At 48.5% G+C, this 142,507-nt stretch overlaps 3 protein-coding genes across 4 annotated transcripts; 1 reads left to right on the top strand and 2 right to left on the bottom strand.

The window, feature by feature from the left end:
• Positions 1-4,152: 4,152 nt before the first annotated feature.
• On the bottom strand, positions 4,153-47,278 carry LRRC74A (leucine rich repeat containing 74A). The gene is made up of 14 exons (XM_060096036.1): positions 47,242-47,278; positions 45,347-45,475; positions 42,236-42,408; positions 39,842-39,949; positions 38,730-38,826; positions 33,886-33,935; positions 33,454-33,535; positions 28,718-28,803; positions 28,157-28,351; positions 24,866-24,961; positions 22,243-22,389; positions 17,830-17,937; positions 16,892-16,974; positions 4,153-4,504 (listed from the first exon to the last, which is right to left on the bottom strand). The coding sequence occupies exons 1-14, from the start codon at positions 47,276-47,278 to the stop codon at positions 4,153-4,155; spliced, it is 1,743 nt and encodes a 580-aa protein (XP_059952019.1).
• A 15,970-nt stretch (positions 47,279-63,248) lies between these two features.
• On the top strand, positions 63,249-88,469 carry ANGEL1 (angel homolog 1). Of its 2 annotated transcripts, none has more exons than XM_060095788.1 (10): positions 63,249-63,382; positions 66,212-66,787; positions 67,934-68,160; positions 68,621-68,690; positions 69,296-69,729; positions 72,028-72,154; positions 72,463-72,573; positions 83,880-83,949; positions 84,475-84,638; positions 88,118-88,469. In XM_060095788.1, the coding sequence occupies exons 1-10, from the start codon at positions 63,319-63,321 to the stop codon at positions 88,135-88,137; spliced, it is 1,863 nt and encodes a 620-aa protein (XP_059951771.1). In that variant the 5' UTR covers positions 63,249-63,318; the 3' UTR covers positions 88,138-88,469. The 2 variants fall into 2 exon arrangements, with proteins under 2 accessions (XP_059951771.1, XP_059951770.1); XM_060095787.1 differs by lacking the exon at positions 88,118-88,469 and adding an exon at positions 85,612-87,646.
• A 4,108-nt stretch (positions 88,470-92,577) lies between these two features.
• Positions 92,578-112,495, bottom strand: VASH1 (vasohibin 1). The gene is made up of 7 exons (XM_060095790.1): positions 110,811-112,495; positions 104,488-104,576; positions 103,213-103,269; positions 101,620-101,694; positions 98,536-98,917; positions 96,620-96,732; positions 92,578-95,684 (listed from the first exon to the last, which is right to left on the bottom strand). Exons 1-7 carry the CDS (start codon positions 111,111-111,113, stop codon positions 95,612-95,614), a joined length of 1,092 nt encoding a protein of 363 aa, XP_059951773.1. The 5' UTR covers positions 111,114-112,495; the 3' UTR covers positions 92,578-95,611.
• Between the last annotated feature and the right edge of the window lie 30,012 nt (positions 112,496-142,507).

Raw genomic sequence — 142,507 nt, forward strand, 5'->3', positions numbered from 1 at the left:
ATAAGGAGGGATATCCTGATTTAATGGAGTTTAAGCATGAAACCATTTGGAAACCACTGCAGTGACTGGAAGTTTATCTGGAAGTTACTGAATTAAATTCTATGTTATCTGTGATGATAGAGAGGTGAATGTGACTTATGATAAAAATTAAGCTTAGTAATAGGAAAAAGAAAATTTACATGTTTGTGTGTCAGAGTATAAGGAATGTGGAATAATGTTCTTGGAAAACTGAGTCCAGCCTTCCCCTGGAATTTCTGCACTAAGGATCCCGGGAGGCTCAGCCTTCCTGCCCATCCCAGGATGACCACCCTGGGATCTTCACGGATCTCCTGAAGCAAAGGGACCTTACGGGGTGACAATCTAAGATTCACCTTCATGGTTCTTCCCTGCTAAGTACAGGGTGTTCTTTCTGGCTCCTTCTGGGGGATGGAGAGAGAGACAAGCCCATGGGGGATGTATGTCCTCATGGCACCCGGTGCAGGGAAACCTAACACATATCGAACATCTGCTATGTTTCCGAACCTTGTTAGACACGCACCCGTCAGCTCAATTCCGCATGAAGAATAGATAGCACGTGCACATAAAAGTGATGAAGCGTAATTGACAACTGACCATGCTTGAACCCGCTGGCGCTCAAGGACTTCACACGGCACTCACTCCTTACCGCGCAGCCTGTGAGGTGTGATTGTTCCCAGTTTACAGAGGAAGAAACGAATGCCAGTGAGGTCAAGGTCATGGACCAGCTGAGTTAAGATTTACCCTGTTGGTCTGACACCAAACACCCTGCCCTCTCTTTCCTCAGCTCTCATTCAGGGTCAGAGTTCCCCACCCAGTCAGTCCCCCTGTGCTCTCATCCTTAGGGCCGTAGACTCACCCCACTCCGAGGCGCCTGCACTCAGCTAATCACAGAGCCAGGAGGGACCCCGGAGCTCGGAGGCTGAGCTGGTCCCCCCTCCCCCCAGCCTCCGGGAGACCCTGCAGAGCCAGGGAAGCGAGGAACCAGCGCGGGGTCACTCTGTACCCTCCAGCAGCCAAGTGTGAATGCTGTGACCCCCGGGGGGATGATGACCCCCATTTCTTAAATATTCTTTATTTATTTTCTTTATTTTTTCGTCTGCGTCGGGTCTTAGTTGCGCTACGCAGGGTCTTCCTTGAAGCGTGTGGGCTTCTCTCTAGTTGCGGCACGTGGGTTCCAGAGGGCGTGGGCTCTGTAGTTGCGGCACGCGGACTCTCTAGTTGAGGTGCGAACGCAGTAGTTGTGACGCGTGGGCTTAGTTGCCCTGCGGCATGTGGGATCTTAGTTCCCCAACCAGGGATCGAACCTGGGTCCCCTGCATTGGGAGGTGGATTCTTTACCACCGGACCACTAGGGCAGTCCCGGCAACACCCATTTTTATCATGCTGTTTCTAAGCTTAACGCACAAGGAGACTAGCACTGGCTGGTGTCAGGGAGACCAGGTGACAGGTGGGAGTGATCAGCTGTCAAAGGTGTAGAGCTCATAGCTGAAGGTCTGGGGCCAAGAGTCAGGCCTCAGGCAGGAACAGAGGTCAAGATAGGAGGGGAGTACATTTGCGGGGAGGCTGTGCTCAGGGAAAACTGAGTCAGGAGTTTCTGAGAAGCAGGCAATGCGGGGGGCAGTGGAGGGCGGAGTGTCGTCTGGTCAGGCAGGAGTGGCTGGCAGAGTCGCCCTCCAGGGAAGGCAGAGAGGACTGTGCTTGGCTTTCAGACTTTAAAGGCCCTGTGGACGTAGAGGCCCTTCTGGGAGACCCTCTTATTCTTCAAGGAGATGAGGAATGAAGACTGGTGTTCTGCAGGTTTGTACACTTGGTAAACCTGGAGGTGGGTCAGGGTATTCCTGGACTCTTTTGACAACGTTAGGCACCTGGAATCAGGGTCCTTCAGTGAAGGTTCACCTGGCCTCTGGGAATGTGGTGAAGACATGGTACCGAGAAAGGCGAGGGAAGAAGGCTGGTTCCACCGTGCTGGGGGCCTGGGGAGCTCTTCCCAGGACACGTCCACATCCAGCTTGCTAACACCCCGAGTCTGAGAACCAGGCCTGGAATTGCTGCTGGGCCGTGGGAACGTGGGGGAATGCAGCTCGGGCCAGGGGTGGGCAGAGTTACCGCCGTGGAAAAGGGCAGAGTCGGCATCGGGAGTGCATCCTTGCAGCCAGGCGTGGCGCCAAGCCCCTCCGAGTCCCTGGGGATGACCGCGTTCACAGCGACCCTGGGAGGGGGCGATCAGCTCCCCGTTTACATGTCATGTTCTGACCAGGGTCCTGAGGCCAGTCAGGGGCAAAGCTGTGCTCTGACTCCGGACCCGCTTTGTGCCGTTGGCGCCCTGTCTGGGATGGGCCTCCCAGAGCTGGAGGCCCTGGTAGCAAAGCCCACCCGGGACGTGGTTTTGAAACTGTCCTGTGAGCAGAGTTCACCTACCCTTTTTGCCCCCTTCCTCCCTCCCCTGCAGAAGCAAGTCTTGCTGCCAGCAGTTTGACCGAATTCCCTCCCTCGCACTTTTCTCTGGGTTTTACGTGAGGTCAGCTGGCCACAGCTTCCCACAGATGTGAAAAATGAAAGGCGGCCATGAGTCCCAGCCTCTCCCGGCCTCTGAGAAAATTTGCATCTTAATGGAGAGGGGATTAGCGGCCTGGGATCCTGGGAGATGCCGGGGTAGGAGTCTCTGGTGGCCCAGTTCTCAGCCTTGGGGACAGAAGATGGGGGTGCTGGGGCAGGCCCTGCCCGGGGCTCCTGGCTCACGCCTGGCTGACTCTGCCAGGGAGGGCAGACTCCGCTGGGCTGGCTTCTGAGAACTGGGCCAGGCTCCAGGCTGGGCCTCAGCAGATCCCCAAGGCTCAAGCCTCGCCACTTCCCCCATGACACACACAGGGCTGGGCCTCCTCTCCACCCTCTTCCATGGAGCCTGGCCCTGGCTGGGGACCCACGGCCAGCTCCCCTCCTGCTAGCTCGTTTCCCGGCACCATCTGCCCCTGGACCAGCTGGGAGCGAGGAGGCTCTGTGTGTGTGTGGGTGCAGGAGCGGCTGGCCAGCCTCTAGGAGGTGGAAACCAGGCGTCGGCGGCCCCGGCAGGCTGGCTCAGGCTGGGACAGAGAGGCAAGCAGGCAGGGCAGCATCCTGGAGGAATTTCTGAATTACCTACTGGCTGGAGCCCAGAGGCCAGAGCGGGCCTGGGCTGGCCCAGCTGGCCGAGGCCCCTGTAGAGTCTTCTTCCTGGCTCTGAGGCCTCACCGCCTCCCGCCAGCGTCTCTGCTCGCCTGCCTCCGAACCGCGGCGTGAGAACTCCAACCCGAAGGGGGGGTCCGTGCTCCCCCTCCCCTCTCCTGGGGAGACAACCAGGGCCTAAGGGGGAGGGACGTGTCCTTCCCTGACCCCTGCCCTCACCTGCAAGCTTTTGAGGTCAGGGCTGTTCTTCATCTCTCCTTTCTTCCAGAATCCCAGATTCCATCTGGCCAAAGTCAAGAGGAGGCCTCTAGTCTCACCTCCACTGGAGCTGTTGCCGGGAGGTGATGGGTTGGCTGCTGCAGCTCCCCCCCAGTTCTGTCCCCCAGACAGGAAGGCCCTTTGTGTGTAAATGTCCTCTCCCTCCGACAGGACGGGCCACATAGTCCGTGGGGTTTTTGTTAAAAAATTGTTAAGAATTTTAAGAGAGTGATAGCAGAGCGTGAAACCAAGCCCCAGGCCCTTCTAAGTCCGGCCCTGTGTGACTGCACAGGCTGCACCCATGACACCAGCCCTGCTCCCAGAAAACCCTTGGCCCTCCTCAGCCCCACCCCATCTCTCTCCCGGACCACGTCTTTGAGAACATGGCTGGAAGGCAGGTCTGAGCAGACATCCGCCAGTTCTGCTACTTCACGTCTGACACTGTCCTCAGTGGCAATGTCTGATGCCCCACCCTGACCTTCTTCCCAGGGAAACTGAGGCATCAGGAAGGCCTGGGGACTCACCATCCTGTGTCCTGCCACCCATCCCAGACGACTGGGGAGGCACGGTGGTGGCGGCTGAGTCCGGGGCTCCCCTCAGCCGCCCATGGTGTGCCAACCCCAGGGCTCTGGGTGGGGCTCGAGAAGTTCCCCCCCTGGCCTTCTGTTCCCATCAGTGCCATCCTCCCCGAGGGGCGGGCGGGCGTGGGGACATTCAGGGCTGTTTTGCCGGCTCCAGACCAGGTGTCGGCACAGCCAAGCCCCGTTGCTTGGTCCTCTGTCTCCACCGCACAGCGGCTGGCTCAGCCATCACCTGGCAGGGTGACTGCCGTGGGGGACAGTGGGGCCTGGGTCCAGGAGTGTCCTGCTTGGGAACTGCGCTGGGCTCTGCTAGCAGCAGCCAGGCTGAGGTCAGGGAGAAGAGGCAGTCGCGGGGAAAGGCCAGGTCCAGAGGGACCACGGCTGTGCCCTGGTAGCCCCTCAGCCCACAGCCTGGGCGAGGCACTCCTGCCTGCAGTCTCATCCCCAGGCTCCCGCCAGTCTCAGGGATGAGAAAGCCCACCACCCTGCAGTTAGGGTGCACTTAGGGCTTGGCAAGGGGCCCAAGCAGTCGGTGTGCTGGTTCCCATGGATTCTCACAAAAGCCATAGGAGGTAGGTGCTATTATTATAAGTGAGAGTCGGACTAGCTGGGAAGCGGGTTCCCGGCCACAGGGCTGCCCCGTTTCCCCCCGCGCTGCCCTTCCTTTGCGGAAGTCATCGTGGTGGCAACGTCTGGGTGTCTGTCTGTTCAACGTGCGCCTCTCTGATCGGGCTTAAGCTCCACGTCACTGAGTAGCGCTGCCCGTTGAATTCACATGTGGCCCATGGCACACACAGGGCCTGGCACATAGTAAGACCCCCGTAAAGAACAAGGGAAGGAAGGAAGCAGGGGGTTGAGTCAGGACGGCAACACAGGTTGGCCTGACGTCCAGCCCACACCCCCACCACGCGGCTGCACTGCCTCCGTCTAACCCGCTCTCCCTTGACATACTTCTGCTGGGCCAGAGTAGGGCCGGAAGGGGCCCTGCATCCTCCCAGGCTGGGAAGGGGGCGGGACTGAGTTTGGATCCGTGAAAGGAGTCACCCTGTCCACGCCCCATCAGGGGTCCTGACCACTGAGGCTCTGGGGAGGCTCTCCTTCATGGGACACCCCACGGGGCTGGCTGGTTCCTGACAGATTTACTGCCTCCCCAGCCCTGTGAGGCTGGGTGGCAGGGAGTGTGTCACCAGGGAGGCCTCTTCTGGAAGAAACACCTGTGTTGATCTCCCGGTGAGCAATCCAGTCCTCAGCTTTCCCGGTGCCCTTGGAACACCATAGGGTTCTTTCTGATTCCAGAGTTTGGCTGGAGCCGCAGCCTCGGGGCCTGTACTCATGCCGTCTGGAGCATCTATGGGTATTCACCGTAGACGTGTTTGCAGTGGGCGCTGCCAGGCTGCCGGGCGGTGTGTCTGCTGGAACCGTTCTCGGGAAACCCCACGGCTGGGCCGCTGAGAGCAAGGATCTGTTCACTCTTTCTCCCATCCTTTGACTGGATCCACTCAATATCTCTGAGGTCCCCCCCCAACTCTGCCCCAGGCACGGTGCTAAGCATGGAGAGCCATGCGTGGACAGCTCAGCCCAGACTCCAGGGGCTGACAGTCCAGTTGGGGAGGGCCATGTGTCACCAGTGGACCTGCAGAGTGATGGCGAGCGCAGGGAATCTGGGGAGGGTGGCCGGTACCTCCCAGGAGGCTTTGGGTTGCAGTACCTCAGAGGGTGGAGCCCTGCTGAGAGGTTGGACATTTAGTGGCCACGCCCCCATCCCTTTCTTCTGTCACCTTTGCCCTCAGCCCACCTGTGCTCCCCTCGTCCCGCCCACCTCCACACACTGTTCTTGGGAAAGGCTTGGGGGTGAGTCTTTTTGGCTTGGCCACTTTCCTCAACTGCCTTCCAGAAACCCCCATTCTGGGGCCCCCTCTTCCTCACTAGTCTCTCCCCCTTGGTCCCCTCTGCTGGTTCTTCTTCTCACAGACCTCACTAAGGATTCTGGAGCCCCCCAGGACTCAGGCCTTTGTCCCTTCACTTCCCTCTGCACTCAGACCCTCAGGGACCTCATCTGGTCTTGTGACATTCAATATTATCTATATAACGTCCAGGACTTGCAAACACACCCCCGTCCAGACCCCTCCTCCAAGCCCAGGCTTGGACTCCAACACCGGCTCCATTCCCCTCTGCAATGTCTAATAGACATGCCTAAACTAATTCCCAGTTTTCTCTCTCTCCACCCCCGACACCCAAATCTACTCCAGCAGAGTTCCCCTCAGCCAGCTCAGTGATGAGACTTCATTCCTCCAGCTGCTGGGGGTCTGAGCCTGGGGACCACGTGATGCCTCTCTTTCTTGCACAGCCAGTGCCCCACCTGATGGGGAGCATGGTTGGTGCCACCTTTAGACACATCCAGGTCCGCCCACACCCATCACCCCACCAATTCCTCCTTCAGCTCTTGCCTCCCATCATTGCAATAGTCTCTCAGTGGATTTTCCTGATCCCGCCTTTCAATCCCTAAAGCCTATTCTTTTTTTTTTCTTTCAATTTGTGGGGTTTTGTTTGTTTGTTTGTTTGTTTTAATTACTTATTTATTTTTGGCTGCATTGGGTCTTCGCTGCTGCGCGCGGGGGGGCTACTCTTCATTGTGGGGCTCTGGCTTCTCATTGTGGTGGCTTCTCTTGTTGCAGAACACAGGCTCTAGGAGCACAGGCTTCATTAGTCATGGCATGCACGCTCAGTAGTTGCGGCGCACGGGCTTAGCCGCTCCGCGGCATGTGGGATCTTCCCAGACCAGGGATCGAACCTGTGTCCCCTGCATTGGCAGGCGGATTACCAACCACTGCGCCACCAGGGAAGTCCCACCTAAAGTCTATTCTTTTTTTTTTTTTTCAATTTTTTTTTGCAGTACCCGGGCCTCTCACTGCTGTGGCCTCTACCGCTGCGGAGCACAGGCTCCAGACGGGCAGGCCCAGCAGCCATGGCTCACGGGCCCAGCTGCTCCGTGGCATGTGGGATCCTCCCGGACCAGGGCACGAACCCATGTCCCCCACATCGGCAGGCGGACTCTCAACCACTGCGCCACCGGGAAGCCCTAAAGCCTATTCTTAACACAGCAGCCAGAACACCCTTTTCAAAGATGTCGGAGTCTGGCCCTCCTCTGCCCCAAACCCTGCAAGGGCCCATCTCACTCACACCCACATTGCCCACAGGCCTCAAGGCCCCACTTGATCAGGCCCTGCTCCAACCTCACCTCACGCCATGCTCTCCTTCCCTCTCTGTTCCAGCCTTGGGCTGCCTTACCGACCCTCAGAGGCCCCAGGCTGGCTCCTGTCCTGGGGCCTGTGCTCAGCCTGAAGAGCTCTTCCCCCAGATCCACATGGCTCTCCCTCACTGCCTTCAAGCTGTTGCTCAGATACCACCCCTCACCCGTTTAAAATCATAACTTCCCCCACCCCTAGCAATGACCCTCCTGAACCACCATACGTCGCTCTATTTTTTCGCCCATAGTACTATTATCTTCTAACACTGTATATGATTCACTTACTTATTATATTTATTACTTGTGGGCAGTCTCTTCCTGCTAGAATGTAAACGCTGTGTAAAGGATGGGTTTTATCGTTTTTATTCATTGATGTATCCCAAACATACCCACAACAGCACCAGACACATAGTAAGCCCTTAATAAATGTTTATTGAATTTAATTGAAGTCACTTACACTTTAGTGTAAATAAATGTACATGTTTTCCCTCCCCCTTACACTGTAAGTTTTTCCCCACTAATCCAAGACGGGTTTTCCCCCTGCATCACAGCACACTTGGGAAAAGTATTTGTCGGGGGCGGGGGGGCTGTGAGTTTTATGGTCTTGAAATAACCCTGAGTGGATGGAGGACCCACGGTGGAGCCAGGACTCATGGGAGGAGGAGCCGGGAGAGCTGCCTGCCGCCTCCCAAAAGGCAGGGTGTGGAGGTGGTAGCCTCTTGGGTGTGACAGAGAAAAGCGACAGCGCCTCACGCGTGTTCACGGTGTGACTACAAGTGGTCGCTCCAAGGACAGCGGTGAGGAGGGAGGTGCAGAGAACCAGACAAGGGCGGGTCCTCGGGGTTGAGTCCTCCAGCCCGTTTTCATGGCCAGATGGGCCCAGGAAGCAAACCGGACTCTGCATCAGCAAGGTGTCTGTTCTCTGCGGGACGACCTGCAGAAGCTACTCAGAGGGGCCCCCTTGCAAGGCCACGGGGTGGATTTGATGTTTATGCCATTGTCAGCTTTTTTAAATGTGTCATTTATTGTGATTTTTTTCTTCATTCTAAATATACATCCACTTTCTATACCTAACATTATATTTGTAAATTTGTGTATATATATATATATATATATATATATGTATATATATATATATACATATATATATATATATATATATATATATATATATATATATATTTTAAAGAGGGTCCCCAGATTGTATAAGCTCAGGCTCCAAGAACCTGCATCTTCCCCTGAGGGGGCAGATTGAGGGTTCTGGCCCGGGCTCCCCTGGTGTCGCTGAAGCCAGCTGCATTGCTGCCTTTTTCAGGTACCTAATAATTCGATTTCCCTGAGCCAGTTTGAAGTCCTGTTTTCTTAGAGCTGAAGCCGCTGTGTGGAGTCAGAGGACTTGTAGTATTGGAGCGCCCTCTGCTGTAAAAATCGAGGTACAGCCGGGAGAGCGGTACACGCCAGGAGTGGCTGTATTGAAACCCCACTGTTAGGATTCTGGCAAGAAAGCAGGCGGGTCTGGGGGTTAGTACGCAGGCAAGCCCCTCCTGTTGGGCATGGACACGTTCACGTATACACGCCGCGTCCTGTAATTCAAATGTGAGCATGCTTTTGTGTACACGTGTTCCATTTCCACTGCACCTGGGGTAACACCACCTGGGGTCGGCTGCAGTGCCATCCTGACGCTAACCTCCCGGAGGCAGCATCTGACTCCACGGGTTAAGGGCTCGGTCCCCCACAGACTGCTCCCACTTTGCTGCCAGCTACAAGTGGGGTTCCCCCAGGACACCTGCACTCCTGACTAGCCAGCTACAAAGTAGGGGGTTCCCATCACACTCCTCAGGTTTGGTAATTCACTGCAATGACTCACAGAACTCACTGGAAGTGCTATATGGATGCCGGCAGTTTTATTATAAAGGTTATGACTCAGGAGCAGCCACATGAAGAGACATGCAGGGCGAGATCTGGGAGGGAGGCAGAACTTCTGTGCCCTCTGCCTGTGGAGTGGAGGCAAGTCACCTCCCAGGAAGCTCGCCTGGGCCCTGGTGTCCAGCGTTTTCCTTGGGGTTTCATTACTTTTCATTACGCAGGCATGACTGATTGCACACTGGCTAGGGAGTGAGCTCCGTCTCCAGCTCCCTGTCCTTCTATTGGCTGAAAGTCCCAACATCTGCTTACATGGTTGGTGTTTCCAGGAAGCTGTCTAGGTAGGGGTCCACCCTGGGTCACCTCGTTAGCATCACGAAGACACTCCTGTCACTCAGGAAATCCCGAGGGTTTTGAGGCACATGCCAGGAACTGGGAAAAAGACCTGTTATGCTCTTGATTATACGGTAGCACGTGGACGCAGGCACAAGGGCTAGTCTCATTCATCCTGGGTACACAGAAACAAGTCAGCCCCACCCCAGCTCATCCATAGACCCCCTAAGAGGTGGCAAAACAACACAGCAGCCCCCCCAGGGGTCACACCACTGTCCCTTCTTAAAAGGCCCTGCTGAGCCCCAGAGAAGTCCCCTCCATCCCACACCACCCTCGGTTTCCCTTCCCCTCCAGGATGTCTGCTTCCTGGAGGAGAGCTGTTCCTTTCCTCTAGTTCAAGGCCACTGGTTGGCAGCCAGTGTTTAGGACACAGGCTTGCCTTGCCAATCATTGTTTTCTTTTGTTTAGAACCAAACCAAGCGAAACCAATCCCAAGCCCCTGCTTGGCAAGGCAGCCTGGGCCCCTGAGGACACCGCAGCTGCCCCTGCAGGCACATACCAGAGGCTGCAGCGTGCAATGATGACCTGCAGGCCTGGCAACCAGAACCACGCCCACCAGCATCACCGCTGCCACTGCTCAGGGACTCCATCCAGCTGCAAAGCCACAGCTGCTGGAGGAAGTTCTCTGTGGTCCTTGCTTCTTTGGAGGCTGGCTCCTGAACCGAGCCCAGAGACTGCGTGTCTGGTGTAGGCATGAGCCTACGTCCCAGCTGCAAGTCCCAGCTGCCCCTCTCAGGACCTGTAAGCTGGGGCACTCCCAGCCCAGGAAGGGGATTCAGACCTCAGGAGCCAAGAAAAAGGCCAGATGTCCACTGCACCCCCGGCATTGCCCACACAGTGCTGCTGGACCCTGGCCCTACCACCTCCCTCCGATTTTTAAGATTCTGGGCAAATTCTTTCGATTTCATGCAAGTTTTAAGCCAAAGCCCAAGGTTGGAATGACTCCCACGGTGTTTCAAAGACCCAGTAGTTGGGTGTTTCAAAGATGGCTGCTCAGTTTGGCCCCTAACGCCCTCCTGGACCTCAATCTCCCTGTACTTCTCCCTCATAGGAGAGGAACTCCACTGGCATGAGGTCATGCTTACATTAAGCACTTACTGTGTGCCAGGCCTGGGGCTCAGTGTTTCACATGCAACTCTGCGGGGGCAGGGGTACCATTATCATCCATATATACAGATAAGGAAATTGAGATTCAGGGAGGTTGAGTGACTAGCTCAAGGTCACAGAGCTGATCACTGGTGAAGCCAGACAGAATTCAAACCGAGAACTGTCGAATGACAGAATTTGCATGCTTAACCACTTTATGGTTCTGGCACACAGAGATATTCCACACTCTTCCTTCTCATCTCCCATCTTACTGCCCCTGGCTCAATTTCTGAGCAACATAGGGGGCAGGGAGGGCACACCAACCTGACCTTGAGAATTCAGTCACAGAGCATCATCGAGTCTGCCTTCGCTTCCCTCCCTACTGGCCAGTCCAGCCTGGCCTGGAGCTCATGCTTGCATATCAATTGAGTCATTTTTCTGTTTCTTACAGAAACGATGTAAACAGAGAAAGTGAATTTAAACTTCTCCCTGTAGATACAAAGCTGCACAGAAGCCACAGAGGGGCAGGGGAGCACAGTGGTTAAGACCTCAGGGAACCAGGGTCATATTGCCTGGGTCTGCATCTCAGCCCTGCTGCTTACTAGCAGAAGACTTTGGGCGAGATGCTTAACTTCTCCATGCCTGCGTTTCCCCAGCTGTAAAATGGGGATGATTACATACCTCACTGCATAGGGTCCCTGTGAGGATGCATAGAGTTAGTGCACATATATCAGGAGAAAACCATAATTCGAAAAGATATATGCACCCCAATGTTCATTGCAACACTATTTACAATAGCCAAGACATGGAAGCAACCTAAATATCCATCGACAGAGGAGTGGATAAAGAAGATGTGGTATATATATACACAATGGAATATTACTCAGCCATAAAAAAGAATAAAATATTGCCATTTGCAGCAACTTGGATGGATCTAGAGATTGTCATACTAAGTGAAGTAAGTCAGACAAAGAAAAACAAATAACGTATGATATCACTTGTGTGTGGAATCTTAAAAAAATGGTACAAATGAACTTATTTACAAAACAGAAATAGACTCACAGATGTAGAAAACCAGGGGAGAAAGGGAGGGGAGAGGGATAAATTGGGAGATTAGGATTGACATATACACACTACTATATATAAAATAGGTAACTCATAAGGACCTACTGTATAGCACAGGGAACTCTACTCAGTACTCTGTAATGACCTGTATGGGAAAAGAATCTAAAAAAGAGTGGATATATGTATATGTGTATATGTATATGTATATGTGTAACAGATTCACTTTGCTGTACACCTGAAACTAACACAACACTGTAAATCAACTAAACTCCAATAAAAATTAAAACAAAACAAAGAGTTAGTGCACAAAGCCAAACTGAGCTGGGCATGGAAGGAGGGCATGCCCAGGGTACCATTCCCCTGCACTGCAGCTGACCCCCTTTGATGCTGGGCTCATGGGCCAGCACCTCTGGGCCATCTTTGGCCTGACAGCCTCTCCTCCTCCTTCAAGGCCCCTCTCCCTCCGCCTTGGTCTTCAGCTCCTGCTGGGGTCCTCCTGCCTGCAGCCTCCTGACACGGCAAGCTGATAAAGCACGACTCAGCCCATTGTCAGGGGGCGTGTTCCTTGTGCAGTCCCCTCACCCGATGGAGCAGGCCTCCTCTGTAGTCTGGCCCAGCCCCAGGGTGGGCTGGCTGAGGGAGGGGACTGAATGTTTATGGAGATTGTGCTAAGTACCGGAGTGCGGTGTAGCTGTGAGTAACTTTGATTCATAATGAGGACACCAAGCCTTGGACAGGTCTGCCCAGGTGTCAGGCTGCTAGACCCTTTGGGGCTCTGATTTCATGTCAGGTCCCGTGGGGGCAGAAGTTTGGGAGATCAGGGAAAGGGCATAGGAAGGACTGCAAAGCCGTCTGATGGGAGCATAACCTTCAGGTGGATTTTGGAGCTGACGTGACACCTAGTGGCCAAAAGTAGAAACTACTCCACAGTTGGGCAGGTTCCAGGGCAACCCGCAGACAGGCAGGGTTTTGGCTGGGCCTACGTGATGTGGGGTGGCAAGTGTCAAGGGGTGGCCTGGAGGGTCGGGGATGGTGGCTTCCCCATATCTCCATCATTCCCTCAAAGCTACCCAAACAAAAAATAACATTTGATGAGAAAATGTGCTGCTTTTTCTATTTTCTATTAAAGATGAATAAAAGCATCTTGAGAAAACTTGCTGTTTTTATTGATCCCTAATCTACAGTCCATAACAAATTTTGATACTTCATAGCATAATATTCTTCAGGGTTCCACCCAGACACCAGTAATTACTGAATGCTCAGTTATGAGCATGGACTTGATGGAGAATTTTATAGATTATAATAAACTTAAAAGACAGGCTCCCTGACTTCAAGGGGATTTGATTTATTTGGGGAGTCAGAGCAAAGACATCTACATACGCTGATGAGTAGGGTGGACGTGAGTTTCAGCTCACAAACTCTTTATTGCATTTCTTTATTTTCTTTTCATCATCTTAATTTTGACAGAGTCCCTACAACCGTCCAATGAAAATTCAACTTCAAGTTAAGACTTTGAATAAGGGAAGGGAGGGGAAATATGCTGTGGGGAGGGGACACAGATTATTTCAAATAATAATTCTGCCAGGAGTGAGAAGTCTTAGCATCACCTCCACCCTCGATGAAGAAACAAAATGAAACCTGAGGGCTGGTGCCTTGATTCCCAGATGCCACTCCAGCACTTCACTGGTGTTCCAAAGTGTGGGTTCCTGGGCACCCCCAAACTCTCCCAGGTTTCCACCACTTGCCCCAAACAATTGCCAAGTGAATGAGGTTTTTCATTTCACAGGTATTTTTTTTATTGCGCACTTACTATGAGCAGGCACTGTGCAGGTGCAAAGGAGGCGCACAAGACCGTTCCTGCCCTTGTCCATCCCAAGGATGACTGGCGAGGTTAATCAAAATCCTGATGGTACCCATTCCCCCCACCTGCTCATCATATGCTGTTCTTGGCTAAGCCTTCTCATATTTTGCTAAGCTCCTCATGCCTCCCCAGTTTTCCAAGGAATTTTACAAAGAAATGCAGAATGGCAGATCCCTAGAACAGATGGGGATCCCTTTTTTCAGCTGTCCCACTTTTCGGGTGGAACCATGAGGCTCCAAGTTCAGGTGGCCAGCTCATGCCGGGCCACGGCTAGATGCCAGTTCTCTCTGTCTCTTGCCCTGGGCTCTCTCCACGTGACCCCCTGGCATTTGCTTCTAAAGGCCCCTGTCCTCATTTCCTGAGCATCTGTTCCCTCTGCCACTGCCTCCTGAATCTCAGCAATCTCCGCTTGACACCGTTTACGAGCACTGTGATGACTGCTTTTGTGCACTGACCTTCTCCCCACTACTCTCTTCCACCACCTAGCAACCCCACGCTCTCCCAATTTGTTCTTTTGGCACTTAACGAGGCCACCAAGGACATGCCCCCTAAAACAGGAGGGTGCTCCCTGGGGGGAAGGGCATGCCACCAGCAGCCCGGAGACCCAAGCTAGACTTTATTGCCTCACTCACAGCCTTGGTGTCTTTCTGCCGAGGTTTCAGCCAGCTCTCCGCCTCGTCCCAGCCACCAGCCAACGTGCCAGGAGTTCTCTGTCACTGAGACTTCTTTCCAGACCAGACGCGTTGCTATGGCTTCGTCATTTTCAAGAAACTGGTTTGAAAGGTAAGGGGATAATGCTGAGCACCAACGTAGCCTCGTGGCTGATCGACGAGAGTGTTTGGACAGGCTCAAGCCCAAGCGAGACCATGTGTAAACCCATCTCTCATCTCGGCAGAGTGTTGAACGTGGAGAGGTTAGGCGTGGGCACAGGGATGGGGATGGGTTTACGCTGTCGGCAGGGCTTCGGTAGCAGATTTAAGTTTAGAATGTGCACACGCTCATCCTGGGTCTGAGCCACCCAGCCCACGTTAGAGAAACACATGTGTGCAAACACAACATGCAAAAGAATGTTGGCGACTGATGATTATGTGTAGTAGCAAAACACTGGCAATCACTTAAATGTCCATAAAAGGAAAGTCTCTTTCTGCACTATGAAATACCACGTAGTAGTTAAAAAGGCTGAGATAGATCTAAACATGCCAACATGGACAGTTCACCAAGACACATTGTAAGGCAAAGCAAATTCAGAGGAATGTGACAGTATGATTCTATTTATGATAAATAAGAAGCTGTGGGGCTTCCCTGGTGGCGCAGTGGTTGAGAGTCCGCCTGCCGATGCAGGGGACTAGGGTTCGTGCCCCGATCCCGGAGGATCCCACATGCCGTGGAGCGGCTGGGCCCGCGAGCCATGGCCGCGGAGCCTGTGTGTCCGGAGCCTGTGCTCCGCAACGGGAGAGGCCACAGCAGTGAGAGGCCCGCGTACAGCAAAAAAAAAAAAAAAAAAAAAAAAAAGAAGCTGTGTGTGTGTGCGCACGTGCGTGTGTGTGAGGGTAAAATGATATAATAGTAAAACACATGTGTACTCTGAGCCTACCACCTGCCAGGTAGTGTTCTAAGTGCCTCATAGGCATTAACTCATTTAATCCTTAAAAGCTCCCAGCACCACAGGTACTATTATTAGCCCCATATACAGATGGGTAAACTGAGGCACAGGGAGGTTGGGTAAATTGCCCAAGGTTCCACAGGAGTGGAGCTGGGATTGGAACTCAGGTGGCCTGGTCCCAGAGTCCCTGTTTTTAACACTTAGAGAACACGCACTCACACACACACATACACACACACACACTTGATTGCAAGTACGTGGGAAAAGCTATGGAAACGTGCACCTGGGATTGTTCACGAGCGCCCTCTGGGAGGCGGCAGGGGCTGTGGGGGCAGGTAAAGGAGGCCCTTCACCTTCTCCCTAGTATAGTTCTGTGGATTTAGAATTTTTACAGGTAGACATTATTTGTACAAAAAAATGACAATGAAAAAATCATGCAACAGTAAAAATGACCACCCTGCTCTTCAACTGGAGCCAACAGAGCTGCAGTGTGTGACCTGAGGGGAACCTGAGGTGCCCACAAGAGCTCCCCACTTGGGTCCTGAGACCCCAGTTCTGCCTCTCCATGGCCACGTGCCCTCATCTGCAAAGCCGGAGGGTTGCTGGACCTGGACCCGGTCTCCTGACCTCTGCCTTGTGCTCTTCCCCACCAGCATCCCAAGGAACAGGAGGCCGTACTTCAGGGAGGGCAGGAGGGGAGGTCCAGGACACAGGCACAGAGTAGGGGGGCCCGGGGTGCAGTGCAAGCCTGAGCCACCCTGTGGGTGTCGGGGGTGCTTGCCGGATGATGATGTTGTTCCTGGATGACAGCACCATGTGCCAGCCCCTTATGTGCGTTGTCTCCACTTGATTCTTTTGAAACTCTCTTGGGTGCTGTGGTTATCACCCCATTCTAAAGACTTGGAGACTGAGAGCTCTGTGCACGGCCCCACTCTTACTAGCTAGAGCAGGGTTGCAGCTGGGTCAGTCTGTGTGGTGGCTTCTCCACACATGAGAGATGCTGATGGGGGCAAGGACGGAGGTAGTGGGAGAAGGCTGTGGGGCAGGACCAGATGGGGGCCTCCTCTGAGAGACTCCTTAGGGATTCCATGAGACAACAAGCCGCAGGGCCTTATGGACCAACCTGCAGACCAGCGGGGTCCTGGGACCACGCAGACCGGGGTGCTAAGGTCACAGCTGCCCTTTCCGGCCACAAGCACTGGCTCTGTGCTTTCCTTCTCTAAAGCTCCGCTCCTTATTCACAGCATGGGCGTGATGCTAGTGCCCGTTGGGCGCTGTGAGAATTCAGGCACCCGTCTGGTGACCGGCGGAGCACTTGGCACGTGGTAAGGGCTCATGGATGTTGGTTGCTGTTATGACCATTATCATGGTCCTTTCCGATCTCTTCAAGGAGTTCAGCCTAAGTCATAACCTGCCTGGTTGCCTAAACTCCAGCAGCGTTGAAGGACCTGCAGTTCCTCAGTGCACCATGCTGGCCCACACTTTGGGCTTGGTACTCGCCGTCCTCTGTCCTCTTGTCTGTCTGTGTGACACCCCTTTCCCTCCAGTGATACTTCCTCTTTGGGCCACTGTGATACCTGTGCACACCCCCAACTGCCCCTCTCACCTCACCAGGGCCTAACCATTTGCTGCTTGTGTCACCTCCTATCTGCTCCAGGGTGGCCCCAGGAGCCAGGATGCCTTAGAGGGAACCGGGGGCCTGCCCAGGGCAGAAGGGTAGCCCAGATAGGGCCGGACGGCGGGGCTGGGCTGACCTGAAGTCCACCATATCTGTCTTCTCACCCAGCTTCTTTATCAGCTCCCTGACTTGGTACCGGTTTATGGGGACCTTGTTCTGCTGAGGAAGCAGATAGAACAAGCAAGGTCAGTGGAGCTCTCTGCTGCCCCCAGACCTCTCCCATCTCACACACACACACACACACACACCACAATGCCTCACTGCCCTTGGGACCACGGCTGGCAACAGTTTCCTCAGTTCAGAAGAAACTGAACCCACACCATGCAGGGCAGGAATAAGCATCCCCGCCCATGTCCATGGGTCACTGCCCAGACTCCAGAGCCTCTCTTTTCTCTGGGGAGCAATAGGGGTGAAGGAGATGGGGATCCAGCTGGAGTAGGTGGCGAGTCTGGCCGGCCCTCTTCACCACGGGCCTGGCACCCAGGGTCTTATCCCCCAACCTGGGTTCCCATGAAGTCCTATTCTTGCAGGGCCTGTCCTTCCTAGGGCTGCTCTGGTGACAGACCTCTTCATGCTTGCATTTCAGGGGGCCCTCAGCACCTCCATCATATCCCACATGTGAAGGTGTGGGATTTCAGGCAAGATGATAGGGCCAAAGGCGAAATACTGTGGTTTCGGGATGTGGTCTCTTCTCTCGCTCCCTTTTAAAATCTGCCCAGTAGCCACATGCAATGGGAGAAAGACCCAGAAGATGAAGAATGTGTGTCTTCAGGCAACATCTTGGGTCACCAGTGGCACCCAGACGTGCAGTACAGAGACTGACTTCAGCAGGCAGTGGAAGGAGGCCTTAGGTGTCCCTCTGGGTCTAGATAAAGCAGTGGATAAGTTGGCTTCTCACAGCCAATCCCAAGGAGCTCTTTGAGGTGCTCATGCTGTGACCTGTCTGTCTCTCTCTCACACACACACCCTCGCGCGTGCACACATAGTGCCCGCGTCCACTAGGAATCCACACACCTGTATCATAGCTTTCCGGAACTCGCCCACAGGCATCGTCGTCTCTCCACTGGGGTTCAAGCTCCTGAAGAAGTCCAGGACCGAGATTTTGTGTTGGTCTGCATAGCTCTGAGAGAAGCAGGAGACACCAGGAGCCTTGTAATATCTATACCAACTCCCCCCAACCGCCGCGCCCCCTGCTTCCCACCCCTGCCCGCCCAGACCGAGGTCTGAGGTCAGGCAGAGCCACACGCCACGATGCTTCTGTGTCTGCCCCACCTACACGGAGCAGGCTCTCCTGCCATTCCACGTTCCACAGGTGGAAGGACTGGAGTCAACACTGCTGAGCTCCCACAGTTTGGAGGGAATGGGGCGGTGATCATGTTTACACGTATTATTTAGTTTTGAAGTTGTCCTGCTAAGGCTAGCAAAGATGGTGCTCTATGTACGTGGGTGGGCTGTTGTTAACTCAGAGACCAAAAGACTGAACCACAGCCAGGTAGTGGGACAGGCTCCTGGTGTTCACAGAATTCTCATTGTTTTATACAAATACTTATATGGAGACGTACTGTGTTAGAGTATTTAAAAATAATATTTCACTGTTTCAATTCAAAGATATTACCTACTCACATTTTAAGGAAAGTATAGATTAATAGAAAGAAGAAAATTAAAAATAAGCCATAAATCCAGTCCCACCATCCAGAGGTAACACCTTGATGTATATTTTTTCATCTACCTGTCTATCTATCTATCTATCTATCTATCCATCTATCTACCTATCTACTAAACATATTGTTTTATAAAATGCACTGTATTAATATATTGTGAACTTTCCAATACCATTAAAATATTCTTTTGGGTCCTTTTTTAGTATCTTTTTGTTTCTTTTCCCCTCCGACTCTCAAAAGGCCATAGGCAAGGCCCAGCTTTCTCAATAGATATTTCTGCAGACACCCTGCTCACAGAGGAATTCCTTGGGGATCAGTCCCTGGTCCCTGCTCTCCTCTCCCCACACTTCCCTCTCTAGTGTGCGCTGCCTACACCAGCCCACCACCCCGGGGTGAATCCCACCTACGCTTCCAGTTCTGCGTCCCCAGCAGTTGCTCGCAAGTCCATGCTGAACCCCATTGACACCTCAATCCTACACGTCTAAAGCAAACCTCAGTTAGCTGAATTCTGCAATCTGTTACTGAGCGCTGCGGCAGATACCATGGGCGGGCTCTCAACACCCACTCCGCTTCCTTCACAGCCCGCCTCTCTATAACACAGAGGCTGGAAAACTAAAAACCAGCATTCCCCAAGGCCCCTTGAAGCTACGGGTCAGAATGGGATGGGTTTCGCCAAGCCCTTGGGTGATGCGTATGTGTGACCCATGTGATCTGGAGAGAGCAGGCTGCCGGCAGCCATGGGGGTGGCTTCCCAATTCAGTGGGCGATTCCTGATTGGGCGGCCTCCTGACCTAGGCAGAAGCAGCAGCCATCCTGGCTAGCCAGTTGGGGTGTCTGGCGAGCCATTTCTGGAATCTAAACGTAGAGTCTTTCTTCAGCCCTCCTAATGTCTCTGGGGTCTATCGCTGGTAATAGATCCCTCTCTGCTTAACCTAGCGGAGTGGATTCTGTGGTCAGCAGCTAAGAGCCTTGATGGGCATAAGGACCTGTACGTTGGTAGGTGTTTTTGATAAGACCCAACGTAGCTCCTGCCCTGGAGGAGTTCAGAGTCTTGCGGTGAAAGGGTGAAGGAGAGGGCTGCAGGAGCATGTGGCAAGGGTATATACTCTGGACCAGGAAACCTGAGAAGGGTTGCCCAAGGACGTGACACTCCGGTGCAGACCTAGAGAATGAGGAGGAGTGAGTGAGACACAGAGGAAGGGTGTTTAGGCAGAGGGACTCAGAGTTAACGTCAAGAGAGAACTGATGCAAAAAGGAATGGGGAGGGACTTCCCCGGTGGCGCAGTGGTTAAGAATCCGCCTGCCGATGCAGGAGACACGGGTTCGAGCCCTGGTCCGGGAAGATCCCACATGCCGCAGAGCAACTAAGCCTGTGCACCACAACTACTGAGCCTGCACTCTAGAGCCCACGAGCCACAACTACTGAGCCCACGTCCCACAACTACTAAAGCCTGCACGCCTAGAGCCCGTGCTCCGCAACAAGAGAAGCCACCACAATGAGAAGCCTGCGCACGGCAAGGGAGAGTAGCCCCCGCTCGCCGCAACTAGAGAAAGCCTGTGCGCAGCAACGAAGACCCAATGCAGTCAAAAATAAATAAGTTTAAAAAAAGGAATGGGGAGAAATCCAGTGGGGCTGAAATGTAGAGGAGGCTGGGAGGATGGGAGGGATGAGGCCAGAGCGGGAGGCGGGGCCAGGGGGCGGTCCCTTTTCCCCACAGGACTTCCCTACCGCTGGCAATGTTACCATTGTTCTTTTAGTCCACTGGGCTTAAAAGTTGGGGGTTATCTTTGGCTCTCTCCTCTCCCCACACACCTCCCTTCTCCCAACACACAACCACTCACCAAGTCCTGGAGATGCTCCATAAAGATATCTCCTACATCTGTACCTCCACTCTCACTGTCATTTTCAGCCAAGTTACCGTTCTAGATCTGGAATACTACACTAGTGTCCTCACTGGTTTTCCCAGTCTCATATTTACCCCCAGTTCATTTCCCTCCCCGTTGCCAGAAAAATTACCCCTCAGTCCTGCTGGATTTACATCACAGCCTCTGCTCAACAACTCGCACTGGCTCCCTGCTCCCTGTGGACTCAAACCTCCCTCTGAGCCTAAACTCTGAGGACTGCTGCATCCAGCTCTAGCCTCTCTTTGCAGCCTTGACTCCCAGGCTTCCCTGTGAGACCAGAGCCACGCGGTCCGGTTCCCACGCCCCAGACACACTGCGAGCGACTCCCGCTCCGCTCCTTTGCTGGTTGGCATCCTCTTCCCTCCCTCTCTCTGTTGCTCACCTGCATCTTTTCCGCTTATCAAGGCCCTTGCCCAGCCCCACCTCTGCCAGGAAGCATCCTTTTCTGTTTGCCTGCAGTGAACTCTAGTTTGGATTGTATTTGCTACCTTTGTCACTTGTTTATTATTTATCATATGACACTTTCTATTAGAAACGACTGTATCTGTCCCATCTTCCCAACCGAATTGTCGGGCCCCGAGGGGAAGGACTGTGGTTTACACTGTTTGTGTTGAGGCTCTCCTCTGGGATCCCTTTTCTACACTGTTTTGTTTTTTTTTGCGGTACGCGGGTCTCTCACCACTGTGGCCTCTCCCGTTGGGGAGCACAGGCTCCGGACGTGCAGGCTCAGCGGCCATGGCTCACGGGCCCAGCCGCTCCGCGGCATGTGGGATCTTCCCAGACCAGGGCACGAACCCGTGTCCCCTGCATCGGCAGGCGGACTCTCAACCACTGCGCCACCAGGGAAGCCCTACACTGTTTTAAAACAAGGAGCAAGCTCCCACTTTGCATCGGATAAGTCTATTCCCCCTCTTCTTGCAAAACAGGTTTCCCCTCAATTCCACCTGACATCATCTTACTTGAAAAGATATAAAGATACTTGATACCGCTTTGCCTTCTAGAACTTTTCATACAATGATAGTTTTCATGCAAGAGCTCTCCTCTTTGGTTCTGGAAACTAAGGCACAGAGCAGACCAACCAGGGGCAGGAAGCAGCCCCAGTGGCAAACACCATGAAGAACCGTGTTTACAGGGCACCTTCCCAGCTCCTGCCGCCTCAGGTGGTAATGGCCCTGCACCCAGCAGCAGGTGAGAGCTGGTGGTAGAAACACCAGGCCTGGGCAGTCACTGCTCTGTGAGGCTGTCCGACCAGAGGAGCTATAACATCCCTTCCAGCTCTAACATTCTCTGAGTTTTTATTTCCACTGCCTCCTGTGACTGTGAGACACAATCTAAGACTTGAGCCAGGGGCAAGGTGACCATTAGGTATAAAACACTTGAGGGTTCCTTGTTAGCTGAAGCCACCAAATAGCCATCCTGACCACAGGGTCAGGACGTCTTGGCATCCTTACCAGCTATTGGGAAGAGCCTGCATGAATTGTGGGCTTATTGCCTGCCAAGCATTGTTCTCGGTCAGGTGTAGTATAGAATTGAATCTTCACAGCAGCCCTGCTGGGGTGGGTGCTATAATCAGGCCCATTTTACAGGTGAAGAGACTGAAGTACAGAGCACGTCAGTCACTTGTCTTTGGTTGCAATGGAGGAGCCTGGCTGGTAGAAACCATCCTATTGCAAGGCCCTCCCACTTCAGCCAGTTCTCAGTCCTTCCTCTGGGAGCCAAGAGGAATATTCCACAGCTGAGATGTTCCTTGTCAGCCAGGACTGTGCAGACGTTCTGGGGGAGGAGAAACTCTAGGAAGCTGAGCCAAAGGTCAGCTCTTTCCAGGGGTCCCTGGGGGCTCTTAGAGGAAAGCAGGGCTCACCTGGATCAGTTTCACAGGGCTCGTCCACGTGAAGAGGTTCTTCTTGTTAGAGTCGCCTTGCACTGCTTTGTACATCACGTCCAGCTGGGGGTGGACAGCACACACTCCATCCAATATTTTCACAAACTGCTCTGACACCAGCACATTCTGAAGCAGGGAGAGAGGGGACCCGTCAGGGGGAGGGCACTGCCATCGTGCCATCTCCCAGACCAGCGGACTCTCCCAAGCAAAGTCGGTGTGTTGTCTTTTCTAGTTGGTTCTGCGGTACTGCTCCTAGACTGGGACGGTTCACCTTTTTTAGAGCTTGTGGTTTGACTTGTAAGTTTCCCACGCGATTCTGATCAGATGTCCTCGTTGGGTGCTGGTGGCCTGTCACATACTGTCAACTCACTCTGCTCTCAGAAGGTGAGCATTAGTGTCTGTGTGTGACAGATGAGACACAGCCGTGGGGTTACGAGACTGGTCCCCAAACAAAGGCCCTGAAAAGCCCATTTCTACACCAGTGTTGGCCTTCAGAGCAGGTGCCGTGGCAGAGAGCACCCCTCATTCCAACCATCCCGTCATGGCTCAAAACGCACTGGGAACGCCCCGCTGTGGAAGTGGCCTCTGAGCCGGGTTGGAGGCCGCAGGAGAACATGTGGTCTGTGAAACGGTGTTCGATCAAACCTGGCCTCCCTCAGTGTGATTGACCTGCTTCATTCCTCAGATGTGGTTCTCAGTATCTTTTGCCATTTCAAAGAATTAGATCCATGCTCAAGGGCTGAAGACTTACTCCCTCCCCTTTAGAGACATTCTAGAGAAAGTTCTAGAAGCATCTACAATGAAGGGATTCCAACACCACTTAGAGTTATGGCGTCATCATTGACAAAAGGGAAGGAAAAGTCCAATTGAAACCTATTTGTTCTGGAAGGCTGGTGGAGTGGCAGTGAGATCCCAGCTCATGGGTTTATATGCCGTCTTGGGGCGTAAACAGCACCGTTTCTAACGTTTCCGCAGACAGGCAGCGCTGGGGTTCATACCTTCCAACCTGCACTGCGGGGGTGGGGGCAAATGCTAACAAACTGGGGACCTGTGGTTGAGATTCAGAGGCAGTTTCACGGGGTGCCGGTCAGAGCTGTAGGATGAAGGTGGAGAGAACCTCTGAAGAGGAAGACCCATGAGCGCAGGAAGGAGCCTGGGGCGGGGAGGAAGGGGCGAGGGAACAGCGTGAAAAGAAAAGCAGGTATGTTTTTGTAATGTGTTATAATCGGTGGCAAATTTTACTTATTATTCAGTTCCAAAACGCTTGGGTTTCAAATTCAAAACATCATCACTGATAGAATTGTAAGTTATTAAAATCTTAACAAAACATCACATTAGTGTGGCATTAAACAAATGTAAAAGGACTTTAACACTGTACCTTTACAGGACTCTAGAATAGGAGGCAGAAGCCCTGCGTTGACTCCTTGCTGTGTTTCTCACTTGCTGTGTGGTCCTGGGCAAGTGACCTAACCTCTCTGTTTCAGTTTCCTTACATGTAAAATGGGAAAATGAGGAAATGTACTTGTTGCGGGATGAATTGTATCCGCCCCCTCCAAAAATGTTGAAATCCTAACCCCCAGTACCTGTGAATGTGACCTTATTGGGAAATAGGGTCTTGGCAGGTGATCAAGTTAAAATGAGGTCATTAGGGTGCGCCCTAATCTGATATGACTGGTGTCCTTATAAAAAAGGGAATACTGGGAGATATGGAGACAGACACGCCTACAGGGAGAAGCCACTGAGGCTGAAGACAGAGATTAGGGTGATATTTTTACAAGCCAAGGGACAGCAAAGATTGCCAGTAAACTACCAGAAGCTAGGAGAGAAGCAGGAATAGATTCTTCCTCACAGCCCTCTGGAGGAACCAACCCTACCAGCACCTTGATCTTGGACTCCTAGCCTCCAGAACTGTGAGACAATAAATTTCAGCCACTTGGTTTGTGTACTTTGCCATGGCGGCCCTAGGTCATGGATACACTCTACCTACCTCCCAGGGTAGGAGTAAATGAAAAAATGAAAATGAAAAAAAGAGTATAGAATGGTAGACAAGTATAGGATATTGCTGGCACCAGCTCCCACCTCTAGGATGATTCCGGCGAGAGTAGCTGGCAGAGTGGAGTCACCTCCTCAGGCTTCCTTCCTCCATCAAGGTTTTTTTACACTCAAATACTACTCTGGGTAGGCTGAGTCATGAAATGAAAACACAGGTCTGCACATGTTTTAATACTCAGAGTCTAAAAATCCTGTGATTCTGGAAGCATTCTAAGGCCCAAAGGCATCCATCGACAAAGCTGACGGTAGACAAGTCTGTTCTGGGGGTCCCCCTGCCTTTGCTTCTGGTGTTCCTCCTCTCTGCCCTCAGGCCCACTGTTGGGGGTGCAGGTCCTGGGTTCCCAGGATCTGGTAAATAATGTCACACCATGATGTTTTTGACTGAATGGCTACTCCTACGGAAAGGACCTCTGGAGGGGGCAGAGTTGTTCTCTAAAAGGAGTAGCCTTTTCATGGAGCAGTTCTCTGAGGGCCCTGAGGGCTAGAGCTGGCACAGTGGCCATGGTAACTGGCTTGCTCCCAAGTGCAAGCAAACAATTTGATCACTTACGGAAATGTCAATATCCTCCATCTTGGATTTGGGGTTCCTCTTGATGGACAGGATAAGTAACACAGCCCCATCCATACTTAGAGGGTTCAGGTAAAGCTGTGGGAGGAAGGGTGAGGCAGAAGGAGGCAGAGATGAGGACAGGAGAGGCTGGCTCAGAGCACGGTTTCCATTTCCTCCCATCAAATCCCAATCTCTGTCTTCCTCCCAGACTTCTCTGTAAGCACCCATCTCCCTGTCTATTTGTCACCCATTCACTTGTCCATCTCACTGCTCATCCATCCATCCATCCATCCATCCATCATCCATCCATCCATCCATCCATTCACCTGTCCATCTCACTGCTCATCCATCCATCCATCCATCCATCCATCCATCCATCCATCCATCCATCATCCATCCATCCATCCAAATATCCATCCAACAAACATCCACGTGCCAGTCCCTGGGTTAAGTGCTGAGGGATGCACAGGCAAACATGACAAGATCTCTGCTCTCAGGTAGCTTACACTCTAGAGGGGGATACAGGCAAACAAGCAAATGACATCTGAAGTGCGATGATGGCAATGACAGAGGTACCCACTGGTACCGTAGAAAACGAGGAAAGGGGCATCCAGTATGGTGGAGGGGACACTTGAGCTAAGCCTTGCAGAGCTAATGGGGATTAGCTAGGGATGAAGAAGGCAGACAGGACCAGAGGAGGGAATAAGGTGCACCAAAGAAGACAAGGGAAGGCAAGTGCAAAGGTGCAGATGTGTGTGGGGAAAAGGAAACGTTTCATGAGCAGGAGCAGAGAGCGTGAGGCCACAGAGCTGTGATGGGTCAGATTGCACAGGACCTTGGGGGCTTAGCTAAGTACTCAGGGCTTTATCTCCACAGTACTGTGAGCCACTGCAGCGTGGTATGGAGGTTAACAGCAGGGTGCACGGAGCCCATTGGCTCTGCTTACTAGTTTTCTGGTCTTGTGTTAGTTCCCTGACTACTGTGTACCTATGGCCTAGGGCTGCACAGAGGAGTCAATACATAACTTCAGGTAAAGCATTCAAAAGAGTGCATGGTACATAGTAAGCAGCCAATGAATGTTACTTATTATTATTGAAGGCTTTCAGCTGATGGTTTCCTGATGAGGCTGACCAAAACTCTATGTCAGGGGGTTCCCAGGCGCTTTCAGTACTCCAGTGAGAAAAGACGGCCTGGAGCCCTGCCCTCACAGGGCTTAGCATCTAGAATCTTTGGTTTGACTCACGTGCAGGGGGAATTCCTTATTCTTCCAAGATTAAGAAAAGGAGGGCTGGGGCTGGCTGTGGAGAGCAACAGAGAATTCCTGTGGCAAAACTGATGTGGCCTCCACATACGACCAAACTAAAAGGTATATTTTAAGCTTTTTTTCTTTCACTTTTAAAACAATTTAAACAATTAAAATAAAATATTTGGTCACCGTAGAAAAAATTTAAAAAGCAGTAGAAAAAAATGTTAAAATTGCCTATATCCCACTAACCAGAGAAAATCCCTGTTGCCATTTTGCTGAGGCAGCATTTTAGTCTTAAAATTCAGATTCTCTGCACTTTCCTTGGCTTCATTGGCCACCGACCGAGGCTCAGTCCTTTGCAGGCTGGGTCAGTCTCTCTTCTCTGAGTCACACTTGGTGCCCCTCCAGCCAGGCCAGCCTCTGAGCTCTCCCAGTCACTAGACGGCCACCTGGTCTGGTCTGCAGTCACCACGCTCCCTCCACAGGTTGGAATCTGACTCCCTGTTGTCGCCTCAGTAGCTCTAAGGTGGCTGTCCTCTCAGATGGTGGCTCATCTTCACTGATTCCTAACTCCCATTCTTCTTCCACCAGCACCCCCATGTCTTTTGTCCCCCCGAGTCACCTCCACAACTTGTGGGAGTTGGAGCTGCAGTGGAAAGCCAGGTAGAGCTGACATCCCTCTGCCTCTTGCTAGCTGCACGGCCTGACAAGTCACACAGCCTCAGTCTTCTCATCTGACAAATGGGGCTACTGGAGCCTGCTTGGTAGGGCTGGGCCATGAAGAAGGAGGCAAATCACTTGATATAGAACCTGGCTTGTGGTAGGAGTCCCAGAAAGGGGACCTATTAATAGAAGTCCACATCTTACATCAGTTCCCAACTTCCCATGAGCTTCTATGTTATAAATTAGCATCTATGAGCAAATTGATTTAAAATGAAATATGTATTCATTCATTCACTTAATAAATATTCAATGGGTATCTACTCTATGCCCAGGACTCTGTTAGGTACTACGGGGGATATAGTAATGGGCAAAGCCAAACATGTCTTTGTCCTCAGGAAACTTTCGAACTAGTGGTGACAGTCTAATAGTCACTCAAATGAGAGTATAAGGAAAAACTCTGGTGAGTTCTGCGTGAAGGGGCAAACAGGATCTGAGTGTTCCTGCAGGGTCCCTGGGGGATTTGCTGCTCCAGCTGTGCTCTGAGGCAGACCAGCAATTGAGGCCAGTGGAGGGAGCACTACAGGCCCTGCGGGAAGGGAGATGAAAAAAGACCCTGAGGCCATGGCTGGAGTGCGGGGGAGAGTGGGGGGTAAACTGAGGCTGGAGAAGCACACAGGGTGAGAGAATGGGATTTGAGCAATGGAGGCCATGGTCGGGGGGGCCTAAGTGGGAGGAGAGTAGGTGTGGGTGGGGATGGAAGTCAGATTTATGCTCAGAATGCACACTCTTGCCGCAGTGTGGAGAAAACCTGGAGGAGGGAATTCCCTGGTGGTCCAGTGGTTAGGACTCGGCACTTTCACTGACAGGGCCGGGGTTCAATCCCTGGTCTGGGAACTAAGATCTCGCAGGCCTATCAGCAAAGAAAAACAAAGAAACTGGAGGAGACCCAGATGGGAGCAAGGAAGACCCAACCCTGTGCCAGGTGAGAGCAGAGGGTGACACTGGGTTTACAGCAGAGAGACAGCCAAGAACGTACACACATAAGAAACACAGGGTAGATTTTCTCTCCAGCAACATCTAGCTCCATCGTACAGCTGCCCCCACGCCAATACACGCAGACACACACATGCATGCACACACATGGACACACGGACACATACACAGATGCACACACATGGAAGCATGGACACACACATGAATGCACGGACACATACATACACATGCACACATACATGGGTGCAGAGACACACAGATGCACAGGTATACGCACATGGATGCACACACATGGAAGCATGGACACACACATGAATGCACGGACACACACACACACACACACAAATGCAGGCACAAGATGTCCCGTTCCCAGCTCGGGTGAAGACTACCTTCAGAACTTTGAGGCTTTCGTTCAACTCCAATCCTTTGCTGATTTTGGACAGTCCTTCATTGCTGATGTTGTTGCTGCTGAGGTCTAGGTAGGCCAGGGAGTTGTTGACTCTGAGGACCTCCCCTAAGGCTGCAGCCCCCTCGTTCCCAAAGCTGTTCATGGAGAGATCCAGTTTCTTCAGGGACACATTAGCCTGCAGGGAGAAGGGAGAACAGCACCAGCATGAAGACTGCATGCAACTCATCCAGCCAACGGGCCCCAATTTTTGTCCCCTGCTGTCATCCAGACAGGGTGCTCAGTGGTCCCCAGGAGGGAGATCAGCCAGATCTTTCCAGATCCCTCCCAGCTGGGCTCAGAGTCTCAAGTACTCTTGAGGCTCATTCCCTTTGGGCTGAGGTCATTCCCTACCCCCTAGTTAAACTGCTGCCGTGAAGTACCCCCAAAGAGGCCAGCTAGGTTTCAGCAGGGTGGATTTACCCATGGGGAAGGGTTCAAGGTGGCTGACTCAGGGCTTGGCCGTCCTCACTGGGGCTTAACACACCACTCCTGGAGGGCTTACCCGGAGACCGCTGCACAAGGCCACCGCTCCCTGGATGTAGAGGTGGTTCCAGCTCAGGTCCAGCGACTGGAGCCCCACGTTGAGGGCTGTGGGAGGGAAGGAGTCATCTCAGCGTCCACCACACCACAGAGAACCCAGTCTCAGGCTTGGCAGAGGTCCATCACATTGGGAATAAGGCTCGCTCAATCCTCATGCAAAGCAAAACACGGAGGTAATAATTCGTCAGTTATTCACTTAAACACAAAATTCTAAGATGATTCCCAAGGCTGGCAACAACATAGTAAAATACTCATACATTGCAGGTGGCAAGCAAATGGTATGCTCTATTTGGTAAATACTATCTGGTCACAGACATTTTCCTGTTAAAATCTGTTTACTCTATCTCACAGCAATATCACCCCTGAGACCCTTCCTAAGGAGACAGTACAGGATTTAAGAAGAGCAACATGCTTGTAGATGTTTTCCCTGGCATCACTTATAAAAGTAAGGTTTGTGACTCACAGGGGAAGGGTAAAGCATAACATAAATACCCATCTGGTGGAAAGTTACACAACCATTAAAACAGATGGAGAGAGCATGGCAAACCTTGTATTTACATAGGGACACTATGATGGGCATGGCACGTGGTATCGCGTGATGTCTTTTTCATGGAGACCTACGGGAGCAGTGGAGGCCCCAGAATTTCCATCCAGGAGAGCTTTAGGGATACAGCCAGGTGGAAGTGTGGGGGCATCAGGCTTGTCTAGAAGTTGGGTTTGCACAGAAATTGCACATTTTTTTAACTTAAAGTTGCTTTTGCTCATGTGCTACATAGGGCTGGGAAAGCATCCTATTTAAACACTTCATCATTGTTATTTTTATCTGGGGAGGGTGGATGTGCCGAGGACACCATTGGAAGGAGAGAATAAAGTGCTCTTGAAGGATTACTGAGTGGGAGGAATCGCCTTCAGGCCCAGGAAAAATGTGTTATTCTGTTTTATTTATTTTATTATATTTAAAAGAATTTTTGGCTGCATTGGGTTTTCGTTGTTGAAAGCGGGCTTTTCTCTAGTTGCAGCGAGCGGGGGCTACTCTTCATTGCTGTGCCTGGGCTTCTCATTGCGGTGGCTTCTCTTGTTGCGGAGCACGGGCTCTAGGCACACGGGCTTCAGTAGTTATGGCTTGCAGGCTCTAGAGCGCAGGCTCAGTAACTCCGCGGCATGTGGGATCTTCCCGGACCAGGGCTCGAACCCGTGTCCCCTGCATTGGCAGGCGGATTCTTAACCACTGCGCCACCAGGGAAGCCCCTGTTTTATTTTCTATGGACAGAGCACTCTGTACTGATTGCGTCTTTCTCTTGTGTCAACCACCAGGACAGACTTTCAGGAAGTGCACAATACCTTCTATTATATCGAGAACAAACTTTTGTCCTGCCTTCATTCTCTCTCCCTGCCAGTCTCCCTCATCCTAGTCTTATTTTTCTCTCCTCTTCTGTGCCAAGTCCCTCACTGAAGTTAAACCCTTTTTTTTTAAAGATTTTGTTTTTGATGTGGACCATTTTTAAAGTCTTTATTGAATTTGTTACAATATTGCTTCTGTTTTGTGTTTTGCTTTTTTGGCCACGAGGCATATGGGATCCTAGCTCCCCGACCAGGGATGGAACGTGTCCCCCTTGCATTGGAAGGCAAAGTCTTAACCACGGGACCATCAGGGAAGTCCTTTAAGTTAAACCTTGCAAGCCTGCCTCTCTTAAATGGCCACAAAATTAAAATTTTAATTCTGTTCTCAACACTTACTAGCTTTGTGACCTTAAACAGGTTACTTATCCTTCCCATCCTTCTGTTTTCTTATCTATAAAATAGAGATGTGAACCTGTACCAGGTTTTTTTGTGAGGATTGATGTAAAAAGCCTAGTATGATGCCTGTCACATAGTAATCATCTTATATTTGGTAGCTTTAATAATAATAAAGATTCTTTTAAAAACTGCATATAGGGCTTCCCTGGTGGTGCAGTGGTTGAGAGTCCGCCTGCCGATGCAGGGGACACGGGTTCGTGCCCCGGTCTGGGAAGATCCCACATGCCACGGAGCGGCTGGGCCCATGAGCCATGGCCGCTGAGCCTGCGCATCCGAAGCCTGTGCTCCGCAACGGGAGAGGCTACAACAGTGAGAGGCCCGCGTACTGCATAAAAAAAAAAAAAAACCTTCCTGGACTCTATGCCACCCATCCTTCTGTTCAAACCTTGTCTCAGTGGAACGTCTGGAGTTGCTTATGTGGTCATTTCCACTTCTTTGCATCCCATTTTCAACTCAACCCACTCCAGCTGGGTTTCCATACTCAGCCAATTCACGAACATGGCACCTGTCAAGGTCACCAATTATCTCCATGTTGCTAAGCCCTGTGGTCACTTTTCTGTTCTCATCTTATTTGACCTCTAAGCATTACTTGACCCAGCTGACCACTTACCCCTTCTTGAAAATACGCCCTCATATGGCTCCTTGGCTCCTGACTTTTCCTATTTGACTCGCGACTCCGTCTCCAGCTCCCCCTCCTCTGCAAACCCTAAAAATGGCAGAGCGGCCCAGGGGCCAGAGGGATGGCCACCTACTCAACTCTATCTGCACTCCTCGTCTGGAGGACCCCATCTTGACACATGGTTTTAAATATTTCCCTGTGCCTATGACTCACAAATATACGTTTCTAGTCCTGACCTGTTCACCAAGCTCTAAACTCACACAGCCTGATATCTCTGTGTAGGCGTCGAATGGGCATCAAAAGCCCTCCACGGCCAAAACGGAAAACTCAACTCCTAACTCCTGACCCCCGCCCCCATACTGTTACTCCCTGAGTTTTCCCCTCTAAGTAAATGACACCTGCCTCTAACCAGTAACTGAAACAAGAGTCGTGAGGCTATCTCTCCCTTCCCTCCTCCTTCACATCAGCAAGTCCTTTCGGCTTTACTTGCAAAGTATATTCTGAATCCATCCACTGCTCAGGCACTACCTCCTCCCTGAGCTCGCGCTGTGGTCCTGTTTTGCCTGCACCCCCACACCAGCTTCCTGACCGGCCTCCCTCTTCCATTGCTGTCCTCGTCAGCTGCGGGCTTCACACGGCACATCTGCCCCTGCACGCCGCACCGTGTCACCCCACGCTCACATCCTCCACGACTCCTGGTCGTGCGCCGCGTGGATCCCAGGCTCCTCGCGTCCCATGGCTCCCGCGGCCCGACGTCAGGGGCTGCAGGCAACAACCTCTTCTCCTTCCATCCTCCTCCCCTGTCCCCTCTGCTCCAGCCACACTGACCCTCCAGTTCCTCAAACGGGGGACACGCTCCATTCTTTCTGCCTGGAGCCCTGTGTGTCCAGACTCTAGCACGGCTCTTTCTTCTTTGATATTCAGGTTTCAACAAAGAGCCACCATCCTTGTGGGGCTTCCCTCACCCCTCCATCTAGATGAGCGTCCCGTCCCCACTGCTAGGAGTCCTTTCCTTTTCTACTCATTCCCCCAGGAATGAGCCATTTAGGTTTTCTTTCCCTTATAACACTTTTGCAGTGAAACCTCTGCAGACATCTCTCGCTGTGTATGTGTGAGAGCGTCTCTGAGACACGTATAGAGGGGAACTGCGTCATAGAAAATATATACATTTTTGACGTTAGTAAACACTGTCAAATTGTTCTCCAAAGTGCCTTTACCTAGTAGACTTGTGAGTGTTTCTATTTCTTGCTTGTATTCGCCCTTGATATTCTCTGACGGGAAATTTTTACAGCTCTGCTAGATGAAAAGGGAGATCTTTTTGTTGTTTTATTTTGCATGTTTCTAACTACTAAAGAGTGTGGGCACTTGGCTTTCTTTGGTCACTGTCCATATGCTTTGACCATTGTTTTATTGGGAGTATTTATCACTGCCTAATGGAGCTATAGGAACTTTTATCAATATTCTGAAGAGTACTCTTCTATATTATACAAATGCTGCACATTTCTACTCCTTAACTATTGCTTGTTTTCTATCATTGCCCCACAATGTCTTTTTTTTCTTTTTCTTTTTTTTTTTTTTGCGGTACGCGGGCCTCTTACTGTTGTGGCCTCTCCCGTTGCGGAGCACAGGCTCCGGATGTGCAGGCTCAGCGGCCATGGCTCATGGCATGCGGCAGAAGCACCGGGATTTGAAATTAAACCCCTCCTGGAGGCACCATGGTTGTTTTTTTTTTGGCCGTACGCGGGCCTCTCTCACTGTTGTGGCCTCTCCCGTTGCGGAGCACAGGCTCCAGATGCGCAGGCTCAGCGGCCATGGCTCACGGGCCCAGCCGCTCCGTGGCATGTGGGATCTTCCCAGACCGGGGCACGAACCCGTGTCCCCTACATCGGTAGGCGGACTCTCAACCACTGCGCCACCAGGGAAGCCCCCACAATGTCTTTTATCACAAGCAAGCTTTAAACTTACTGTTTTCAAATATATGAATCGTTTCTGTTACCGTTTCTGCCACTGTTTTGTTACAGTTTCTGCCCATTTCTGTTTAATAATCCGTAGTCTCCCTGAAGTCAGCAAGTTACTTCTCTTTACGTTCTTCTAATCATTTTAAAGTTTACTTCCCACATTCAAGTGTCTGCTCCATTCAAAGTGTACTTCGGGTGTGGTGTGCATCACTTTTTATAATCAGAACGTTCAATAACAATAAGAAACCAGAGATGCAGCTCTGACAAGCCATCACACCCCATGTCCCCCTCCTTTGCTGGTTCCTCCCTCCGTGGAAGACTCACCTAGCATCTTCCCCAGGTACTCTCCTGCCTTATCAGAGAATTGGTTGTGACTGAGATCCAGCGACTTAATTCTGTAATTGGTCTAGAGAAAGAAACAGTGCAGAGAGGGGTAATTTTTGTCTTCTTTGTGACTGCAAATGCCTCTCTTAGAACAGTGTGGGCCCCCATATGCCAAAAATTAAGTAGACTAGTGTTCTTAGACTGAGGACAATTTCTTGTTCATTTCCTGCTGAACTGTTGATGACTGCTGCTAGAATTTAGCACCATCCAAACAGTCCTACCACTTGCTGAGGTTTTTGATAGGATTGGCGGAGTCTAAATACTCGCCAGCTCCCTAAATCAGGCAAGTAGCCTCACCTCCCTGTGCTCAGAGCCACCCATCTCCCGGGGCATCTCTCACATGGCTGGCTGCACCCACCCCTTGCTTCTTACCGACAGGGCTTGGCAAAACAGCTCTGCAGATTCTTCCTTGAAGTTATTTCCTGTAGTGAAGGGGGGCATTAGCAATGTTCTCCAGACTAAGGCTCCCTTACTCTCCATATCCTAGCCCTGCTAGTCTCTTGCCTTTGGAACAATCAGACGTAGAAAAGGTGGCAAGTACTTAAAGCAAATGTTTGGGCATAGGCGAACACAGGGGAAAAAAGACAACCAGTCACCATCTCTTTAACAGTCCTTCCCTTCTCTCTCTGCCATGACTGTCCAGGGAGTTCCAGGGGTTGGTACACCATACCCTGTGCATCCATTGACAGCATCAACCCCTAACCTAGTGGCTAAAATGTGTAACATTATAAAAATGCTAATCCAAGTCTGAGCAGCAGGGTTGGGACTAGAGGGATGAATGAGGCACTTGAAAATCTCAGTAATCACAATGGGTAATATCTTAATATTTTAAAATCCAAATCAATGCAGAAACATCTATGATGAACCAAATTTTAAATAAAAGCAGGGTCTGACCCTGTACTTGCATGGCCAGGCCTCACTCGCTTCACCCCAATCTGTCCCTGTGGGATCCTGTTTTTTATTTAAAGTGTTGATTTTTTTTTCATCATGGATTTGTTTTTGCATTAATTTTCACTTTCAAAAATGTTTCATTATGATATTACTTACTTGGTTACTGAGTTTTTTTGTTGCCCCTTAAGTTTTGTGGCTGAGGTGAGTGCCTCCCTTATCTTACCCTAGCCCTAGATTGCTAAGCAATCTAAAACATTGGTGATTTCCGGAGAATAAATGACACAAACCCTTACCCCCAAATTTCTCCTTTGAAACCTTAATAAGCTCTATGTCTCTAGCACCTAAAAAGTGCTTGGCACATAACAGGTGCTCAGTAAATCCTTACTGAATGAATGAACAAATGAATGAACCCACTGAAACACAAGTACTTCTTTGGCTGTTTCTGGTACCAGTGCAATAACATGAGATAATAATCTGGTCAATGTATAAAATTAGGCAATCTATTATTCAAATTGTGTTTATACCATTGGTTACCAACAGTGCATTGGCTGTAAGAAATCATTTGGGAAGCTTGATAAAATACAGATTCTTAGATCCCTCTCCCTAAAGATTCTGATTCAGCAGCCTGGGATAAGGCTGGGAAATTTGTAGTTTTGCAAAGAGCTTTCTGTATTAATGTTATAGTAGAGGTCTTAGCCAATACAACCAGAAACCTCTCTATGAGCTACAAATATTGGAAAGAAGAGACAAAAACTTCCATTGTTTGCAGACATGATCACCTACCTAAATAATCCAAGAAAATTAACAAAATGTTAGACCTAGTAAGATAATCCAATCAAGTGACTGGTAATAGGCTCAGTGTACAAAAATTAATAGCTCTCAAACATACCAATAGTAAGTATTGCTAATTAGAAAATGCGATAGAAAAACATTCTATTCTCATAAGAATAAAATAATAAAAGACCTAGACATAAGGCTAATATGAAATATGCATGACTTATAATGATGTAAAACTATAAAATTTATTGAAGAACATAAAAAAGACCTAAAGAAACCATGTTCTTAAATGAAGGTATTCAATATTTTAAATATGTCAATTCTTTCCTGAATTTACCTAGAATATTAAATATAACCCCAACCAAAATCCCAGTAAATTTTCTTTTTAATGGAACTTGACAAAATGATTCTAAAATTCAACTGGAGGAGAAACCACTCAAGAATAGCCGAGATTACTTTGAAAAAGGTCAGACTTTGTCCACTCAAATATAAAAAATATTATAGCATATCATATAATTATAAAACGAATATATTGAATATTACATACTTGATATATCATTTTAATTACAACTAATTATTATATTATATAGCATATTATAATTTTAACATTCTAAGCATACTAAAACAGTACAGTGTTGGCATAGAAATAGATTAATGAGGTGGGATAGAGACTCTAGAAAGGAACTTATATTTATATGGGAATTTAATAGACGATGACATTCAAATTAGTTAAGGGTAGATTATTCAACTAATGATGCTGGGGCACCTGGCTGTGAGTTTTGGAAATAGAATGTTTGACTCCTACCTAATGCCATGAACAAAAATAAGTTCTAGGTATATTGAAGATCTACGTGGAAAAAAACAAAATTACAAAAATATTTGAAGAAAGTAAAGAAAAATATTTTTAAATCTGAAGTAGGAAACCGTTTTTTAAGCAAGACTACAAAAATTAAATCCATAAAAGAAAAGACTGATGAACTTGACAACAGTAAGTACACAAACTTTCATGTAAGAAAACACCATGAAGAAAGCCATATGTAACATTCAAGTATGAGTATCTGTAGTATATAGAGTGCCTAACACTTAAGAATACAAACAACCCCATATAACAATGGCCATTTCTTAGAAGAAGAAATTAAAATGAAAATAAGCATCGGAAAAGATGTTCTATTTCAATAGTAATGTGGGACTGTAATAAAGATAATAATAGTGGTGAACAGTTATTGAATACTTGCATCCTATGTACTGTTCTAGGTGATTCAGATTTTTTTTTTTTTTTTTTTTTGCGGTATGCGGGCCTCTCACTGTTGTGGCCTCCCCCGTTGCGGAGCACAGGCTCCGGACGCGCAGGCTCCGGACGCGCAGGCTCAGCGGCCATGGCTCACGGGCCCAGCCGCTCCACGGCATATGGGATCCTCCCAGACCGGGGCACGAACCCGTATCCCCTGCATCGGCAGGCGGACTCTCAACCACTTGCGCCACCAGGGAGGCCCGGTGATTCAGATTTTAATTAACGTAATCCTCACAATCACTGCCTGAGATAGGTAATATAATTGTCCCTAGTTTATAAATGAGAAAAGTGAGTCACAGAAGGGTTAAATAAATTGCCTAGTGTCAAAGCTGGGATCTGAACCCAAGTACTGTGACTTCAACACACTTAACTGTCTGGTTCACAAACAGCTTGGTAATAACTCTTCTGGTGGAGATATAGGGGAAATAGACATTACACTGGTGGAATTATAACCTGGTATAGTCTTCTTAAGGGAAATTTGGAAATTAATTTTTGACTTCACTAAAACGGGTATACCTTACATTGAATAATTCTGCTCCTGGGTGTCTGTAGAAATACTAGAACATGTGCTCAAAAGATGCATGGATAAGAAAATACTTTAAAAATTATCTGGAAGATTGAAAAACTAGAAATGACTTAAATGCACTTCCCTTCAAAAAGGGGGATATTAGATAAATTATGCTATAATCATACCATGAAAAACTACCCAAGAGTTCAAAACAATGAGATAAATCTATCGGTTCTGCCATAGAAAGAAATCCAAGATATATTTAGAGGGGAAAAAAGGAAAATTGGAGAATAATATCTAATATGTAGTAAAATTTATATTAAAAAATACACAACCTCTGTTTCTGTATTTTCTCTCTGGATACTTTTAAGATCTTTTTATCTTAGGTGCTTTTACTATGATATACTCAGGTGTGGATTTCTTTTTACTTTACTGTACTTAGGACTCACTAGGATTCTTGTATCTGAGAATTCATCAGTTCAGGAAACATGTCAGCTATTATTTGCTCATATATTGTTGTTCACCCATTCGCTTCTTCTGGACCGCCTATTAGCTATATTGAGTCTATTCATTCCTTTATATTTTTATCTTTTATATTCTCTATATCTTTATCTTTCTATATTGCAAAGATAGATAAAATATCCTTTTATCTATTTTCCAGGTCACTAATTTTATTCACTGTATCTAATTTGCTGTTGAATTTATCCATTGAGTCTTTAATTTCAATAATTATATATTTTTCATTTGTAGAAGTTCTATTTTGGGGGGATCTATTAAGAAATAGTGATTTGTTCTTGTATGTTTTATGTTCTTAATCATATCAAACTTGATTTAGAGTTGGGTGCAAGACATCTATTTATTAGAAGTTTCAGTTAATTGATAGTGCTCCTGTGCAGTTTGATGGATAAATTTTATGGTCACTCAGTTTACAGCCTATATAGGATAATGTTATTTCCTGAAGTTCTCGAGGGTCCCATGCTATTACTTGTTGAATCTGACAGCTCTCATGGTGTTTCCTTGTTTTGCAGTTTTGGACTGTGAGCCCATCTTTAGCAGAGCTTTATCTGTGGGAATCCCCAACGGCCTGGAGCCTGTCAGAGGTTTATGTTTGTTTCTGTTGGGTGCCCCAAGGTATTACCAACATAAGACCACTTTGCATGTTCATTTCCTGCCATAGGGATTCCAGGACCCTGCAGATAGTATAAATGCAAACCATAAACCTGAGTGAGGGCAGGTCTGTGGGTAATAAGAGTTCTCAAGTGACTTTTTTTTTTTCTGTGAGTGAGACTGATAATAAACTAATTAAAAATTAGTTATACTACAGGGGGTCAGGTAGTAATAAGTGCTGTTAAGAAAAACCAGGAAGAGAAACAGGTTAGAGAGTGATGGTGATGGAGAGGTGCTGCTTTGATAGGTCAGAGAAGTCCCCTTAAGGAGATGACCTGTGAGCGGAGGCAGGAATGAAGTGGGAGCGGGAGCTGTGCAGGTATCTGGGGTAGAGACTTTCCAGCAGAGGTGGGAATATTGCAAAGTGAATCAGAAGTCGCTTGTCTAGGACAGCCGTGAACCCAGTGCGGTTGTGGAGAGGGGATGAGAATGGTTGGAAGAATCTAGCAGGGTGTAGATGCAGTGTTCTGGTCTCTGAAATCAGCAGGACCTGGTCTGGCTGTTAGACCCTGGATCTCTCTGCTCCGACCCTTCTCTCCATTACATTCCCAATGTCCTCCCCATCCTTCTTCATAGGCTCACCTGAAAGCTGAAGACTAAAGAGCGAAGAGGTGTTATTCTGGAGGAACTCAGAGAGGATTCTGGCCCCCTCCAAACCAAGATCATTGTCGGAAATGTTCTAAAAGGCAAGAGAACACTTAAGTATGTGACCATCCCACCAAAGGGCCCTCATTAACAAATGATGGGGGTGGGGGCTTACTTGAGGCCTACACTGAGGGAGTAGGGGTGGGGTGGGGAGAGCAGGGCTGGGGTGAAAGGATGGGAAGGGTTAGGATGGTGCAAAGGGGAAGAGGAGGAGGAGAGGAATCCTGGCTTTTCTAATGCTTCACCGTGAAGCTCTCAGGCTGATCTCAGTTCTCTGAAGTTGACCTCAGTGACTCCCCACCTCCCCAATTTAGCCCTGGTATTTTAGATAAGCACATTGTATTATTATTATTTTTGAAACCTAAGACAACTTTATTTGGAGGGTTTGGCACGAAACAATTGAAAAATGAATTTAGAGTAAGCGATCATTGTAATTCCCTTCATTGGTTCACGAGCATGAATCACTATGCTCAGAAGTAGTAGGGGTATAAACGGACATAGTCCTTTCAGGCAAGTGGGAGGGACTTTATATAAGCCAGACATTATCATCTCAATTGTCTTTCCCCTTCTTTTTTTAATTTTTAAAATTGTGGTAAAATAGACGTAACACAACATTTACCATCCTAACCGTTTTTAAGTATACAATTCAATGGGCTGAAGTACGTTCACATTGTTGTGCAACCATCACCACCATCTGTCGCCAGGGAACACTGTATTTTATGAAATTATTTCATGGCTTTATTTTCTTTAAGAAAGTTTACATTAAGACCACTCTAAAGAAGTAAGTTTGTCCATTTAGGGGCTTATGAGATCCAGACGGAAATGGTTTCTCAGGGTTTTCTACGGCCACAGGGAACACAGTGCCCCTAGCCAGGCTCTCATGTGCAGAACCTCCTCTGAGAAGTCACTTCCAGGGGAGGGGAGGCCCCAGACTGACTGCAGAAAGCCTGGAGGCTGGCCTGGGCTTGGGCAGGGGACTCTGGCTTCTCTGAAGTGGGTTCTGAGACTCTAAGCATGGTTGTAGGAACTGGTAGAACAGGGCACAGTACCATCTCCTGCAGGTAGTAGTTCTCCTGTAGCATCTCCACCAGGCTCAAGATGCCCTCCTCTGTGATACCATTGTCTGCCAGCTCCAGCCTGAGAACAGTCGTGTTGGACTTCAGCCACCACAAGGGGAGGGGGAGAGAGACAGAGGTGGTTGGTGACCTAGTCAGTTCCCTGCCCTTGCCCAGAGCCCATCACCCCTCTCGAACATCCCAGCCACGTCAGAGGGTACAGAGAAGCAGGCTAGCAATTCTGGAGGAGTGGCTAGGAACAGGAGAATAGCGCAGGGGACAAGACATCCCAGTGAGTTTTGCTAGGATGACATGCTTATTCTGAGCACCTCCCTCCCCAAAAGGGGTACCAAGGGGGATTTAGAAAGGGGACATTAAAATAAAGTCCTGAAAAAGATGAGGCACAAGGGAGAGCTGGACAGATTTTAACTATTTAGCTTTAAGGAGAGAGGCCTGTGACCTACTCCAAGTTTAAGGAGAATGTGCTATTATTTAAGAAGGATATTTAAGCATAACGCCTTTACTGTGCCTGCTTCCTTCAGAGGCCTTTCTTCTAGTTTAGGCTTAAGGGTTGTCTGGTACTCTCTGATAGTCAGGATGTTGCCTCAAGGCTGTTTAGAAGGAGCTGGAACTTAAATCTTAAATAAATTTCTACATCCAAGTTAGTCTGCATTCCCACAGGGAGCAAGACAAGTGGAAATGACTGGCCTTGCAGCATGAGGGACTGGGGTTAGCTCTAACCAGAACTTTTGCCCTTCCCTTCCCCACCTCGTTCCCTGTGCAGAAAGGCACAGAGAACAGGCATGTCTTTGAATTTGAGCGATTTTCAAAGCACACAAAGCAGTGAGAGAAGTAGCTCTCGTTTCAGGCAAAGGGAAAGTGTGATAGTGTGAATTACTGCGAGGCAGAATGGCCCCCCAGGGCCTTCATGAAGTGTCTTCTGGCCTCCCTCTCTTGCGGGGGTGGGAAAATTCAGTCGTGCTCAAAGGCAAGCGAGATGGCTCAGGGGGTCTCCCAGTCTAGGTGTCATTTAGCAGAAATGGGGGCTGAAGGACCACTTTCAGAGTCATCCTGGGGACCAGCACAGTATGTGGTGTAGCAGGTGGCCTGATCACCAAATCCATTCACATTCATTTCACACGGGTGAGTATCTATTTGTCACCCTCTGTGCTAACTGCCGAGGAAAACAGGGATGAACAGAGACCATTCCTCCTCTCGAGGGGCTCATAGCCCACCAAGTCCAATGGCATGGAGATAGGTGGAGGAGGGACAGACCCAGAGAAGTATGAAAATGAGCCCTCCTATCGGAATACTCTTCCTCTAAGCCAGGGAAACACAACATGTGAGAAGTTAAACAGTACCAAAGATAAATAAAAGTAAATAAAAGTTCAGTCCATTGGAATGTCACAATGATTGTCAAATGGATGATACAAAGAATCAGAGAAGAAAAACTCCCCCTAAGCAGCAACTGCTGTTACTGAGAGACAAGTGGCCCAAGTCCTGAGTGGATTTTGTTATTTCCATGATGCTCATGAGGTAATGGTGAATTCCTAACACTTCATTAATCAGTCTTTCAACGCTCCATAAATTTCAAGATGGCTTTCTTCTTTCTCTGCCCTTCCTCCCTTCCCTCCCCCTCCCCGGAGAGCAGCACAATATCACGTCATGTGACTTCTTAATGGGCATGCGCTAAGTGCGAATGCAGTTATGGTTCCAAAAATGGGTGTTTTTTTTTTAAATTGCAATTTTTCTTTACTGTCCTAAGTGAACAAACAGTGTTGTGCTGACATACACCTGTTACATTTTCTGTTTTCCTGGGATGGAGTCAGTTTTGTATATAATCAATTATAATTATAGAAAGCTATGATGAGTTCAAGGACAAGTCTTATCATTCAAGCCAAGCCGGGAGAGAACATTCTTCCTGTGGGAAAACATGATCCACTCTACAGTGTGGTCTTGAAGATTTACATAAAATATTGCAAAAGGCAGACATCAAATGGAATGGCTCAGTAGTGAACTCATTTAAGGCAAAGGTGAGCTTTGGAATTGAGATCTGGCTGACATTTTGCATTGTGTTCTCACATTAGCGTTTGGGCCCAAGCCCAGACCAGTTGCTTTTCCAGGGCCCACAGGCTGGTGCTTTTGCTTTCTGAATAGGAAACAGCATAGACTTCCAAGGCCCAGGTCTCTAGCAGCCTCCTTCCCAGGAGCTATTGGGCATCCATGCCTTTTGGGGAAAGCAACTGGTAGTCATGCAGAGTCTAGGGCAAGGCGGGCATTGAGGTTGCAATGCAGGGTCCCAAGGTGGGGCTCTCTGACTCTTGGGCCTACCACCCTGTCAAGTCCCCACTTCCGCCAGCCTTCACGTGCCCGCACTGGTACGCTCACCACCAGGGCTATAGCAATAGCCTTGGTACCCCTGGGGCCCAGTCCATAGTGGTTGAGGTTCACATAGGACTCCTCCATGTTCCGGATGAAGTAGGAGATGGGCACTACGCCCACAAGTCTGCAGGCCTCCAGGTACAGCTCTCTTTGTCCGGTGGTGAAAAATTTCTCCGTATCTGCAGAAAAAGATGCAAGTGGATGAAGTAGAGTTTCTCTTCTACCTTTGCCTTATCTCCCTGTTGACCCAGACCACATTCGATTCTGACTGGCGTCCCCTCTTGTCTGAGGCTCTGTCCCTATGGGTGTATGTTCCAGCTCCAACTGGAAAGTCAGCCAGTGATGGGAGACCCTAAATCCAGAAAGCCCCATGTGGACATCTCCCTTTGGGTAAGAGACAAGGCCCCTGGCTTTAGGTTCCACGCTACCTAGGAGAAACAATATGCTCCGTCCCCACCTTCCCAGGTTGACTGCATCTAGTGACTGAGCACAAGGATGTGTGAGCGCATCCTTGCCCACCTCAGGACAGCTTTGAAAGGCCAACCAGACAAAAAGCTGGTGATTTGTGATGGTTGAGGGAGTCTCCATTGCAGTTTTAGTTTCACTACCACTGTAAAAATGTGAGCCACAAACAAAGTTTTACTAAAGATTTAGAGAAGTACCAACTAGAAAAAGCCCAAGTAGGACACAGTGGGCTTCTGAAGGTGGCAGATCAGTGCAAGATGGAGAGACCCCCAAATCCGTCGGAAACAAACTTGCATTTGAGTGGGTTTGCTTCTTTCAAAGACTTGCATGTCATTTTTCCTCACAAAAAGGACTGTCATCCCTACTTTACCAATGACAGATCTAGCCCCAAATCACACACAGCTGATAAGTGCTTAAACCAGCAAACAGAATGGGGGCCGCTCCTCTCCATTCTAACCTCTTGGGGGCTTTTGTTCCTTGGGCTTTAGACCATCCTGACTCGTGGTTGGTGGGCAGAGGGACTCCCTGGGTTCTGGATGCCCCACAGCCCTGTCCTCATTAAGCAAGCTCTGTTGACACAGGGCTTTCCATGGCCAGCGGGGGTCTAAACCGGCATCTGTTTTTTCCCTTCAGATCTCAGAGTCTTTGGCCAACCCACCCCAGACATTTCTAAGACGGACAATGAAAGCTTTGTTGGTGAAAGGACAAGGTCTTTGCAAGGAAGTTGATTTTGCAGGCACAGCTACAAATTGGCCTTCTTTTCCCGGTGGTTGCAGACCAGGATTTTTCAGCCTCAGCACTAAGGACATTTGGAGTTGGATAATTCTCTGCTGTGAGGGGCTGTTCCGCGCAGTGTAAGATATGTGGCAGGATTCTTGGCCTCCGCCCATGAGATTCTAGTGGCATCCCCCCACCCCTCACCCCACCCCCAGTTTGCCAAGTGTCCCCTGGGGTGCAAAATCGCCTGTTGTATAGGAAGAGCAGCATGTGGTGAGCAAGCAACTTCCCCTCTTCCGTAGCCTCACCACCAGCTTGCTATTCCCGCCTGGCTCATGTCTCAGTTCATCCCAGGAAGCCCTTCCTGCCCCATTCCCAGCATCTCAGCACCAGCTGTAGGGGCACCAGAAGCTGGAGGAGCTGAGCCCTGAGTGTCTGTCCGGCACAGAATAGTTGGTGCCAGATTCAGTTGTTAGAGGCTCCTGTTTGCTAAAGCAGAGTAGGTAACCCCCAGCTTTGTCCTTGGCACTCACTCTGCTCCGGATGATTTTGTGGACGCCTTCTAGCTGTATTCCCTAGGTTACGTTTTTTTTGGTTTTTTTTTTGCGGTACGCGGGCCTCTCACTATTGTGGCCTCTCTGCAGCATGTGGGATCTTCCGGGACCGGGGCACGAACCCATGTCCCCTGCATTGGCAGGCGGACTCTCAACCACTGCACCACCAGGGAAGCCCCCTAGGTTACGTTTTAGAGGCAGCTTGCAACAATGTTATCACTTGGGGGAGTGGCGGTGGGGAGGGGCAATGAGCTAGAAGCTGGAGTCTGGGACTACACATCCAGTGTTCCCATCTGCCACCCTGCCAACCAGGTAAAATTCAGTGTCTCAGCAGCAGCCTTGAAGCGGAAAAGAAGTTAGGAAGGCAACAACAGGCTCCCCGGGCAGTGGCAGGGAGGAGGTCTGTGTTGAGGGTGAAGTTGTATGTGGACCCTGGGGGCGCGGTGACCATGGAGACGAGCGACACAACTGAATTTGGCAGAGCAGCCTCCCCTGCATCTCTGCTGCCACTGATCACAGCCTACCACCTAGCGCTGGGACGCGGGAGGGAAAGGGCCACTGGGCCAGCTGGCCTCAGCCCGGGAAGTTTGGGGCCAGCCCATCAGGTGGAGCCAGCGCTGTTCTGGCCCTGCTTCCCAGGTGTCCTTTTGGCAGGCACTTCCTTCCTTGGGGAAACTGGAAAGGAGAAGAGGGTGGAGGTGTTGTTTGCAATAACAGAGTCTTTGCTCCAACTCAGCTTGCACCCCTCCCCATACCCAGACACGCTTGGATCTGTTGGAGGGAACAAACACGGGGAGGGAAAACACGGGGCTCTCAAGCTGGGGAAACAAGAACTCTAATGTGAGTAGAGGAACGTCGCCAGGATGCAAGATGGGCCATAAATCCTCCAGGGGCCCCTGGAATATGGAATAGGGAAGGTAGATCGACAAGGTGGGGGGAACATGGGGTTGGCAGACATTGGCAAACTCTCGGTGGCCTTGGGCAACTCACACAATCCTTCTAAACCTCAGTTCCCCCCTCTGTAAAGGGCAGGTAATAATGCCTACCTCCCGGGACTATTGCAAAGGTGACATAAGATGCCACATGTGGAAATGTTCAGAAAACCAGAAGCCCCTGTTCACTTATCGCTCCAGCTTTCAGCAAGCTGATGGGACCCCTCTGCTCATGAGTCCAGTCACGAGCACGGGGCAGCAGAGACTGCTGCCCCCGGGCCAGCCTCGGGGAGGTCGTGGCATAAAACTGAGCACAGGTGTTTCTGGCCCGTTCCCTCTGCAGCACGTCCCACCGGGCAGAGCCTTGGCCAACTGGGAAACCGATTTCTCCAGCTTCTGAGGAAGGAGGCAAGCCACCCCTCACCCACCAAGGGCCCATGCTCGCTCACCTTCAATCTCAAGGTCTCTTTCTGAGCTCTCCCGGGCTGGTTTCTCTTTTTCGACAGCCATGGGGGCTTCAGCCTCACAGTAGAGTGTTTCATCACTGCTCTGCCGTGCCGACACGGTGTCACTCTCATCTGGAAGAGAAACTCATCTCCTTGATTCTGGAAACGAAACCTGCTGGCCTTTCAGGTGGAGCTCACCACTGGCCACCCTGCGCCTCTGTTTCTCTCATCTGCAACCCGAGTCCTGGCTGCAGCCTTTGTCCCTCAGCCTCACGTGGCTCAAGGTGCCAAGGGACTACAGCCTGCCTTCAGGCCTGCCAGGGGGGCTCCCCTCTACGAGCCCTCTTTCCCTGACACAGAGCTGCCTCCTGGCTGAATTGTCTGTGCTAAACGCCCTTCGTGTTCTCTGGAGGCCTCATTCCTGTCCCACCCCGTGTGTTGGGCCAGCCTTGGACGTTGGCTGCTTGCTCCTTCTTTTTTTTTTTTTTTTTTTTTTTTTTGCGGTACGCGGCCCTCTCACTGCTGTGGCCTCTCCCGTTGTGGAGCACAGGCTCCGGACGCGCAGGCTCAGCGGCCATGGCTCACGGGCCCAGCCGCTCCACGGCATGTGGGATCCTCCCGGACCTGGGCACGAACCCGTGTCCCCTGCATCGGCAGGCGGACTCTCAACCACTGCGCCACCAGGGAAGCCCTGCTTGCTCCTTCTTTTCCTTCTTATTAGCTCGGGTGGGGTTCAGGGTCTGCTTTACTCTTTCAGGGGAAGGACGTGTGGTGATGCCTAGACTTCCTCATTGGCAGGCACAGATGACGCTGAGAGGGCAAGGGGCAGGGCAGGTGACTTGGGTCAAGTGTAAAATAAAGTGGAACAGAAGCAGTTCCAGAGAGTGAAAGGGATAACTTGATTCCTAGGATCTGACCTAGCTTCTTCCTTCCAGTCCAAATTTATGACCATGCAGGAGGAAGGGCTTGCAAATCTCCCTGGGATTGAAACTAATTGCTATGATTAAATACAAGTGTCCTGGGCTTCCCTCACACTAGTCCCCTGCACTTGCTAGATGTGATTCTTCTGCCATTGGGCCACTGATCTGGAACCAGCCCTGGGCTCCTGAAAGCCACACAAAGTCCAGGGCTAGTCCTCCCATGTCAGCAGGATGCAATGGTTTCAGGAAGCCAGGCTGCACCACTGGATGGCCTGTCAGAACTCAGCCAACCTTCTCTCTTCAGGTGGGCTGAGCATTCACGGCATGGGTCGTAAGTTTTGACCACCCAGTTTCTAAGATAGTGGAGTTCCTAATGATTCCATGCAGGTTTGTGTCCTTCTCAGCCCTTGTCCGTAGACCCAAGCTCCAACATTTATTTCCCAGCCTATAAGACAAGTTCTGTGTGACAAGGGGTGGAAGTAGCAGTGGTCAGACATTTAGAAGACATACAGCAGCTTAGCCATCAGACGTAGCCCTCAAAAAGTGATGATTTCTTAATTTCCTCTTTAGATAAACCATTTTAGAATTCCATCCAACCAGTGGAATGTTGGTAACTGTTTAACTGGCTCTCCAGAAAAAAAAAAAAATCCTGCTTTGTAATGTTAGCCAATTCAGGTGGTGTAAATATTCCTAACATGGCTGATTTCCAACTACCAACATGACATCGGCCAGCTCACAGAATGAAAATTAAAGTCAGCCAGAGCTGGTATGGGCCAGTTCCAGCACAGCATTGCATCCAACTTTCTCACTCCCTGGTTGGCAAGCCCCGAAGTCAAGTCAATGTCACACATCACCCCAATTCTAGAGGGTCCCAGGAGAGGAGGGAAGGGGGCTTCCGGGTCTACGTGGTCACTAGGCATTACACTGAGGCAGCCAGAAGGGCCTGAGTGGTGAGGAATGGGATGCATTTTCTTTCACCTTTTGTCTCAGGCTCAAGAGGGTCATCATTGTCCATGGTGCCGGGGCCCTCTCAGGGGCTGCTGCCAGCTTCTTGCCACCTTTCTGCTGCTTCCCTAAGAAGCTACCTGTCGGTTCACCTCTGTCTCAAACTTTGCATACCCCGCCCTCACCTAGACAGATCCTGGGGGTTGGGGGCTGTAGTTATCCTTCCATCCCAGCAAGCCCTGGGGAGAGTGGGTTTTGGTGGGACATGTCTGGATTTGACCCCAACTCTGTCTGGGAGAGGTAGCTACTTCCCCGGATCATCAAGGAGAGAGGTACAGCTCTATTCCTGGGAGCCCTGTTGAAAGGATGCCCACCCACCTGCAACTTTATGACTTAGGACCCACTTTAATTTCATCTTCAACATTCCATGACCTCATGCGGTCATTGTGATCCACGTGGGTGGACCTAGCAACAGCAAGCCTCCCACCCTCCTGGTGGCTCTGGTAGTCATCTTTTCTCTTATATCCCTGGGGCCAAGCCCAGGCTTGGCTGTGAGTGTGCAGGTGCTGTGCGGGGGCCTCTAGGTGGAGTTGTATTTCCCTCTGAGTCAGGACCAAACCCAAGCCCCTTAATCAGGTGACTGCTTTGAGCTGCCACCATGTTCTTCTCTCAAGGTGCTTCAGGTACGAAATATTTCAGTGATGGGTGAGGTCAGTTTTCTTCTTCCCAGCTCTCCTTGCTTTTTTCTTTACCCCTTGGGAGAGTATCCTCAACCTTGGAGCAGCAGATCAAAAGCAAAGCACGACAAACACATGTTCTATCACTACAATTTGTTGCAGCCAAAGCACTGTTCAAACTACCAGGCTGCCAAACTTGGAACCACTCAACCATCATTCCCACCCTTGGCTGTTTTCACGTGTCTTGGAGTTGAAGTTCACTTGCAGTTTACTGTCAAGAGAACCTGGAGGCGTGTTTGTTCCTTCCCGATAAACTATCAGCACATCAACGGGCAGGTCAGTGACTGGAGGGCTTGGGGACATGAAAATCCCTCTTTGCCACTCAGAAGAATGATGAAGATCTGGGAATTTGTGTAGGAAAAACATAGTTAGAACCTTGGACCAAAAGAAATATGTAAATCTGAGATATTACTCATTCCTCCAGGCATCCATTCTGAAAAATATTTATGGAGCATCTATTACATACAAGGCACTAAGATAGGCCCCATCGTGGGGAGGGGAATGCAGATATGATTAAGATTTGGACCTTTCAACACATGTATAAAACAAGATAGAAACTGACAGGGCCACGCCTAGGTTGTGAGGGTCCTGGGAAAATAAATACTGTTGGCAGAGCTCCTGTTCAAATAAACAATTTGAGTCATCCTAAATCAGCACGACAGCATCATTCTAGTGGTCCAATCTCATGTGGTTCTGTGAGAGAGATACTGAACAAGCCAGAGGGAGTGATCAACTCCTAGGATGACTCGGTAGGCACAAGTCCTGGAGACCCTTGGGATATCTGGTCAACCCCATGCTGGTGCAGAGGATAAGAAAGTGTACTTAAAGGAGAAAAACGGTGACCGGAGAGTATGTAGATCCTGGTCTAAGTTTTGGTCTAAGTCCAGATCCTGGACAAAGTACCATGTGGTCTCAGGTACCAAGGGCAAATTAGAAAATTTGGAGGAAGCCACTCCAAATAGCCACTGGGCAGCAACACCACTTGCCTGGGTCTAAGAGCAGTACTGGAAATTGATAAGGGTCATGCTGGGGAGCATTCATGGGCTCACAAAGAGTGATGCTGGATTGGAGTCAGAGGTTTCCATGTAGATTCATGGGTTTGGGTTTTGCTTAATATACATACACAGATAGATGGGTATAGAAATAAATATAGATATGGGTTATGCATGGGTTGTTATACATACATATATTTCCTAGCTTTATCCACTGAAATGGACCAGAAGCAGTGACAACCCAGTGGTGATGAGCATGCCAGTGCCCAGGTCTAGGTTTCCATTTTCCTTGGAAAGGTGGTTAATTACTGTGGTGCCAGAAAAGAAGGAAGGGATCAAAAACAAAAATAAAAAAGAGGGGGTGGTGGGGCTTCCCTGGTGGCGCAGTGGTTGGGAGTCCGCCTGCCGATGCAGGGGACACGGGTTCGTGCCCCGATCCCGGAAGATCCCACATGCCGCGGAGCGGCTGGGCCCGCGAGCCATGGCCGCGGAGCCTGTGTGTCCGGAGCCTGTGCTCCGCAACGGGAGAGGCCACAGCCGTGAGAGGCCCGCGTACAGCAAAAAAAAAAAAAAAAAAAAGAGGGGGTGGGGCTTCCCTGGTGGTGCAGTGGTTGAGGGTCCGCCTGCCAAGGCAGGGGACATGGGTTCGTGCCCCGGTCCGGGAAGATCCCACATGTCATGGAGCGGCTGGGCTCGTGAGCCGTGGCCGCTGAGTCTGTGCGTTCAGAGCCTGTGCTCCGCAACGGGAGAGGCCACAACAGTGAGAGGCCCGCGTACTGCAAAAAAAAAAAAAAAAAAAAGAGGGGGCATGTTGAAAAGGCCCAGGAGCCAACTTGAATGAGCTCCCATAGCCAGGGTTGGAACTTGAACAACAAAATAAACAATGGTATTGTACTGTAACCCAAAGAATAAAATAGACATCTAGGAGTCCCTATTATTTGTGGGCTCTGGACAAGTAAGGTGTGGGGAAAAGGCATTTCTGGGAATGTGACAAGTTGTTATTCAAAGCAGCTGTACCATTCTGAATTCCCACTAGGAATATATGAGAGCATCAGTGCTTCACATTCTCACCAATCCTTGATATTGCCAGTTTTGTTTTGGTTTTGCCAGTCTAATAAGTGTGTAGTGGTATCTCATGGTGGTTTTAATTTGAATTTCCCTAATGACTAATGATGTTGAGCATCCTTTCATATGTTTATTGGCCATTCCTATATATTCTTTGTTGTTTGTTCAGATCTTCTGCCCATTTTAAAATTGGATTGTTTATTTTCCTGCTGAGTTTTGAGAGTTCTTAATGTGTTCTGGAGATAAGTCCTTTGTTAGAAATGTGATTTGCAAATATTTTCTCTCAGTCTATGGTTTAGCTTCTTACTCTTAACAATGTCTTTCACAGAGTACAAATTTTAATTTTGATGAAGTCAAATTTTATCAAAATTATCAATTTTTTTCTTTTATGGATCATGTTTTTGTGTCATGTCTAAACTCTCTGCCTAACCCAAGGTCATGTAGATTTTCTCCTGTTTTATGCTAGAAGTTTTACCGTTTTAGCTTTTCCATTTAGGTCTATGATGCATTATCTTTTTTGTCATAATAAAATATGCTAACATAAAATTTACCATTTTAACCCTTTTAAATGTGCAATCCAATGGCATTAATTATATTCACAATGTTGCACAACCAACACCACTATCCATTTCCAGAACTTCTTCTACGATCCATTTGGAGTTAATTTTTGGATAAGGTGTGAAGTATACAATATACCTATATATGCACATGGATGTTCACATGATCCAGCACCATTTGTTGAAAAGACTGTCCTTTCTCCATGTATTACCTTTCAACCACTGTCAAAAATATGTATCTTTTTGCAGGGTTAGTATTTCCAAAACCACATAACCAGCATGCGATGGACCATCTAATCAAAATGTACTTTAAACCACTAGTTTGTGAGATAAGCCCCCGTGGTGCTGGGAGGTGGGCCTAAGGCATTTAGAGGTGGGAGGTGGACTGACTACAGGCTATCCACAGAGCAGGGCAAAAGAGACAGTCTCAGGAGAGGAGGGAGCTGTGATTTTGACTGGAAATGAGTCCAAGAGAATGTCACCCAGAGCAAGGTATGGCCAAATACTAAGAGAATGACCATGTTCTTCTTTATTGCCAATATTCTTGTTACAATCTATCTTTTAGTGGGGATCACGGCAGAGGGACCCTTTACTATCCTATAACCATTTATATAGCACTTATAAGTGCAGGCATTGTTCGATGGTCATTACATGTATTAACACATTTAAATTGTCTAACAACTATTATGAGATGCTATTTTATTCCCATTTTATAGAGGAGAAAACTGAGCACAGAGAGGTTAAGTTACTGGCCCAAGGTCAAACAGTGAGAAAGTGGTAGATCTGCGATATAAGTGAAGTCGGTCTGGCTGCTGCTTTTCTACATTGACCCCTTTGCTATTCCTTGAACATGACAAGGTTGTTCCCCACTCAGGGCAACTGTTGTTCATGGTTCAAAAGGGTCTGTGCTCAGGTTATGTATTTCGGGAGTTGGCAAACTACAGTCTGAGGACCAAGTCAGGTCCATTGCTTGTTTCTGTAATAAGGTTTTGTTGAAACACAGCCAGAATCACTCATTTAGGTATTTCTGTGGCTGCTTTCATGCTACAATGGCAAAGTCAAGCAGTTGCTCCAGAGACGCAATGGCCTGCAAAGCCAAAAACATTTTCTATCTGGTCCTTTGGGAGAAAGTTTGTTGTTGTATTTGATGGCCATTAGCATGGGATAATTACGGAAGGCCCGAGTACTCCAAGGGAAGGAATGGAGAGAAAAGAATCAAAGAAAGAAGGCTGGCAGGAGCCATGTGAGGAGGCAGGGTGAGGGAGCACAGCCACAGAAGGAAACAGATGCTTCATTATTAGGTGTAATAATATCCAATTTTATGCAAGGGCTGTTTTTCTTTAAATGGTAACTGTAAATCAAGTCAGATTTCAAATATGCGGGGGACTTTGAAAGAAAAGTACTTTCAGAATTATCTTGTAAAGCAAAAAAATCTTTGGAAAATACAGAGAAGTTCCCATTGTGTGTCCACCTTTGCAAGTCTGGATTTTATTATGCTTGGTTTCCTTATGAAACCAAAGCTCTTCAGAAAGAAGGATTTTTCATTAATTAATTACTAATGAATGAATGAATGTGTTGAATGCCCTGGCACTGGGCTGGGTGTTGGGGTTAGAGTGGTGAACCTCATGAAGTATACAACTTACTGAGATACTGATGAGTAAACAGACAGTGACAGTGTTGAGCCCAAAGTAAGCGAGGATGTTTCAGAAGCAAATAGGAGGAGGCTTCTGGCCCAGACTGGGGGTGTGGGCAGTGGTGTGTCTGTCGGTGGGTGGGTGTAGGAGATCTGGGAAAGCTTCCTTGAGGAAGGAATGTCTAGGCTGAGACTTGAAAGTCTGTTAGGCAGTAATTGGGTGAAGGCAGAGGGATGGGGTAGACCTGGTGGGGAAGGAGAGGTATTTGAGGCTGAGAAAAAAGCATATAAATGTCCCAACAGCATGTTAGAGTCTCAGGCAGTTTAGCAGTGTGCTTCTTGCCTCCAGGGAGAGTTGTGATAGGAAGGAAGAGCTAAGAGATGAGATGGGAGGTGAGCAGAGGGTAATAATGAAGGGCCTTCAATGCTATGCTAATGGAGTTTGACTGAATTTTGAAGATAGTGAGGGTTTGCAAAGAGGTTTTTAACCAGCAGTATGAGCCGACGTGATTTGCATGGTAGAAAGACGTGATTTGCATGGTAGAAAGACTGTTCCGGCCGCAGTGTGGAAAGTGGATGGACGGTAGGAGTGGCTGCGGGGAGGAAGTGGACTGACTAAATAAATATAAAGAAGGCCAAGCCACCTGGGCTTGGGGATAGATCAGATATGAAAGTAAAAGATGGGGAAAAAGCAGGAAGCCAGGATAACTCGATAGACGATTGTGCCACTCACAAAGAAGAGGACTGAGAAGCTGGGGAAGTGGATTTTTAGCAGATGGTGGGGGAAGGAAATGAGTGCAACTTTGTGTGTTGGGTCTTTGAGGTGCTTCCGAGACGTCTGCTGGAGAAATCTATAGGCAGAAGGATTTATGAGGCTATGGCCCAAGAAAAGGGTTAAAAATGTAGATGTGTGAGTTATCTGTATATGGATGCTATCTGAAGCCATTGGAGTGGTGAAAGTTTCACAGAGGCACTTTAAAGGAGAGGGGCCAAGGATGAAATCCTAGAAATACCATCATTGAAAGGATGGAACAGAAATAAAAGGTACTAGGACAAAATGTCCACAGAGTTGGAAGGAAAATGAGAATGTCACATAACTTGAGGGAAGAGAATCTTCTAAGAAGGGGGAGTTATGCAAATTTACAGAATATTCAAGAAATAATAAAGCTTGGAGAGTGTCTATTGAATTTATCCACAAGGAAGGCATTGGGAACTTTGGTGGGGAGTCAGTGGAGTGATGAGGGTGGAAGCTATACCTCAGTGGAATGAAGATGAATGAGGGGTGAGGAAGGAGACAGAGGAGGACACAAGTCTTTCAAGAAGCTTGGCTTTGAAGGAGATGTGGGGAGATGGAGGAATGGCTGGAGGGGGACATCGCCTGACTCTCATAATATAGGAGTGATTTGAGCATGATTACATGTTGATGGGAAGGAGTCAGGGAAGAAAAGGAGAGGGATGAGAAGAAGGGGCACAGTCCCTGAGGAGGAAAGAGTGGGCGATCCCAAGCACGGCGGAGCGGTCAGCCAAGAGGAAAAGGTGGCTACTGATGCTGGCCAGCGTGTTGGTGTGGCAACGGGGAGCAGAGAGTTTTCACTGGGTGGTTCTATTTTTTCTCTAAAGTTGATCTTCAGAGCAGGAAGGGAGGCAACAGAACAGCAAGTTTGAAAAGAATGGTCATTGTGGAAATAGGAGAGAGAGCTAATGAAGAACACAGGATGGCTGGGGAAGGTTGAGGGCTAAAGCGAGGTTGCAGACCAGCACACTAATAGCTCCAATCTGTGCGGCTAGTAATTTTTTCATTGGTGCTCAGCAGCCCAGATGTAAGAGCCAAGAAGGAGAATGGCTTTTACTAACCTAGGCAGGTGTTGTCAGAGAACAGTGGGCAAGAGAGTAGATGTTAGGAAGAGAGTGATTTAAAAAACAGCTCATGGGTTCAATGGAGTTAAAGAACAGATGATGCAGGAGTGAAAGTGAGAGAGGCAGAAAGCCATGAGGGGATCCATTAGAGTGGGGGTGTGAGTTTATGATTCTAGAGGTGGAGCAGTACCCTGTAATGACACATCAAGGGTGTCTGAAGTACAGTGGGAATTAGGTCATGAGGAGGTGGTGACAATGAGCTTCTAGGATTTGGGATGGCTTACCCACAATAATGATGTGAGGACTTGAGGTAGGGAAGACTGGGAGTCCAGGGCTAGAGTCTTCAATGAAAGGGGAGGAGTGGACCTGAGGTCAAGATAAGACCAGGGTGAAGCTGGGGTAAATACTGATGAGTGCTTGATAAATCTCTAATGAATACATGAATGCATGAATCGGAAAGAGTGAAAGAATGAATGCATCAACTCACACCAATCCGTCACATTCTTCCCAGAAGAATGTTACTAGGAGTGTATGGTTACTAGGAGTTCCTAGTAACCAATTACTAGGAGTGTATGGGTCTCAGATTATCGTAAAAGTTGAGCATAGGCAATTCTTTTCAGCCTATCCTATCGGACAGGCTGTTTGAGGCCTTTACACCTGCATGGATTCAGTACAGTAGCCACTACCATCTTATAGCTACTGAGCCCTTGAAATGTGGCTAGTATGAATTGAGATGGGCTGTCCACATGAAACACACACTGGATTTCAAAGACTTAGTAGAAAAAAAAGGAAAAAACCCACAAAATATCTCATTTTAAAAAACTGATGACGTGAAAACGCTAAATTTTTTAAGTGTGATTAAATAAAACATTATTAAAATTAATTTCACATGCTTTTTTTTTTTTTTTTTTTTTGCTGTATGCGGGCTTCTCACTGCTGTGGCCTCTCCCGTTGCGGAGCACAGGCTCCGGATGCGCAGGCTCAGCAGCCATGGCTCACGGGCCTAGCCGCTCCACGGCATGTGGGATCTTCCCAGACTGGGGCACAAACCCGTGTCCCCTGCATCGGCAGGTGGACTCTCAACCACTGCGCCATCAGGGAAGCCCTCACATGCTTTTTTTCCAACCTTTTATATGAGGCTATTAGAAAATGTTAAAGCACATATGTGGTTGACATGATAATTGTCTTGGGCAGCACTGCTCTAGGCTTTGGTCAGTAGCCTCTGCAATCCTGAAGGAAGCGTTATGCCACCCTGTGTACTGCACAGTTCAACCAATAAATTAATAAAAGCAGCCACCATGTTGAACTTCCATACATGTCTGTTAGCATAAGTAAAATATGAATAGTTGAGGGCTTATCCTATATACAGGAAATTTCCCTCTAAAAGAACATTTTAAATCCCTGAAAGTATTGAAAAACCTCCCACCTGCCCCATTAGGTAGGTTCTGGCTCCTTGAAAACACTCAGTGGTGGAGGCAGATATTTATCATTGCCTGTGCTGTGGTCACAGTTGGGATGAATTGAGGGGCTCATGTGGTCCCTCTTCTTGGAATATTTCTGACATGATGAGGCTGCAGATGGTGCAGATTATACTCGTAATTTTCCTTTGACTGGGGATTCGTGAGGCTGCACTTCTTCTGAACAAGTTTCCTTGGATCTGCTGTTATGGCTTGCTTAGCAGCGCCACATTACAGTTTGGAAGGCCCTTATTTCTGCCTAGAATTGTGGAAGATGACCCTACATTAGCAGTAGCCAGAGTTGTTTTGGGCCTAAATTTAAAAAATGTCATAGTAAACATTGAGAGCTTACCCTGTGTTGGGCAAGGTCAGGAAACTGAAGCTCCAAGAGGTTAGGTAATTCCTAAGCTAGGAAGTGGCAGAGTCAGGATCTGAACCCAGGTGGTCTAACTCCAAAGCTTGTGATCCTTTCCAGCATAGCTGATAATGGATCAGGAAACAAAAAGAAGCCAGCCTTGCTTAATTGGCCTCAGGAAAAGGCTCTGAAAGAACATGGCATCAGTCGGCCTGACACATTTTGTCCACATGTTCATTGAACAGCCCAGCTGAGGGTAGGTCCTTTAGTAGAGGACTGTACATCAGGATAACTTGGTGAGTGTTTAAGGGCCCCATCCCTGACCTGTTAAATCAGAACCCTGGGACTAGGGCCTAGGAAGTTGTATTTTAAAAACATTGGCAGCAGAGGGCAGACAGCAGAAGCAAGAAGAACTACAGTCCTGCAGCCTGTGGAACAAAAACCACATTCACAGAAAGATAAACAAGATGAAAAGGCAGAGGGCTATGTACCAGATGAAGGAACAAGATAAAACCCCAGAAAAACGGGCTTCCCTGGTGGCACAGTGGTTAAGAATCCACCTGCCAATGCAGGGGACATGGGTCCAGGCCCTGGTCCGGGAATATCCCACATGTTGCAGAGCAACTAAGCCCGTGTGCCCCAACTACTGAGCCTGCGCTCTAGAGCCCACGAGCCACAGCTCCTGAACCTGCGTGCTACAACTACTGAAGCCCACGCTCCTAGAGCCCATGCTCCACAACAAGAGAAGCCCCTGCAATGAGAAGCCCGTGCACCGCAATGAAGAGTAGCCCCTGCTCGCCACAACTAGAGAAAGCCCACGCACAGCAACGAAGATCTAATGCAGCCAAAAAACAAACAAATAAAAACAAAACAAAACAGAAAAACAACTAAATGAAGTGGAGATAGGCAACCTTCCAGAAAAAGAGTTCAGAATAATGATAGTGAAGATGATCCAGGACCTCAGAAAAAGAATGGAGGCAAAGATTGAGAAGATGCAAGAAATGTTTAACAAAGACCTAGAAGAATTAAAGAACAAACAAACAGAGATGAACAATACAATAACTGAAATGAAAAATACAGTAGAAGTAATCAATAGCAGAATAACTGAGGCAGAAGAACGAATAAGTGACCTGGAAAATAGAATGGTGGAATTCACTGCTGTGGAACAGAATAAAGAAAAAAGAATGAAAAGAAATGAAGACAGCCTAAGAGACCTCTGGGACAATATTAAATGCAACAACATTCGCATTATAGGGGTGCCAGAAGGAGAAGAGGGAGAGAAAGGACCCGAGAAAATATTTGAAGTGATTATAGTCGAAAACTTCCCTAACATGGGAAAGGAAATAGCCACCCAAGTCCAGGAAGCACAGAGAGTCCCGTACAGGATAAACCCAAGGAGAAACACACCGAGACACATAGTAATCAAATTGGCAAAAATTAAAGACAAAGAAAAATTACTGAAAGCAGCAAGGGAAAAATGACAAATAACACACAAGGAAACTCCCATAAGGTTAACAGCTGATTTCTCAACAGAAACCCTACAAACGAGAAGGGAGTGGTATGATATACTTAAAGTGATGAAAGGGAAGAACATACAACCAAGATTACTCTACCCGGCAAGGATCTCATTTAGATTCAATGGAGAGATCAAAAGCTTTACGGACAAGCAAAAGCTAAGAGAATTCAGCACCACCAAACCAGCTCTACAGCAAATGCTAAAGGAACTTCTCTAAGTGGGAGACACAAGAGAAGAAAAGGACCTACAAAAACAAACACAGAACAATTAACAAAATGGTAATAGGAACATACATATCGATAATTACCTTAAATGTAAATGGATTAAATGCTCCAACCAAAAGACATAGATTGGCTGAATGGATACAAAAATAAGACCCGTATATATGCTGTCTACAAGAGACCCACTTCAGACCTAGGGACACATACAGAATGAAATTGAGGGGATGGAAAAAGATGTTCCATGCAAATGGAAATCAAAAGAAAGCTGGAGTAGCAATTCTCATATCAGACAAAATAGATTTTTAAACAAAGACTATTACAAGAGACAAAGAAGGACACTACATAATGATCAAGGGATCAATCCAAGAAGAAGATATAACAATTATAAATACACATGCACCCAACATAGGAGCACCTCAATACATAAGGCAACTGCTAACAGCTATAAAAGAGGAAATCGACAGTAACACAATAATAGTGGGGGACTTTAACATCTCACTTACACCAATGGACAGATCATCCAGACAGAAAATTAATAAGGAAACACAAGCTTTAAATGACACAATAGACCAGATAGATTTAATTGATATTTATAGGACATTCCATCCAAAAACAGCAGATTACACTTTCTTCTCAAGTGTGCACGGAACATTCTCCAGGATAGATCACATCTTGGGTCACAAATCAAGCCTCAGTAAATTTAAGACAATTGAAATCATATCAAGCATCTTTTCTGACCACAACACTATGAGATTAGAAATCAATTTCAGGGAAAAAAAAGGAAAAAACACAAACACATGGTGGCTAAACAATATGATACTAAATAACCAAGAGATCACTGAAGAAATCAAAGAGGAAATCAAAAATTACCTAGAGACAAATGACAATGAAAACACGACGATCCAAAACCTATGGGATGCAGCAAAAGCAGTTCTAAGAGGGAAGTTTATAGCTATACAAGCCTACCTCAAGAAACAAGAAAAATCTCAAATAAACAATCTAAACTTACACCTAAAGAAAATAGACAAAGAAGAACAATCAAAACCCAAAGTTAGCAGAAGGAAAGAAATCATAAAGATCAGAGCAGAAATAAATGAAATAGAAACAAAGAAAACAATAGCAAAGATCAATAAAACTAAAAGCTGGTTCTTTGAGAAGATAAACAAAATTGATAAACCATTAGCCAGACTCATCAAGAAAAAGAGGGAGAGGATTCAAATCAACAAAATTAGAAATGAAAAGTTACGACACTGCAGAAATACATAGCATCCTAAAAGACTACTACAAGCAATTCTATGCCAATAAAATGGACAAGGTGGAAGAAATGGACAAATTCTTAGAAAGGTATAACTTTCCAAGACTGAACCAGGAAGAAAGAACAGACCAGGCACAAGTAATGAAATTGAAACTGTCATTAAAAATCTTCCAACAAACAAAAGCCCAGGACCAGATGGCTTCACAGCCGAATTCTATCAAACATTTAGAGAAGAGCTAACACCCATCCTCCTCAAACTCTTCCAAAAAATTGAAGATGAAGGAACACTCCCAAACTCATTCTATGAGGCTACCATCACCTTGATATCAAAACCAGACAAAGATACTACAAAAAAAAAAGAAAGAAAATTAGAGACCAGTATCACCAATGAATATAGATGCAAAAATCCTCAACAAAATACTACCAGGCAGAATCCAACAACACATTAAAAGGATCATAAACCATGATCAAGTGGGATTTATCCCAGGGATGCAAGGATTCTTCAATATATGCAAATCAATATGATACACCATATTAACAAATTGAAGAATAAAAACCATATGATCATCTCAATAGATGCAGAAAAAGCTTTTGCCAAAATTCAACACCCTTTTATGATAAAAACTCTCCAGAAAGTGGGCATAGGAGGAAACTACCTCAACATAAGAAGGGCCATATATGACAAACCCACAGCAAACGTCATTCTCAATGGTGAAAAACTGAAAGCATTTCCTCTAAGATCAGAAACAAGACAAGGATGTCCACTCTCACCACTATTATTCAACACAGCTTTGGAAGTCCTAGTCATGGCAATCAGAGAAGAAAAAGAAATAAAAGGAACCCAAATTGGAAAAGAAGAAGTAAAACTGTCACTGTTTGCAGATGACATGATACTATACACAGAGAATCCTAAAGATGCCATCAGAAAACAACTAGAGCTAATCAATGAATTTGGTAAAGTTGCAGGATACAAAATTAATGCACAGAAATCTCTTGCATTCCTATACACTAATGATGAAAAATCTGAAAGAGAAATTAAAGAAACACTCCCATTTACCACTGCAACAAAAAGAATAAAATACCTAGGAATAAACCTACCTAGGGAGACAAAAGACCTGTATGCAGAAAACTGTAAGACACTGATGAAAGAAATTAAAGATGATACCAACAGATGGAGAGATATACCATGTTCTTGGATTGGAAGAATCAATATTGTGAAAATGACTATACTACCCAAAGCAATCTACAGACTCAATGCAATCCCTATCAAATTACCAATGTCATTTTTTACAGAACTAGAACAAAATATCTTAAAATTTGTATGGAGACACAAAAGACCCTGAATAGCCAAAGCAGTCTTGAGGGAAAAAAATGGAGCTGGAGGAATCAGACTCCCTGACTTCAGACTATACTACAAAGCTACAGTAATCAAGACAATATGGTACTGGCACAAAAATAGAAATATAGATAAATGGAGCAAGATAGAAAGCCCAGAGATAAACCCATGCACCTATGACAAAGGAGGCAAAGATATACAATGGAGAAAAGACAGTCTCTTCAATAGGTGGTGCTGGGAAAACTGGACAGCTCCATGTAAAAGAATGAAATTAGAACACTCCCTAACAACATACACAAAAATAAACTCAAAACGGATTAGAGACCTAAATGTAAGACCGGACACTATCAAACTCTTAGAGGAAAACATAGGAAGAACACTCTTTGACATAAATCACAGCAAGATCTTTTTTGATCCATCTCCTAGAGTAATGGAAATAAAAACAAAAATAAACAAATGGGACTTAATGAAACTTTAAAGCTTTTGCACAGCAAAGGAAACCATAAACAAGACGAAAAGACAACCCTCAGAATGAGAGAAAATATTTGCAAATGAATCAACGGACAAAGGATTAGTCTCCAAAATATATAAACAGCTCATGCAGTTTAATATTAAAAAAACAAACAACCCAATCCAAAAATGGGCAGAAGACCTAAATAGACATTTCTCCAAAGAAGACATACAGATGGCCAAGAAGCACATGAAAAGCTGCTCAACATCACTAATTATTAGAGAAATGCAAATCAAAACTACAATGAGCTTTCACCTCACACCAGTTAGAATGGGCATCATCAGAAAATCTACAAACAACAAATGCTGGAGAGGGTGTGGAGAAAAGGGAACCCTCTTGCACTGTTGGTGGGAATGTAAATTGATACAGCCACTATGGAGAACAGTATGGAGATTCCTTAAAAAACTAAAAATAGAATTACCATATGATCCAGCAATCCCACTACTGGGCATATACCCAGAGAAAACCATAATTCAAAAAGACACATGCACCCCAATGTTCATTGCAGCACTATTTACAATAGCCAGGTCACGGAAGCAACCTAAATGCCCATCGACAGATGAATGGATAAAGAAGATGTAGTACATATATACAATGGAATATTACTCAGCCACAAGAAGGAACAAAATTGGGTCATTTGTGGAGGCGTGGATGGATCTATAGACTCTCATACAGAGTGAAGTAAGTCAGAAAGAGAAAAATATTGTATATTAACACATATATGTGGAACATAGAAAAATGGTACAGATGAACCAGTTTGCAGGGCAGAAAGTGAGACAGATGTAGAGGACAAACGTATGGACACCAAGGGGGGAAAGCGGCGGGGGGTGGTGGTGGTGGTGTGATGAACTGGGCGATTGGGATTGACATGTATACACTGATATGTATAAAATGGATGACTAATAAGAACCTGCTGTATAAAAAAATTAATTAAATTTAATTAAAAAAATAAGTAAAAATATTTGCAAGTGTTAAGGGAACCATCATTTTACAAAACCTAGTCTCTAGATACGTGCCTTGATTTAGGATCTGATTTGGAACTTGGACTTCTGGGTACTTATTGGGACAACATGGAAGGGCATACAAGGAAGGTTTATTTAAGCCATATCAAGGAAGTGATCTGACTTTGGAGCCTCCTTAGGTAGAGTTAACGTTTGTGTGCTAGTTTCTAAGAGGCTTCCCAACCTTCAGATTGCCCCTGGAACCTCTGCCTCATCTCTGGCAAGGGCAAGAGCGCTGTTGCCTGAAGGCATACACTGCCTCTAGAGCTAAGGGGATAGAGTGGGAAGGCCACAGTACTGACTCTCTCCTTCTTCCTCCCTTCCGCCTTTCAGTGTTATGATGTACTCAGCTGGTCCCGGATCTGGTGACTCCGCAGAGGGCTTCCCCGAACAACCGAGGCTCCAGCCACAAATTGGAAATCACACAACTCATACACTGGGTACTGAAACTGGGAGTATTAAGTGGTCCCTCCTTCTTTACAGCGGCAGAAGATTGAGAGTGGGAAAGGGGAGGAGAGAATTAAAGAGGTCTGGGTAGCACAGAGTTGATGGAAGAACTGGCCTTCTTTTAGTGACATATATTTTGTTCAGTCAACAAAGGTTTATTTGGTTCCTACTATGTGCCTGACACTGTCATAGACACTGGAGGGAAGAGATACCTCAAGGAAAACCAACCAACCAAACAGACTTGGCCCTGTTGCCCTTGTGGAGGGTTCACCCCCTCCCGTTTTTGGCCCCCTTATCAATGGGACACCCCCTTTTTCCAGATTAGGGGGAAAAGGGCCCATTTGGAACAGGATGATGAAGGAGATAAAATCTTATGTGCTGAAACAAGGTGTGGACTCAATGTTTGACCTAAATCTGAGCTGGGGAAGAGAGTTAGGAAAAGGAGAAAAATGGGAAAGAGCTGGCTCTCTCCAGTCTGGGCTAAGCCGGTCAAGATCATAGAAGTCAGAGCTGGGTGAAGCCTTAGACAAGGTCCAGCACCTCATTTTACAGATGAGGGAACTGAGGGGCGGAGAAGTTACGTGGTGGACCCAAGGTGGAGCCGTAGTGAGGCGGCAGAAGCGGGAATAAAACTGTGGACTTTAAATAATATTATGGGACTTACCTGGTGGCGCAGTGGTTCACAGTCCGCCTGCCGATGCAGGGGACACGGGTTCGTGCCCCGGTCCGGGAAGATCCCACATGCCGTGGAGCGGCTGGGCCCGTGAGCCATGGCCGCTGAGCCTGCGCGTCCGGAGCCTGTGCTCCGCAACAGGAGAGGCCACAACAGTGAGAGGCCCGCGTACGGCCCCAAAAAAAACAACCATGGTCCTCCAGGAGGGGTTTAATTTCAAATCCCGGCTCTTCTGCCGCAGCTGAGAGCCAGGCCCCGCCCGCTCCGCTCCATTGCCTTGGGAACTGGCTTCCCCGCCCAGCGGGAGCCTGCTTGGCCCTGCGCTCCCAATAAAGTTGTTGTTGAAGCGCAGTGGTACCATGTGAGCCGTCCCGGGGGTGGAGCCGGGGGTGGGGCGAGCCGGGGGCGGGGCCGAACGGAGGGAGACCCGGCGGGCGGCGGCAAGGAAGGGAGGCGGGCACTGGAGCGGGCGCGGGAGCGGGCGCAGGCGGCCGGCCATGATCGCGTCGTGCCTGTGTTACCTGCTGCTGCCAGCCGCACGCGTTTTCCGCGCCCTCTCAGGTACCGGCCCCGTGTCCTGACGGGCGGGTGCCAGGCCCGGGCCTGCCTCGGCGGGTCCCCGCGGGGCCTGGGGCGGCGTGCGTCGCGGACGGCCTCACAACCACTTTCCCCCGGCAGTGCCAACATGTGGGGAGGCCGCCCTCGGCCCCGCCGTGCCGTCCTGGACTAAACGAGGCCCGGGCCTGGCCGGCGAGCCTCGTGGGCAGCCCCCTCCTCACGCCTGTGACCTGGAGGTGTCGGGCCACAGTTAACGTGGAGGGGGCTGGGGGAGGGGCCAGAGCTGCTCTTCTCTGGCCCCGGGGTTGCGGAGAGGTTCCGGGTCCCGCTGAGTCACTGCCCTGGGGGTCGGGGAGGGTTGGCCGCTTGGGGCCGAGGCGAATGTCCGAATTCTCTGTGGACAGGGGCCAGTCGGCCCTGGGGTTGGATCCGTGGACTGAAGACCTAGACGTACCTGTTTTTCCCCTGGGTCAACTCCACACTCACCTTTCCCAGCCGCCTCTCAGCGGAGTCTGGTTGAAAAAACGGATGCTCAGAATCCAGAGACACATTGAAACCTCAGCTTTGAAGCAATGTCCCGTGCGTTTACAGATGTAGTGGGGTGGAGGCAATGCCCAGCGGGTACTTAGAGAAGAGTTATTGTTTAACTTTGCCATGATCTGCCTGCGCTCCCCACTCCTGGTCTTTGACGTTCCCGAGGCTCTTATGAGACCATCAGTTCCTCTGGGAGATCCCACAGAACCCCCAGACTTTTCTCTGGCATTTTAGGGGGCAGGACAGACCAAGAAAGACTTTTAGAAATAAGAGGTCCAACTGTGTGCATTCTTTGCTTTTCCTTTCTGGAACTTTACACAGTATGTGTGTGTGTGTGTGTGTGTAATTTCTGTTCCTATATATTTCATATAAAACACTTAATGTATGTATGTGTATGTTTGTATCTGCTACTAGAATGCGGGCTCCAGGAGGGCAGGGCCATGTCTGTTTTGCTCACTGTATCTAGTGCTAGCATACTGCCCAGAATGCAGTAGGCACTCAATTCGGGAATGTCTTGTGTGTACATACTTCTCAGAAATGAGGAACTCCACAGAAGTTTTCAGAGAACTAATGCATATTCTTCTAACCACGTTGCTGTCATTTCTGGAGCTCTGCCAGTGTCCATAATGGCAGCCTTAGTGACATATACTAGTCCAGAGGTTTCTAGACCAGTAGTCAGAGTTTTAGGTATCTCAGAGGAAGGGCCACCTCCCCCCACTCACTTGCACACACCTATTAAAGTAGTCCCATTTGTATTTGTACATTTGGTTTCTACAGATTTTCTTTTAATAAAAGAATTCTGCTGTTGAAAAACAAACCACCACCACCAACCAAAACCTGCTGAGTTTGAAAACTAATAACCTCACACATATAAATCAAAGAACTTCTGCCATCCGATATACATAGATGATGTTTCAAAGGGCAGGGAATTAATAAGTTCCTGAGACTAAGGTCAGCAACTCAGCCCATGGGTTTAGAGCAGGGTTTCCCAGTCTCAGTACTGTTGACGTCTGGGCCTGGGTAGTTCGTTGTGGAGGTGTCTCTTGCACTGTAGGATATTCAGCAGTATCTTCATCCTATAACCACTAGATGCCAGTAGCATCCCCACAGTTGTGACAACCACTGTGTCTCCAGACAATGCAGAAATGTTCCCTGAGGGCAAAATCACCCCTGGTTGAAAAACCACTGGTTTGAGGGATGTAAATCCACATAGACCCTAAATAAGATAGTGTCTTTCAACGTTTGAACCATTTTGAAGTTTTTCTTGCCTTTAAAAAAAAAATGGAGCCGATAAAATAAATCTCTGGTGATTGAGGGTCATCATCATACATGTCACTTGTCCTATGCTATAAATAAGTGACTTAGCGTGTGTTGGTGGGGGGAGGTTTTGTTTGCACCAAAATACTGTGCTTGGATTTTGGGGGCTCCAATTTTATAGTTTTTCCCACCTGCTTTTTCCTGTTGGCTGTCACTGTGGCTGCCGTTAGCAGAGAGGAGGCAGCTGTCTGTTGCTGTCAGTTGTTGGCACCTTCTGATTTACAGCCGCTAGAGTACTATGGAATGGGAAAGATGAAGTTTGGATGGGATAATGAAGTTTGTGAAGATTTATGAGTAGAATAAATAGATTTGAGAAGAGGACCCAGGGCCTTTGCTAAGAGAGAGATTGTACAGATTTTGAGACACCCTTTTTGTCTACTTTAGGCCTTTTTCTTTTAGAATGCATTCATAGATTAGTGGATTTATAGAACTAGAAAAGCTCTTGGGGATTATCTAGTTCAAACTTCCCTTGTCCTCATTTTACAGTCAAGAGTGAGTCCATCTCACTAGGGGCATTGTCCAAGGTCACATAGCTTTGTTAATTTCAGTGCTAGCCCATGACCCACAGTTCTAACTCATGGTCAAGTGCTGGTTCCAGTGTAATGTGGCTCTTAGAACCAGAGAGTTGATGTAAATAGGAGTCTTAACCTCCAGATAAAAGGAGTGTGGTTGTATGTGACCATCTCTGTCCTAGATTATGTGGGATAGCCATTCTTTCATTCACACACTGAATATTTATCAGATCCCTACCATAGGAATTAGTTACTACTTGTAAAGCATTTAGAACAGTGCCTGGCACATAGTAAGCACTTCGCTCTGGTGATGATGATGTTCCAGGCACTAAAATGGGCAGACCCAGTGATGGTACAGTGATGAGCAAGGTGGATATGATTCTTGCTTGTATGGGACTTAGTAGAAGTTGGGAGAAGAGCGTGGGTTGGGTAATGCTGTCATAACATGGTATTTTGGCTTTCTTCTTAGATGCTTTCTTCACATGTCGAAAAAATGCCCTCCTGGCGAAGAGCTCGTCCCCCCGGGTAGACGGCGACTTTGCCATGGCCCCTCGGGGCCCCGACCAGGAGGAGTGTGAGGGCCTGCTGCAGCAGTGGCAAGAAGAAGGGTCAAGCCAGCCACTCTCTACTGTGAGCGAGGGTCTGCTTATAGATAAGGGAGTAGCCCAGAGCAGCCTGGCGCTCCTGATGGATAATCCTGGAGAACAGGATGCTGCTGCAGAAGACAAGTGGTCCAGCAGGCAGCTGAGTGACCTGTGGGCAGCAGAGAACCTGGAGGAGCCTTTCCCTGAGGTGCTAGGAGAGGAGCCACTGCCAGAGGTCGAGGGCCCAACGTGGGCAGCAGTCCCGGTGCAGACCGGCCCCCAGTATGCAGACTGTGCTGTCCTCCCAGTGGGTGCCCTGGCTGCAGAGCAGTGGGAAGAGGACCCCGCAGTGGTGGCCTGGAGCATAGCACCGGAGCCTGTGCCCCAGGAAGAGGCTCCCATCTGGCCCTTTGAGGGCCTGGGGCAGTTGCAGCCTCCCCCAATGGAAATCCCATATCACGGTGAGTCTGGCAACCGGCTGAGTGAGCCGGGGCAGCAGGTTGTCTCGGATGTGCACACAGTCGCTTCTAAAGTTCTCTTGTGTGGAGCTCTGCTGCTGCTTTCTGTTTTTCTGAGACTCCTGCAGTGGCAGATCCAGAGGGGCCTTAGAGAGCATTTCATCCAGCCCCGTGGCGTTTCAGATGAAGTGATCACGGCACAGAGAGGTGGCAGGACATGCCTAAAGTCACATAGCTAGGTAGTGGCAGAACTGAAAGCAGACCATAGTTCTGATTCTCTACATTATTGGTTCTCTGGAGGTGACCTGGGGTAGCGGTGGAGAGCTCTCAGGGCTCCACTCTCTGCCTCAACCAGGATAACTCCATTTTTTTTTTTTTTTTTTTTTTTTTTTTTGTGGTACGTGGGCCTCTCACTGTTGTGGCCTCTCCCGTTGCGGAGCACAGGCTCCGGACGCGCAGGCTCAGCGGCCATGGCTCACGGGCCCAGCCGCTCCGCGGCATGTGGGATCTTCCCAGACCGGGGCACGAACCCGTGTCCCCTGCATCGGCAGGCAGACTCTCAACCACTGCGCCACCAGGGAAGCCCAAGATAACTCCATTTTTATCTGTGTTATATATCGGGCTTCCATTCAACTTTGGAGAATGAGTGCTGTGGCTCACATAGGTTTGAAATCCACTCTGCTGCTCCCTGCTCGAGGGCACATGGGAGACACATTATGGTTTCTGGCTCTGTAGGCATTTTCAGGGTTAGAGGTCAGAAAACACCCAAGGGTGAGATGACTCTAGAAATGTCTTTAATCTCAGATGACTGTTAAGCACATTCTGAGTGATTCTCCAGAGACCCATGCATTTACCAGAAGTGAGAAATTGTCGGCCATATTTATTGAACTTGTACTAGGTGCCAGGTGCTATGCTAGGTACTAGGGATACGGTGATGAACAGGCCAAGATTATCTTTGGCTTTGTGGAGCTTATTGTCTTGTCTGAGAATGTCCTTAGAGTGTTGTTCAAATCACCACAGAAAGGGATGAATGACAGGGAAAATGAAAAAAGGAACTCGTCACAGTATCATGGAGTCAGGAGTGGAGATGGTGGGCCCTGTGAATAACATGGACTTACCATGGACCTCTTCTTCCCGACACCTTTGCAGAAATCTTGTGGCGAGAATGGGAGGATTTCTCCACTCAGCCAGATGCTCAGGGCCTGGAGGCAGGGGATGGCCCTCAGTTCCAGTTCACTCTGATGTCCTATAACATCCTGGCTCAGGACCTGATGCAGCAAAGCTCAGAGCTCTACCTGCATTGCCATCCAGACATCCTCAGTTGGAACTACCGCTTTGCGAATCTCATGCAGGAATTCCAGCACTGGGATCCCGATGTGAGTGAAGATGGGGAGATGTGCCATCCTGCATTTGCTCTGGACCCTGGCTGTTTCCCAATGCTCTTAGAAAATGAATTGAACCCCATAGTTGTTCATATGATTGGCCTCCTGCCTAGGACTGGTGCTTGTCTTCCTGGTGTAATGAGTTTGGGGCAGATGCTGAGAAGACTGTCCGTGGTGCACGCTTTCTAGCACCTTTGTGCAGGCAGGGAGACGTGAGGGATTCAAGGAGCAGGAAGAGCCAGCACATGTATCTGATCTCAGCGTAACTCTGGGCCTGTTCTTGCTGGTAGTGGCTGTCAGGGAAGAGTCAGCACCCAGGGGACGTTTCAATGTGACCCAGCCTGAGACCCACAGCAGCTTCCCATGTGGCTTCAGTGCCTGCTCCTGGGGTGGGAGTCGTACTCCAGGGCCCTCCATTACTCTGGAATGATTGGAGTCCTTGTCATTTTCCCAGATCTTGTGTCTCCAGGAAGTCCAGGAAGATCATTACTGGGAGCAGCTGGAGCCCTCTCTGAGAATGATGGGTAATGCCGCTCCCTGGCACGTTTGCCAGTCTTTCTTCCTACAGCCCTGTCTGCTCTCTCCTGAAAGCACTGTATCTTTCTTTCATCGCAGTAAACCCTCAGTCTCATCTGCGAGCTAGCTCCTTTGTGTGGGTGAGAAGGAGAGTCCTGAAGTTTTAAAGCAATTTTGACATATATTGCCATTTAATCCTTGAAGTAACCAACCCTGTGAGGCTGGATATTATTATCCCCATTTTACAGTGCGGAAACTGAGGTTCAGAAAATTTGTGTGACTAGCTCAAGGTCACAAAGCTATAAACATACAACTCATAGGTTGTGGAGCCTGGACTCCGGCTTGTCTGGCCCTAGAGTCCATGCTTTTCCTGTCAGGTTATTGCTTCATACCCTTCTGTCCCTCCTTCCCCTTCTAGCCACTCAGTCATCTGGTTACAGCTGTAAGGGAGCCTCTGCAGAACCAAGGAATTGGCAAGGGCAAGGACTCCCCTTACTGGACTGCAGGAGCAAGGCATTAGGCACACATGCCTGGGCTACTGCCACTGGGTAGAGGGACCCTAACCCATCTTCAAGGACTCTGACCCATCTCCTTGGTGGGGTGTTCGTTGCAGGCTTTACCTGTTTCTACAAGAGGAGGACCGGGCATAAGACAGATGGCTGTGCTGTCTGCTACAAGCCCACGCGATTCCGTCTGCTCTGCGCCAGCCCTGTGGAGTACTTCCGGCCTGGCTTGGAGCTCCTCAATCGGGACAACGTGGGCTTCGTGTTGCTGCTGCAGCCACTAGTCCCAGAAGGCCTGGGGCAAGTCTCAGTGGCCCCGTTATGTGTGGCAAATACTCACATCCTGTACAACCCACGTCGGGGCGATGTCAAGCTAGCCCAGATGGCCATTTTCTTGGCTGAAGTGGACAAGGTGGCCAGGTTGTCAGATGGCAGCCACTGCCCCATCATCTTGTGTGGGGACCTGAATTCTGTCCCTGGTTCACCTCTTTACAACTTCATCAGGGATGGAGAACTCCACTACCGTGGGATGCCGGCCTGGAAGGTGAAATGGGAGAGGCCACTGCGGGGTTGGCTTAGGGAGAGATTTTGGTGTTGGCACCTGGTGTTGCTTCTGTGGCAGGGACTTCAGTTACACCTGTTCTGGCTTCCTCTGGCTTTTTCTTGTTCTATTGATATCTGGTACCCAAGCCTGGAAGTTAGGAGCTCGTGAGTGCCTTTGGTATATTGGAATCCTTTCAGTTTTTGTCATTAATTTATGTTTAGTTTACAGGTACATAAGTATATATGTAAGTGCATGTAAGTACACAAGTACATCCCTTTAAGGATTCAGACATTTTAAAATAAGACCAAAGTCCCCTTTATTACCTACATTTCCCACGTCTCCACTTAGAGTCAAGTAATAACTGTTCAAAGTTTGGTGGTGTTCTTCCAGGTCACTTTCTATGCATTTGCAGTAGTATCTAAGCTGTTGTGATGATGTAATCATAATCTACATTTATTAAGCACTTACTGTGTGCCAGGTGCTATTTTAAGCACTTTACATGTATTAACTCATTAATTTTCACAATTTCTATCATTGCTTCCATTTTATAAATGAAAAAGCTAAGGTGTAGAGAAGTTAGGTAATTTGCTTACTCTAGTTTTTGCAGGTAGTGAGTGGTGGAGCCAGGATTTGTAACCAGGTAGCCTGGCCCCAGAGCTCTTGCCCTCCAATACTATGCTGTGATTGCTTCTAACAGCTGGTATATAATGTACTGTGTGTATTTATAAATGTGATAGCTTATGTATATTTCATTTTGTAGCTTCTTCACTCAACAATGTACATATGTATCTATCTCATTCCTTTTAACTGCTGAATGTTTATAACCTAGGTATCTTATAGTTTTATTGTAGTTTATTTAGCCCTACCGAGGAGCATTCAGCTTGTGCTGATTTCTTTACATGTCACTTAATCTCCTTGTTCCTCTCTTTTGCCCCTGCTGATCCAACTTGTTGCTTAACTTTTGGCAAGGCACAGGGGAGAAAAGACATAAAATGACTGAATTATCGTGGAGCACTTTGGGCTTTTATTTTAACGAGGTTCCTCAAGTGCCAGCGATGTCCTGGTTGCCACGTGCGCAGAGAAAGGCATTATCCTGCCAGGAAGCTGCTATAGTCAAGGGGCTCAGGGAATGGGAAGAAGAATTTACTCAGTGCCTACCATGTGACAGCTGCTGTTAAGCACGGTGATTAAGAGCTCTCCTTTTGAAGCCAGACAGTCCTGTGTTCAGATCCCCGCTCTGCCGCCTTGGGCAAGTTACTTCACTTCCGTAAGCCCCATTTGCCTCGTCATACACTGGGGATATGATGGGACCTACCTCAGAGGGTTTTCTTTGGTGGATTACATAAAATAATGCACACAGTGTTTTCCAGTTTCTGCTTCAAAGGAAGCAGTCAGTAATTGGTAGTTATGGTTACCCAGATTCTTAATTGTATGTGGTATTACTATCCCACTCAATAGTAGAGCGTATTGAACCCAAGAGAGTTAACTAACTTGCCCAAAGTCACACAGTTAGTAAATGGCCATTCAACTGAAGGTGTGTTTTACTTCTGATGGCATACTGAAAATGTATGTCCTTTAGGGGCAGAGAGATTGCGTCTATCACTGCTCTCTCCCCAGCACTTAGCTAGTGTTTTGCACATAGTTGGCATTCAAATATTTGTTGTTGTTAAATGAAATAAAGGGGATTTTGCTACACACGTTGGAGATACGCAGATGACTGATGTTGCCGAATGTTTCCCCCTACTACGTTCTGTCCGTTCCCAGGCTGCTCATGGGCTTTGACCGAGGATGGTGACGTAGATACGGTAAAGTGCTTTGGTGAATTTCCCATTTGGTTTGACCCCGTGGTTTCCCAGTAATAGGCTTAAGATGCTAGACGGTGATCCAGAAGATCCAAAGATCAGGATAAACCTTTTCCCACTGCAGATTAAAGCCCCTGAAAGTTGACATTCCCTGGGCAGAGTAGTGTAGATTTTTCTGAGCTGAAATTTAGGGGACCCTATGTTCATATAGTTCTGTTCTCTTTGACTCGCATACCTCACTCTCTTAACCCCTTATTCCTGTCTCATGGACATTTCAGTGTTTCTAGTAAAAAAATAAAATAATGGTTTTAAATAGCTCCTTATTTTTAACTTTCCCCTGAGACGTATGTGTTTTGCTTGTGTTACGTACATAGTATGTGACTCTGTGTGTGTGTGTGTGTGTGTGTGTATGTATGTTTGTCTGCATGTCCCAAAACATGGGCTATTTCCTTTTTCCGTCTCAGATTCCTTATTCCCATCTGCTCTTTCCTTGTAGGTATCTGGACAGGAAGACTTCTCCCATCAGCTTTATCAGAGGAAGCTGCAGGCCCCACTATGGCCCAGCTCCCTGGGCATCACTGATTGCTGTCAGTATGTCACCTCCTGTCACCCCAAGAGATCAGGTGAGCACATGCCACATTCTTGGTTGGTTGTCCCTCCACACCCATTTTGGGAGAAAGCTGGCACCTCAGTGACAAGAGAAAGTGTAATTCCCTCAATTCTCTTAGCACGTTCCTTTGTTTTTTTCATTGTCCTCCTCATGGTCACCTAATGAAATGGACAACTTTAAGTCATAGCCATTGGAAAATCTCCTTGTCTTCAGAGCCAGACTTCCTCTGTGTCCCTACCTGTAAGCTTCTTGGTATTAAGGAAGTCTCAGCATGTGGCTCCTCTTACTATCTTTCACTGTATGGCTTTTCCTGGTTTACAGAGAGACGTAAGTATAGCCGAGACTTCCTGCTACGTTTCCGCTTCTGCAGCATCGCCTGTCAGCGACCTGTAGGACTGGTTCTTATGGAAGGAGTGACAGATACTAAGCCAGGTAATGGGAACTAAGCTTGTTCCCTAACTTGTTCCAACTAAGCTTGGTCTTCTTTCCTCTGCACCTCTGATATTTGTCAGTTATGTGGTTTCTTAGTCTTTTCTAGGTATAATTCTTAGAGATCAGCTTCTGGTAATAAGTATGCTTAGGAGGAAGGTCAGTGGAGTTCACTGGCCGTGTGCAGTGTGTTGAGAACATGGACCAGGAATCAAGAGACCTGGGTTCTAACTAGCTCTGAGACCTTGAGTAAGCCACAAGCTTTTTAGTATTAAGTTGCTAATAACCAGCATGTATACAGCATGTTTAAGAGAGAAAATACACTTGATGGGGCTTTGAAAATCATAAGGTGACAGTACTCCTGGTTGTAATAACAAGTTACTCCTACTGAGAACTTCCAGATTGTAAGTCACAGAGTATGCTTGATGTTCTCCCCTTCTTGTCTCTGAAAACACTCCAAAGCAACAAGGAGAATGAAAAAGAGAAATGCAACCTCCATCTTTGAGAAAGCTAGGAGACCTGAAGATATTTGAAATCATGAACCACAGCACAGGTGGAATGGTTGCAAGAAGCACTGGAGGTCATGCAGGGGTGCTGGAGCAGGTATGGAGAGACTGGTCTGTGGGGCCATATGGATCTCCAGAAAAGCCAGCAGGGTGCCCTTCTCCAAGGTGAGGAGCGTATCCTGAGGCACAAAATCAAAATCCCTTGTTTCGTCGACAAGAATAGGATGCACAGGTTGTGAAAGGATATTGTCTTAACCTGTTTTGGTCCAAAGAGGCAGTAGAGGAAAGACTGAGCAAGGAATCAAGCCAAATTTGCACGAAGCAGTCTGTTTAGTGGTGGGGGGAGGTGTAATACTTAAACTGCATATTTCTTTTGGCTAGGGGGAAATAAAGATGAACAGGACTCACACACAGCCCTGTGTCATAAGGAAAAATGCCTGTTACCTGGAATGCGTACCCAGGTCTGCGCTTATATAAGCTTTGTACCAATAGCTTGTACATAAAAACCTCAACTAATTCCAAGCTGGGCTGCCCAAAAGGAGCCAGCGTGAGATCTGTACTAAAATACTATAAGAAAAAAAGGTGGAAGAACAGGAAAAATAAAAGGCAGATAAAGAATGCTTCGGAGATAAAAACTGTTGCCATGGAACATATGAAAATTATGATTATTTCCCCATGAATAAAAAAATTAAGCAATTGTCTTTATAACATAAGAGTGCAAAAATAAAATAATTGCTTTTATAAAATGAGTTCAAGCACGTGGCAAGACATCAGTAGATGAAATGTAAACTGCAGAGCTCAGGAAAGAAGTGGAATAAAAAATTTAAGAATCACATAATGAATACAAAATTAGAAGCAGTCTAAGAGAGAATAGGCACTGCTGAAAACAAGCAAGAGGCAGAGGCCAGGAAGGATAAAAAGCACTAGAAAGAAAGTAACAGTAGTGGAAGTTAAAGAGATTCAACATACACATAGTTCGAGTTCACAAAGAAGAAACCCAGTATAATAGCACAAAGGGAATATTTAAAGGGATGATTCAGGGAAGATTTTCCCAAAATCAAGAGATCTGACTCTCCACATTGAGAAGGATATACCATGTCTCAGTAAAAAATGACATAGGAGAGTCAACAGTAAGACATCCTAGTGAAGTTAACAAAAGTCAAAGATAAAAGAATCCTTTGGGCAGAACCAAAAATATTGGGCTATTTTTAAAGGTAAAAATAATCAGGTAAGCTTCAGATTTCTTAACATTAACATTCGACTCTGGAACACAGGAGAGCAAGGTTTCAAAGAAAGATGGTGTGGTCAAAAATTTTATACTCAACCCAAAGCCTTTCATGAAGAAACTGCTAGAAGAATAACTTAAGACAACCAAGCAATGACTGAAAAAACTATAGTAAAAGGACTGGTGGTAAGCAATGAATTCATTTTTTTCTTGAAGGAATTTAACTTGAGTTGGCATTTTGCACAGAGCAGTGAACATTTCAATGGCTTTTTTTTTTTTAATTGCAAAGCTAATGTATTATTACAGCTGTGGTGATAGCAATAATAATAGTGGTGGCCACCATGCATAGAGCGACTGGCGTGTGCTAGGAACTGGGATAAGTGCTTGGATCAGTTGGGCTCAGGCAGGGAAGCAGTGGCTCAATGTTTTAAGAATAAAAAATCCTAAAGTTAAACAGTAGTAGGATCCCACATAGGTAATTCCATGTTAAGAGTAGGTTATTTTTAAAAACTCAGTACTGTACTTGAAACATAACATAAACATTTCAATTTAATAACAAAATAAGAACCTTTAAAATACACTGACAATCAGTTTGTAAGTAGAATCATTATATGGGGGAAAATATCCAGTTCACTAACAGTACCCAATAATAGCAGTATTTTCAAAATTGAGATTAAATTTGGGTAAACACACCCATCCTCCACATACTGTGAACGTACCCTTCCGTTTGCTTAGTATCCCCACCCAGGGCCGAATAGGGTCCTGATGAATCTCTTTTAAGGACTCCAGATCTAAAAACCTACCACCAGTTTTAGACCATGAGTAGAAAGACTTAAGTGCAGTACAAGGAGATCATAGTGTGTGATCTTTTTTTCTAGAGGGTTTGTTTAGATGTGCTAACAAATAATATTTCCAGTCCAATACCAGAGTCATCCAACTCAACTGTAGACATTCAAACTTGCCAAGTTGACTGTGACACTGACTTTAATGGGAAGCATCTGAGTTGCCAAAGTAGCTACAGTGCCAGGGAGTGATGGTCTAACTTTCCAACAAGTTGCCGTTGCATTGTGCTGGAGAGTTCTACATCACACAAGGTGTATAATAAAAAAAAAATTGTGATTCTCACTCTCCCCAACTCCCTTTGTGAAGGAATAATTCATAAGATGGGAATCTAAATTTTAAGTCCCCCTCATTTTTTTTTTTTTTTTTTGCGGTACGCGGGCCTCTCACTGTTGTGGCCTCTCCCGTTGCAGAGCACAGGCTCCGGACGCGCAGGCTCAGCGGCCATGGCTCACGGGCCCAGCCGCTCCGCGGCCGGTGGGATCTTCCCAGACCGGGGCACGAACCCGTGTCCCCTGCATCGGCAGGCGGACTCTCAACCACTGTACCACCAGGGAAGCCCTAAGTCCCCCTCTTGTAAATATTTTTAATTATTAGTGGTTTATTCTTTCCAGTATGGTTCTTAAAGACACTGAAAGGGGTTACTCTGTTTTCTTTTTCATGAGCACTTGCACATTTCCATTTATCTCCGGAGCTTCAGGTCTTTTAACATGTAAAAATAAACCATGTGCCCAATTAAGTGCATTCTAGGAAAAAACAGTTGCTAATAAATGACTTCCGTAAACTATTATTAACAAACCGACCAGATGGCCACAGAGGAAAGGCTATCTGATCAGTTTTTGAACCAGGAAAGTTCTGAATCCAGCTCCTCCACTGGCCCATCCCTGCACAACTTATTATCCTCTTCCCAAGTACTTGCACTTACTTGCTTGGCTGCTGCCATTGCTGAATGGTCCAGGAAGATGTGGCAGCTCAGGTAGAGGCAGTTGTGGCCCATGTGCTCATGTGGCCTGGTGGGACAGGCAGAGGCCACGAGTCCCATGTAACTGCTGGAGCAGTGCTGCTTGTACATAGTGCTGCATGGGTAGAACCTGGTGTTGAGAGAAGCAGTCTTCTTTCTTTTTTGTTTTTCTTTTCATGTACTAAAAAAAGACTTGATTTTTTTTATCCTCACACCAATATGAAAATTTGCGAAGTGTAAATGTCTCGTTTGGAAATCAGTCCATTGTCTTGCAGGTTCCAGCAGTGCTAATGAGAAGTCTGCTGCCATTTTGATTCTTGATCCTTTCTTTGTAGATCACCTATTTTGCCTCTCTGAGGCTTTCTGGTTCTTATCTCTAATCTCTTGATTTCTGAAATCTCATGATGGTTTACTCTACTCAGGGTGTTGGTTTCATTCATTGTTTTGGATACTCCACAGCCCTTTCAAATGGAAACTAATTTATTTCGAGTCACATAATTTTGCTGGTAATATTTCTTCAATAATTTCCTACCTTCTGCTTTCTCTTTTTGGAATTACTGTTAATTGGATATTAGAATCTACCATCTGTGAGATGCTCTCAGCTTGTTCATTCCTTCTAGTGATTTTAAATTTCTGCCATTTTATATATATATATATATATATATATATATCTCATATATATATATATATGTATATATATATATTTATTTATTTATTTTTGGCTGTGTTGGGTCTTCATTTCTGTGCGAGGGCTTTCTCTAGTTGCAGCAAGCGGGGGCCACTCTTTATCACAGTGCGTGGATCTCTCACTGTCGCGGCCTCTCTTGTTGCGGAGCACAAGCTCCAGACGCACAGGCTCAGTAGTGTGGCTCACAGGCCTAGTTGCTCCGTGGCATAGTGGGACCTTCCCAGACCAGGGCTCAAACCCGTGTCCCCTGCATTGGCAGGCAGATTCTCAACCACTGTGCCACCAGGGAAGCCCTGCCATTATATATATATATATTTTTTTTTTTTTTTGGCGGTACGCGGGCCTCTCACTGTTGTGGTCTCTCCCGTTGCAGAGCACAGGCTCCGGACGCACAGGCTCAGCGGCCATGGCTCACGGGCCCAGCCGCTCTGCGGCATGTGGGATCTTCCCGGACTGGGGCATGAACCCGTGTCCCCTGCATCGGCAGGCGGACTCTCAACCACTGCGCCACCAGGGAAGCCCTGCCATTATATTTTTAATTTCCAAACCTCTTTTTTAAAGCTCCTTCTTTTTTATACCTTTTTTTTTTTTAATGAATGCAATATTGCCTTTCTACTACTGAGGCTGATAATTTTTAAAATTCCATCTGTTCCTTCCAAGGTTCTTTTAATTAAGAGTTAGTTTCTTCCTACCCCACTGTTTGTTCCCAAAGATTCCATCAGGTGTCCATTCACATTTAGGAATGAGACATGAAAACGTAATGGCTCTGTAAGGGATGGTTCTAATTGACTGGTGAGTTCATTGTGACAGTTTTGATTTTCACCTCCCACCTCTTTTCTGGAGTAATGGTACCTCTGATTCCTGACCTCTTACGTGATTCAGAAGCCTAAATTAGCTTGCCTCTTGCTGAAGCGAAAACCATTTTCAATATCCTGCTGGTCACTGTGATTTTTCTGATTCAAAATGAAGATATTAGTGTTAGGAACATTTATGTTCCAAATAACATCACATCAGTCATCACAAAGTGAAACTGCAGTATTTAACAAGGAATAATAGTCAGAAAATAACTAATGGTTGAAGGTTTTAATTCATCTTTCTCAGTTCACAATAGTTCAAGTAGATAAAAAATAACTGAGAATACAGAAGACTTAAATAACATGTTGTATGGTAAATCTGATGGATACATATCAAACTCTGAACACTAAAAGCAGAGCAAAGACATCTTTTAAAATATCCACAGGAAATTCCTGAGAATTGGCCATATATTAGACTACCACAAAAATAATCAGTAAATTTCAAACAGTAGAAATAGTATAGCCAACTTTCCGTGATCACACATGCATTAAAAATAGAAGTTAAAAGAATGCTATCATCTGGACATTTAAAAAATTTCAAACAACTTTTGGGTCAAAGATGAAATTTAAACTGAAACTGCAGAGTGTGTAGAAAATAACAATAATGAAAATACCATATATTTGTGGTATATAGCTAAAATAGCTTTCAGTGAAAAATTCATAGAATTATATAGAATATCTTGAATCAGAGAATTATATTGATAAGAAAAGATTAAAGTAAGTAAATTAATTATCCCCGAAGTTAGAAAAGAGAACAAGCTGAAAGAAAGCAGAAGATGAAAATGAAAATAATTTAGAGAACAGAAAAACAGTAGGACTAGTAAGCTCTAAAAATCAGTTGGTTTTTTGAGTGAAAAACAGCTGTCAGATTAGCTAACCTATTTAAGGGGGCAGGGGAGGAGCAGGTAAAAGTATTCAGATGCAGAAGAATTAAGAGGATTATAAAGGGGTCCTTTTCTCAACCGAGTGCAAAAGAAATTGAAAACTTTGATGGCCTATGTTAATTTTAGAAAATGTAATTTACTAAAACTGATTGTGAAAGAGAGACATAACATAAATAGATTACCACAGGGTGAAAAAGTAGCGAAAGTTCTGAGATACAGTCCCACAAAAACACCATGTTCATGTTGATAGGAGAACATCATCAAACCTTTAAAGAACTTGTAATTCCATTACTGTTTAAATTGTTAAAGAGCACAGCAGAAGGGGGCCAAGTTATTTTTACAGAAGAAGTATTTGACACCACCACCTGACAACAGTTACACAGGAAAAGAAAACTACAGACCTTAATATTCTCCACTTATGAATATTGATGCAAAAAATGTACATAGACGATCAGGAAACAGAATCTAACATCACACTGAAAGAGCAATATACTATGGCCAAATGGAGTTTATCAGAAATATGAAGGTAGTTCAATATTGGGAAATCTATTAATGTATTTATCATGCTAATAAATATATGAAATCTATTAAAATACAGAAATGCATGTCATCCTGTAGATGTCAGAGACATTTGTTAAAATTCAACATCTATTCCAGATTCTTTTAAAAAGAACCTTCTTAAGGAAAAAATAGATAATCCCTTATACCCTTAAAATACATTTATCTTGGTCAGTCAGTGCTTTGGTGCACCATGGAGGAAGGGGCGTGGAGCCACCAGGTGCCTGAAAAAGAAAAAAAAAAACAAAAGCATTTATCTCAATCCAAAAATGAGCATCTTGCTTAAAGAAGACAATCTAGTGGCATTCCTGTCAAAGTTGGGAACAAGATAGGGATGACTACTGTCATTCAACTGTGAGAGACACCAGCCACAGATTTAGAAATAGAACATAGAAATATAGACAAGAAAATAGAAGTAAACAATGGAAAGGAGGGGGTAAACTATTACTAGCTGTTAATATGGTTATATAGCTGGTTATCCAAGAGAGTCAACTAACAGCTATTATTAGCGTTAATTCTGGAAAGTATCTGGGTAGACTATTAATATGCAGAAATCAATAGTATTCATATAATAAAATAATGATATATTTGTTAAAAGATGTAATTTTAAGAAGACCCTATTTATAATAGCAACAAAAAGAGAAAACAATTTAACAGGGAAAATGTAGGAATATTTCATTTCATATAAATTAACAAATTTATTGGCATGAAGTTGTCCATAACATTCTCTTACCTTTTTTAAGAAATAACTTTATTGAGGTGGAATTCACATACCATAAAATTCACCCATTTAAAGTGTACAAATCAGTGGCTTTTAGTATATTCAGAGTTGCGGAACCATCATCACAATCTAATTTTACAACATTTTCATCACCCCCAAAAGGAATCCCATATTCATTAGCAGTTATTTTCCCTTTATCCCTCCCCTTGTAAAATATCAACAGTGGACGTATGGGTTTCTGGACTCTCAGTTCTATTCCATTCATCTATATGCCTATCCTTATGCCAGTACCACTCTGCCTTGATTATTTTAGCTTTGTATAAGTTTGAAATAGAGAAGTGTAAATCTTGTAACTTCATTGTTGTTTTTCAAGATTATTTTGGCTATTCTGGGTCTCTTATACATTTCTATGTGGATTTTAGGATCACCATGTCAATTTGTGCAAAAAAGTTAGTTGGGATTTTGGTAGGGATTTACAGATCTGTAGATCAGTTTGGGAAATGTTGCCATTTTAACAGTATTAGCTTATGATCAGTGAACATGGAAGTTTTCCCATTTATTTAGATCTTTAATTTCTTTCCATGTTTTATAGCTTTCAGTGTGTCTTATACTTCTTTTGTTAAATTTATTTGTAACTATTTAAAATTCCTTTTGTTACTTTTATAAATGGAAATATTTTCTGAATTTCATTTTTGGATTATTCATTGCTAGTGTATAGAGATGCAGTTTTTGTATATCAGTCTTGTATCTTGCAATCTTTCAAACTCAATTTTTTTATATAAATTTATTTATTTATTTATTTATTTATTTATGGCTGCGTTGGGTCTCCATTGCTGTGTGTGGGCTTTCTCTAGTTGCGATGAGTGGGGATTACTCTTCGTTGCGGTGCACGGGCTTCTCATTGCGGTGGCTTCTCTTGTTGTGGAGCAGGGACTCTAGGCGCACGGGCTTCAGTAGTTGTGGCTCGCGGGCTCAGTAGTTGTGGCACGTGGGCTCAGTAGTTGCAGCACGTGGGCTTAGTAGTTGCAGCTCTCGGGCTGTAGAGCGCAGGCTCAGTAGCTGTGGCGCACGGGCTTAGTTGCTCCGCAGCATGTGGGATCTTCCCCGACCAGGGCTCGAACCCACGTCCCCTGCATTGGCAGGCAGATTCTTAACCACTGCACCACCAGGGAAGTCCCTCAAACTCATTTATTAGTTCTAGTAGTTTTTTAGTACATTTCTTAGGATTTTCTATATATAAGATCATGTCATCTTGCGAATAGAAATAGTATTACTTTTTTCCATTCCAATTTGGATGCGTTTTATTTCTTCCATAATTGTCCTGGCTAGAACTCTCATTACAGTGTTGAGTGGTGACAGCAAATATTCTTGTCTTATTCCTGATCTTAGGGGTAAAGTTTTCAGTCTTTTAGCATTGAGTATGATGTTAGCCATGAGATTTTTTTGTTTGTTTTTTGTTTGTTTGTGTTTTGTGGATTCCCTTCACCAGATTGAGGAAGTTCTCTTTTATTCCTTGTTTTTTAAGTGTTGTGGGTTTGTTTTTTGTCATAAAGGAGTGGATTTTGTCAGAAATTTTTTCTGTGACTATTCAGATAATCATGTGGTTTTTGTTCTTCAGTATTCTATTAATATGATGTATTATATTAATTGATTTTCAGATGTTAAACCAACCTTACATTTTTAGGATAAATCGTATTTGGTCATAGTATATAGTCATTTTTCTATTTTGCTGGATTTAGTTTGCCAGTATATTGTTCTGAGACTCGTTTTCCAACATGGGGGAGGAGGAGTTTCCCCCAATGCCAACAAACAATTCAACTCAATTCTGACACTGTCTCCCCAGCGATAGCATCAGATTCCACAGGTTAAGGGCTCAGTTCTACAAGACCCACCCCTCCAACACTTCAGGTGCCTGTCAAAAGACCAGGTTGTTCCCTGTGCTTCTTCTGACCTACTGGCTATAAATCAGAGGTTCCCACTATCCCCTCCTTCCTTGGGTTAGATTAATTTGCTAGAGTGGTTCACAGAACTTAGAGAAACATTTCACTTGCTAGGTCATTGGTTTATTATAAAAGGGTGTAACTCAGGAACAGCTGTACAGAAGAGATGCATAGGGCAAGGTATGTAGGAAGGGATGTGGAGCTTCCATGCCCTCTCTGGGTGCACCATTCTCCCTCGAATCTCCATAAGTTCACCAACCTGGAAGCTTTCCAAACCCTGTCCTTTTTGGGTTTTATGAAGGCTTCATTACATGGGCATGATTTATTAAATCCTTAGTCATTGGTGACTGATTCCACCTCCAACCTCTCTCTGCTCCCCAGAGGTCATAGGGTGGGACTGCAAGTTCCTCTCATCACATGGTTGATTCCATTGGCAACCAGCCCCCAACCTTAGGTATTTTCCAAAATTGCCTCATGAACATAACAAAAGGCACCTTGCTCACTCTCAACACTCAGGAAATTCTAAGGGTTTGGAGAGCTTTGAACCAGCAACTGTGGACTAAGACTGTATATCAAGACTGACTATATATGAGATATATATATTTGGTCATCTGAATGACCAAATATACATTTTTTATAAATCACAGAACTGTAATTGTTGAGGCATTTTGCATCTACATTCATAGGTGATATTAGTCTGTAGTTTTCATTCTTTGTAATGTTTTTGTTTACTTTTGATATCAGAGTAATACCTCGTAGCATGAGTTGGGAAGTGTCCCCTCTTTTATATTTTGGAAGTATTTGTGAAGGATTCATATTACTTTTTTTTTTTAATGTTTAGCAGAATTCACTAGTAAAGCTATGTGAGCCTGGGCTTTTCTTTGTGAGAATTTTTAAATTGCTAATTCAGTCTCTTTAATTGTTATAGAACTATTCAGATTTTCTTTTTTTTGAGTCAGTTTGTGTAGTTTTTGTCTTTTTAGGAATTTGTCCATTTTACCTAAGTCATCTAATTTGTTGGTATACAATTGTTTATTGTATTCCTATAATTTTTTTATTTCTTAAGGTTGGTGGTGATGGCCCCCTCTTTCATTCCTGGTTTTAGCAATTTGAGCTTTCTCTTTTTTTCTTGGTCAGTCTAGCTAAGGGTTTGTCAATTTTGTTGATCCTTGTTATCCTTTTTCTTAGTTTGGGTTGTTATAACAAAACACCACAGCCTGAGTAGTTTATAAACAACAGAAATTTATTTCTCACAGTTCTGGAGGCTGGAAGTTCGAGGTCAGGGTGCCAGCATGGTCCAGTTTCGGTGAGGACCCTCCTCTGGGTTGCTGATTGCCAACTTACTGTTGCATCCATACATGGCAGAAAGGACAGCTCTCTGGGATCCCTTTTATAAGGGCATTAATCCTGTTCATGAGGGCTTCACCCTCAAGGCCAAATTACCTCCTAAAGGCCCCACCTCCTAATGCCATCACACTGGGGGTTAAGATTTCAACATAATTTTGGGGAGAGACAAACATTCAGTTCATAATACCTATGAATGTCAGTAAGATCTGTAATAATATTCCCTCTTTCTCTCCTGATATTGGTAATGTGTGTCTTTTTTCTTCGTGTATGTGTGTGTACATGTATAGGTGTGTATAAGTATGGACACGTATGTGTGCATACATATGTATACACATACATACACAGATACATATATGCACACAATGGATGGTGGGTGATAGAAAATCTCTGGAGGAATACACCAGGAATTTGTTAACATTGGTTGCCTCTGGAGAGAGGAATTGAGTGGCAAGGTCCCAGAGTGGGAGGGAGCCTTTTCACTGATATTTTTCTCTACATTTTGATTTTTGTACCATGTGACTGTATTACCTATTCTAAAGAATGAATTTAAATTTTTTAAAAAGTTGCTGAGCCAGGGAAGAGATGTCTGTGTTAGAGACCTCTGTCTGTCTGCTTCCTGAGGTTCTTGACTTTGGTCCATTGTTTTCTTCCTCTCCTCACCTTTTCTCTTTCCCTTTTCCCTTCTGGAACAATCTAGTCAAGGATTTGAGTGGGATTTCAGGGTGCAAGGTTCTAACCCTGCTTCACTGTCTGTGATAAAACCCTTTCTCTCTGGTCTTCTACAGAGCGACCTCCTGGCTGGGCCGAGTCTGTCATTGAGGAAGACATATCTGAGCCTGAGCCTGACTTCCCCAGGTAATCTTCTTCCAGTTCCCTTCTGCTTGCATTCCAGCCCCATCGAGGTGTATTCGAGAGATTCCTGTTGGCTTTCCTGGGGCTGATTTGGGGGAACACATTTTGCTGAGCTCTCTCTTCCCCTTGTGTGTGCTAAGTTTATGGAGGAACAAACTGGTGTGCAGAGGCCAGAGGTGACCCACCTAGGTTCTTGCAGATGAAAAGCCCCTGCCCTTTTCCTTTGGGAGTAAGGCCTCACAGAAGAGCTTGCTGACCCATGGACAAGGGTACATTAGGTATACTTCACCAGGTAGCAAGAGGAGAGTGGGGGGTGAGAAATGTCAGCAGGACTGTATATAAATGTGTCTGTTTCTAGGCTAATTTTAGCTAAGACTCTCAGCCTCTTAATTAGCATGGGAAGGCATTTGCTGAGGTTGAGTTATTTGGGATCATCCCTTAAAAAACTTGATAAAACCCACAGAGAAGTGACCTTGGGAAAAGTTCAGTAATGTTTGTTGACTGACATCTTCCCCTCCATCCCCAAAGGACTGTAGGCACCATCCAGCACTGCCTCCACCTGACCTCGGTATATACTCATTTCCTGCCCCAGCATGGCCGCCCAGAGGTCACCACAATGCCCTTGGGTCTTGGAATGACAGTAGATTACATCTTCTTCTCAGCTGAGTCCTGCGAGAATGGGAACAGAACTGGTAAGCTTGGTGGATCCTGGATTCCTAGAAGCCACCCCCAAGAGTCCCTGGGAACTGATGGTAGGTCAGGCATTTGATCACATGGCTTGGGCTGCTGGGACCTGACCAGCAAAGGAACAGATCTCATACCTACCTGACACTGGTCATCCTCATCATACTTCCCTTAGGCCATTTGCCCGCCTTCTCTTTTTATCCTTATAGCATTAGAGAGATGTGGGCAGAACAAGCTGTCCCTCCGTTTTTTTTGTTTTTTTTGTTTTTTTTTTGCAGTACGCGGGCCTCTCACTGTTGTGGCCTCTCCCGTTGTGGAGCACAGGCTCCGGACGCGCAGGCTCAGCAGCCATGGCTCACAGGCCCAGCCGCTCCGTGGCATGTGGGGTCTTCCCGGACCGGGGCATGAACCCGTGTCCCCTGCATCGGCAGGCAGACTCTCAACCACTGTGCCACCAGGGAAGCCCCGTCCCTCCATTTTAAAGATGAAAATAGAGCACCAGGAGGTGCTCTATTGGATTTGTTCAGTGGCAGCTGGTTAGTAAGGGACTTGGTTAGGTTAGAAACCCCATTTCCTGTCTTCTCACCCCTCACAATAGTCACAGTATAGCAGTCTATCAGCCCCATGCCTGTTTTGTTTAAAGCATGTCTTTTAAAATGTTTAGATTTTCTGTTGAGAAATCAAATTTTATATAGCAAATCTGGACTTCAGCTTCTCTTGGAAAATCAGAAGATCTTGTAATGCTGGGCTTGGACGTGCACTCTAGTTTGCCGCAGTCCCACCGAAGCCACCCGGCTTCGTTCATTGACATATCATGGCATATCTGAGAAAATGAGGCCTCCTCCAGAGGCGGCAGGAGGTGAGGGAGGATAGGGCCGTCGAGGAGACGCAGGCTGCTAAGGTGTAGCTCCCACGGGCCCCCCCACCCCGTGCAGTGTGGCTGCGGCTGCCTTACCCACCGGCCTCTGCTTTGTGCTCCAGATCGCAGGCTTTGTCGGGATGGAACTCTCAAGCTCCTGGGCCGGCTCTCCCTCCTCTCTGAAGAGATTCTCTGGGCTGCCAATGGCTTACCCAACCCCTTCTGCTCTTCAGACCACCTCTGCCTACTGGCCAGCTTTGAGATGGAAGTCACTGCCCTATGACGGTCTCCCAGGGGAAGAGAACTTCTCTTCCAGAAGAGCCACCTGGATCAGAGACTGTGGAAATATCCCATGCTTCTGGAAACTTAGATCCAAGAAACTTACGTCCCCTCCCCTGCCCTCCCCGTTCCCTTTCTCCCATGGCTACCTTTCCTCCAGGCCTGTCCACATTCTCTTGCCTGTGGTCCCTGCCCCGCCCCAGCCTCTTCCTAAACCTGTGCCACATACTGGGTGGCCCTGGGAGAGGCAGAAGGGGGGGTTCCCCCTTCCTTCCATGTATCCAGTGCTCTCCCTTGATTTTAATTACCAGGGTTGCGGGAGCTATTGATCTCATTGGTTATTTGTTTTCAGGCCGTTTCATGGTGGGGTGCCTTCTGACCTGACCTTCTCCCTGCCTGAGACCCCTGGGCCCAGCCCTCTTGCCAGACACACACACGTGAGATGTGTGTTGTGTGTGCATCCTCTCGGGGTGGGACTGCTCTGTGTAGCCATGCCTGTCTCTGACTAGCCCACTTTCCACACTGGGGCTGTCAGCCTAGGGGCAGGTGGAGGGCGTGACCGGGTAGCTCTGTGCTGCCAGGCACATGGGCACCTGGCTGCCAGCGGCAGGAGCATGGGCCCGTCTCCTTTTATCATCTGTGTTTCGTTAGGTGTCCATTCTGCCAACCAGGGCACCCTCATTGTCCGGGCTCTGGTAACAAGTGGGCCCTACGAGCTGGAACAGCGGATTCAGGGATGCCCTCGACCCAGAGCTCCCCACAGGCCTGGCATGTTTCCTCTAGGGCTCATCCCTTTCCCCAGGCTGCCCTGTGGGAGGCCGAAGTTTGAACCCCTGTGCGGGGTCAGTGGGCAGGGTTAGTGGATTGAGGTGCCAAACTCTTTAAGCATGAGGAAGAAGAACTGTCAGGAGACTCCTATCTCACTGGAGGACTGCGGCGAGGGTGCGAGTCCCAGGGGGAGAGCGCCGGCAGGTTCTGCAGCTGCCCCAGCTGGGACGCAAGACCTCAGGGACTTGTCCCCTTCCCTCTGCACAGCTAAGCTGCAGTTCTCTGTTCCTCTCCTCCCACTGCTTTTTACTCTTTGCTGCCTCCCCCATCCCCTTCCTTTTTTCCCCTAGAAAAGCCTGGTATTTAGCTCAGGCCAGAACTTCTCAGCAGAAAGGTGGCCCTGGGCAAAACTGGCCCAAGAACTGGAGGTGGTGGCCCATGGCCTCTGCTTTCCCTCTCCTGGTGCAGGGGCACCCTGACCCCTTCAGGGGGTGCTCCCTTGCCCACATGAGTCACCTGCATGCCTGAATCCTGCATTGCTGGGTGTAGCTGCTGGCCCTGCAGACTTGACTTGCTGTTGGCCCACTTGGCCTCCAGAATGGGACTGGAGGATATAGCTGAGAGGCTGGAGTTCGGGACAGTTAGCTAGAGGTTAATGCTTTCTCCTTTTTTTTTTTTTTTTTTGAGAGCCAAAGACCCAGCTTGAATAATTCTGCTGCTGCGTTCATGGTTATAAGCTTTCCATGCCTGGGTTCTGGGGAATTTATCTATTCATGTATATTTTTAAACATTATTTCCTGGGTACTGGGCATGTGCCTGTCTGAGCCCCAGGCCTATCTGTCCACACTCCACCATCCACTCTGTCTCTCCCTGGGCATCTCCTGAGATGGTCTCAAGACAGTGCCCTATTGGTTTGTAGGACTAGGGCCCATCACTGTTTTTTTCTGCCAGGAAATGTAGTTTAAAAATGGCTAAAGATGGCAGAGGGCAGGAGCTTGATAGATGATCTTTTCCTTGTTTTCTTATTTGTTTCTGTTTTGGAAATGAAAGGGGGTTTTAAAGGGTCATTTTAACTCTCTTTTCCAAATAAAGGTTTACCCTTCCCCCCTACTGGTGGTTATTTTATTAGGATCCTGAAAGGCATGGGGGAGGGAAGGCCTGGGGAATGAGGTGGGCAGAGAGGAAGAGACTGATCCTGGGGTGGGGCCTCAAACCTGAGATCTAGACCAGAGAAAAGCGTTATCATCTCCCTCTGGTAACTGAGCAGATGCCCACTACTCTGAGGCCTGGGAGGAACGGCTTGGGTGCAGCCTCCTGCCCGGACTTTCGTGGGGTGCAGCTCTCTTGTCCGTCCTCGCCAAGCTAGAGGAGAATACTGCTTTCAGCTGCTCTCATTCTTATTCCATCTGCTGCCCCTGTACCTCCCGTACCTCCGCCTAGTCCAAGAAGAGGAGGATCTGTCGCGAAAGCAGGATGAGAAGTGTTTTCCTGGTCAAAGCTATAGCAGCTGCATGAGGCATGATGCATGTGGCAGATGCCTCTTGCCGTGCTTCTATTTTTGATCATCTCTTCTGTGTTCAGGAGCCAGGGCTGAGCTGTGAGCCACCTGTTGCTGGCAAGGTTTCTCATCTTTCCCGGGCCTCACTGTGCTGGGACTTCGTCTTCCTCCGGCCTTCCTGTGCAGCAGGTCCACCAGCCCGTGCCCGTGGGAAGAAGCCCTGAGACAGGTGTGGTTTTCTGCCTTACCTGAACAGAATCCCAGACCCCACACCTCTGAATCAGTACCTGAGAATCTGGGTTATTTAAAGCTACCTGGGTACCAGTTGAACCAGCTGGGTTGGGATTTAGCCAGGGATTAGGAACACCACTTGTCATCTTGGCCTGGTCACTTGGTGACTGGGGGTAAGTTAACCCCTCCCTATGTTGCACATATCTTGGTGAAATAGAAATTAAAGTAATATTCTTTTCCATGTGTGAGGAATTTTCAGATCTGAAATTACGTTATTTGAAGGGATGCTAAAAATCCCAGAGTATTATTGGTAATTACAATAATTGGTAATTACTGGTTACAATTGGAATTGAGGGTGGGTAGTTCTCCCTAGTCAGCCTGGACAATTGGCCCTGGGGGCTTGGAATTATTTTATAGCTCCTAAGCGTTGAGGTATGTCCCCAGAGACCCCTTTCCTGGCCTGGAGGGCTTCCCCCTGGTGAGCTGAGTCAGGTAGCACCTGCACGGCAGTTTGATTCACAGTCTCCAGAGTGCTTCCACTTCCATGATCCGTAGACAGCTGCACTACAAGGTGGCAGTTCAGGTGTGCATATCTTACCTTTATATCCAAGGAAACAGAGATCCCAAAGAGGTAAACTGAGAATCTCCTTTATTTCTTGCCACCCAACTCCTCAGAACACAGCCTTTCCTGGGAGAAGAGACAGGTTGTCTTGTAAGGCAGATAGATACATGGGGCTGGGGCTGGGAGAAGGGAAGTGACCAACCAGCCCTCTGCTGGCTTGTTTTTAAATTTTTTTTTTTTTTTTTTTTTTTGCGGTACGCGGGCCTCTCACTGTTGTGGCCTCTCCCGTTGCGGAGCACAGGCTCCGGACGCGCAGGCTCAGCGGCCATGGCTCACGGGCCCAGCCGCTTCACGGCATGTGGGATCTTCCCGGACCGGGGCACGAACCCGTGTCCCCTGCATCGGCAGGCGTACTCTCAACCACTGTGCCACCAGGGAAGCCCTGCTGGCTTGTTTTTTTTTTTTTTTTTTTTTTTTTTTTTTTTCTTTTTGCGGTACGTGGGCCTCTCACCGTTGTGGCCTCTCCCGTTGCGGAGCACAGGCTCCGGACGCGCAGGCCCAGCGGCCATGGCTCACGGGCCCAGCCGCTCCGCGGCATATGGGATCCTCCCAGACCGGGGCACGAACCCGTATCCCCTGCATCGGCAGGCGGACTCTTAACCACTGCGCCACCAGGGAGGCCCCTGGCTTGTTTTTAAACCCTGTTTTTTCTCCCCAGTTCTTGCCCTGGTGGAGCTACTGGACTAGAGGGTTGTTTTCTGATTGGTTACATAAGGCAAAGCATGGCTTCCTGTCTTCTGGGAGCAGGAGGGGCCCACCTCCTCTAGTTTCCACCCAGGGAGAGCGAGCAAAACAAAACTGTCCCAGGCAAGGGCCAGCCAGCCAGATGAGAACCTGGTAGGGTGATCTCTCCCAGGTTAGGAGAATGTGACCTGAATTGGGAACTCTGCCTTCTGCCCACCCCTAGTCAGTTCCTGTGCCCATAAGGCCAGAGGCCTCACACAGCTGCGGAAAGAAGAGTGGAATCTCCACACTTAACATTCTTGGAGGTTTTGTCTTTCCCGTGACCAAGTCCTTTCTGGCTGGGGGTTGGAGGGAGTGCACATTCCCATGTGGGCTGCTCAGAGCGCTGTCCCTCAGCCCACCTGAGGTGGCCCATCTCCAACCACCTGCCAGGCCTCAGCGGGCCCCTCACCCCCTTGGCGAACCCTATAAGGGTTACCAGGCAGCCTGCATGTGGCCCAGTCGGCTTGGTCTTTGGTATGACCAGCACTTCCTGTCACCACTGCCCTCCACAGTCGTGGTCAAGATGTCAGATCCTGGCAGATGTGGGTGCAGAGCTTCAATCTCTTCATGTCCAGGGCTCTGAGAAGTGCCACCTGCATTTAAAGGTCCGACCCACTTTAGTCATGTGCCTAAACTAGGCAGGCACATGCTGTGAGCTTGAAAGAAAGGGAGCAGAAGGAAATACGGTAATCCCCCCAGCAAGTTGGGTTCTGGTCCTCTTGGGAGTCCACAGTTGGCACTTACTCTGCGTCAATTCTAAGAAAGTGGCCAGGCAGTGTCCATGGTGAGCCTGGGTGACTCATACAGACTCACTGCACTTAACCCAGCCCTCCTTTCACGAGGGCACTCCAGGGGCCTACTGTGTATGAGCCCATCTCATTGAAGTCCACCCACAAGGCCCTTTACTTGGTACTTTAGCTGGACTTGAATGTGTAAATTTCAACACTGCCTTTGTGTAAAGGTGTATAATCCAAGTTATTCACAAACTCTAGTTTATTGAAAGGCTCCTTTTCGTTATCGTTTAAGCTGGATTTAAATGAACCTGTAATTAACATAACTGCCTCTTTTTAATGGCGTAGTCTAAGACGTTCATGGATTCCAACGGACCACCCCTCCTCTTCCCAGTGGCCATGCCTCACCACCACGCTACTGAAAGTGAGGGACTCTTGCTGTGCTAAGCGACACTTCTAGTTAGGACCTTATGGGGATTGGCTGGGATAAGAAGTAGGAAATATACTCCCTCCTCTTATAAGTCTAGCTGAATGAAAGGAGACCAGAGAAACAGGGAGGAAGGGTTAAAGGTGAAAAATGCTGTGGGGTCTAAAAGATATTTCTGTGCAGGTCTGGTTGTAATTGTTTGGACTTGCCTTAAAGTATTGGGAAGAGGTCCAGAGCTGGAGGGACAGTGTAGAGGAAGAAGGGTGGAACCAGTGGTGTTTTCCAAAGCTGTGGCTTTAACCATCATAGATTCTGCACTGGCAACTGTGATGAGAAGGGACTGCAGATCCCTGTTGCTATGGTTTCCTGAAATAGCCTCATCTCCCAGGAGAACACCCAGCCTTCCTCTTCTGTTCCCGATGGACTGCTGGGGACTAGGACAGGAAGAGCAGGGCTCTGGGATGCATCCTGCACCTCTGGGGGCTGAACTGGCTGTGTGAGGGAGAAGGGGTTCATTTACAGCCAGCAGGAAAGATCTCCCAGATTAGGATTAGCAAGAGCTGAGTGGCTTCAGCAGGCTGAGGGTGACAGTCTGGGACCCCAGAAGTTTTATCTTAACTGCAGGGGCTGTGAGGTGTCCTGTTGGCTTGTCTGGGGCTCTGCTCACCTCCGGGCAGGTTCTCTCGGAGCTGCTGAGGCTGACACTGGTGGGTGGGGCAGCTCCAGCCTCAGCTCCCGGAGGGAAGAAGACAAGGTTTACAAACTGGGGCTTCCTCCCAGCCCACACAGCTGAGCTGGGGAGACTTTATTCATTTCAAGGAAAAAGTGAGAACAGGAATGAGACGCAGTGTAAAAGTCAAAGGGGGAGGGGCAACACTGATATGAGAAGAAGAGGGGGAACAAAGTCCAGTACAACATGGCAGCCAACACAGAGCTCGAGGGAGGGGCCGTCCACCATCACTAGGCCCCAGGCCAAGCGCACCCGATTTCTTCTCTCATCCGACTTGAAGAAAAAGGGAAACTTGGGACTCTGGAGCACCAAGATGGGGCGAGCGGGTCAGTACTGATGGACTTGGAGCTAGCACCGTGGCAGCGCTGCCCGGCCGGGGGCAGACCTCCCCTCCCACCCCACGCTCCCCCAGAGGACCTCCCTGCCCTTCACACTGGTTTCTCAGTGGAGCAAGGGAAGTGGGGATTTCAACACAGCCCGCTTCTGGCACACACAACGCGGTCGATAACGCCGGGCCCAGCTCACACCTCCCTGTACTCGGACGCCGGGGGACGGTGCCTGGGGAAGCCGCTGTAGCTAAGCCGGAAACCACCCAGGCAGGAGACCGAGGCACGCACGGGCACACAGGCCTCTGGGTGCCACCAGCCAGAATTAGACCCCGTCCCTGGGCCGGGAAGTCCAGTCCGAGCTGGAAGCGGTGGGGGGCATAAGATGACAGAGCGGGCCAGAAACCAGATACGGTCAACCTCCAGGCTCCTTCTGCTGCTCAGAACCCCGGCCCTAGGCTTCATCATGGCACCTGGGGGCCGGGGGCGCCGCTCTCCCCACTTGGCCACGCCTAGGAAGGATGGGGTGGCTGGCGAGATGGGCAAGGGGACCATGACTGTAATGAGGCCACGGGAGGGAGGACTGGCAGGTAGGTGGGTGGGAAGGCTTGAAACCCAGTTTCCCAGTGTTCCGACCCGGCACCCAGCACAGAGCAAAGGCAGCCAGGCCTTGGGAAGCAATCACTGCCCGCCCTTGCTGACCCCCCTTCATCAAGCAGCTTTCTCTGCCCTCCCCTTGACCCCTCCCCAGCCAGCAGCCCCTACCCCCGAGGAACCCACGCTGAGAGCTGGAAGGCAGTCCTGAGTCGGCAGGAGCTAGGCCCGGTCCCTCACAGGAATTGAGATGAGGTGATGCTGAGGATGGTGACTAAGGCCCTGAAGTCCCTGCCTCTGCCTCCCCAGAAACTGCAGCCAGGCCAGCCCTGGGGAGCACAGCCTGTGTAAACACGCCCAGGAGGGGAGGAGGGGTTGCTACATCTGTGAAACTGTTAAATTAAAAAGCACCGCTGTATCCTGTGGGTGTCCACAGGCCCGAGGTCTGAGCGAGGAAGGGGGAGTGCTAGGGGGTTATCAGCTGTGGGTGGTCGGCTCCCTCCCTGGAAGACAGCAGTAGGGGTTGGGGCTTCGTCCTGCTTCCTTCTCCCCAAAGGGCTCGGGAAGGAGCCAGAGGGTCAGAGCACCCTGCTGGGCTCCCATGCCAGAAGCGGCTCCCTCACGTCTCACCCTCAAGCCCTGTGGTCCACAGGGGCATCTGGGGTGTCTGCCAATGAGCGGCCTGCACAAGGCACCCACATCCAGACCCACAAAAGGCCTCACTTTCAGCCTCACGCATCCCAAACGGATCCATCTCTGCCTCAGGCGAATGTGTGAACGTGGGGACCCACCACCCCTCTCCCTGAAAACTGGGATGGGATGGGATAGTGAGTTAGAGCTCACAGTGGCCCTCCGATTGGTCTGGCTGGGGTGTAGCCCAGGGGACAGGTTAGGCACCTCCCCAGGGCCCAGTGACCCATGAGAAACCCAGGGGACTGAGCAGCCAGCTTCCCTGTTGGGCCTGGCTCTGGGCCAAGAGCTGCTGGTGTGAAGAGCTGCTAGCCTGGTGCCTTCCCTGGCGGGCACTTGCGTCAGCAAACACATCCTGTCTCCCTCTCTCCCTTTCTTTGCTTCTCAGGCACAATCCATCTCCCTGGCAGGCTGAGAATTGCACTATTTCTATTCCACTCCACCCCCTCTGGTGTCTCAGCAACTGCGGGGAGTTCCTCGTGTGTCTCTGGTCAGCAGGGAGAGCGAACATGAACGTGGGGTAGCTGCCCTCTCTGAGCAGCATCAGCAGCAAGCACACTGCCCTGGCCCGGCCTGCTCTGGGAGGCCTACAACTTTCCACGCTTTCCACCTCAAAGTACCTTGGTGGACCTCTCCCCAGCCCAAGCCCTCTCTACTTCAGAGATTACAAACCAGCATTCTTTTTCACGTTGGGCTTTACAATTTTCTGAACTGACTGCCAACATTTAAAAATCAGCATATTTCACATAAAAACTCAGAGTTCTGGCCTCTCAACAAAAAAAAATCAGGCAATCTGATACTGCAGGGCCTGCGCTCAGAATGGCTGAGCAACAGCGGCTGCTTTAATGGGGTATGTCTTCTTTTAATTTGCCACAATCCCCACCCAGCCCTGCAGCCCTCCTTTTAGTCATCTGCCTGGCCCCGCAGGCATTTGAGTTTACAACTCTGGCTCTGGTCCTCCCTCTCCTAGGCCCCCAGCCCCGCTGTAGCCTTACTGCCAGCTGCCCCTGGCTGAATCATAGCCTCTCAGTATTAAGAAACCTTAACGGTCATCTCATCCAGTTATCCTTCCGTAACCTAAATCCTTTCTATAGCTTTCAAGGTGACAAGCAGCCATCTAGTCTTTGCTTGAATACCTCCAGCAATAGGGAACTCACTACTCCCCAAGGCCGCCTGATTCTACACTCTCCCCAACATTCTTTTCTCACTTACATTCCCCAGTTCTCGGGCCCTGCCTCTCCTTAGTGGCCGCACTGCCCCCTTGACCTACACCTCTTTGTTACTTGGGCCTCCAGAACCTTCCCGCAGGTCCTCCAACCTCTCTCCACAACCTCTCACTTGCCCGCCAGGTATCTCACACCTGCCAGGCAGGCTGTGCAGACTCCAGCAGCTCAGGTTCTTCCCTGATGAGCTGCCTCACACAACAGGCCTGATCATCACTGGACCCTTCACACCTACCCAGGCTGCTGAGTGAGGGGAGGTAGGGCTGGGACACAGGCAGCCTGATCCGGTCTTCATTTCCCCAGCAAGGGCTAAGGTAATAGGAAGGGGGAGCAGTCCCTGGGGACTACCTACCAGGGGGACAGACCTGGGCCTGAGTGTCCCACCCCATCCCCAGCCATGGTTCCTGGACCCACCAGGTCTATTCAGTCCCCACAGTCATGCTGAGCCCAGTGCATATCTGGGCCCTTGGCAGAGCCCAGCCCCTCTGCAGGGAGGCCCCGGCTTCAGCAACAGGCAGAGCTGGGCTGAGCAAGGAGGCCAGGTAGGGGTCTGGGAACCCTTCCCCCAGTGGTTCTCTCCTGGGCTCTCGTCCAGCCCTTGCCAGCACGGGCCCTGCCATGAGGCAATGTCAGCCCACAGAGCACTGCTCATGGGGCTGCAAGGGCCCGAGGACCCTCCTGAGCCACAGGCTCTGGCTCTTGGCGCAGATGTGGCCTGTGCTAAGCGCCTGATATGGGCCATACAGCCCTTTCTCAGGGTGGTTCCTACCCTGCTTTCCTTTCCCTGGGTGAAGATTCTGCCAGGGCAGACAGGACTGGAGAAACATCCCTCCCCCCGTCCTGCCACAGGCCTAGCAGAGCTGGGAGGTTTCCCATAGATGGAATGGACCCAAATCCCAGAGAGACCTTGGGGCAGGGGTACCGGCAGAGCCAGCAACCCCTCCTCACCCAGCCCTGTGGCGCTTAGATCCTCTGAGCACTGGCCTTCCAGCCACTGGCAGATCCATTAGTTTTAAGTTTTTTCCCAAATACCTTAAATTTCAGTTGTTGAGTTAAAAACTCAAAATTAAACTCTTCACTGCCTCGTGGTCCAAAGTTAGGGGGGCTTGGCCCAGCGGGAGGGGCAGCATCTTGGGTGGCTGAGCTGGGACACGCTCTTCCCGCTGGCCCCTCACCCTGCCCCATCATCAGCCCCACCTTCCCCAGGAGCGAGGCCGGTTCTGGCAGGCAGATGCTGGCCCCCAGAAGTGGGTGCGGCTGGGGCACTGCCGCCTGCCTCACACCCGGATCTGGTACCCATTGAGGTCTGGCATGGCTTTGGGCTCCGAAGGCTTCTTCTCACCAGAAGGCCTGCAGGGAGGAGAGAGCAGAGGAGGGGGGAGGGGGGAGTGGCCCGTCAGGGAGGTGCGGGAGCAGGGAGCAAGGGGTGGCTGCCCCTGCTGGCTCCACCCCTCCCCAGTCTCCAAGGTGTCCCAAAGGAATCGATAGAGCCCCTGCGGAAGTGTGCTTCTGGAGCGCCCACACGCCTTGCTGTCCTGAGTGTGGTCCCTGCGCTCTCTTGCAGGGTACTGCTTTTCACGGAGGTCAGCAATTCCAGCTGCAGTTAAGTAAGAAAGTAATAGTGTAATGCGTTGGTGTCTGTGAGGGGGATCTGTCCTCTCTGAAAGCCTCCTAGGTCAAAGTGAAGGATGCTGGATATTGGAGGTCAGCTTGGCGCCCCTTACACCAGAGAGGTGCTTCCAGAATGATGACATTTAAAGCAAGAGCCAGGCCGATGTGTAGGAGACAAATCTGATGAGGCAGCCTGGTGTCTTAACGGGATGTTTCTGCGATCTAGTTACAGGCAGGAACCACAGACTCACAGGGGCAAAAGTTTCGTCCAAAGCCAGCCACCAGCTGCCATCTGACGTCAGACCTTTTCCAGTGATATTGCCGGAAGGACTCACTGTAGGCAGGGCCCCGCCCCTTCTACCCTCCCTCCCACAGAGCCCATTCTGCCGCTGGCCTCCAGCCTTCCCTGTGGGTCTCCGGCTTGGCATCTGGGCCCTGCATAGGATGACCAGTGGGCCAGCAATGTCTTCTCTCGAGAAATGGGATTGCATTGCCGCCATATCAACACACAAACAAACACACCATCCCAAGTTCCCTCCAGCAGAGGCAAAACAGAGAAAGGTGAGAAAGAGAAGAGGTGGGGGAAGAACAGAGGGATCTGGAAGATGAGAAGGACGGAAAACGCCTTTTGCTGTCTCCCCAGCCCCCCACCCAAGGCGAAACCCTTTTCTCACCGCCTTTCACTGCGGCTGTTCCTGCGGTGGGGGCTAGACTGGCCCCGCTGTGGGGAGGACACATCCTTCTTGCGGTCCTTGGTGGGGGAGGAAGGGCCAGTCCCTTTGCCAATCTTGGTGGGAAGGAAGAAACAAACACTCATTCCAGGACTGCCCCAGAGCCTGTCCTGCCCGGCAGGAGCCACAAGCCCCAAAGCTGCCCTGGGCGGGGCCCAGGAAGCCTCAAGCCATGCTCTGCCCTCTCAGGGTCTTCCCAAACCTGTTTCCCAGGCACTAAAACTGCCAGGGCAGTGGTTCCACAGCAGGGCTGCCTAATCTCTGTTGGCCCCTGAAATAGTAAGGATATGGGTGGAAGTTACTGAGGGTTCATGGTGGCCCTTGAGAAAAGGGCTATTTACCCATGCCAGGTAGATGTGCTGGCTGGGGAAACAGCCCATGTCTGAGCTTTGGGCTGGGATCCTACCAGCCCCAAGGATGACACTGGTTATCTCGAGTCAATCAGAAGTTCAGACTAGCAGCTATATCTCTGATTAAGAAAAAAATGAGAAAAGCAAGTGAATTTATGCAGCACTGTCCGTTTGACCTGAATTTTCAAAACCTGGGGTATACGGGAGGGGTACTGGAAGGGGGCAAATAACATGGGAAGTGCACAGCACCAAACAGATTGGGAAACACAGCACGAAAAACTAGGTAATAGTGCCTCCAACCCTAGATCCAACCTGCTCCCCTGAAGATGCAGTAACACTCCAGCAGCTGGGCACCCAGAGCTCTGCAGGAGAAGACCAGGGGAGGACCAGCTCAGGAGGGGAAGAGGGCAGCCCCTGAAAGCGGCAGGGTCAACTATAGCCCGCTTCTGCCCTGGGGAAGGCACTGTTGCCCCACGGTCTTGGCCTAGGGGCTGGCTGTCGGGGCAGGGCAGCCTTATCTCTGCCGCATCCCCGCTGGGACACCAGAAAGCACCTGTGATATGCCTGGGTTCCCCATCTGGAGACTGAGCCCCAGTCCCATCTGCCTCCCACAGCCTGCGAGCAAGTCTCTAGGCTGCCCACACCTCACTTCCTTACCCTGAAAAGGGAGCACCCACCGCTGCCCTCCAGGCGTTTTGGGGAGCAGCAGTGGATGCAAAAGTGCCACAGTCATGGCTGCGGCCCCAGGCTACCCGGAGGGGCAGCGCACAGGGCTGCATGACTGGGCAATGGGGACAGGCTGGCAGGCCCCAGAGGAGGCACCCCCATACATGAGAAACCAGGGAGAGGCCAAGATTTTGCTCACCTGTACGGCTCTGGGGGCCAACTCCTCAGCAGCTCAGCCCGACTACTTCTGGGTAGAGCAGCCCCTCCCCCTCCTCCAAGACCCCTGCTCAGTGGGTGTGGGAAAGCGGGAGAAGGGACCACCCCTCCTTGTGTCCTCACAGTCTGAACCTCCTCCTTTTTCTGACTTCCTCCTAGCCCTTCACTGGGGCTAGGGGTCAAGAGTCAGGATGCACGGGGGTGATGGCAGCTGCTGCCCACCCCACACTACCATTCCCTCCAGACAGGCCATGATTTCCCTCCAGTCCTGACGCACAGCCCCCTCCACCTGGCCTGTGGCACCCCTGCCCTCCTCCACGTGCTCAAACCCGCCTCGTCTGCTGCCCCCTCCAGAGCCTCCCCTGGCCTGCTCACGGGAGGGGGCTGCCTCATGGATAACGACCTTTGAGCAAAGCCCGGAAACTTCTCCCCCTCATCTCCCTTAATCCTGACACCACCTCTGCTGGGGCGGGGGCGGGGGGACAGGGGAGGAGGGAGGGGGCTTCCCTGGAAGAGCGACCCGCTAGGAAGCGGCAGTCCTTCCGTCTCCACCCCTGCCGGCGCCTGGATGCTCACGCCCCTGGACGCCCCTGGACGCTCGCGGGCGGGGCGGCCGCACACACGGACCTTGAGCCGCATGTCGCGGGCGTGCCGCTCCAGCTCCTTGCGGAAGTCCTCGCGGCCCAGCCTCTCCACGTCCAGGATCGAGTGCTTCCATTCGATCTGCTCCACGCTGTGCGGGTCGTGGGACACGCACTGGCCCAGCTTCACCTTCTTCAACACGTGCCAGCAGCGGCTGTAGGCGGCCTCGTAGTCCAGCACGAGCTCGCTGAGCGTGCGGAAGGCCGGGGGCTTGTACATCAGGTCCTCGCGCCGGCTCATGCCCAGCGCCCCATAGCGGCCGCCGAAGTTCACCCCCAGCACGATGTGGCGGAAGTAGTTCCCTGAGAAGTAGGTCTTGAAGCTGATGGGGAAGCGTTCCAGGGTAGGCATGCTGTTGGTGAGGTAACTGGCCGCGCCGCCCCAGCTAAGGAAACAGCCAGGGAGAGGCCCGAGGGCCAGCGCGCAGGGGCGGGACGGGGACGGCCTCCACCCCAACCTGGGAGAGGCTAAGTGAGCGGCCCTGCATCCCAGCTCCTGGGTGCTGGCAACAGGTCTTGCTCATCTCCACTTCCTGTCGTCAGGGTTGGGCCTGGCATAAGTAGGTGCTCAATAAACTCAATCTCTATGGGTCAGGGCACTCAGTGATTACCGGCTGCTGCTATGACGTCAAGCAGGGCTCACCAAATTACACCTTAAGAGTGAGGCCGGCACTCCGAACCGCAGGGCCCTCCGGAGTCCTGGGCTGAAGGAAGGGTAAGAGGGTCCTCTGCCCATCACCCCGTCTCCCTCTCTCCTCCCGTCAGTCACACAGCCCTCCTCACCTCTACCTTGCCTCTCACACTGTCTTTCTCTCACACACACTTCCTCACAGATGCACTGACAATCCTGTTCCCTCTGTCTCCACCCCCCTCGCACAGACATACTGCCTGTTGCTCTTCAAATAAAACCAAGCTTGCCCCCGTGGCCTGGGAGGCCGAGAGCCTGGTCCAGCGGCCCGCTGCAACCTCCACGGGGGACCTTCTGCGCCAGCTCTTTCCTCTAGCTGTCCCCTCCACCCCCCGCTGCAGCTGCCAGCTCCTCCTCAGGCCTCAGGCTTGGCCAGCACCGCGGACCTCCCTTTCTAAAGCAAGTCTGCTCTACGTATTTTCCCCACAGCACCTCACCACAATCTGTAATTATTTTTCTTACTTCTTGGTTTACTTGCTTATTTTTTGTCTCCCCGACTAGAATGTAATCTTCTGAGAATGGGGACCTTGTCTGTCACGTTCCTTGCTGTATCTCTGGGGCCCAGCACAGAGGTGGGCACGTAACAGTCACTCAAAACTCTTCTTGAACAAACGGGTAGAATGAGATAAACAGGATAAAAGCTTGGAGGAGGAGACCACGGAGACACTGCATCCAGCGTCCTACATGCACCCGCTCATTCAACTGTCCTGACAAACTTGCGGGATGGGACTGCCATCGTCCCCTTCTGCAGAGGAGGACTCCGAGGCTCAGAGACGTTAAGGAACTTGCTCGGCGTCACACAGTGAGGATGCGGCAGAGCCAGGATTCAGGTCCGGGTTGGCCTGACCCCGAAGTCTGTTCTCTCAGTCACCGCGATGCTTACGGAGCCCGACTCCTTGCAAGCGAGTGACTGGGGACACAGATGAGCAAGGCGCAGGCTCAGTGTGCAGCGAGGTTGAGGCCCAGGGACAAACCCAATACAGCGCTCACCGCGTGTGTAGGGGGTGCCCATGGTGATCCTGTGGGGACAGCGGGGAGGGGTCCCCCCAGATGGGGGCTGCTCCTGGTTTCTTCCCGCCTACATACGAGCCAGCAGGTAACCCCTGAAAAGCCTGCAGGACCACGTGATCCCGTCTGGACCAGCTTCTCTATGTGCTCAGGGGGAGGAGAACTGAGTCTCCCTCTTACGATGGGTTGGGAACCTCCACGTTGGTGTGTGGCTCTGAAGGGGTTGCTGGCAGCAGCCTGGAGTTCCTGGGCTGGCCTCACACTCGTCCCAGCAAAGAACCCTTTGGACAGGGCTGTGCTCATGGGGCTCTTTGGTCCACAGAGGACTGCCACAGTAGGGTTAGCTCTGAGGACCCCTCAGGGAGGGGGACCGGGGGGCACCCCTTCAGTGCCTTCACATAGTTTAAGGCAGGTATGCCTACGGGGGTGGGGAGTGTCCCCCTCAGACCACAGTCCTCCTCAAAGAAGCTGTGCTCCTGGCCTTTGACCGGCGTCTTCTCCTCCATGACCTGCCCTAGTGAGTGGACTCCTCCGTCCCATTAGGCACCTGCCGCCTTGCCCTGCTCAGCACAGAGCCAGGTGCCTGCACCAGGAGTGGCAAACAGAATATTTAAAAGCCTTGGTAGGTACAGGAAAGAGGGTGATGTGAGGGGTGGGCAGAGATGGATCGAGATTGGCCTTCAGTTGGTAAAACTGAGTAATGGGCACATGGGTTCCATTACATTAATTAATTACATTCCATTACATTAATCTATGTTTATACAAGGTTAAGATTTTCTGCAACAAAAACAAAACAGGGTAGGGCTCAGGCAGGGTCCACTTATGACAGAGAACTGGCCATAAACACCTGTCTCCTTACTTTGCTCTAACTAGGGATATTGGGGGGCTTATAGCTGGTAACCCAGCTATAGGTCCCAGTTCTACCCTTTGGGTGGGGGAGACTGAGAAACCCTGTTTGCTTTTTTTTTAAATAGGCAGTTTTATATCAAAGATCCCATCCATCATCTCCACAAATTAACATGTCCTGGAAATGCCAACCTTTGGGCATCCAACCTGCTTCTTCCAGACTCTGGTTCTGGGAAATAGCACAACAGCCTTATGAAACAATGTGCCCTGATTTGTGCTTTGGAGAACAGGGTCACCGCGGCCACGACTCAAAAAAGCTGCCCAGTAAGCCTCGGAAGTTAGCAACTGAGGTGCAAGGGACTGAGTCCCCCTCGAGCTCGTTCACTTTGGGCCAAGTTCATGACTGCTGGGAGAGGGAGCTGGGAGGGCCCTGGAGCTCACTCAGCCCTCCCCTTCCAGAGGACGAAGCTGGCCCAGAGGTGCTGAGCACGTGCCTACCCCCACCCAGGCCTCTCAGAGGAAGGATACATTCCCAGGATCACGGCTTCCAGGCATTTGATTGGCAGAGCCTCTTTGGTCATTTCCTTGGCCAGGTCCATCAGCCTGGGGGGAAGGGGGGCAGAGTCGTAAGGACAGAGGCTCCTTCCGGTCCCCTCCCTTCCAAGCTGCCTCAGCTCAGGCCCAGCACCTCCCTCTCCTTCCCCTCACATCCTTCCTGAGCCTAAGCGGGTGGGAGAAGAGGCAACCGCTGAAGATAAGGAAAGAGGCCTCTTCCGCCTCCCCTCAGGCTCTGCTCCAAGACCTCTGGAGGGGAGGGTGAACGGGGGGCATGCAGTGGTAAGCAGATCTTCGACAGCCACTGGGCTAGGGGCCCTCTGTGAAGATGGTGTTTGGGGGGCCCACGGGAAAGCATGCCAAGGATGCTGGAGACCTTGGCCTTGACCTGGATCTTGTCTCTTCCACAGCACAGTGGACACCCCTGACCCAACTATGACTTCTCTGAAGAGTTTGTCATTGATTGTAACTGCTGCCCCGCAGCTGGCCAGCTGCCTGGGGCCTGGACCTGGGATCTCAGGAAGTTAGCTGCCCAGTGACTCCCCTGCCCGCTTCTTGAACTTGGAATTCAGGCCACTTTAACATAGAGTATCCCTGAAGCCTGGTTCCTCCCTCCTCACCGAATGCTGCCCTCTGGGCCTTGGAATGCAGCCTGGCCACTGGCTTTGCTGGGGAGGGTGCTGGACTCCTCCATCCCATGAGGCTGGAGCTGGGCCCACACACACAGCGGCCACAGGACAACAAGAGCAAAGCTTTGGGGTTAGGAAGGCTGCATTCCACCCTGGGGCTTGGAAAGGGGGTAATTAAGTAATTAGCTAATAAACCATTTAAAGCATTTTTTACAAGGCAGTGAACATGGACAGATTATATGTGGAACAAGACATAAAATTCACATTAATTTTAAAAGCACAGGGTTTTAGACGCCTGGACAGCTTTGGGCTGGGCCCCCAGACCAAGCTGTGGCATTCAGTCTCCACTCTGATCTGCCCTAAGGGTTTCTTCGGGGTGGATCCAGTCAGAGGTCAACACTTGGGGTGTAGAATGGGAAGTGAGAGATGCAGTGTTCTCTCCAGTGGGGTCCCTGTTGCTCAGACACTGGGCCTTGTACTAAATGACCAGAAGAGAGTCCAGTAAGGCCACTGGGGTGAGACGCAGGTCCCTGCCGTGGGGAGTGCACAGGCAGCTCCAGGGAATGGAGAGAAGGCGGAGGGCTCTCTCCTGCGAGGCCCACCTCTCTTAAAAAGAAGACGAGGCTCACACCCAGACATCTACCTGGGACTGCCCTCTGTCATCACCAAGCTGGGGGGCTGCCATCACCCTCCTGGCTCAGCATGGATATCAGGGTTCCTCATCCTCAAGGGAGCCCCGGCTGCCCGTCTTGGCCAGAGTCCCCTCTTTAGGATGTCCTAAGGAGGGCCCCACGGTGGTACTTGCCCTGCTGGCGGGCTCCCCTGGGAAGAGTCCCTGCCTGCCTCATAAGCTTCCACCCACAGGTGCCCAAGGGGCTCCAACTGGACCAGGCGCTGTTACCTTGGTGCAGAGGGACGAGGCACTCCCCACACTTACCCTGTCAGAGGTCTGCTCTTCTTAATTTCAAAGAACTGCGTCCCTGTGTGATTGTACCTGTGGGTGCCGGTTAAGGGCTTCCTGGCTTGACCTGGAAGAGGCGTGTCCCTCTGCCCTCATCCAGACCCTGGGGGTCCAGCACTCCCAGGGGTGCAGGCTGGGTAAGGACCCCACAAAATGCTTCTGTAAGGCAGCTGGGAGGATGCCCAAGACCTGACTGTCTGGAGGGAGAAGGGGACGCAGCACGCTGCTTCTCCTTGCCCCTCAGGGCCCCTCTGCATCCTTCCCTCTCTGCTCCCACCCTCGCCCTCCTAGGGAGGGAGCGGTGGGGCAAGCAGCCAGGCAGGCCAGGGCTGGGAAAGAGGCTGAGCCCTGGACAGCTCTCTGCAGCACCTCATAGTCCAACCAGTGAGAAGCAGCACGAACTGAGAGAAGGCTGGGGTGGGATTCCTGCACGACTGCGTTGCTCAGTGCTGCTCCCAAGCCAACCGCCTCCCTCTCGGGGCCCCAATGCCCCCCCGCCCCACCACGGCAAAGGAAGGGCTGGACCCAGTTTTCAGTCACCAGCCTGGCTTTTCTTCTGCTCAGGACCCGCGCCTGGTGCCTGGTCCTGCCATCTCTGACCGAATCTACAGCTAGGAGGGCGGGGGAGAGCCTAGGTCGTGTAGCTCCAGGCAGGGCACAGGGGTGGAGGGGCCCAACTCAGGGACACTGGGGAATCCTGGGCTCAGAGGAGGCTCTTCCCATGCTGGGCAACTGGCCTCCTGCCAGGGAAGAAAAAGGTGAAGTAATGGGAGAAACTTCCAAGATGGGGAAGTTACCTCCCAAACCATAAAATCCTTCTTCTCCTCCATCTACCTGCCGCCCTCCCACCACACACCCATTTTAGACCAGTTTTTAAACAGCCCCAAGGGAAATTCCCCTCTCTCCCTCTGCTGGCGCTGGATGGTCAGCACAGGAGGTATGGCCTGGTGGACCTGGACTAGGCTTCCACCGGCAGGTCGCTCAGGAGACATATACCCCATCACACAGAGGAGGAAGCAGGTGGCAGAGAGGCTGGAGTGGGTCTGGCATTTATCAAACTACCTCCAACGCCCGGGCGGACACAGGCTGTGCTTACACGACTCCGGGGCACAGAGATGCCATGGCAACGGCGCCCCTGGAGTTGTGGAGTGAGGCTGCTCTGCGAGCCCTCTCTGGCCCTGTCCGAAAACAAGCCCCACTTGGCCTTTGGACCAGCCGGACGGTGGCCGTGACCCTGACCGGGGTGGATACTGCAGCTCCCTGATGTAGCGCTGCACGGCTTCCAGGCGCTCAGGGACAGGCGTAGAGGGCTGGAACGTAGGCACACTCGGTATGGGAATCTGGGGACGGAGAAAGAGCTCTGGTCACAGAGGGATGCTCACCGTGGAGCTTCCAGCCCACCCGACACTCAGCTTAGCCCCCGGAGAAGCCGCATCCCATGGAGGGCCACCCCAGTTCTCTCCTCGGCCGAGCCTCTCTCCTCGGCAGCCCCTTCCAGAGGCTCCCGTCAGGCCCCCGCCACAGCCCTTCCTCTCCCTCCTGGCACTGGACAGCATTTCTAATTTGGAGCTTACGTCCATGTGCCAATTTTATGCTTCTTTAATGATTTCAGAAAAACACAGGTTGACTCACCTGACTCACAGGTGTTTGAATTTTAAATTTCATTAACTTCAAGGCTTAACAGGAATGTCAGTATTGGGGTGGCATTCACTCTGGGTTCAAGGGCCGGATCAAAATCGGTTTATCAGGTGTCCCTGCCCTGGGCTGGGGGAGCGGTCCGTGAGACGCGGACACACCCTCGGCAGGTGGTGTCACCCCCCCCCCCTCCATATCACAGCACAGCGACCAGGCCTTCCAGCTCCAAGCTGAGCTGTCCAGGAGCTAAGCGCAGGGGGCACGTGGTTTGGGACAGGTCTTGCCATGAAGCAGCCACTCTGAAGGGGTTCCACGGCAGCACAGGAACTCCGGTTCCCCCTTCAACAGCCCCCTGTCCTACCAGCTCCACACCTGTAATCAGCATAGGTAACCAGGGAACTGGACAGTCTTCGTCACCAGAAGAGACTTTCCAGAGCCAGACCCAGGAAGGGGAGAGGTGGGGTGTCGGGCAGGGGCCTCCTGAGGGCTGGGAACCGCCAACCTGGGCTGCCCGGATGCTGGGAGTCAGGTTAGGAGCTGTGGACCCCCAGGGCTGTCCCTCAGCAACCAAGCTGTTGCCAGGAAAGAGGCCACCACCGGGTGTACACCCCCAGGCCACCCTCTCTGGCCAGGGGAGCCCAAAGGCTGGCGGTTTGGCTGCAACAAGTCAGTGAGGCCTCAGAAGCCAAGGGAAGCATCAACCGGGTCGTCGGGGTTACGGAACGGCCTTCACTGGGTAGAAGAACCAGATTTCCAGGGCCAAGGCCCACCCCTCTGGGGTCCCCCTTGGCTACCAGCACTGCCAGCTGTGAGGTGGCCTCAGGCTCCTCACACAAAACGGTCCCACGCTCTTCCCCCCAAGGCCTCTGCCCAGCCCCCCCAGCAGGCAGGGGCTGCTGAGAGTGTCAGTGTGCACAGGTAGGGACGGGAAGGGGTAAAGCAGGGGCCCACAGGCAGGGCTGGGCTGGGGGAGTTGCTCCCTGTGGTGTGGTGAAGGCACAGCCTTTTAAATAATGTGGCTACAGCGGCTGGGGCTCTGACGTGAAGGGAAGTGACACACCAGTGATCACAGATGGCAGGGGGACACGGCACAGCCTCTAACAGACACCTACTTGCCCCAAGGGGCCGAGGCACAGAGGGGAGGCCCAGGCCAGGAGGCAGCTCTGCGTGAACTTCCTCCCCCCTCCCTGCCCGACCCCTCCTCCAGTCTGGGCAGTCCCAAGCCGATGACACCTCATGTGAAGGAAGCTACTTTCCCTTTCACACCACCCCCTGCTGCCCAAACTGTCGCCATCACTTACAATCAGCAGGGGGATAAAAGCCCCGGACGGTGGGCTCTCCCCCTGCCTGCCTGACCACCCTGTGCCAGACGGGCTCCAGAACTCTCTGAGGGCCTGGCTGGCCTCCCCGTGACAAGGATATGGGGTGGGAGAGGAATTACTGCACAATTTACTATAAACAGCATGGCACGTGGCTTCTTCAGGTGGAAGATCCATCCCAGGCACGTCATTCCCACTTCCCGTGAGGGCATCCAGTGACTTTGAGGAGCTTGGGTAGGGACTGTAAGTACACCCTCCCGGGAGACACTCCAAACAAGGAGGGCACTGTGGCCCAAGAGTCCTTTGACTAAGCTCACAGGAGCCAGCCCTGGTCCAGGGCCGGGCGGTACCCACGAGGGCATCCCCTGCCATCCAGACAGAGGACCCAGGAACTGGCGGCTCTGCAAAAACTAAACGGCTCCAAAAAAGTTAAAAAAGACCTGGGATCCATGATCAGGGGCTTAAAGGCCACCATCACTGAGGCTTAGCTGGAGGGAGCTGTCCAGCAGCTCAGTGACACATTAACTCACGTTAACCATTGCCAACAGGCCGGCACCTTTCTTCTGAATGTTCACACAAGCATACACTCATTCACTCAAAACAAACAGGCAAGATTCTGTACATCCAAATGATCAGGCCTAGAGGAGGGCTGGCAGCCAGGGTTTGCCCACAGCCCCCAACCCCAAACCAGAAGCCAGGAAATGCACCCTCACTGTTGAGTAGTGGGGTTAAGTGGGGTCACAGTGGAGGTAAGTGATATTGGCCCAGATCAATTCAGGGATGACTCCTCCTCCGCTACCAAGGCCAAGGGTTACCTTTGCTCCAGGAACCCCCTAAAGTCCTGAGTTCTATTAAGACATTTTCCCCCGGCAGAGTCCATCTCAGTCTAGAACGGAAAGGAGGCTTGGCGGAGGTGGGGCAGCCCACAGCTGAGTGTGTGGACAAGAAGTACGATAGCCTAAAGGCTGATAGAGCTGGATCTAGAACCGGTCCATCTCTGTCTAAATCCCAAGCCTGCCGTTCACTGCCTGGCAGCAAGATCCTAGTGGGTGCCATAACAGAACCAACCTCAGAGCCTAGATGAGACACTGCGTGTCCATGTCCAGGCCTTAGGACAGGGCAATCCGCCTGCCAATGCAGGGGACATGGGTTCGAGTCCTGGTCCGGGAAGATCCCACATGCCGCGGAGCAACTAAGCCCATGCGCCACAACTACTGAGCCTGTGCTCTAGAGCCCGTGAGCCACAACTCCTGAAGTCCGTGTGCCTAGAGCCTGTGATCCGCAACAAGAGAAGCCATGGCAATGAGAAGCCCGCGCACTGCAACGGAGAGTAGCCCCTGCTCACCGCAACCACAGAAAGCCCACACGCGGCAATGAAAACCCAATGCAGCCAAAGATAAATAAATGAAATAAATAAATTTATTAAAACAAAAAAAAGGTGGCGGCAGCTTGAAACATCAAGGAGACGTTCATACAACGGGGCACAAACTACTCCTGGATCTGTGATCCTTTTAGAAACTGCTGCCCTTTAACATACTGGCATCATCCTTTTAAAGGACGTTTCCCCAAAGCACCTGTGGGGTGGTCTGCTGCACCCTCACCTCCTTGCTCCATTTGCTGGGTACGTATTACATGCTCACCCATTTCACGTGCTTTATTTCATCAGTTCCTCCCAATAACCCCTCAAAAGTGGGTATTGCTATTATGCCCATTTTATATTTCACAGCTGAGGAAACTGAGGCACAAGGAGTTTGCATACCTTCCACCTACAAGTAGTTACGGGAGAACCAGGATTTGAACATGGTGGATGTGATGTTTTATCACACTACACTGCAGGGGCCCCAGACTCAACCACCTGCAGGGGCCGTACAGGTAACCACAGGAAAGCAGGCTGAGAGTGAGTGGTGGGGAACCGTGGCCACCTGGGGGAGTGGAACCAGCCCTCACCTCCAGCTGCCTGCTGCCATGTGGGATCACAGATTCTCTGTTCCCAGATCTTCTCATTTTCTGAAAAGATGCCAAAAATCTGGAGCTTGAATGTGAAATCTCCCTATTTTAAATTTTGGCTCAAGTGGTCTTTTAAAACATTATGCCAGGGCTTCCTTGGTGGCACAGTGGTTGAGAATCCGCCTGCCAATGCAGGGGACACGGGTTTGATCCCTGGTCCGGGAAGATCCCACATGCCGTGGAGCAACTAAGCCCATGTGCCACAACTACTAAGCCTGCACTTTAGAGCCTGAGAGCCACAACTACTGAGCCTGCGTGCCGCAACTACTGAAGCCCACTCACCTAGAGCCCATGCTCTGCAACAAGAGAAGCCACTGCGATGAGAAGCCCGCGCAACGCAACAAAGAGTAGCTCCTGCTCGCCGCAACTAGAGAAAGTCGGTGCGCAGCAATGAAGACCCAATGCAGCCAAAAAAACAAACCAAACCAAACCAAACCAAAACCCATTATGCCATCCCCAAACTCTTAGTCTCACCACAGTGTAACCTCTTCTGTGAATGCCTCTGTGTCAACTCCAAGGGCATGACCACTCAGGGAGGGGCCAGCCCAGCACTGGGTGCATACTGCTGGCACTCTGGGACCTGACCCCGATGCCTCCCGGCCTCCTCCACCCTGCCCAGACTCTGGGGCTCCTTCCTACTCTGGGCCGAGGTGGAGGAGGAACCCCACACACACTTTTCCTGTGGTGTGAGGAGGAGAAGTTTCAATTTTCCCAATCCTCTCACAAAATTCCTTCAGGACCTGCACACTCCTGTCAGTCATGACACCCCCCAGACACACAGACAATAGCTTCATTCCTTCATCAGTATCTTTCCTATGCACGAAGCTTGAAGATGACAAGATGACATTACCAAACCAGTTGCTAATGAGGTTGTCAATTTTTTTTTTCAGCCCCCAGGAGTTGTGACAGTTCTGCAGGGGTCCATTCACACTCTCTCTTAGCCTGACTTAGACATCAGCAGGATGGCTAGATAGCCATCTGCTAATCCCCAACTTGCTCACGTGGGAGAAGCATGTGGCTCTAGCTTCACTGGAACAAATGCTGAGTGAGATCTAGCCTCCTCTCCTGATGAAGGATGTGAAAGAGGTAATGAACATCCAGTAACCAGTACTGGTTTGAGGCTTTACAGTTTCTTAAATGCTTTAAAACATACTCTCTCATTTAAGCTTCACTACAGTCAACCCCATTCTACAGATGAGAAAACTGTGGCTCAAACAGGTTGAAGGGGCCTGCTTGAGTTCATAGCTAGGTGGGTGATCAGAACAGATGTCCATATCCTTTGACGCCACACTTCCTTTTCCAGGCATTTATCCCAAGGAAATAATCGGAGATGGACTCCCAAATTCATGTTTTAGAATGTGCAACACAGTGTTCACTTTAAGAATAAATTATCGGAAACAATGTCCAGACACAGGGAACTAGCTAAATTCTAAATTAGTACAGAAGGTGATTAGGTAGCCATTCAAAATCAAACCACATTTGATTTCCCCTGGAAATATAAGGCAGTTGCTCAACCTTCAACCTCTGAATTCAGCCTGTCCCAGAAGATAGTCTCTGATGGTTCTACCAATAACTTGGTAAAAAGAAAACAAAATAGGCCACCTGTCTCCATGTCTAATCCACATTAACTGCTGCTCCCCCTGGCCCCCTCCTCTCACCTGAGCAGGCAGGACCTGAGCCTGGGGCTCTGACCTCTGTCCAATCGGCTTTTCTTGGGGGATTTCAGGACTCTGCATTTGGGAGGGTGCTTCCTTAGTCTTAACCATAACGTTGGGGGAAAAAAAAAAAAATCAGGCACGTTTTGCCACCTAGCACTATAGGGCACAGAAAGTCTCAAGAACCCTTTCGTTCAGCAAACACTTACAAGTGCCTGTTCTGTACCAAGCACACAGGAGGTCTTGGAAAGACAAAGATGAATGAGACAGCCTCAGCCTCCACGGTGACACAACTGAAGGAAAGCCGTCATGGAGACGTTCCAGCCGTACACAGAAAAATGACTGAACTTTGCCCCTCTCCACAGGCCCTCTTCTAACTGCCCTTGAACCTCGTGTCCCCCCAAGCAAAGGCCCTGGAACCGGACGACCTGGGGGTGAGACCCAAGCTCTGCCACTTACTGGCTGTGGGGCCCCTAGTTCCTACTTGAGTTTTCAGCATTCTTGTCTGTAAAATGGGTCCCCAAACTGCACTTAATGCACAAGGCTGTTGGAGAATTCAGCGAAACAACACATGAAAATATTTTCTCAACATCTTAAACCGCGGAGCCTCCTTAGTCATTCATTCTCTCTCTGCCCACAGTTCTCTGGCTTAGCAAATAAGATGTCAGGCCACTTCAGTGTACTTGTTAGTTAATCTGCTGCTCTGCCCACAAAACATGGGCTTTTTAGAAGAGATAGAGGAGGGCCTCCTGGAAACAGGGCATGTGGACCTCACAGAACCACCTCAACAGCAATTGAGAGAAAGTTCTTCTGGACAGGTTCAACCTACCTATATTTTTGACATATTACCATGCCAGTAGTTCCCCACCCCAACACAGGAAGTGTCCCTTTGCTCTGGAAGCCCCAAGGTCACTAAGATCTTAGCTCTCCGCTCCCTTCCCACACACAAACCCCTCACCTTGGGCAGGTCCATGGCCCCACGGATCCGCTGAGCCACCTTCTCTCCATCGGGGTGGATCTTAGCCACGTGCTTCCACATCCTCTCCCAGGTGGCCTCGTCCACAGGCAGCCCACCCCGGTTGATAAAGAAGGGGATGCCTCCATCTCGAAGGTCCTCTTCCCCTTCTTCTTCTGGCTCATCATCTCTCTGGGCTGAGGCTCCTTCGCTGGTCTCCAAACGCCTGGCCCCAGAGGGGACAGCAGCGGCAGTGGGGGCCGCACCGCTGCTGCCGCCCCCGACCACCTTCTTCCCCCCTGGCATCCCCAAATCCTCGACGGGGATGGGAGGATGTCGCAGCGGACAGGGGTAAGAAAGGCGGCTCACAGGAGGCCTCCCACACACCAGCTGCAGAGATAACACATGGCCAAACAGTGCAAGGCGCCTTTAAGAAACCAGGGCGTGGCTCCCGTACAATAAAATACTACTTGATGGGGGGGAAAAAATCCGTGCCTCAACGTGAAGTGCGGGGCCGAGGGGGTTGGTTGTCCCGGATGAGCCTTAGAGGCCTTGTTCTTTATGAAAAACGGGATCTAGAGAATACATCCCAACTTGGGAGCTTTCACAAAGCACCCCCATTTGACGGCGAGAACAATAACAGACAGCAGTCTGGGCTGGCAGAGGAAAGTCGGACGGAAACTGAGGCCAGGCTGCTCAGATCTGCGGCCACGAAAGGGTCAAGGCACGAGTGCCCACGCCGACTGGGCGCCCCAGCTCCCAGTTCTGAAGGCAAGCAAATTCCTCTACAAAATATCGCACTCTCACACCTGCGCGCGCTCCGGGGTGGGGGACCGACCCGACTCCAGGCCGCGTCAGCTCCGAGCCGGGACCCCCGGACCGGAGGGAGGTGAGGGGGCGCGATTTCTCCGACGCGACGAGACTGGGAGCCAAGACTCGCAGCTGGCGGGGCGCGGGGAGGGGGCGCGCGCCGACGCGCACATTCCACGCCCGCAGCCAACTCCCCGCACAAAGTGGGCTTTGTCTCGTCCCCCTGTGCCCTCGCCCCCGGGAAGGAGCGGCGGAGCCCCCAGAAGGGGGAAGGGCGCTGCGGGGAGGAGAAGCGGGGAGCGCCAAGGCCCCGTTGGTACCCAGCCGGGCGCGTCTCAGCGGGCGGATGGTGGGCACCCGGCGCCAACCTGCGCCAGCCGAGCCATCACGGGGCACGGGTTCCGCTCCCGGGCCCGGGGCTCAGCGGGGAAGGCTCGGGCGGGGCGCAGGGTCACCGAGCGGCGGGCTGCGGCCACAGGGTCGCCGCCCTGTACTGGCTGAAGCATGGGCGGTGGCGCGGCCGGGACGGGCGAAGGATACTCCGCGGCTGTTAGCTCGGGCTCCAGCTGCGTACCCCACGCCCCCAGCTAAGGGCTGGAGGCAGGACAGCTGGGCGGGGAGAGCAAGCCCGGAGGCTCGCGCAGCCACGGCCGCGGATGAAGCTAGAGGCGAGTGACAAAGCCCCGGCGAGCGCGGGCTGCGCTAGTCCCTGGAGAGCAGCCCGCCGAGCGCGGGGTCCACGCGCAGGTCGCTGCTCCGAGACTCGTTGAAGAGCAGGCCACCGCCACCTCCGCCGCCTCAAGACCCAGCAGCTGCCGGCGGGGTCCAGTGCCGGCCTGCCGCCCACCCGGCTCGACTCCGGCCCGCGCCGCGCATGCGCTCCGTCCCCCCCTTAAAGGGCCAGTGCGTTCCCGCCGGGGCCTCCGTCTCCTCAGCCATTCCTCTGCCCCCAGTTACCTCTAGGAGGCCGGTGGGCTTGCGCTCCCCTCTCACCCCTCTCCCAGGACGCCGCGAAGCCGGTGCAGAGCTGCGGGCGAAGTTCGCAACGTGCCAAACCGAGCGCAAACTCCACGGAGATTCCGGGCTCGGAAGGCCCGCGGTCGGGAATTTCCTAAGGGGACTGCCTGCCTGAATTTCCCTCAGAGTGTAGAAACCAGACTATGGTTTGAAAATCCAGGGTTCTAGATCGTGTGGGACATGCAACAGATCACTGCCTTCTATGGGCCTCGGTTTCCCCATCTGTCAGCCGAGGTCTTCACACTGGGTGAGCACAGAGATCTCCCGGCGCGCGTGTTCCTTAAAGGAGGCTATCAAGGGGTCAGGGTCACTAGCCCTTGAAAATGAAAGGGTTAAAAGCCACCCTTTTCCACCCCATAACCTGCACCAGTGATAGCGGGGTGTGCTGACTTCGCCCCTGTGGGCCTCCCAGGACCCGGCTCTGGGCACCAGGCGAACACGGCAGGGGGATGCTCCGCCCGAGTCTTAGGACCATGACCCACGCGAGGCGATGGCTGGGGAGGGTCAGCCGGCCCAGAAAAAGGCGAAAGTACGGCTCACTGTTGTATGCGGGGCCCAGACTGCGGAGACCCAAGGCACCCTCCCCCTCCCCCTTTCACAGAGTCGTGGCGCGGAAAAGCCTTGAACTGGGAGCAAAAGCAAGGAACTTGACTAAAATGAGACAGCCGGAGTACGTGCTTTAAGACTCCTCCCCTCCCGCCAGCAGCAGTTAGTGTGAAAAAGTAAATGCAGATCCCTGGGCCCTGGCAGGCAGATTCAGATTCCTCAGGTCTCTGACTGCTGCGTTTCTCACCTCTCCTGGGCTGGGACTGAGAAGACCTTGGAGAATCCCGAGGTCCTCAGTGGTTCAACATCTGTTCCTTAAAGTTGCCCCTGGTGTCTGAATCCTAGGTCCCCTAGCTCCAGTGGCAAACTCTTGTTGCCTCCGCTGTCAGAAACCAAGGGTGATCAATGATGGGAAGGGTCAGTGGATGTCAAGAAAGTTACGAGGGGGGCTTCCCTGGTGGCGCAGTGGTTGAGAGTCCGCCTGCCGATGCAGGAGACACGGGTTCGTGCCCCGTCCGGGAAGATCCCACATGCCGCGGAGCGGCTGGGCCCGTGAGCCATGGCCCCTGAGCCTGCGCATCCGGAGCCTGTGCTCCGCAATGGGAGAGGCCACAACAGTGAGAGGCCCGCGTACCGAAAAGAAAAACAAAAAACAAACAAACAAAAAAAACAAACAAAAAAGGAAAGTTACAAGGGAATCCTTTTAAGATGACTGAGGCAAGAAGACTCCAAGCATGTAAATACCACCAGGGACCAATAACTGCAACCTACTGATTGTTTAGATAGGGAAACCCAGTCTCAGAGAGTCATTTCCTCACGTTCAAACAGCTAATAATTTGACCTGAATTCCTACTTCTTCAGACACTTAGCTTTCACCATGCATTTTGCCTCTTGTGCTAGCTAAATGGTTGTAATGGTTTTAAAATATGTTTGCGAGTTCTTTACCACTTCTCTCAAAAGATGGAGTCTAATCCCCTTCCTTTTTAATGTGGGCTGGACTTAGTGTCTGGCTTCTAATGAATAGAAGGTGGTGGAAGCGATGGGATGTACCTCTCAAGCCTAGGTCATAAAAAGGAGACATTCCTCCTGTCTCTTTCTTACTCTCTCAGGACACCCACCCTTGGAATACAGCCACCATGTTGTGAGGAAGCCCAAGCCACATGGGAGAGGTGACATGAAGTGGTCTGGCCGATATCTCTAGCTAGGCTCTCAGGCAACAGCCGGCCTCAACCACCAGCTAGGTGGTGAACTGAGACAATTCCGGCCCCCAGCCTTTGAGTCTTTCAGCCAATGTTCCAGATATGGAGCAGAGACAAGCCAACCCCACTGTGCCCTGTCTGAATCTCTCTCCCACAGAAATTGGGAGATAAGAAGTGATCGTTGTTGTTTTTAAGCCGGTAGGTTTTGAGATACTTTGTTACACAGCATTAGATAATGAATACTGTGGGTTTCCTGAAATGATAAATAATTAAATAGATTTGGAGTATTCATTCAAACAGTAAAGGTGCTTACTGAGCACCTTTTATGTACCTGACCCTGTACTAGGCACTGGGGATACAGTGGTGAATAAGAGGGACGTGGTCTTTGCCCTAGTAGGGCTATGGTCTACTAGTAGAGATGCTTAAACATGTTTCCAGTAAAGTGCTTTGCCAGATGCTTAGTACAGGAAGGTACCCGAGTGCTTACCCCAGGCAACTTTCTGGTCAGGTGGGTTGTCGGGGAAAGAAGAAATGAGTTGGCCACAAGGCCAGCATGGTCTTGGCTAGAGAGTTTTCTGGGGGGTGTTCTTAGAAGTGGGAAGGGATAGGTGTCAATCCAGGTGGGAGAGGCATGCAAATAAGTTAGAAAATGGAGAAACTGGAAAGGGAGGTATCTAACTCAATCTCATTTTAACTGAAAGCCCAGAAAGGACAAGTGTCTTGCCTGGTGTCACACAGCTTGTGAACTGGGCCTAGATGCTGTGTCCTGCATCAAATCCTCTCATGATTCCCCCACACTAACACCCAGAGAGCAAAGCCTTGGGTAACTCCTTATTCGGTTCAAAGCTCTTATGGACCTGATCTGTCTTCATAAAAATGCTGGAAGAGGTTAGGAGGAGTTAATTCCCATTTTACAGATGAAGAAATGATGCACAGGGAAGCTAGGCAACCTAAGTACTTAGTTCAGAAGCTGGCACATCAGATCTTCTAGGTACCAGAGACTTTGATGATGACAAGGATGATGATGATAATGATGCCTAGCCCATCTCATATATCACTGTTGTGATCATCACACTCTGGACTAATGTTCTGGAAACTAATACATGGATGCCTAGCTTACATCATATATCATTGTTGTGATCGTCAAACTCTGGGCTAATGTTCTGGAAACCGATACACAGTGTCTTAATGCCACTACTAACATTGGTATTTATCTACTCCAACTCATTATCTATTCTTGTGACACTGAAGCTAGAGTAAAATTTCTGGAGAGGTTGATGTAGCTTGTGTCCTGGGCTTACCCCTTGGCTGGAGAGGGGCAGGGCAACTTCATTAGCTGTCCCCAAAAGACTGCAGATGGTGGTGGCAGGGGGCTGCCCTAAATGAAAATGGGGTGCTGTTGGTAAAAGAGGGACATGGAAGTACACAGCTATAGACGTGTTCATTAAAGGTGCATACTCTTTGTTTGCACTGTCCAATATGGTAGCCAGAAGTCATGTGGCTATTTAAATTTAATCAGCATTAAATAAAATTTTAAATTCAGTTCCTCAGTCACACTAGCCACATTTCAAGTACTCAGTAGCCACATACCGTTTATGGCTACTGTACTGAGCAGCAAAGATTATAGAACATTTCCATCATTGCTGAAATTTCTATTAGACAGTACTGCTCTAGGATTCTTACTTGGAATTCAACTCTTTTTATTTTCTTCTTTTTTTTTTGGTGAATATGGAAATAGCAGAAAAGGTGAGTCAGAATCTTCATCCATTTATTCAATAAACATATACTAAATGTCTACTCTGAATCATACATTATTGTACGCACCAGGATGCCTGGGGGGGATCATGGAGATCTCTTGGTCCAGTGGATCTCACATGGGAATCATCCAGGGAGCTCTTTAAAGTACTGATACCTCACCCTACCTGGCAGAGGTGCTGGTGAAATTGCTTTGGGATGGGGCTTGCACACCCATAGGTTGGAACAGCTCCTGGGCTGATGCTAACGTGTAGCTGGGTTTGAGAACCATTGTAATCTGGTCAGACCAGTGAAGTGAGCTGCCTGAGATAACCAGAAAACCTGAATCAGCATGGGTCTGACCTCCATTCTGGGCTTCTTACAACAGAATCAAAGTTCTCCATGCATTTGGCATCTGTCTGAATTGAATGAACAATTCTTAGAGAAGAACAAGTCTGCTCTTCCTTAGTCCAAAGGGAATCCAATTCACTTCCAATAAAGTGCCAGTAGAACTCTGGTTTTCAAATGCTTCTTTTACAAATTGTTTGAGTGTTTTGTGCCTGGAACTGTATTACTCAGCCAAGTTGGTGAAACCCCTATAAAAATAGCGCCCTTTCCCGAGCACCTAGCGTAGGTCAGTTCATTTAATCCCCAGGACACTCTTGTAAGGTAGGTTTTGCTAATATCAGTTTATAGATCTGCAAACTAAGATGCAAAAAGACTGAGGATTATAAATTGTCCTACTTGGCACAGCTGGGATTCCAACTCCGGAGTTGGTGTGCTTTCCCCTTCCCCACCCTGAGCCTACCCCATAGCCAAGAGTGCAGGGCAGCTGGCAGACAGTTGTGTACTGCTCTGGATCTGCATAGGAAAGAAAGCTTTGTGCAGGTGAGATGCCGTCCTTTGTGTGTCAGGGGAAGCCCCTGAGCTAATGTGACCCAGACACTGTACTCAGAGAGGGTACTGGGGCCTGGAGGGAAGAAGATTCAGGAATAGGACAGGAGAGGGGATTTGGAGTGGAGTTCTCATTTTTGTTGATGGTTGTGCCTAGATTCCTTTTATCAAGGGATTTGGAGAAAGAAGCTAAAAGCAATGTTATACCTGGAGCAGTTAGCTCTTAGACACCTAGCAATTATGGTGCATGCTTGGTGTAAGCATTATCTGTTCTTGGCCTGGATTCTTGGAGGCTGGCAGAGTGTCTGTGTCACCGTGTATCTTTGCAATCTGAGTCCCTGCCTGATACTTCCTGGGCAGCCTGGCCTGGCCTCGGGGGTGGGGGTGGGGTGCTGAGGAGGGGCAGGACTATTGTGTCCATTCCAAAGAACTCTAACAGAGGGGGAGATAGGGCTCCCCTGCCATTCGCTGGGGGCCACCTGGTAAAGTAATAGGAGATCCAGGCCTTGGAGAGCAGCAAGGGCTGGACTCGGAATGGATCAGCGTGTGTCTGCGTGGCATTCAGCAGGTCTCTGTGGGAGCGAAGCCACGACTGGCCACAGAAAGAGCATAGGATATCACAGCTGGAAGGGCCCTTCTTGTCCAGGTTTCATTTCATAGTTGGGAAGCTGAGGCTCAGAGAGGTGACAGGACCTGCTCAAAATGACACAGCATGTTATTGTCAGGGATCACAGTTGTATTCAGGTCTCCCTCCTGGTCCAATATGCCTTCCCTGATGTCTTCTGTAGCGGGGGAGAAGCTGGTAGTAGATGAACCCTTGAAAGCTTTTCAGTGGAAAGGGATAGAGATGGTCTTCTCACGTTTGCTTCACGCTCTGGCCGAGCTGTGTGTGTCAGTGGGTGGGTGTGGGCAGGGTGTATATTTAGGAAAGCTCTGTTCAATCTGGAGGACTGGGTGATGGCCCCTCTCATTTTCCAAGCAAATCATACTCATCCAGACTTGCATCCCTCCTTTGTTAGGAAATTGGCATTTCCTTTGACTTTTTTCTCCAGGTGCTGTGGCAGGTATTTGACTACTGTCAGGTTATCGAGTTGGTCAGCTGGGAATGGCTGGACTGTGGTAGTTGCTCCCAAGCAGTGGCCAAGGCTCTGGCTGTCCCTGAAAGAATCAAAGGCCAAGCTCAGCCTCCTGCTCACTGGAAGGACCCAGGACTTGGTGACAGGGAGAAACAGATCCTGTTCTGAGATACGGGTGCATCCTGAGGACTGAATTAAAACCATTTACGGGTGGCAGGACTAGAGGTCCATGAGGTGGGCTAGGTTTATTTCTTGAGCCTTGGCTTCCAGGCAAGACTAATCACTTTAGTTCAACAATTTCTGAGCACCTACTATGTGCATGGCATAGCCTAAGATGCTGTAGGCAATGTAAAGATATGCAAGACATCACTGTGGCCCTCTGGGTTGTATCTAGGAAGATGGGACCCTCTAACTTACTGAGTACTTACCGTGTGCCAGGTGCTCTACACAGAGTATTTTATATAATCTTGACCATAACCTTGCAAATTAGGATTCTAAGTCCCATTTTCAGATGAGAAAGTGGCCTCAGAGAAGCTAAATGACTGTTTCTGGGTCCTAGCCAATGGGTAGCTGAGCCAGGTTTCAGAGCCTCTGCCCTTTCTGCTGTTCCAGGAGGCCACCAGCTAACCACCACACCTAGCAGAGTCAGGCCAGTGCCCCAGCACAGGCTCAAACGAGGTGTCTGAAGAGCATAGAGGAGGGAGAGATTCGCTCTAATATGGGCAACCATGTTTGGTTTTAGGCACTGTTGGCGCTTGGGGCCGCACCATTCTTTATTGTGAAGAGCTGTCCTGTGCACTGTAGGATGTTTAGCAACATCCAAGGCCTCTACCCAAGTAGCAAGTTCCCACTGGTGACAGTCACTGCCAGTTGGGAACCACTGGTCTTAGGTAAGCAGTGGCCTTCCACCTGGACCTAGGAGGATCTTGTTAAGACAAGTATTTTGGCAATGAAGAAAGGAGGGGGCTTCCCTGGTGACGCAGTGGTTGAGAGTCCGCCTGCCGATGCAGGGGACACAGGTTCGTGCCCCGGTCCGGGAAGATCCCACATGCTGCGGAGCGGCTGGGCCCATGAGCCATGGCCGCTGAGCCTGTGCGTCCGGAGCCTGTGCTCCGCAACGGGAGAGGCCACAACAGTGAGAGGCCCGCATACCGCAAAAAAAAAAAAAAAAAAAAAGAAGGGAGGAAAGAAATCATTTAATTAGTGTTTTCCTGCTTGACAAAGAGCATCCACTCAGATTTCCCTCTTCCCACTGGCCCTGTGGCTCACTCTTGTCGTATACAAAGCAAAGGACAGTCACAAGAAGTTGCCACGGGACCTCAGTGCAGGCTGGGGGCTTCTCATTGATGGAGCGGGTCCTCTCTAACCAGCTCCTTCCTGGCCTCAGTTAGTTCAGCCTGCACTTAATGCCTGTTTTTCTACCTATGGCCCCTAATCCCCTTCCAAGGGGCTTTTAGGGAATCTATTTCATCATCACACCCCACCACCAAGTACAAACACCCACACTTATTTGGGGAGTGGCTCTGTGTTAAGGGCGTTATAATCATCAGTTCATTTAGTCCTCACAGCACCCCTAGAGGAAGGTGTTTTTATTCTTCGCATTCTACCAGGGGAACAGAGGCTAGAAGAGGGGAAAAACGTGTCCAAGTTCACACCTCTGCTAAGTGGCAGAGTTGGGGCTGTGGTAGTGAGGAGTGGCTAGAATGCCCTTCCCCATACAAGCCCAGGATGGAGGTCAGACCCCTGCTGATTCAGGTTTTCAGGTTATCTCAACAGCTCACTTCGCGGGTCTGACCAGATGACAATGGTTCTCAAGCCCCGCTACACGTTAGCATCAGTTGTGCAGATGAAGGGGATCCTCCCCCCAGTGAAGGGCAATTATCGGGCTTGTATGGCATTTGGCTGTCAGGGAGGGCTGCCTGGGAACAGGGCAGAGCGCCCGGTCAGGCTGCAAGACAAATGGGTGGCATATGTGCTCCAGATCAGCACACAACGGGCTTGTTCTTTTGCATCTGTCAGCAATGAAATAACACTCTATTATTATCGCAGGAGGCAGAGAATAAATAAACACAACATTTGGGGCTGGGTTCTGAGGTAGTTTTTTCCTTCATGCTCATCCCTTCTCTTTGGGGTAGTGGTCCCTTTGGGACCATTAGTTCCGAAGCTTGAGGGTTTTAGTCCCACTGAGTCAGACCAGCAGGTGCCAATGGGCCCTAAACGAATCCTCTCAAGGAATCTTGAATTTTATGTTCTGTCCAGCTCACAAAGGACCCTTGTTCCATCTCTTGGTGCTGCAAGGAGACAGGGAGTGAGTGACGGGACAGCTGAGGCATCCCTGGAGATGAGAGAGGAGGATGGCCTGGCCTCTTCTCATCTGTCACAGGCAGAGCTATGTTAGAGACCACGTAGACTGTCAAGTTCCAAGGTTTCAACTGAGTCAGGACTAAGGTAGCATCTTGGTAGCGTTTGATGGAAGTGCTAAAGCAGTGCTTCTCACACTTGAGTGTGCATTAGAACCTGAGGGCTCCTAACAGCACAAATGGCTAGCCCCCACCCCCAGAGTTTCTGATTCAGCAGGTCTGGGTGAGGTCTGAGAATCTGCATCTAGTTCCCAGGTGATGCTGCGGCGGTCCAGGACTTCACTTTGAGAATCACTATGCTAAAGCATACTTTTCAAAAAGGTGAAAATAGCTCTCATACATATGTAAAATGAATTTGTGTTAAAGATTTATTTATTTAATTAATGAGAGAACTAGGAAGTTGTTAAAACCAGTTAAGGGGAAAATTTGAACAGACCTATATAATCAGTAATACTGAAACGAATGTGCCAATGGATGTAAATCTAGTTAATATTCTATAGGGCAATGAACTGGAACGGGGTTATTTTTTTCTAAAAACCAATGTATCTCTACTGGAAAAATTAATTTGCATTTCTGTGGCCAAGAAACATTTGCATTACTCTCAGTTTTTCTACAACTAAACTTTTATCCTTACAGGGTTGTAAAATAGCCAAGGCCATAGAAAGACAACCATAAGTGTGCACCCTTGTGGAATTAGATAATCTCCAGAGAGCCCCTCGATCATTTGGAGGGCTTGTAGAAACAGCTTGCTGGGGGCCACCCCCAGAGTTTCTGCCAGGGCTGAGGAGGGGTTTGAAGCTCTGACTTCTGAAAAAGACTTTCAGCCAATCTTCCTGTTCTTTGCCCCACCTTCACCCTCACTGCCAGAGGTGTCTGGTGCCTAATGTTTGGGGCAAGCTACGTTCCTTCTTTCCCTAGCACTATTTTAGTATTTAACTTTCTCTGCTAGCTAAGCCATTTGCTAATTGGCCCTTTATTTTCCGGCTTCCAAAGTTTTGTTGCTATCATTTCCTCTCCTGTTGCTGTGTCATCATGGGTTTGTGACCCTCCCCCTTTAAAAATCCACATCCCTTTTTGTCATTTTTGTAGAGTTTCAGAAGGAAGTGGCGCACGCTACATCCATTATCTTGCCTCATGAGCCCCATCACAGCACTCTGAGACGTGTCGTGGCCTGATTATCATTGTACCTGTTTTATAATTGAGGAAACACACACAGAATTGACTTGACCAAGAATCTACTTTTTCAGACCACATTCCATATTCCAGGCTTTTTCCACAAGAAAAATAGTTCTAGCATGTTCTGGTGTTCCAAAACACTTTCACTGCGTTTTTTTTATTGGCGTCTCATCACAGTCCAATGAGGCAGGCAAGGAAGTTGTTAGAGTCTCCTTTTTATGGCTGTGAAGATTGAGATTGGAAAGGATTAGGGACTTGCCCAAGATCATATAGCTTAATGTGCTTTGAGCCCACTATTTACAAGTTCAAGTTCAGGGCCCTTTCTCCTGCTGACTCTGGAACAGCTTTAAAGGCATCTTCAGGTGATAAAACATCCAGTTACTCCACATAAATTTATTGAGTGCCCGCTGGGCACCTGAAACCACACTAGGTGCTGGGCATATAATGGAACAAGATGACTGGGAGCAGCGGATGCCAACGGTGCTACCCACATCCCCGGAGCCCATCTCAGAGGTGACCTGCAGACAGCTCCTGTACATGCTTGTGGCCTCCAGCCTCTCTCTGCCTGAGATGCCAGGGAGTTAAGATCCTAGGAGTGACCTTCGACTAATCAAGGGTGGGTGTTGGTGGATAAACCCCTGAGCTTCCTTGTCCTGCAGAGGGATACTTTTGAGGCACATTTTATGTCATCTCTATGAGGGACACCCAGGACTGAGCCTCAGTTGCCCACAGCTTTATCCCCCTCATTAACAAACTATGGCTTTCCTTCTTTCCTGTCGCTTCCCCATTTGCTCACCTATACTTCCTGGAATCACTCCCTCAATAAGCAGCCTGTTCTCAAATCCTTATCTTAGCGTCTGCTTTGGGGGGAACCCAAACCAAGACCTCGGGCTCCTAAAATCCTTTCGATTTGCAACTGATGGTCCTGTTCCCTGCCCCTCTCCTCCTTCCCTGGGGACACGGTCACCCCTCCCTGCAGTGGTATAAGCTGCACGAAGGAAGGGACTTTAGTTGTGCTGTTCACTGCTGTTATCTCGGGTGCTTAAAATACTGCCTGGCATATGGCACATGCTCAAAAAATATTTGTTGATTCAATGAATAATGATTATTGCTACACTGATGAATGGAGAGAGGAGTCCGAGAAACTGGAATGGAATGATTTGGGGGTAAATAACGGCAAAGTCTGTCTCCTTTTTGTATTTTATAAGTACTCTTAATATCCTGAAGATTTCATTCTTGGCCACTGTCTCCTCCAGACTGGTGGAAGGAGGAAGGAGGTGAGAACCCGAGCTGTGTCTGTGGCAGGCAGCGCTTGGCAGGAGGGGGAGGGTGCCTGTGAGACTGGGCTCAGAGAAGCGGCTGTGAGTCACCAGTTCAGACTCAGAGGCAGCTGAAAGTGAGAGCATCAGCATTGCCAGGGACTGCTCCCAGGAAGAAGCTAGGTCTGCCCTTGGTCGGTTCTGCACAGAATTCCTGTGAAGACGAGAAGGGGGCAGAGAAGCTGAAGCAAGACCTCAGCTCCCACTGAGGGCTGGTCTGTGCTAATTTTCAGCAACAGTGTCCGGAGCTCATAGATTGAATAAGATCTTGTCTCAAGTCCCTGAGTTTTGAATGAAGGATGTGCTTTTTGAGCTCTTTTCCCCCCAGAGGCCATCTGATGGCTGTTGGGTAAAATTCAGACTCAGACGGAGAAGTTGTTTTTTTCTAAGAGTTTATTCCAGGCCAGTAATTCTCTTCTTTGGCCTCTGATGTCACTTTTTGGCAGTTCCTGGTTCTAGAGCCTTAGCATCTTGGTTAATCCATAGCTACTGGGAAAGATGCCTTACGGGTGTGTAGACTGGCTTCCCAAAATGATGTGCTCAGTAGTGTTGGTGAGAAAGAATATCTCGGATTTGTATAAAGTTGTACATTTTGCAAAGTACTTTCCCCAGACGTTACTTCCTTTAATTAGCATCTCTAATATTTGCCCATTACAATCACCTAAAACATCACCTATCTAGGAGTAGATCTAACAAAACATATGCAAGACCTCATCACTGGAAACAGCATATCATTATTGAAAGAAATTACAGAAAACCTCAATAAATGGAGGGCTAGACCATGTTCATAGATTGGAAGACTTAATACTACAAAGAGGTCAGTTCTTTCCAAATTCATCTTTAGATTCGATGCAATCCCAATCAATATACTAGCAGGTTTTACATTGTGGAAATGGACACACTGATTCTAAAATTCATATGGAAATTCAAATGGCCAAGAAGAGTAAAAATAATCTTGAAGAAGAAAAAGAAAGCTGGAGGGCTTCCCTGGTGGCGCAGTGGTTGAGAGTCTGCCTGCCGATGCAGGGGACACGGGTTCGTGCCTTGGTCCGGGAGGATCCCACGTGCCATGGGGCGGCTGGGCCCGTGAGCCATGGCCGCTGAGCCTGTGCGTCCGGAGCCTGTGCTCGGCAACGGGAGAGGCCACAGCAGTGAGAGGCCCGCGTACCGCAAAAAAAAAAAAAAAAAAAAAGAAAGCTGGAAGATGTATGCCAGCAGGATCAAGAGGTATTATAAATCTGTAGTACCTAGGACAGTGTGGTATTCCTGCCTCTACGCCATTTTGTTTTAAGATGTCCTTGTTTGTGTGGTTCTGAAAGCTGTGATGGGGAGTGTGGGAAGCATAGAAGTCCCGGTGGGCACCTCTGCTTTCTTTCAGTTGTCTAAACCAGGCTGCAGCAAGCCTTTCCATAGAGTTTATGCTACACAACAACCATCACTCATGACTCAGGGCCACTGCTGGAGATTCAGGCAATCCATTCTCCACCTAGGAGCAAAGCACCCCTTTGCTTAAAACTCTGTGATGGTTTTCCATTGGAGTAAGGACAGTCTCAGTTTCTTTCTTTCTTTCTTTTTTTTTTTTTTTTTTACAGCTTTACTGGAGTATAATTGCTTTACAATGATGTGTTAGTTTCTGCTTTATAACAAAGTGAATCAGTTATGCATATACATATGTTCCCATATCTCTTCCCGCTTGCATCTCCCTCCCTCCCACCCTCCCTATCCCACCCCTCTAGGTGGTCACAAAGCACCTAGCTGATCTCCCTGTGCTATGCAGCTGCTTCTCACTAGCTATCCATTTTCCATTTGGTAGTGTATATATGTCCATGCCTCTCTCTCACTTTGTCACAGCTTACCCTTCCCCCTCCCCATATCCTCAAGTCCATTCTCATTAGGTCTGTGTCTTTATTCCTGTCTTACTCCCAGGTTCTTCATGACATTTTTTTTTCTTAAATTCCATATATATGTGTTAGCATACGGTATTTGTCTTTCTCTTTCTGACTTACTTCACTCTGTATGACAGACTGTAGGTCCATCCACCTCATTACAAATAACTCAATTTTGTTTCTTTTTATGGCTGAGTAATATTGCATTGCATATATGTGCCACATCTTCTTTATCCATTCATCCGATGATGGACACTTAGGTTGTTTCCATCTCCTGGCTATTGTAAATAGAGCTGCAATAAATATTTTGGTACATGACTCTTTTTGAATTATGGTTTGCTCAGGGTGTATGCCCAGTAGTGGGATTGCTGGGTCATATGGTAGTTCTATTTGTAGTTTTTTAAGGAACCTCCATACTGTTCTCCATAGTGGCTGTACCAATTCACATTCCCACCAGCAGTGCAAGAGTATTCCCTTTTTTCCACACCCTCTCCAGCATTTATTGTTTCTAGATTTTTTGTTGATGGCCATTCTGACTAGTGTGAGATGATATCTCATTGTAATTTTGATTTGCATTTCTCTAATGATCAATGATGTTGAGCATTCTTTCATGTGTTTGTTGGCAGTCTGTATATCTTCTTTGGAGAAATGTCTATTTAGGTCTTCTGCCCATTTTTGGATTGGGTTGTTTTTTTTTGTTATTGAGCTGCATGAGCTGCTTGTAAATTTTGGAGATTAATCCTTTGTCAGTTGCTTCATTTGCAAATATTTTCTCCCATTCTGAGGGTTGTCTTTTGGTCTTGTTTATGGTTTCCTTTGCTGTGCAAAAGCTTTGAAGTTTCATTAGGTCCCATTTGTTTATTTTTGTTTTTATTTCCATTTCTCTAGGAGGTGGGTCAAAAACGATCTTGCTGTGATTTATGTCATAGAGTGTCAGTCTCAGTTTCTTAACTGGACTTAAAATAACCCTTCACATTCTGGCCCCTGCCTGCCTTTCCAGCTTGACTTTCGTCCATACTCACCAACCCTTTCGGACGCCTTCAGTTCCTCAGCTACTCACAGACTGCAGTCCCAGTTTCTGGCCATTAGCACATCCTTCTACCTGATGTATTCTTCTTCCTCCTGATCCTCCCCCCACCCTGTTTGGCCCACTCCTACTTACCTTCCATGTTTGGGTTTAAACTTTGACTCTTTGGGGAGCATGGATCCTTGCCTCCTTAGACTGGGTGCAGCCTCCTTGTCACACACACAATGCACCCATTGCTTCTCCCTCTTCAAAGCCCTCTGCACCCTTGTTCAGTGTCTCTCCTTCCAGCAACATGAGAACAGGGACAGTGTCTGTCTTGTTCACCACCATGTCTCCTGCTCCTAGAACAGTGCCTGGCACTGAGGAGATGCTTAATCAATATATATCAAACACAAATAAATACGTGAATGTATAAATTAAAAATCCATACTTGAAAGGCTGACTTTGTAAAATCGAACCTCTTAAGTCTTGACAAACTTCACAGTTGGGCAAACGTCACCGGTTTATGACACATTGGTGCCACGAGTGAAACTCTAAAAGTGCCGGTTAGTGCCTTTCCAGAGTTACCAAAGCCTGCCCTCTTTGTCTATATGCTTGTCAGACCAGGTCAGAGAGTGTGGCTAGAACATGGATAACCACCATCTCCACCTCTGGAGAAATAAAGCCAGTGTGCATTGGTGGTGTCATCTTTGTGGGTGAAGGACAGGGCGTGGACCCATTCTCTTTGGTAAGCAGGAGAGTGACGTTTTCTGAAAACCAGAGGTTTTGTCTTGTTGGTTGGTTATAGCAGGAAGCCATCCTGCTGGGCTAGACCAGCAGTGACGTGGATGCCAGGCTGTGTCCAATGGGGATGCTTTAAAGTCCCTAGAAGGTATTGTCTCCAGAGGCTGCATTTGCTGTTTTGTGTGTTGGCATTGCACAAAACAGGCCATTTATTTATGTTTACTAATTTCTTTGTTCGCATAGCTTTTCATTATGATGAAAGAATAAGTCTTCAGTATGGAAAATTTAGAAAATGCAGTCAGACAAAAAGAAGGAAATAAAAATCAAGTAATTCCATATCTCATAGCCCTAGGAAGCATAAAGCCTAGGGCCCACAAATGTTTTAATTGTAATTTCTCTTAAAATAAGAAAAAAAAGAACATAGTAATAATGAATGCATAACAGTGAATCTAGCCTGGCTTGTATTCATCTTTATGCCAATGCCATCATAAACTATAATTTTCAACTTTTTCGTGTGTGTGTGGAAGAAGAGGTCCATGAAGGCAAAAGTTCCTAAGGCCCACGGAAGTCATAATGTAATGCTGGTAGAAATAGTCACTTTTAATATTTTGTTGTATAACCTCCTGGTGCACCTGTATCCTATTCACACAACACATGTGTTTACACAGATGTATATTTATATCGGTTTTACAAAAATTAAAAAAAATACATTTGCTCAGATTTATATATATATATATATTTAATAACAATATATTGTTGTTAAACATGCCTTTCCATGTTATTAAATGTTCTTCTAAAGTATTTTTCTTCAATTCTTTATTTTTAATTATAAAAATAATATTTACAACATCCTTTTTTTATTCTTCTTCTTTTTTTTTCTTTTGTGGTACGCGGGCCTCTCACTGTTGTGGCCTCTCCCGTTGCAGAGTATAGGCTCCGGACGCGCAGGCTCAGCGGCCATGGCTCACGGGCCTAGTCACTCCATGGCATGTGGGATCTTCCCGGACCGGGGCACAAACCCGTGTCCCCTGCATCGGCAGGCAGACTCTCAACCACTGCGCCACCAGGGAAGCCCTACAATTTCCTTATTAATGCCTGCATAGTATTCCAGTGAGTGGAAACTATTTTTGCTGTTTCTAAGGTTTTGCTGTTGTAAGTGACAGTAAGATAATCATTCTTTAAGCAAAATCATTGTATTCATCCATGATTATTTCCTTGGAGTAAATTCCTACATATATCATTTTTTTATATAAATTTATTTATTTATTTATGTTTGGCTGCATTGGGTCTTCGTTGCTGCCTAGAGGCTTTCTTTAGTTGGGGCAAGCAGGGACTGCTCTTTGTTGCTGTGCGCAGGCTTCTCACTGTGGTGGCTTCTGATGCAGAGCACAGGCTCTAGGCACGCGGGCTTCAGTAGTTGTGGCACGCAGGCTCAGTCGTTGTGGCTCGCGGGCTCTAGAGTGCAGGCTCAGTCATTGTGGCGCATGGGCTTAGTTGCTCCACGGCATGTGGGATCTTCCCGGACCAGGGCTCGAACCCATGTCCCCTGCCTTGGCAGGTGGATTCTTAACCACTGTGCCACCAGGGAAGCCCCCCTACATGTATCATTTTGAAACTTCATACATTATATGTAATTTAACGATGGATAAAGTATAAGTGCAACATGGACCATTTATGATGACACCTGTAAGACACCCCAGGACTTTATCTTACCGTTAGTGACCCTGTAGCAGCCTCTCCTTGCTTTAGGATGGACACGTCTGACTGTTGATCATGGGGAGCCTGGGGAAACACCATGTCCTCAGGTCCCATCTCAGTGTATGATGTATTTTTCAGATGAACAAATGTATAGTTGAATGTATGTATAGATGTATAAATGAATGTATAGTTGGTGTGAATGTCAGCTCACAACCTCAGATGTTCAAGAATATTAAACTTCTTTGTATTAAGGCATCTTGGTTTTATCCCACGTGTTGAACTGGTGAGAAGTTAAGTTTCAGTGATTACTGGGTCTTCCCCACAGTGCCCCACCTTCTCCGGGTTACACGAAGACCTTGAAACCTTAAGCTCTAAAGCCTCACCTGAAATACTCTGCTTGTCCTGAGTCCCACTGGCTACTCTGGGACCCCTATGTCCCTGTTGCATGTTCCTTTAGGCCCCTGCTGTGTCTATGCCACATGTGGGGCAAGGGACTCTTGAGAAGACTTGAAGCCTTGGTGTCTGGGGATCAGCACCCCTAGGTGCACCAGATAGCTGTCTATCCCTTCAGATCTTGCTGGAAAGCAATGCATGGCTCCCCAGTGCAGGCTGGAAGATTCTCTCTTGCTACTCTTACTCCACTCTGAGGACACACCTCTTTACTACGTTTCCTTAGCTCTTGTCTCTCCCCTCCCCAACCCCCCACCTCCCAAAAATGTAAAGGAGTCGTTGATTTAAAGCTTCCTTGCTTTCTGCTCTGCAAAATCCAGAAGGTAAGCCATTCCAAAGGGCCTGGCTACTGGCTCGAAATCAGAGGAAGGACAAAATAGCGGAGAGCAAACCCAAGCTATAATCTGTTGTAGACGGAATCATGAGATGTTGCTGTTAACAGCGATACCTTAAAAAAGAGACTCCTCTTTATAGTAACTGAACTGCCTTTGGGACATGCTCAGTAGTGCTGCATCTCAGCGCTGGAGAAGGGAGAAGTGGAACTCTGTGGCCATTTAAGTAACTTCTGCATTTTGGTAACAAGTACAAATTCCACAGATGCATAGTTAAGCAAGAAAGGTATTTTTCCTTTTTCAGTTTTTTTTTTTTAATTTGATTTCCCCTTCGCTCCCATTTTGGGATTGATATTCTCCTATGCAAAGCAGATCAACATACCTCTATTCTTGCTGATTTCCTTTGGCTTTGAGTTATGCGGGGGTGACACAGTTGGAAACGGTATGATTTTGAGAGGAAGCTGGCTTTTCCGAAGCCTTCAGTTTTGGGTGAGCCTTAACTGCACCTGCATTTCTTGCAGTTTCTTACAAAGAAACTTCCTTTTGAGAGTCAAAATGTTTCAACTAAAGTTATTTTCAACCAGAGGGAAATGTTTGAGAGCTCAGCCTTTGTTAGCCCAAAGAACATTGTTTCATCCATAGTGATTGAAATAGTAATTTCCTTTGGGAAGCCTTTGCCATTGAAACAAACTTTGATTTTGGAAGCAAATGTTTTGACTTTAAAGGTGGCATCCAAGAGTTACAACTTCTTCTAATAGCTCCCCAGCCATTTATTGTAGTGCTGTGATAGTAAGATTCTTTGAGTTTGAACAAGGAAACTTGCTTGGCTGATGTTAAGAGGAGGTGTAGTTCAGGGGTGGGGAGCAGACCCCTCACAGCTAGGCTGCCTGGGTCTGCTGTCCTCACTGTGCCACTTCCAAGCTGGAATCTTGCGCAAGTTATGTCATTGTTCTGAAACTCAGTTTCTGCATCTATAAAATGGAGGGTGATGGTAGTATTGGGTTGGCCAGAAAGTTAGTTCTGGATTTTCCATAACATCTTAGGGAAAAATCCAAATGAACCTTTTGGCCAACCCAATATTTACTTCCCAAGATTGTTATAATTACTAAAGAATTAATGTAATTAAAAAGCCCTTAGAGAAATCCAATAAGGGCCATAGCTTAGTATTGTATCCATGTTAATTTCTTGGTTTTGATCATTGTACTGTGATTCCATAGGGTACTGTCATTGAAGCAAGCTGAGCAAAGGGTACACAGGAATTCTATAGTATTTCTAGGTGAATCTAAAATTATTTCAGAATAAGAAGTTAAGAAAAAAGCACTTAGGGAGCTATATTTGACTGTGTGATTCTTTGAATAAGGTTTGTCTTTGACATGAGGCAGTAAGCTCTCTGAAGTTAAGCTACATGACTGCCTCTCCCCCAGCACCTAGCACAGTGCCTGGCACATAGCAGGCCTTCAATAAATATTTATTGACTGACTGAATAAAGAAGTTGAGAAGCTGAAGGCCCTGGCCAGTAAGCAACAAAAGAGAGACAAACCACTTCCTGTGTCTGGGGGGTGGGAGGAAAGAGGAAGCAAGAGGCCATGCACTGATTTTTATTTATTTATTTGTTTGTTTGTTTGTTTTGAAATGGTCCCTTGGACTATATTGGTTGTAATACTGAGGTAACCAGTTGACCTTGTTCAGTGAAAATACCTCTAACACAATGAAAAAAATCAACTAGTTATAACATCCAATTCGTATATACAATTCAAATAAAAATATATATTATTTACTTCAATGTATAGCAAGTTTAATACATTAGCGTTGGGCTTCCCTGGTGGCGCAGTGGTTGAGAGTCCGCCTGCCGATGGAGGGGAAACGGGTTCGTGCCCCAGTCTGGGAGGATCCCACATGCTGCGGAGCGGCTGGGCCTGTGCGTCCGGAGCCTGTGCTCTGCAACGGGAGAGGCCACAACAGTGAGAGGCCCACATACTGCAAAAAAAAAAAAAAAAAAAAAAAATACATTAGTGTTTACAAAATAAAAACTGTATTCTACTGAAAATTTTCTTATGCTTCCCCCTTATCACTAAGCATGAAAGACCAGAAAAGTATAATACTTAAGGAAACTTATTTATGGATTTAAAGATGCAGTTTGTGCGGTCATGAAAGACAGATAAGTATTAGTTGGAAGATTACCACATCTTTAAAAATTTTTGCTTATTAAAATCTACAAACTTGAACCATAAGACACAATTAAAAAAAAACCCAAAGAATTTCTCAAAATAGATTAGAATACAGGAAACGTTTCATGAAACTACTGAGATACTAACCAGTTCTATGGCTAATATTAAAAATGGAACAATCTATGTAAATCGTATTCATACTACTTCTTCACACAGTGAACAATACAATCACAATAATCAACCTCAAGCTAGCAACAAAGTTGCAAGGTCCATAAAAAGCTTCTTCAGTGGGCAAAACACTATGGTACAATTAAAACATTTAGGAAGGGGAAAAAGCCTTTTAATAGTATAAAAGTTGTTTGCTGGTGTTTCTACTGTAAAGCTATTCTACAAATCAAAATGAAAAAGGAATTATATATGTGACACATGCACTGATTTTTAGTAGAGCTTTCAACACACACACACACCCCAAACTGGGAAAGTAGTTTGAGTATGTGGGAGGGGGAAATTTCCCCCTTACCCCTCTTGCGTTCTTTGGCCTGGTCATATAATTAAATTGACACAGACAGATTAACAGGAGAAAAAAACCAATTTAATTTGTATGCATGGAGGTCTCATAGAAATAGGACCCTTGAAGCGACCACAGCAGGATGTTTCTGTATCACTTTTCGACAAGGAAACAATTTTTTGTGTGAAGATTTAACAAAGGGCCTTGTGCTTGGGATAGCAGACTAATGAAGAAGTAACAAAGTTTGTTTATACAGTTTTCTCAGCCTTGAATTCCCTAACTCGGGTGATGAGGATACTTTCTACCCTTCTGGTGTAGGGAGGTCACTTTTACATGGGAGATTTATTTCCTACTTTCAAGGGGAAAGAGGGGGTGTCATTGTGTTTTTTTATATCGTTTTTCCCACAGGCTGTTTCTTAAGTAACTTTAACTCAAAATAATCAATGTGGCATGTCTTGGGGCAGCCTGTTATGAGTCCCAGCAAGTCCAGTGCCTGGGTCAATGGTATGCAGGGCAATGGCAATATGAACAGGACAGCCAGATTATTCCGAAAGTCAAGTAATGCAGCTGAAGCATCCCAGAGGCGAGTGACCACAAGAACGTGGGATGGATGGATATCTTCCAAATCTTGGGTGGCTTGGTTTGGTAAATAAACGTAGATCATTGCAGGGGAGGCATAACTTTATCTCTACCCTTTTAGTGTCTCTGCTGGTCCTGAGAATTAAATTGACATAAGACAGAATAAGAGGAGACAAGCATATAGATTTTTGCATGTACATGGGAGCCGCCAGAGGAAAAGGAAGACCCCAAAAAGCTGATAGGCCCAAGTGCTCATATACTAGGTTGAACAAAGAGTAGCAATTGTGGAAAAGTTTACTAAAATATATGGGGATACTAAAAGGAGATAAGAGTAATCCTAACAAGGTCTGTTTGTATGGATTTCTCTCTGCTTCGACTCCCCATCTCTGGTGATGATAATATTTCTTTCCTCCTGGTATAGGGAGCGTTACCAAGTCCAAACTCATACTGCTTGCTGCAAGACAGGCCAATAAATTGAGAGATGAGTTGGTGGGGCCAGCGGACTGAGAAGATGGTGGATTAGTGTCCCAACAATTTATCTTACCCAAGTTAGAATTCAGACTTCTTTTACATTAAAAGGGGCAGGAGTGTGGCTGATTGTTGCAAACTTCTTGGTGCTGAATCCTTCTTTCTTGCAGCTGTCTATGTAGGTCTGGTCACAATGTTCCTATAAACTTCCAATAAGACATATTATTCTCTGTTCTGCAACTTTTTATCTCTCTGTGAATGGAAGAGTGTTATACATTTAAAGGTCAGAGCCTTGAGAATGGGCTATCCTGTGTATATCCTGTGTATTTCTGTCTGTAGGCAACAGTCTTTTACAAAAGGTGCAGAGCCAGCATGACTAAGCACAGGCAACAGAGCTCAAAGGTTAGAGCTAAAGGAATAGATCCAATATGGAGGCAGGTTTATTCTTCTCTGTTACAGGAGGGCATCTTTCACATGGGAGTAATAACTCCTGCCTTCAGGGAAAAAAGGGAGGCCAGAATGACATTCTTGCATCTGCTGTTCTTTAGCTCAAAATAGCCCTTATGCCAAGGTGGCATATTTTGAGGTGACACATTCTGCCCCCTTTCACCATCTTTTTCTGTACTCAAATGTTAAATGCAATCACAATTGTTTTAACGCTGTCTAAGGAGTGATGGAATGCTACCTATTTTGCTAGAATATACTGGGAAACAGGGAAAGAAGGTCAACCTCTGGAAGTAAGTTGTGCCGCTGGCAGCATCAGAGTCACACCAAGTGAGCAATAAGCCTATCAGAATATCACAGAGTTTCAACTGATAACACTTTTTATGATTTGAAAGTATTTTAGATATCGAGAGAGCCTTTGATGTATCTGTGCCTCTAAGAAATACAAAGTGTTTTGGTGTGAATTAGGTTTCTATGTTATAGACGGAATGTTATATCAGACTTTTCAATAATTCCTAGGCAAAAGCCTGGAAAAGAGCCTGAAAGCATTTCCTAGAAGTTATTCACAATGCCTGAATTACATACTCTGTCTATACCATGTACAATACAAAAACTTTTGTTTAGAGTTATTTTCCATAATGCCAAATAGTGACAACTCAGTGTTTTGCTTCAGTATACATCCTATCATTGGGGAGGGTGAGATATGTGGTGAATATCCTACAGCTCATAGAACTGGACAGAACCATTTCAGAAGCCGTCTATGAAACCATATACAATCCCATGTCCTTGTCTTTTGAAGTAAAAGGCTTTAGTCTCCCAGGCTTCCCATGAGTCTCAAAAGGGTGACTCAAGAGTTAATAATTAGGAAATGTGAAGATGTAGGAACAAAGAATAGCTCCTGGGCTGGGAAATTGGTATTTAGACTATAAATCTGCCACACAGCAGAATCACTGAACTCCCAGTTCCCTGAAGGATATAGATACAGGCCTGACACACACTCCTAAGTTGTTTGTACAGGAAGCTGACCCCTACCATATGAAAACTGCTGACTGCAAGCACATAGACCCTAGACCAGCTGAAGCCAGAAGGTGGACGATACTTGGAACCACATTGATGCCAACCAGTCGGAGAATTGTTCATGAGCTGATCCCACACCCTGCAACCCCTCCCTCACACTGCCTTTAAAATCCTTTCCCTGAAAGCCATTGGGGAGTTCTGGTCTTTTGAGCATGAGCTGCCCATTCTCCTTATTTGGAGCCCTGCAATAAATACTCTACTTTTCTTTACCACCACCTGGTGTCAGTAGATTGTCTTTACTGCATATGGGTGAGCGAACCCCAGGTTGGGTCCTTAGTGCCCCCAAGTTGGGACCTGGTTCTTTAAAGCCATGAACTGTGTCTGGGACTGTGGATCATCTTTGTTATTCTAAACCTCCCTCCTCATATACCATATCGTTCTGCAAATTGTTGGTAGATTTTATAACGCTCTCCATGGTGTTCTATTAGTATATAGAGACTTACTAATCAGTTACATTTCTAAACATCTTGAGTGGACTTATTATAAAATAAATATGTGTTTATTGCAGTGAATGCAAAAGGTACAGAAAGGTGTAAAGAAAATAAAACTCAATCATAATTGCACTATATAACAATAAGCACTGTTGACAGCTTCACATTTAACCTAGACTCAGAGATGTTTTTCTGCACAAGAGTGGATTTATTTAATTCACAGTTAATAGCCTGTTTTTTTTTTTACCCAATTTTTGTCTGGAGAATGCCTAAAATTAAGTATAGATTAACATCATCATCTTTAATGATATTATGTATGGGCTGTAATTTCAACCCCTATTGTTGAACACTTAGGGTATGTCCACATTTTCTCTGTTATATGTTAAAGCTCAGTGGATATCTTTGAATATACTTTTGGGGGAAAAATTCCTGGGAGTGGAATTGCTGTGACTTCATTTTAAAACTTGATTATATTCTAAATTGTTTAATTTTTAAGGACATTGTACACGTGTACATATATCTAGTTTCCCCACCTTGACCGTAAACTTCTAGAATAGAAGGAAGAGACTGATGCTTGGATGTCTCTGTGTCCTTTACAAATCCTAGCACAGCCCTGGGGGTTGGCAGTACTTTTGGCTGCAAGTTATAGAACACTAGCATAAGAGTAGCTTAAATCAAAAAGCTACTTAGTTAAATTTCACATAATTAGAAGTCTGGGCATAGACAATTAGGGGTTGGTGCAACAGCTCAGCAATGTCACCAAGGACCCAGGCTCCTTTTTCCCTCCATCTTCAGCACACTCCAAGGACACTACATCCTTGGGCTTGCATCTCGCCATGGGGGATGCTTGCTTCAGCACCAGGTGTGTTATCTTCCCACCCCCTCATTCAGAGAGGAAAATATTTCCTAAAAGCCACTCAGGAGAATTTCCCTTCTCCCTTTTTGCCCAGAACTGGGTTGCAAGTCTCCTTCTAGCTACCAAGGAGGCTGGGAAAGTGAGTCTTTGGTGTTTTCAACTCCTCCTATGAGAGGAGGGAGTCAGGGAAAAGCTGTTGTGTGGGTCACCAACAAATGGGGGCACTTTGCCAGGGCTCAAATCTTCCCCGAGTTGGTATCCCAGAGAATGTCTTTTCTCCCTTCCTCTTAGTCTCTCATGAAGAACTAATTCACGTGGTGTCACAATAGCTGTGGGACCCTCTGGGATAAAGAGGCTGTGACTGACAAAGACTCTCTCCTTGACCAAACTTGAGTCAGGCTCCTCTGAGCCCACTTCACAACTATGCCTCGACCTCAGCCTGTCCTTGCTGGGCCGGCAGAGCCCAGTTGCAGTAGCAAGAATCCTGCTAAGTCAGTTTAGAGAGAATACCACCACCCTTGAGAGCTGATCACCCTGGCTGCCTTGAGGAAGAATCCTGTTAAGTTGGTTTATCAAGAATTCCTGATGTCTCCTGATCAGCACCCCATGTCTCCTCTTAGTAATTCTCCATCCACTGATACCCCCTCCCCGTCCCGGCTCCTTGACTCTAAATCCCCACTTGTTCTTGTTGTATTAAGAGTTGAGCCCAATCTCATTGCAAGAGTCTTGACACCTACTATGATAGTCCTAAATAAAATATTCCTTCCCATTTAACAGGTGTCAGAATAATTTTTTCTTCAACAGTTATGGTGCCCTGACTGCTTCCTTCCTGAGCGTTTGGAGGGGCTTTCCTTGCTCTTGTGGGCATCCTCCAGGGGAAACTCAGGCCCCATAGAGGCTTAAGGCTGTGAGAGGTGGCACCACAGCCTCTCAGGGATTGAGGGAGACTTGGGTCACTTCTGGTTTTAAAGGCTCCCTGTAAACTTAAAAACAAAGAGCAGAACCCTAACAGCATTATAAAATTTGTGATTTATTTTAAATGTTTGCCTTCAACAGATTAGTCCATTAAATACAAAGAAAACATTGCAGTGAAACTGGACAGGATGATCATTGCATTGGTAAGCAATACTGACGCATGGCACATTGCATCTGGGGTGACCAGGATGAAGACAAGCTTCAAGCAGAAGGTTGAGCAGCATCTTCTTAAAACGCAGGTCTGTGCTTCTCAGTATTTCATTTGGAGGTCTTTGTAAATCTAAATTTGAGCTACTACATGAATGAGAGACCCCGGAAACAGCCCTCCTGAGCCCCCTGTGATAGGACCCTGGGCAAGAGTTGACCAAAAGGGCCCAAGGCTTCAGGTGCCACAATTTCACAATGTTACTCATTTTGTTTCCTCCTGCCTGATTTTCCCTTCCCCACCAACGCCTGCCTTCCTCCTCTCCTAAACCCTCCATTCTCTTATGATCCCTTCTTCCCCTCCCCTGCTTTCCTTCCTTCCTTCCCCCTTTTGAAAGTTGGCTCCTCTTGGGCATTGGCAAGGACTGGAATCTGGGATCTGGCTGGAGGCCAGCAGGGGAGAGGGGAGCACCTGTGGGGTCACACCAAGGTCCCATCCGCTGCTGCGTGGGAAGAGAGGAAGTGAGGCTGTGTGTGCTTCCTTGCGCCTGCAGGCAGACCTCCCCCTCATCCCCACTGGTCCCAATTCCTGGCTGTGTTAACAGTCAACAAACACTGACATAAAAGCACCAACAGTGTCCACCATCCCAGCATCGTTTTGCCCAGGATTTCTCTTTGTTGAGGAGTTCCTTACAACCTCAACTCAGGAAGAATTTTTTTCTTTCTCCTATGACCAGAGTGTGTTGGAGGGTGGGTGGCCCCCATTTCGGGAGTGGCCACCCCCAGTGCTGGTTGGGAGTTTGATTAGTCTGGGCAGAGAGTGAGGAAACACTGTCCTCTTGACCCGGATCTGGGGAGAAATCCTGGAGCCTCCTTGGCTCTGAGCGCCCGTCCCTCTGTCTGCAGCACCAACTCCCCCTCCCCCCATTTGTTTTTTTTAATTTCAGAGTCTTAATGGAGCCAAGACCCTAATGGTGCCAGGTCATCCAGTCCTGGTATTGGTTCCCCAGGTCACTCCTGAGCTGTCCCTCAGTCTTGTCCGCATGGCCTTGGGGAGGGTGGGGCTCTCCACCGCTTTGTGTCGCAGAGACTCGGAGCCCTCCTTGGGGCCCTGTCCACACAGGCACTCCCTCCTGCGGCTCTGCTGTGGGCATCCCCGGGGCTTTGCCCCAGACCAGGGCACAGCCACTCCTTTCTTCTCCCCTCTGATACCAGCTCAGGGAAAGCCTTTCCTGGACGTTTCAGTTGTTACCTATAGGCTTCTCTGTTCTTCCCAAGTGTTTAGACTTCAGGGATTGGAAGCTGAATGTTCTCACAGGCAGTTCTCAGCTTCCTCCCCTCTCACTACTTTCTTGAGAAAAAGAACGTGGAGTCCAAGATTTGCCTAAAAGGGACAGAGGGCAATGGGGGCAGATACCTCAGAAATGTGACCCCACTTCTGAGCATTCATCAGATGGCCCAGTGCCCAGCCTTCAGGAAATGGTTGTTGAAAACCGAACGAGTGAGAGAATAAATGAATGCAGGGCACCTGGCCTGGAGTTGCAGGGTCGAATTCATATCCCAGCCCCTAGCTGACCTATTTCTGTGGGCCCCAGTGACCTCATCCATAAAGGAAGGAAGGAAGGGATTAGATCATCCCCTGGATTCCTTCCAGCCCCCTAAACTCTAGATTTTGTATCCACATAGGAAAAAAAAAAAAATGCCATCATCCCACTGAACTTGACCCGGGCAGAAACCCTCCTGAGTGATTTAGGCTTACGTACACGATTGCCTCCACATACTTTTTCCCTTCTCTCAAATGCCATCTCCCCCAAATCACCAAAACAAGCTGTTGATAGGGAAAGGCTGAGTTTATTGCTCACGTTGATGGGGAGGACCACAACCATAGAGGGAGGGCCAAGTTGTAGGATTTACTGAGACTTTGAAGACTGGCTTTAGGTGGCTCTTTCAATGTGGGGGTTACACATTTGATCAGGATTGGTAAGAATTGTGATATAACGTTAGAAAATTTTCAAAATATGGTAATTTTCAAATAAAGCTAAAAATCATGACACTCATACAAATATAGATGAACACATGTTAAAGTCTTTATTTAGCTCGTTATTAATGAGAGCTAGTGAGATGTTACAACCAGTTCAAATGAGAAGTTAAAGAAGCATAAATGTATATGGAGTAAAGGAATATTGAAATACATTTACAAATAGATGAAAACTGGCTTTTCCTTTGGGGAATTGAGAGGGAAGTCAATGGCATTTCCATAGGACAGAATTTATTTGTATGTCTATAAACAAGAATTATTTGCATTGCTATCACTTATCTACAATTTACAGAGTTGTAAAATAGCTCAAAGACAGTGAAAGGGTCCCTGTAGCATCACATTCAAGTAACCTGGAAGTGCATGCTCTAAATGATGCATAGTTTTCCACTGAAGCACGTTTTTTTCCCTACACAATATTTATAAAGCACTTAATATTTGCAAGGAGTGATTGAATATATTGGAACTGATAGTCTATCTGGGGATTTAAGGTGCAAAGACTTGAGCTATTTCCCTTCATCATTCTGATTTGTGACATATTGACTATAGTTCCTCCAAGTGACATAGGATATTTACAAATTGAGTTCCATCATGAAGGTTTCCTCAGGGGAAAAACGAAAGCTTCCACTGCTTTAAAAAGTTTAAAAACACGGATCCTTGTCCAACGGCTGCATTTTTGTAGAAGACAAAATTAAGGCTCGAAGGGGAGAAGTGACCTGCTCTAGGGCACACAGCTTGTTAATTGACCTCTGGTTGGAAGATGGGGTTTGAGGGCCAAGAAACATTCCTTTTGGCATTATTAGGTGACACAAAGAACTCTCCTGGAAGCAAGGACTTAGGAAGCAGGCTGCAACAGATGGTTTTCATCTCCTGTGCTCTGGGAAACCTGCTCCCATCCCTCTAATTGGATGTTGGGAGCTTCAAACTTGCCATCTATGTTATATCATTGCTTAGAACCCCTAATTATACCTTGGAATTTGGCTTAAGTGCAGCTTAGAGGATGTTCATTAATAGTGCTGACAGGGACACTCAGCATTTATAAAATTCTTTACGGTAATCTAAGTCCCAACATTGTTCTGGTGTGTTAAGGAAGCATGTTCGCTCCCAGCTGAAAGATGACTTAAGTTCAGAGGATGGAGACTGGCTGACCGTGAGTTGTTCTTCTAGTGTCCCAGTTTGACTTCAAAGCTTTACGGTCCTTGCTTTCATCAGCCCAAGGAAGCTCCTTGCTGAATTACATCCAGGGCTTAATTCACCAAAGTTGGAGGGATCTGTCCTTGGCATTTCATAACCAGTCTCAGTTTCCTATCTCTTGGCCATCGTGCTGTCAAAAACCTCATATTCTTGTTTGCATGACCAGTTTATAGAGAAGCTTTGTTTCCACAGACAGACTGTGGTTCCATCTGGCCCTGCCACCAAGAGCCTTGTGATTCCAGATGGAAAAATCCCCATCCCTCCCCCTATTTCCAAAGCGGCCCCTACCCTGATTGTTTTATCTACAGCCAGCAACACAAATCCTCCACAAACAGTCTCTGTAGGGGTGGAAAGAGCCACTAATGAGGAAAACAGCTCATCCCTTCTTCCATCCTTAAACCCTGTGCTGTGTGAATGGAAAAAGTCACACATCTGGCTGGATTGGTTGAAAAGAGGGGCTTTAGGGCAAAGAAGCGGGGTAGGGCTTGCTTTTATCAAAGAAGATGTTAGGAAAAGGGCTGTTTGTAAAGAAGAGCAGTAACGCCAAGGAAAATGATAACTTTCCATCATGGCTGTAGCTATTCAACCATGTAAACTTTTTTTTTTCTTCAGAAGACGTCTTTAAGGAACCCTAAGTATTTAGCTGGAATCTTGTGCTGGTGGCCAATTTTCTCCATGTGTGTGCTTGGGAGAATAAAAGGAAACGAACTGGTTTTCTTTCAACACTGTCCTCACTCACCTGGCACCTGAGAAAGAAGGAGGGAGAGAGGAACAGGAGGGGAGAAGGAGAAGCTTTCTGAATTTGAGGAACAAAATTTCAGCTGCCCAGAGACTGTCTAGAGGGGTGTCCACTTCTCCCGCCCTCCCTCCTCTCCCCTCACCACCACTCCGGAGGCATCTGGGACCTCACTGTCACCACTTACTTCCTCCCCTCTCTGCTACAAGCGAGTCCAGATTTTTAGTAATCTGTTGACCATGTTGAAGTTTATCTGAGCCCTGTGCTCCCAGAGAGCTGGGGAGCTGGGACAGTGGAGAAACTGCAAAGGACAACCCTGTCTTCACATATTCAGCTTATTCCCATCCCACTCTTCAGATGAGACCCACCCCACTACAGATGAGATCCATTCCAGCCTTCGGATGAGACCTGTTGTCCACTCTCCTCCCCACTCTCTTGCCTCTGTAAAACCCCTCCTGCCTTTTCTCGGAGATATTCTGCATTAATGAATGACCTCCCTCTTGCTAGAGCCTGAATGAGATCATCTCTTTAACTATCCAGTGTATTTCTTTCACACTGTGCTGCCCATCCTGGGAGTCTGAAATAGAACCATAAGCACATTTGGAGTTAAGAAGGGGAATAGGGCTTCCCTGGTGGCGCAGTGGTTGAGAGTCCACCTGCCGATGCAGGGGACACAGGTTTGTGCCCCTGTCCGGGAAGATCCCACATGCCGCGGAGCGGCTGGGCCCGTGAGCCATGGCCGCTGAGCCTGCGCGTCCGGAGCCTGTGCTCCGCAACGGGAGAGGCCCCAACAGTGAGAGGCCCGCGTACCGCAAAAAAAAAAAAAAAAAAAAAGAAGGGGAATAACCCCAGCTGGTCTTGGGAAAGATGTGAACAGCACCCAGTTAATGGACTGGAGGTAAGGGTTCCTTGAAGCATGCATCCTCCTTCTGGCCGTGTTTTTCACTTCAAAACCTCAGAAACAGTTGGCATAAGAGGGAGTTTATAGTGTGCCTATGAAGCAAAACATAAATTCACACTGTGAGTGTGTGTGGGGTGGCAGCGCAGGAGAGGAGGGGTGCCGGAGACCCTCTTGGTGAGGGGCAGATGCAGTTTTGTTCCCTTCACAAAGACTCCTGTTGGCTTGCTGGCCCGCTGAACGCCAGACGCCTTCCCGTTCAATACTGGTTCTCTTCAAGTGTTACTCCGGCCAGGGCAGTTGTGTGTTTGTACAGATTTGCCATTTGTCAGAGGTTGTTCCCAGAGGCCTGCGAGACAAGGACGTTTGTTGGGGGTCTGCTGGAGGAAGTTGGCTTTTCAGAATCAGGAACCTTTTTGGCTTGTTACATGGAAAGAGGCGATGGCCTCTTCGGCCCTAGTGTGAGAGGCCTGGGGAAGCCAGGTCTTAAAATGCTCGCTTAAAAATGCTGTTTTAAAAAATATGCAGTGAAATGCTAATAACCAATAGTTTAATTAAAGAAAAACAGCACCTATAGTCTCAACATCCAAACATAATATAATAGATGTTTACTGTTTTCATTTTATATATCAGATTCCAATCTCATAGTTTTACAGTTAGTGGCAGTACCGATTTATGTTTTTACACTCTTAACATTATATCATACAATCATTTTATTATTATCTAATACTATATGATATAATCCCATTGCGTTAATGGAGCATATTTTATCATAATTAAACCTTTCCCCTGATGTTAGACATTCAGCTTGTCTTTTTTCTTTTTCTTTGCTAGTGTTGATAATGCTGAAATTAACATTGTTAGATATAACTTTCTGCTTTTGAAGAATGAAAGATAAATAACCGAGAGCTAATAAAGGGATTAATTAAGCTCCTACAAC

The sequence above is a fragment of the Mesoplodon densirostris genome, chromosome 4 (assembly GCF_025265405.1).
Source record: "Mesoplodon densirostris isolate mMesDen1 chromosome 4, mMesDen1 primary haplotype, whole genome shotgun sequence".
NCBI classification, from domain to species: Eukaryota; Metazoa; Chordata; class Mammalia; order Artiodactyla; family Ziphiidae; genus Mesoplodon; species Mesoplodon densirostris.

Bases quoted from the DNA above. Each gene is read 5' to 3' on its own strand.
- LRRC74A (XM_060096036.1), bottom strand. From the start codon at position 47,278: ATGGACAATGATGACCCTCTTGAGCCTGAGACAAAAG. The intron at 28,804-33,453 runs GTGAGTCTTCCA...TCCCTCCCACAG, and splicing joins GTACCTGGGGAAGATGCTAG to CCCTCAACGTGGGGCTCCAG. The intron at 28,352-28,717 runs GTAAGCCCTCCA...TTCTCCCTGCAG, and splicing joins CCTTGTGCAGCGGTCTCCGG to GCTAATGTGTCCCTGAAGAA.
- ANGEL1 (XM_060095787.1), top strand. From the start codon at position 63,319: ATGATCGCGTCGTGCCTGTGTTACCTGCTGCTGCCAGCCGCACGCGTT. The intron at 69,730-72,027 runs GTGAAATGGGAG...CTTTCCTTGTAG, and splicing joins GTGGGATGCCGGCCTGGAAG to GTATCTGGACAGGAAGACTT. The intron at 72,574-83,879 runs GTAATGGGAACT...GGTCTTCTACAG, and splicing joins AGTGACAGATACTAAGCCAG to AGCGACCTCCTGGCTGGGCC.
- VASH1 (XM_060095790.1), bottom strand. From the start codon at position 111,113: ATGCCAGGGGGGAAGAAGGTGGTCGGGGGCGGCAGCAGCGGTGCGGCC. The intron at 101,695-103,212 runs GTAAGTGTGGGG...CCTTCCCCCCAG, and splicing joins AAGAGCAGACCTCTGACAGG to GCTGATGGACCTGGCCAAGG. The intron at 95,685-96,619 runs GTGAGAAAAGGG...TCCTCCCTGCAG, and splicing joins AACAGCCGCAGTGAAAGGCG to GCCTTCTGGTGAGAAGAAGC.